Raw genomic sequence first — 134101 nt, 5'->3', positions numbered from 1 at the left:
AAGTTCAGGGGTAGTTTGTTACAGGGCAGTAGAGTGTTTGTTCTTTTTTTTTAATTAATTAATTTATTTTTGGCTGCGTTGGGTCTTTGTTGCTGCGCGTGGACTTTCTCTAGTTGTGGCGAGCGGGGGCTACTCTTCGTTGCGGTGCGCGGGCGTCTCATTGCGGTGGCTTCTCTCATTGAGGAGCACAGGCTTAGTTGCTCCGCGGCATGTGGGATCTTCCCGGACCAGGGCTCGAACCCATGTCCCCTGCATTGGCAGACGGATTCTCAACCACTGTGCCACCAGAAAAGCCCAGAGTGTTTGTTCTTAAGGCAGACATTGGCTTGCTGGTTAGATTCAGTGTAACCTCTGGGATCCTGGGGTCACGTTGTTGGTCCCACAGAAGCAATGTCAGAAACGTCTCCAAGGCAGGCGCTTGGCCATTTGGCCTTTCCAGGCCCAACTTCAGAGCATCCCTATTTCCCAGCCATTGTCTCCCTCTTCCCTATACTGTGCCAAGCTGGAGTCCATCCCTCCCATCTCCCTCATCCCATCGGTTGATCCCCTCTTTGTCTTGTATCTAATACATTTCTGGGATGTTCCTCAGACCTGAAAACGTAATCAACTCTCTTTCATCTTCAAAAAAAAAAAGTCCTGCCCCTCCCCCCAACCAAGCATCCATGTAAGGCTTCCATGCCATGTCTCCTCCCTTTCCAGCCAAGCTTTTCCAAACAGCTGTGTTCATCCTATTCACTACAGTCTAGCTCTGCCCCCATGCACCCCAGGCTTGTCTGTCATCAGTACCGTCCAGGAGCTTCCTGACCCCTTATCCCAGGGGCTTACCTCCTCCCTGACCTCTCGGACACACGTCCAACACTGTTCCACCCCTGGTGCCTAACACATCTCTCCCTTTTATGCCTTCCACCACTTTCCCTCCTCCCCCTCTGACTGTCCCTTCTCTTCAGCCACTCCCCGTCCCCCATCGGCCATCATGTCCCCAGGGGTTTAATGCTCCATTTCTCACCCCACTCCCCATGAACGACCTCCTGCTTTGTGCCCCGCCTTTAGGTTCTCAGGCTCTCTCAAGCTTCTCCCTGGATGTTTCTCAGGCCAGTTCTTTCCTCCAAACCTGACAGCCACAAATCCAGCTACATGTAGGGCACCTCCTGAAACTGAGCAGGACCCTGTGGGCCTCCTGGGCACGGAAGTCTTTCAAACAGTTGTTAATCAGGGAAGGGAGGGGGATGCAGAAACAGGGGAGGAGCAGCCATGAAGCAATAGTGCAGCCTTGGGGCAGGGTCCTGGTTCCGCCTCAAGGGATACACATAGCAATATCATTGAGCTCTTTACAGAACTAAACCCCCAACAAATGGAAGATGTTAGCATTCTTCATTCCAGAGAAGATCACAGTTTGATAACCTTGAGAAGCTCAATAGGAGACCATCTGAGGCCCTGCACACACCCTAATACTTATCAGCAACCCCACCCTTGAACCATTGCTATAAAACTCTTCACCAAATCCTCCTGGGTTGGGACACACAGTTTTGAGAGGCACAAGCCCACTGCATCCCCCTTTGCCTGGTAAAGCGATAAAGTTATTCTTTTCTACTTCACCCAAAACTCTGTCTCCAAGATTCGATTTGGCATGGTGCACAGAGACCAGTTTTCGGCATCACTACTCTTAGAGGTTCCAGAGACACCTCGAATTCAACATCCTGACCATAACCCCTCAGCCCCCGACCATTTCTCCTTTTGTAAGTGGCCTTGTCCCGGGCCACTGGTTCTGCTAAGGCCACAGAAGTGCTGGACATGGGCCAGGGTGGCCTGAGCCAAAAATGAGGAACTAGAGAGGAGGCACCACACCCCTCCCCAAGCCACCTGCCTTTATCAAGGGCGGGTCAAAGGAGATACCAGGAACTACTCTGCAGTCACAAGGAAGATGAATCTCTCAGTGCTCATTATCTCCAAAGACAGAGAAGAAGCAGCTCCCATGTGATGACAGAGGGAAGAGTCTAGGGCTCAGAAACATGGCAGCTTTCCCTCTCCAATGATGGGACTACGCTTATGAAAATCCCTTGCATGGGAACCCCTGGCCAAGAAACTCATGCCTGGGTTCGCAGCCCGGATCTGTGGGAGGAGTGACTTTGCAGTCACATGGGAGGTTGAATCCTGCTGTATGGTCAGGTCACTCAAGATGACTGTTCTCTTGCTCTCTGTACATCCCCTGCCCGACCAGCGCTTGCTTCACCTACACCCTACTCATATGATTGACCTTCCTACATACTTGCCCCAGGCCCCAGCTAGAGATTGTTCTTATCAAAGGGGCAGTGAGGGGCATGCCCCTCTGCTGGTTTCCCTGGTAACTAATGAGCCAACCTGACGTAATTCCCCCTTAAAATTGGTAACCTCTTCTTAACCCCAGGAGTGAGGACTGCCACCGTGTCCTGCCCACCATCACCGCACACGGTGGGGTGTTACTTAAGACGTGTAAGCTTCCCCTTGTCCATTAAACCACTGATGTCTCTGTTGCTGACTCCCGGATCTTTCTTCGGTCTTAAAACTGGGCAAGTGCAGGCCTCATAGGCCTGTGGGATACAGCCCAACACCTGCTCTGCCATTAAGCTATGTGAACTTGAACAAGTTACTTCATCTTTTTGAGTCTCAGTTTCCTTATCTGTAAAATGGGAACAATCATAGCTGTTCCTCTACTTCATAAAGTTATCATGGGGATTACTGAGATTAGGGTAATCATCCTTCCACAAGGCCTTGAACTGTTTCTTGGCGGGGGAGGTGGGGGGGCCTCTTGAGAATGAGAAGAAGCCGAGGAACAAAGGGGCTTTTGTGCCTGCAGATCATGGAGGGTGCTGTGGGAGCCTGGGGCAAGAGGCCCTGTGTCTGGTCTATATGCCTGCACCTGTCCTTTGTCAATGAAAAATTAATCACTCAATCTAAGAAAGAAATGGAAAATTTTATTCGAGCCAAATTTGAGAATTATAATCTCGGTAGAGCGTCTTAGAAAGCTCTGAGAACTGTTCTGCCCATTAGAAGTCAAGGCACAAATATATAAGTTTTTTGAGACAGAGGCCTGTACATCAAATTGTTACCAAGTCCAAGCTTGCTCTGCTCACTGCACGACAGGCCAATAAATTGGGAGACGAGGTGCTGAGGCAAAGAATAGCGACTTTGTTCGGAAAGCCCACAGACCGAGAAGATGGCGAACTAGGATCCCCAAAAAACAATCTTATCAGGGTCTGGATGCCAGTTTCTTTTATAGAACAGAGAGGGGGAGGAGGTGAGGAAGTAAAGTAAAAAGGCCATTTATCTTGCAAAATAGGAAGGGATGTGTTAATTTCTTCTTTTCTGCAGCCATTCACAGGTGGGCAGGGTCAGAATGTCTCTCTGTGAGGGCTTCCCTGGTGGTGCAGTGGTCAAGAATCCAACTGCCAATGCAGGGGACACGGGTTCAAGCCCTGGTCTGGGAAGATCCCACATGCCGCGGAGCAACTAAGCCCGTGCGCCACAACTACTGAGCCTGCGCTCTAGAGGCCGCAAGCCACAACTACTGAGCCCGTGTGCCACAACTACTGAAGCCCGTGCACCTAGAGCACGTGCTCTGCAGCAAGAGAAGCGACCGCAATGAGAAGCCCGTGCATCACAATGAAGAGTAACCCCCCGCTCACCGCAACTAGAGAAAGCCCGCGTACAGCAACGAAGACCCAACGCAGCCAAAAATAAATAAATAAATAGGAAAAAAATTTTAAAAAGAAAAAAAAGAATGTCTCTCTGTGAGCTGAACAAAGGCACTTTAGTTTAACAGTCAGGCAGAGAGGCAGGGTTCCCTGTGGCAGGCCATTATGTATGCTTACAGCTAGAGACAGTGATGATAATAACAAAAGCAACAAAAAGCAAGGGTTAAAGTAAAAGAAAGAGATCCAACATGGAGTCAGAATTGGCTCTTCCCTGTTACAGAATGACGTATTATTGACAGTTTACACAATCTAGAGTTAAGCGTCCTTACAAGATCAAGAAGGAATGTTATCTTTTCTTTTTTCTTTTTTTAAAAATTTATTTATTTATTTTTGGCTGTGTTGGGTCTTCGTTTCTGTGCAAGGGCTTTCTCTAGTTGCGGCGAGCGGTGGCCACTCTTCATCGCGGTGCACGGGCCTCTCACTATCGCGGCCTCTCTTGTTGCGGAGCACAGGCTCCAGACGCGCAGGCTCAGTAATTGTGGCTCACGGGCCCAGCTGCTCCGCGGCATGTGGGATCTTCCCAGACCAGGGCTCGAACCCGTGTCCGCTGCATTGGCAGGCAGATTCTCAACCACTGCGCCACCAGGGAAGCCCAGGAATGTTATCTTTTGTTGTCTTGTCGATGCTGGGAGAATGTTGCTCTTCGTAGCTGAGCAGGTATTGCTGCTGATGCACAAGGCAGATACACGGTGCGCAGTGCGGGGGAGAGAGGAGGCCGAAGGGCAGAGAAAAAATTTTATGTTTACATTTTCTTCTCTTGCCATAAAATATGAATTTTATTTCACACCTTGAATGTGACGATTTGGAGGGTGCCAGGGGGCTGGAGGTGGATGATTATACTACCCTTGGGCCAGTGCCCAGGAGCCATGCTGGGTCAGGAACCAGTCCAGAACCCTCCAAGGGGCAGGCCTCCCAGGACCCTGGGAGCTCACCCTGAGCTGAGAGGGATCCACATGCCACCTGTGCCTGGAAGCTTCCACGGAGATGCTTCAGTTCCCAAGTGGGGTCACTGCCTCCCTACAACACTCAGGATATTTATAAGCCCAAAGGGACCAGCAGGCACCCACGCTATGGGCCAGGTGGAGGTGCCCCTCTCCAAGTCCCCTCTATCCCGAGCTGGAAACAGAGGGGAGAGAGCCACACCACCACTTCTGCAAAATCTTTAAACAGAGTTGGGTGGTAGAGATTGCCAGGAAGGCTCTGAAAGTCCTTAGGCACATATTTGTATTATCACTAAAGTCAAAGATAAAGAGAGCCCATGAGATAAGTTGAACACCATGACACATCTGACTTATGAATGATGGCTGCAGTACAATTTATATCTTGCCCCTGGCTGGCTAGAAACTCTACATCACCTTTAACCAGATACTTAAAATTTCCTCTTGTCTCTTAAGGAAAGTTGGAATTAACAAAAAAAAGTTTTCTCCAAGGGAAAATGACACCTTGTTTAGAGCACAGCCGCGTAGGAAGAGGGGAGATATGATCCTAGCCTTTTACTGCCTTTGAGCTATTTTAAACTCTATAAATGGTACATAACCGATAGCAATATAAAATAATCCTTGCCTATAGATGTGCAAATAAATTCTGTTCAGCAGAGGGACACCCAACCTCAACACACACACACACACACATGGTTTATTTCAACATTCTCAATCTGTAAATGTAAATATGTCTGTTCTTTGGACTCTCCTTTGAACTGGATGTAATGTCTACTTGGTCTTCTCATTAATAATGAATTAAATGAAATCTTTAACTTGTGTTCATTTTAAATCTGCATGATTTTGTCCTCCTTTAAGATTCATGAGCATTCAGTGGAGGATCAGATGTAGGAAAAAAAAATGTCATCTGTCGCTTGGAGGCAAAGGCCCTGAAAGTTGATCCCGCCCAAGGAAGCGGTCCCAGAGTCAGACTGACCGGCTTTTACTGCAGCTGAGGAGCTGTCATGTCAGCCACAGCCCCCAACCCGAGCCCCTCCCACCCTGGGGTACCTTGAGGAGACCTGGCAGTTCTTCCATCAGGCTGGGGTGACGGGTGTGTTCATTACCTTGATTGTGGGGAAGGGACCGTCCAGGACCTGATGGTCTCAGGCAGCCTGGATCTACTTGACTCCCCAAGTCACTCCCAAGCCCCAATCCCTTATCTCCTTGGGACCCTTCTGGTGTGAGTCAGCCCTGTGTCTAACCAACCTCTGTCCTAATCTCTCAAGGCACAAGCTGACCACTTCCTCTGCCTCATTCAAAGCTATTAATTCAAAAGAATTAAATTATACAGTGGAGAGGGAGCCATGGAAAGGTCTGGAATAACCGTAGTCCAGAGAAAGGCAGGTTCGAACGCTGACCCCCAAGGTCTGTGCGTTTGAAGCTAGGAACTGGGGATGCGGACCTGGGCACCCCTGAAACCTGGGCAGGTGCCTGCCAGTGGTGATTGGTGACTTGGGGGATTCCCAGGACAGGGAACGAGCCAGCTCCCCCTGACCAGGGCCAGGGCCACAGGCTCCCCATGGCTGGGCAGGGCCCCAGCTCAGCCAGCCAGTCTGAGCCCAGCCCTCCACTCCCGCCTCCCACCTCCCGCCTCCTCCATCAGCACTCTGCCCACTGGCCCTGCATCAGAGGCAGCTCTGTGCCCTGGGCTACACTTGCAGGATTTGTCCATCCAGGTCTCTCTGTGCTCAGCAGGGGGTCCTCCTCTCCCTTTGACTGAGCCACCTGTGCCCCACCCTCCCATCCCCTCTCTCCCCGCCTCCACTGCCTAGCTGGAGGCAGAGAGCCATCCTCAGTCCTAGGACCAACCCTGGCCCTAGGCAGCAGGGATGCCCAGGGCCAGAGCAGTTTCTGACCCCTGTGCACTTTTGTTCTCATCCTTGGGTCCAGTCTCATTCCTGAGAGCTGGGGCAACTCGGTGCCAGCCTCTGACAGTGGAATCCCTGCCTTCTTTCTCATGCTGGAGTCTCTCTCCTAAAAGACTCAAGAGTCAGACCTGTCCTGTTCTGTCCCTCCCCAGCTCCTCATGGGCTTCTGGTCCCATACCCTGGGTCCTGCAGGTGGGATTCCTCGTACCAGAGACTTCCTCTTGGCCCCCCTGATTAATGAGTAGGGACTTGCTTCCTCCTCTGTTACTGCTCACCCCGCTTCTCTGCTTTCCTATCTCTCTCTACATAGGTGGTTTCCAAGCTTTGCGTTTTCACTGATACTCGTGAGTAAAAAAGAAAAAAAAAAAAAGAAAGAAAGAAAGAAAAAAGAAGAAGAGAAGCAGTACCAACTTTTTTTTTTTAAATCAGACCAATTAAAAAGAAACCATCAGGGACTTCCCTGGTGGCACAGTGGATAAGACTCTGCTCTCCCAATGCAGGGGGCCCGGGTTCGATCCCTGGTCAGGGAACTAGATCCCACATGCATGCCACAACTAAGAGTTCGCATGCCACAACTAAGGAGCCTGCTTGCTGCAACTAAGACCCGGCGCAACCAAATAAATAAATATTAAAAAAAAAAAAAAAAAGAAACCATAGTTTGGGACTTCCCTGGCTGCCCAGTGGTTAAAACTCTGTGCTTCCACTGCAGGGGGCAAGGGTTCCATCCCTGGTTGGGGAACTAAGATCCCACATGCCGTGCAAAACAAAAGGAAAAAGAAAAGAAGAAAGAAACCATCATTTACTAAACCTTAGACCAGCTTCTTGACCCTAGGCTCTGACCTCCCTTTTCTTAGAGCCTTTTCTTTAGAAAACTTGTAAACTCTTTCTCTGCCCCTTTGAGATATCACATCATTTTTAAAAGCCCCTTTCCAGTTTTACAATCCAGAACTGTCTTTCTCAAGGACGTGGCTGCCATCCCTTTGAAGTGTCATCATCAAAGAAAACGGGTCTCTCTCTCTCCCAGTTACTGCACAGACGGAGGTGCCTAACCACGGTGGGCACTTTGCTCCAAGTTGTAAAACTACCTTCTGACATGAGATAAGATAAAGTTTACTTCTTCCTTGGCTAAAGCCAGTTAGCAAACACAGAGAGCCCGTGAGCTTCCTCTCTGGTAAGCTCTTGAAAACCCTCCTGCTCTTTTTGTTTCAGGAAAGTTGAGTTTAAACTTGGTTCTAGTCTTTCTCCCCTGTTGCAGTAGTCTTAAATAAAGTCTTCCTTGTTTTGTTTTGCCGGGTACAATTTGCTTTGGCAACGGAAGCCACAGTGGTGGGACAATCCCTTGGAGTCCCAAACCCACCAGGGATTATGGCTTATGGAGAGATTTCTAATGTTATGGGACCTACTGGTAGGGTCCCTCCTTTAATTTATTGTGCTGATTGATTTCCTAAGTTGGCACTATCACTACCTTGTGGGATTGAATTCTATTCAGTCAGATATTCCTTTAAAACACTGCTGGAGGGCTTCCCTGGTGGTGCAGTGGTTGAGAATCTGCCTACCAATGCAGGGGACACGGGTTCGAGCCCTGGTCTGGGAAGATCCCACATGCCGCGGAGCGACTAGGCCCATGAGCCACAATTGCTGAGCCTGCGCGTCTGGAGCCTGTGCTCCGCAACAAGAGAGGCTGCAATAGTGAGAGAGGCCCATGCACCGTGATGAAGAGTGGCCCCTGCTTGCCGCAACTAGAGAAAGCCCTCGCACAGAAACGAAGACCCAACACAGCCATAAATAAATAAATAAATAAATAAATAAATAAATAAATAAATAAAATTAAAACACTGCTGGATCTGATTTGCCAATATTTTATTGATGGTTTTGCATCTGCATTTGTAAGTCAGGTTAATCTATAGATCTCTTTTTATGTTAGCTTTATCAAATTTTGGGAACATGAAAGAAAAAGTTAAAAAGGATGATAAGTTAAAAAACATTGCTTTCACGTTTGGGTTTCAGGAGAAAAAAAGCTGTCAAATATCAAGTATTTTAAAATTCTGTTACAGTAAAAAAGAAAACAGAAGGCTGTCTCTCTTAATGCTGCAATCATCCATTGAGGTATCATGCTCTCTGAATATCACGCTGCTTTAAGAAATTTGCTGAGCTTGCTGTTGAATCATTTATGTATACTGACATAATTTTTGAACCATCATCAGTTTTCATGAATTATATAATTTACCCTGAACAATGTTTCAGAAGCCTTTGAAACAACTGAATTATTCAAAGATTCTTAATATGAGCAATAAAAAGTAAATGAACATGTTTATTAGCATCAGAGGAATTCATTTTTTTCTGGGAGGTGAGTTCGAGTTTAGGTAAAGCAGGTAAAGCAAAACTGCATTGGTTTTGAGGCTTTTTCTTTAGTTTTAAACTCTAGCCTGCAAGCCTGCTTCTGATTAGCAGCTGGCCGACCTCCATTCATCTTCCTGATCTTAGGTTTTCTTTCTAAAGAGGGGCTTATGTGCTTTTTCCCCACAGTTTAGGGATGTGACAGCTGCATTGAACTAATTGGGAAGTTTTCTTTCCATCTTTACCTTTCCTCTGGGATCATTTAAATAACACAAGGACTATCTGTTGCTTAAAAGTAACTTGTCTTAAAAGAACTTAAAAACTTAAATGAATTTAAAAATTTAAAAGAACTTGCTTGTTCAACTCTCTAGACCTGATACATTTATAAGTGTTTAATTATTAAATATGCTTTTCCATTTGTTTCTATGATTATTGTTTTTCGGTATTTTAAAACTTAAAAGGAGACTTGGTGTCTGAAAAATACTCTTTCTACATTCACCTCAAAACCAACATCAGAAAGATTCTCATCTTTTTTCTCTCTCATTAGCATTTTTGCTTCTTTTTGAATGGGTTTCGGTGCATTATAGTTTACAGGGTAATTGGGCATTTCATCCAGATCTTCCAAATTATTGGCACAAAGTTGCACATAATATTTTCTTATACTGCTATTAATTTTCTCTATCTCTATGACGATATCTAGTTTTCTCATTTAAACATTACACGCTTTTGTTTTCTCTTTTAAAAATTAGATCTAGGCCAGGACAGCATTAAGTCTTTGAAAATACTCAGAATAAAATTATTGATATAATCTACATATGCTAGATGAGATCATCAATGCCCTTAGTGCAAAATGTTTTCTAACCCAGAAGCAGAAAAAGTCCTAGCTACAACTTCATCAGTATTAACATTTCACCTTTGGTAGGTCGTTATCAGGTTCCTTCAAGAAAATTCTTTACATGGAACCTAAGACCTCGTGATACCAAAGCGTCAGGACTTTCTTCTTCTGGTGGGAAGAAAGAGGGGAATTATTCTTCCTCCTTTCATCTCTCCCTCCCTTCTTTCCTTCCTTCCTTCCTTCTTTCCATCCTTCCTTCTTGTTAGCTCTTGCCTCTTTTTCTTAAGTAGGCTATGCCAAGGGCTTCATGTCCCTCCAGGTAAAGCTTGCTTATCTCTAAAAAGAAGGAATTACACCATGTCTGCAAGTTCTTCATTCTCAATTGCCTTCTCAAAATTATGTTTAAAAATAATTCAGAGTTGTGGTTGGAATTCCACTTGCTTGCTGTCTCTGTACGTATATGCTTCTCTTAAAAATTAGAGAAAAGTGAGTGATTGCATCATTATCCCAAGCGAGATAAAAGGAACGTGTGATTGAATGTCACATGGGCCCTGGTAACTTCATCTGGCTGTTGCAGGGGGTCTGTTGGCCACAGGCAAACCCCACTGGTGTTGCCACCATTGGAAAGGGAACTGGTAGAAAGCCAGACTCTAAGACTGCCCCAGAGGTTGAAGAACCCCGTCTTCGAGCGGAGGGCTGGGAACAGGGCCAGGGTGCCTGGCTTAAAGCAACACCATGTATTATCTCATGGTCTCTGGGTCAGACCAGATGTGGCTTAGCTGGATGGTCCAGCTCAGGGTCTCTGGCAAGGACACAGTCAAAGTGTCAGCTGGGGCCACAGTCATCTCAAGGTTTGACTGAGCCAGGATTTGCTGCCAGTGATTGTTGGAGGGATTCAGTGTCTCGTGTACTGAAGGACTAGGAGCCTCGGTTCCTTTCTGACTATTGACCAGAGCCTGAGATGCTCGGTTTCGTAGCACTTGAGCTGTTCCTCAGGCAATTTGCACCATGGCAGCTGGCTTCACCAAAGTTAGCAAGAGAGACCAAGAGGGTACCAGTAGGAGGAAGTCACGGCCTTTTACAACCTAATCTCAGAAGTGAGGTCCCATCGCTTGTGTGGTGTTCTGTTGATTAGAAGCAAGTCACTAGGTCCATCCCATACTCCCGGGGAGGAGACATAAGGGCATGACTTCCAGAAGGCAGGGATCATTGGGAATCGTTTGAGAAGGCTGCCAACCACAAGAGTCTGAAACAAAACCAGATACGTGTGGGAATTTACTATCAGACAAGGTGTCATTTCACATCCTGGTGAAAGGGTGGATGACTCACCCCAAAACTGTTGAGATAATTAACTCTCGTTTGGAAGTTAGGTTCCCTACCTCATACTATTCACAAATATAATTTCCAAATGGACTAAAAATCTAAAAATAAAACAATAAGGACTTCCCTGGTGGCACAGTGGTTAAGAATCCACCTGCCAATGCAGGGGACACGGGTTTGAGCCCTGGACCGGGAAGATCCCACATGCCACGGAGCAACTAAGCCCGTGCGCCACAACTACTGAGCCCACGTGCCACAATTACTGAAGCCCACATGCCACAACTACTGAAGCCCACATGCCTAGAGCCCGTGCACCACAACGAAGAGTAGCCCCCACTCGCCACAACTAGAGAAAGCCCGCACACAGCAACGAAGACCCAACACACCCAAAAATAAATAAATAAATAAATTTATGAAAAATAAAAATAAAAAAATAAAACAATGGAATACCATAAAAATAGTAGAAGAAAATACAGGCAACTGTTTTTATGAGCTGCAGATAGGAATGTCCTCTAAACCTGATTAGTGGGAACAATTCATGAGAGAAGGAAGTTCCCCAGTGTTGTTCTGATTGTTGTATTCCCAGGACTAGAAACTGTACCTGGCGTGTTACAAACGCTTAAGTAATACTTGAAAAATGACTGAAGGAATGAAACCCAAAAGCCCTAACAGAAAATACTGACAGATTTGACTATATACAATTTTTAAAGGTGTATGTGGTGGTGAACACTAAAAGTAAAGTTAAAAACAAAACCATATGCAGTCACTATGGAAAGCAGTATGGAAGTTCCTTGAAAAACTAAAAATAGAGATGCCATATGACCCAGCAATCCCACTGCTGGGCATATATCTGACGAAGACTATAATTCAAAAAGATACATGCACCCCAATGTTCATTGCAACACTATTTACAACAGCCAAGACATGGAAGCAACCTAAATGTCCACTGACAGATGAATGGGTAAGGAAGCTGTGGTATATATATATATAATGGAATATTACTCAGCCATAAAAAAGAATGAAATAATGCCACTTGCAGCAACATGGATGGACCTAGAGATTGTCGTAGTAAGTGAAGTAAGTCAGACAGAGAAAGACACACATCGTGTGATATTGCTTATATGCAGAATCTAAAAAATGATGCGTATGAACTTACTGACAACGTATTTCAAACCAAAGATGTCTCTGAGGAATTTCTTAAAAGACATTTATATCAATCAAGTATCAGAGCACAGATAAAACTGACTTTAGTTTGTGGATGTTGAAGCTTCAGGATACACTTAGCAATTCAATCAATAAATAATAAAATGAAGTATAGAGTTTTTTCTTTAAAAAAATAAAAGGGAGAAAAAACTGAATAGCACTTACACAGTGCTCATTTCTGCAACTGGCTATGTGGACATAACTAGTGTTAATAACTTTCCTTCCACCACCCATTCTGTGTTTTCCTTGCCCTCAACCAGCACTTCCACGCTCCTGGTTCTTTACCTGGTGGGGCAACTCACACCATCATTGAAGGTGGTTCTGCCTCTCTTGGGTTGCTGTAGTTTTGTTCTAACTTTTATCATTGAGCATGTAATATTAAGAGGCATTGCAAAAAGGCCCTGGGTTCCAGAGGCGCTCTTCCTTCTGCATTGTGTAAAACAATCCTCTTCTCCCTTGAGAGTCACAACTAATCACCCCTACAGGACAGTGTCTCCCTTCTTGCCTGTTGGTTTAGCGATGTGAGAAACCCCAACTGGCCAGGTGGCAGCCTCAGCTTCCAGAACAGCAGAACCCTTGTTTGATGTCCCCTGTTAGAAGCATTTCTCCCTTGGGAACTAAGATCTCTAAACCACTAAAACCCAACGTTGCAGAGACAGGAACAAAATTTTTGCCAGTGGGCCATTAAGAAGGGCCAGTCCCAGTTCTGGCCCTTGTTCCTGGACCAGTATTTTCCAAAAGTCTGGATCTTTTCCTTCCCCTGATGCACAGTCCCTTTGGAGAAGGCTAGAAGAAACATTTACTATATACGTATTTGGCAGTGTAGCAGGGTCCTTCCTTGAGGGAACCCACCCTTCCCTTCAATCAAGGGGCTCCGGGTCTGTGAACTGGCCCAGTTCTAGGAACAGGACGAGGGGGTAAAGCGCCCTAGTGTGGTGATTCAAATCACATCTCTGTCCATTAAGAGTGTTTTCACTTGTACAGATTAAAACTTTCATAGGCTGCCCCACTACATCAGTCCTAAGTACCCCGTGACCAATTAACTTCTGCTAAAGCCCTCTCAGGTCATACTATCCTTTGACTATTTCAGCTCTGCTTCCCATGATGCCAAGCACACCCACCTTTCAAGTACTTCCTTCTAGGCTTCACTACACCTGGATCCCATCAAGCCCCACTGAATTCAGGGAACCCATTGCAAAGGTGGCATCTCCCACCATCGTCCCTGGTCTGCAAAGAAAAACCACTTCAGAGCCTTTTAAGAAGGCTTGTGTTCCTCTCACCACTGAAGCAGGGATTGTCACACTTCCAAAGGTCTCTAGGAGCATGTGGTTTGTTTGATAGAAAGTGAAGCAAAGAGACTAAAGGGAAGAAGGTGTTATGGCGATGCTAACAGTCCCTCAGTCAAGCATTTGGTTTCTCCTATCTTCCAACAGTAAATTACACCTTCCCTTAGTGTCGCTACAGAGGTTGCAGGGAGTGGGGAGATCACACCTGAAAAATCCAGCTAGTTTGATCAGTTGCCAAGTGCTTGCACATCACGAATTATGTCCTGCTATGAACTTGTCCTAACAACGAAGCATTCTGAGCAGACGCTCTACATGCTCATTGGATATTTTTGTCTCGTGCAGCTGAACATCTGCACTGCGGTGCAGCTCCGTGTCCCTGGATGACTGATGGGAATGAGGCTTCCCCATCCTCAATAGGCTTTGCCACATCTTACCACCCCAAAGCGTTTTTCCCCAGCTTTATTGAAGTATGATTGACAAATAAAAATTGTACATATTTAGGTGGTACAGTGTGCTTTTCTCATACAACGTGATGATTTAATATACATACACATTGTGAAATGATCACCACAATCAAGTTAATTAATACATCTGTCAGCTCACATGGTAACCATTTTTTGAGATCTACTCTCTTAGCAAGTTTCAAGCATACAATAAAGTATTAGTTACTACAGTCACCATGCTGTACATTACACCTCAGAACCTATTCATCTTAAAACTGAAAATTTGTACCCTTTGACCAGCCTCTCCCCATTTCCCCCACCCCCAGTTCCTGGCAACCACTACTCTACTCTTCATTTCTATGAGTCCTACTTTTTAGATCCCACATATAAGTGAGATCATACATTAGTTGTCTTTCTGTGTCTGGTTTATTTCACTTAGCATAACGTCCTCCAGATTCATCCATGTTGCCACAAATAGCAGGATTTCTTTCTTTTTATAGCTGAGTAATATTCCACTATGTATATATACTACATTTTCTTTATCCATTCATCCACTGATGGATGCTTGGGTTGTTTCCATATCTTTGCTATTGTGAATAATGCTACAATGAACGCGGAAGGGCAATTATCTCTTCAAAATACTGATTTCGTTTCCTTTGGATATATACCCAGAAGTGGGCTTGCTAGATCATATGGTACCTCTACTTTTAATTTGAAGAACCTCCATACTGTTTTCTATAGTGGCTGCACCAATTTACATTCTCACCAACAGTGCACAAGAAACTGGACGAGGGGGTAGCCCATATCCTCATTAACCTTTAGCTCATACCCTCATTAACCCTTGTTAGCTCTTGTCCTTTTGAGAAAAGTTATCCTAACAGGTGTGAAGTAATATCTCACTGCGGTTTTGATTTGCATTCCTCTGATGATTAGTGATGTTGAGCACCTTTTTAGGTACTTGTTGGCCATTTGTATGTCTTCTTTGGAAAAATGTCTGTTCAGGTCCTTTGCCCACTTTTTAATCAGGCTATTTTGTTGTTGTTGTTGAGTTGTAAGATTTCCTTATATATTTCAGATATTAACCCCTCATCAGATATATGGCTTGCAAATATTTTCTGCGAGTTGTAGGTGGCCTTTTCATACCTAACTTATGCAAAAACCAGACCTAGGAATATTAGATTCTGAATGTTTAAAAGCTGAGACAGATCTATCTGTACACGATGACTTGAAAACAGGACGAAGTCATGTTAAGTGAAAAAGTAAGTTGGAGAATGTGTGTAGAATATGAGTGTATTTAGGGGGGTGGAATAAAACACTTGTATGTGTGTTTACCTGTGTACAGAAGAAATTGTTTTGAAGTAGAGAAAAATGTCTGGCAGAGTATGTCATTGGGGGAGGGGAGATACTGTCACTTTCTTTTACAGCCTTAAAAAAAAATGCCGAGGACTTCCCTGGCGGTCTAGTGTTTAAGACTCCGCGCTTCCACTGTAGGGGGCACAGGTTCCATCCCTGGTTGGGGAAGTAAGATCTCGCATGCCTCGCAGCGTGGCCAAAAAAAAAAAGTGTCAAGTTATGGATGATTTTTACTTTCTTTTGCGTGTGATTTTCTATAATAAAATGTGTTGAATTTGTAATCAGAAAATTTTAAGAAACAAAAAAAGAAAAATATTAAAAGTGAACGGGAGGGCTTCCCTGGTGGTGCAGTGGTTAAGAATCTGTCTGCCAATGCAGGAGACACGGGTTCGAGCCGTGGTCCGGGAAGATCCCACGTGCTGTGGAGCAACTAAGCCCGTGTGCCACAACTACTGAGCCCGCGTGCCACAACTACTGAAGCCCACGTGCCTAGAGCCCGTGCTCTGCAACAAGAGAAGCCACTGCTATGAAAAGCCCGCGCACCCAAAGAAGAGGAGCCCCCGCTCGAGGCAACTAAAAAAAGCCCGCGTGCAGCAACGAAGACCCAACGCAACCTAAATAAATAAATAAATTTATTTTTTTTAAAAATCTCTTTATTAAAAAAAAAGTGAACAGGAAAAAATGAATTGGATGAAAATATAGACACAGAAGAATGGAATGGATAAACCCTTGGAAGATCTGTTGCTTTGGGAAATCTCCAAACTTTCTGGAATAGGGTAGATGCCTGGTGGCTCTCAGGTCACCCATGTCCTCCGCCTGCCCCGCCCTTCTTCCTTCCCGGCCTGAGCTGAGGCTTGGCTCGGCTTAGTGCTGCCACCTGGAGGTCAGCGTCAGACATAACTTCAACCGCTATCTGTAGGGGCAGCCCCTCCAGCGGGCAGTTTACAGTTTTCATTCTAACCAGCGGGCAGTTTACAGTTTTCATTCTAAGTCCTTAGGTTTCAGAGCTGAAGATGGAGATTTGTGGGAACTTCCAGTGTGAAGAGAAGACGGGAGGAAAGAGCAAGGCAGAATGAGATAGAGAACACCTGTGTGTGTGCATGTGTTCAAAAATTATTAAGCATTTGAAAAGCACGACAGTAGATCATTAAACCGAGCGTGGGGTCCCTGTGAGCGTGATGCCCTGTGCGACTGCATGAAGCCATCCCTGCTTGCACACTTGAGTCTGGATGTGTGCGTGTTTGCGATGCTTTTCTATGCCTCGCATGTGTGTATGTGTGTACAAACACGTGTATTTGTGTGTAAGCATCATGACCATGTTCAGCCATCTGTGAATACACATTTGCTCCAATGACTGTGTATGTCCATGATGGTGTATTTGTGTGTGTTTGTGTGTGAGAGAGAGCAGGTTTCTGTATTGCAGGACACGAGAGCCTCAGGTCTCTGACTCGGGCTGCTGGGGAACGGTAAATGGGCTGGTTGGCTTCCTGGGTACCATGTACAACAGGGGCAGCTGGGCTGCCGCTCAAAACTGCAGAACTCTTAGCGCATAAAGACTCGTGCAAACCCCTGCACTAAGAGAGCCGACCAAACTCTACCATGGCTTCTGGCAGAGTAAGGCTGCGCCCCTAGGATGACCCCAGGCCTCCCACTGAAAGGCCTGCCTGAGAAAGTTCACGCTGCCCGGAGAATGTACTGTCCTTTGCAGCCAACACCAAACCGTAGGTCCCTGTCCTCTGTTTCTTAGAGAGGTTGCCGGAAAGCCCTCACCATGACAAATCCCTCCTCTGTCCCTTTGAGATGTCTCTTTCTCCTACAACCCAGGAGTATCTTCCTCAAGGACTGGAATGAAAACCATCCCTTTGAAAAGCAATCACCAGGGAGGCCAGCCCTGTCGCCCAGTATCTGTGGGAGGACAGAATCTCAGCCTGTACGACTGCCCACCTCCAGGCACCCCCTGTCTCATCGCATTTACTTGACCCAAACCTTTGCAACTTTTCACTTGAGCCCCATTTCCCCCCTCGGCACCCCTTCATTCTCCCTTTAAAACGCCCAGTTGCCTCTGCAGAAATCAGAAGGGACTCAGCTCTTTCCCTACCGTCAGTAGTCACTGCGTAAAATCTGTTTTCACCCCTTTAACTAATGTCAGGCTCTGTTTATCTTTGACGCCCCCCTCCCCTGCAACAGCTGCCCTAGGAGGTTTGTTTTCTGACTTTCCTGTTACAGATGAGGACCCCGGGGCTCAGAGCAGCCTTAAGTAAACTGCCCAGGGGCTCACACCTGTTTGGCGGCTGAGCTGGGCATCCCAAGGGAGAATCCTGAGACCCAAGTCCCAGCTCTGCCCGCCACCACGAGCTGAGTTAGCAAAGGTAAGGAAGGTCACTGAGAGGTCATCTCTTCACTTGATTTTGTGTGCCTCAGTTTCCCCATCTGTTAATTAAGGGGGTACAAGGGTTACCTAAAGTCCCTCCAGCCTTTGCCCTCATGCTCCTTTTTAGGGACGGAGCACATGGTCTGATGACCTCAGGCCACAGTCCAAGATGCCCTGCCTGCCTGGTAGCCTGTAAACATAACCCAGGTTAATTTTCTTTGTGGATGTTGTCTGGCTCTCATTCAGATCAAATACTTTATAGCTCTCCTCCTCCTTCACCCAGCTTTAAAAGATCACTGGCATTACACTATCAGGAAGAATTTAAGGACTAGCAGCAAACACGAAAATCTCTGTGCGAACTTCCTCCTCTGGACTCTGATACAAACATTCTAGAAGCCTCACTCCTGTCCACACTAATTCCTGAGAAAACCACCATTTACATTTCCTCAGAGCAATGTAACCTGTGGTTAAGGGTGAGGACTTCAGAGTTGGACCCTCGGAATTCAAATCCCAGCTCCATCACTTACCGGCTGTGTGACCTTGGACAAGTCACTGGACCTCTCTGTGCCTCCCTTTCCAGATCTGTAAAATGGGGACAATAAGGCACCTACCTGGTAGGGGTGTTGTGATTGACTTGATGCACGTAAAGCTCTCAGTGCTATTTTCTAAATGGGGTCACCCTGGGTTTCTAGTCCCTTAAGTTCGAGGACATACAGGCTCTCCACAGTGACTCATCTTTTCTGTGGTAGACTTTTCCAAGGAGGTTGAGGAGTGGGGAGTTACCCTGGGCAAAGGGGTAAATAGACAGAACTGAAAGGAAAGCAAAAACCTAGGGAATATCTCTTAGGGGTCATGGGTTAAGATCTGTGAATGAAAAATGTTGCCTGCCGTATCAGTAAACAAAGGGTGTTGCAGCCATCAAGCCACTACAGCTCCCCCACCCATGGTGAGCCCTGAGGGGACTCAGGATGGGAAAGACCGGGATACTGGCCCTAGATATCAAAGGTGCATATCAAAGGAATGATTTCAGTGAGCCCAGACTCTTGCATCTTCTCATACATAGAAAAATGCTAAATTCCTTAACTTGAGATGTCTGGTTTTCATTCATTAATGCTAATCTTTCGATGTTCCGACTACCTGGTCTTTGTTGCAGAAACCCCTTTGTATTCTGGCTCCTCCCTTACCTCTGGGGAGAAGTTCCTCAGAGCGATCTGAGAGTCTGTTCCCCCAGGCTTAAGTCCTCAGAAAGTCTACCAAATAAAACACAACTCTCAGCTTCTAGGTTGTGCTTTTTTTCCCCCCAGTCAACAGGTCAATGGAAGGAAGAACCTTCTAATCACAGGGCTTGAGGGCTTAGAGACAGCGGAGGGGAAGGGCTGTGGAGACCAGTTGGGGAGCAAATAAGCAGCTGTGGAAGTCTTCACTTCTGACCTCCAAAAGATCTCACAGATTTCCTTCCCCCAGATCTGGAATGATCTACCCCACCGAGTCTCTACCAGGATCCTGGCCGGCTCCATCAGCATTCACCCTAAGTCTCCTGGGGCCGGGGCAGGGCTTCATGGCTCGTAATGCTCACCCTGGAGGCCCTAGGCAGTGAGCTTCCAGCCCCAGCGCCCTGCTGCACCATCTCCTGACCCTCTCACTCTGTTCTGTGCTGGTCTCAGCCAATCAGTAACCAGTACTGTGGTTGGACCCACCATTGTGGTTCTTATTATGTGATTCTTATTATGATTGCAAGACGCCCCTCAGCAATAACCATCAGGAAATGTTGAAGAAATAAAGATTTATTACTTACAAGACCAGAAAATTACACAGTACACTGGGGCCATACAGCGAAGTCCTGGGGAGGAAGAGAGAGAGAAAACAGGAGGGCCTGGGGTCCTGCTTTTATTGGGGTCGAAAGTGGGGGCCTAAGGGTCGAGGACTCACTCTTTATTAGTGAATTTAAAACGCAAGAAGGGAAATTTTTTGTTTTAATTTTTTGGCCACGCGGCATGTGGGATCTTAGTTCCCTGACCAGGGATCGAACCCATGCCCCCTGCGTTAGAAGTGCAGAGACCCAACCACTGTATTGCCAGGAAAGTCCCCAAGAGGGGAAATTTAAAGCATGGGAACAAGTGACCCAAATGGTCAGTGATTGAAATCAATCAAGATCTCTAAGACCAGGAGCCTCAGTGGGGGAGGTGACCTAGCTCTTTATTTAGTTGTATGGCTGGCAATGTGTTTATTTGTTATCATCTTTGAAGTTGATGCCTCTGCAATCCAAGCTTAAATCAAGCCCTTGCATTACAAAGAATAAAAAACAGGGGCTTCCTTGGTGGCGCAGTGGTTGAGAATCTGCCTGCCAGTGAAGGGGACACGGGTTCCATCCCTGGTCCAGGAAGATCCCACATGCCACAGAGCAGCTAAGCCCGTGAGCCACAACTACTGAGCCTGCGTGCCGCAACTACTGAAGCCCACACGCCTAGAGCCCGTGCTCCACAGTGAGAGAAGCCACCGCAATGAGAAGCCCGCTCACCGCAACGAAGAGTAGCCCCGCTCTCCCCAACTAGAGGAAACCTGCATGCAGCAATGAAGACCCAACACAGCCAAAAATAAATAAATAAAATAAATAAATTAAAAAAAAAACAAACAACCTTCAGGGCTTACCCTCTACACTCCCTAGCATTCTGCTCACCTATGTCCTCCGTTATTATCACCCCCAGCCTGGAAGCCCTCTGAACACAAGGACTACTCATTCCTGTCTCCACCCACGGTGCCAAACACCAGCACATACTAGGTGCTCAGTAAATGCAAGCCCACTGGAGAGACATTAGAAATAGGAGAGACACAGGCCTGCCTCCTGGCCACTGCCTGGATCATGTCACCCTCTAGCTTGTAAACCAGGGAAGCCAGAGGTACAGGGCTGGGAGCAGGAGGCTGGGCTAGCCCTCACTCAGCCTGATTCACATGGGACCACCATCAAACTCACCACCTTGTCCTGAGGACAGGCTCACACACCTTCTCTTATTACTTATCTGCTCCCTAGTTGGAATGTCTGCAGGCTTGGCCAGAGGGAGGGGGCCAGGCCCTTAGGCTTTGATAATGAGCATCTTGGTCGACACATCAGTCCACCCACCACCCCCCAAAAAACAAGGCTTCTCTCCCCCAGATGACTTCCCAGGTTTCTGAACGTGCAATTTTAACAAAATCATTTTTATTGTCACAGCTCTTGGTGGCTTGCTCTGTCTGTACCAGCATAGTGGGGGACAGTGAACACTAGGCAATAATTTGGGGTGACACAATGAATCTTAGCATATTCCAGGTCCTAAGAAGTCTTGTACCAAAGAAAACTGTTTAGTGTTATTTAAATCAGCATCATCCATTTGACAATGGAACAATTTTTTACATCATACCCATTAACATGTCCCAGTGTTTCTTGAAACATAGTTGGGAAACCTAGGCCTGAAAGAAAAGAATAAGCACTTATTACATGCCTGGAAGAGGGCTACACACTGTGCCTTGTCCTGGATGTGCATTTTCTCAGGCAAACCTGAGATTGATATTATTACCCCCGCTGTAAATGAGAACGAGTCTCTGACAAGCAAGTTGGTCTTCCCAGGGACTCGAGTCCAGGTAGAGAGTAACTCAGGGCTGCAGAGTCTCTGGTTGCCTCTTGGAGTTCCTCTGGACTTGCTGCAGCTCCTGCTAGCTCCCATTTACCACAGAGACCATGATTCCTGGAGGGAGAAGGGGGAAAGTCTCTGCCAGCCACACTGGACCAACATTGACAGATTGGATTTGCAAAGCTGACCACGTGGACTGTTCACTTCCAAATTAAACATAAATTCACTCAGTTGGGCTTTAGTTTCCTCATCTGTAAAATGGAGATATGAGTGGGTAGCAGGAAAGGCATGGTTAGAAAGATGTAACTAAATGGTCTCTGGGTCCCCTCCTTAGCATGTACGTCCTGGATCTCTAAGACCTAACTACTTTGCCTGCAATTTAGAGACACTGCCACCAGGGGGCAACCTGGACCAGGATAACTGCCAGGTAAAGCAGGTCACCTGAGAACAATAGAAGTTGCTTTTTTTTTCTTATTTTTTTTTTGGCCGCGTTGGGTCTTTGTTGCGCACAGACTTTTCTCTAGTTTTGGCGAGTGGGGGCTACTCTTTGTTGTGGTGCATGGGCTTCTCATTGTGGTGGTTGTTGTGGAGCACAGGCTCTAGGCACACAGGCTTAAGTAGTTGCAGTGTGTAGGCCCTGGAGCACGAGGGCTGCAGTAATTGCAGTATGTGGGCTCCATAGTTGCGGCACGCAGGCCCTAGAGCGTGTGGGCTTCAGTAGTTGCAGTATGTGGGCTCAATAGTTGTGGCGCACAGGCTCTAAGGCACGCAGGCTTCAGTAGTTGTGGTGCGCGGGCTCAGTAGTTGTGGCTCGTGGACTCTAGAGCGCAGGCTCAGTAGTTGTGGTGCACGGGCTTTGTTGCGCCACAGCACGTGGGATCTTCCCAGACCAGGGCTTGAACCCGTGTCCCCTGCATTGTCAGGCAAATTCTTAACCACTGCTCCACCAGGGAAGTTCCAGATCCGACCTCACATTTTCTATGATATCCAAGTACCACCTGAGGGAGGAACCTGTAAAAGCAACTTCCGGGACTTCCCTAGTGGTGCCATGGTTAAGAATCTGCCTGCCAATGCAGGGGGCCACGGGTTCAAGCCCTGGTCCGGGAAGATCCCACATGCCGCGGAGCAACTAAGCCCATGTGCCACAACTACTGAGCTCACGTGCCACAACTACTGAAGCCCACATACCTAGAGCCTGTGCTCCACAACAAGAGAAGCCACCACAATGAGAAACCTGCGCACTGCAACGAAGAGTAACCCCCGCTCACGGCAACTAGAGAAAGCCCGTGCGCAGCAATGAAGACCAAACGCAGCAAAAATAAAAAGAAAGAAAAGAAAATATGAAGACAGATCTGAATCACTATGAGTAAATGAGGCCCTGCATGAACTGAAGGATGAATAACTTTTCCACTATATGTGTTAATGCTGCTTAAAACCTGGTCCCTGTACCTCCTTGAAACTTAAGAATCACCATGAATTCTACCATCCAGTGACCTCAGAAACACAAAGAACAAGGAATGCTGCTGGAAACAGCACCAGTGAAATAAAGGTCTTATTTAAGTTTTAAAATCTGTGCATGTTTTATTTTGCCAAGATTACAGCTTCTCTCTCTCCAAAATATTCAATGTTTAATTAAAAAGGGCTTCTCTTAATGTCCAGGGAGAAAATCTTTAACTGAGGCAAAGTCATAAAACGTACCACATTTGTTCATTTTGTCGAAATTGAAATTGCTCGTTTAACTTAAAATCAGCTCCCCTGCATTCTGTTACTCGGTCGCTCTTTCTAGCATCTGAGTTCTCTTGGAGGGCATTTTGCCAGCTCTCTCGTGCAGTTATAGGAAGCAAAGCTGTGTCTGAAAAGGGCTAAACTAAATATAATGTGAAGTTGAATTTCTGCAGTGTCCTTCCAACCCACCTTCCATACTCTGATGAGCGATGGAGAGGTTGGGTGTATGTGTTTTGAAGGTTACTTAAATGGCACGTTTCACACCGTAGGGCTCATTCTGTAGACTGTCATTTCCACCCACTATGATATATTGGGAGATCCTTCCATGCTGGTGTATGTAGACGTGGTTCGGCCCTTTCCACTCATAAATTACCCCCCTTGTCCATTCTTCTCCTAACAGATGTGTGTGTTGTTTTGCTGTTGCAAAGAACGCTGCAATGACTATCTTTGCGTGAGGTTCCTTGTGTGCATGTTTCAGAGTTTCTCTAGGCTACGCAGCAGTGGAAGTGCTAGCTTGTAAAATTTAATTTCAGCTTTGCTAAATTCTTCCTTGCTGTTCTGTACTCCATGATTCATGGAGTGTATGAGAGTTCTCATTTCTCTCCTCACCTACACTTGCATTTTAATGTTTGCCAACCCGATGAATTTATTGTTTTAATTTGCATAATAATCTCTCTGATTATTGGGGATATTGAGCATCTTTTCAACTCGGCTGCGTGGTTTCTTCTGTCATTATTAACTCTTTGTGTTCCATCCAGTTCTCAGTTCCTGGAGGGAGGGTTGGGTCTCACATCCAAAACACAGCCCCATCCAGGTATAGTTTCTCTTTCTGTGAACCTTTCCCACCTGACCCCTGTGCCCCACCTTGGAGCCCTACCCTCCAAGCTTAACAAGCCTCTTGCAGCTCCGCCACGCTGGGTTTGTGCTCACACAGTGCCTTCTGTCTGGAATGCTGTACCTCTTCCAGGCCACCTGAACATACCTACTCATGTCCCGAGATTCATCTCCAGAGCTTCCTCCTCTATGAGGTCTTCTATGACTCCCAGCCCTCCCTTCCATCTCAGCATCACCTCTGTGCTTCCACTGGCCCCGTACGAACTTCTCACTGCACGTGTAAAACTTCTGAGCATCTAATGACTCATCTGTCTCCCCAGCAGACTCTGGACTCCTTGAGGACAGGTGCCATGTCTTAACCATCTCTGAACTCCTGGTTCATTGGTCAGGGCTGGACAGAGGGTAGATGCACAGTACATGTTCGTCGGATGGGTGGATGAGCCTTGAGGTCAGCTCCTTCCACATCAGTTCTCTGCAGACTGTGAAGTCCTTAAGGACAAGGACTGTATTGAATTCATACCACTGTTCCCCACGGTGGCTAATAGGGCCAAGTGTTTGTGGCACTCAGTACCTATTTGTTGACATGACAGTATGATTTCCTGGTAGATCAGAAAATGAGTTTGGTCAGAAATTCCTGGACTTTCCATCCCAGCTTCCTGTTGGTAAAACCCAGGGCAATTTCTTTGGCCTCTCCAAGCCCCAGTTTCCTCATCTTCATGAAGAGGATGGTAACAGCTTTGAGGACTGGCATAAGGATGAAATAAGGCTGTGCATGTAAAGCATTTGACACATAATCGTATGCATCTGGCATATTACAATTTCTACATCAGAACAGGGTGGGGTCTGCTTTAGCTACAGTTCTCTAGATGGCTCACTTTTTTTTCAGTTGCCACATATGATGAGTAAATAATAGCTACTCAATAAAGATGGGACTTCCCTGGTGGCCCAGTGTATAAGACTCCACGCTCCCAATGCAGGGAGCCCAGGTTCGATCCCTGGTCAGGGAACTAGATCCCACATGCATGCCTCAAGTAAGAGTTTGCATGTCACAACTAGGGAGCTTGTGTGCCACAACTAAGGAGCCGGTGAGCCGCAACTAAGGAGCCCGCCTGCCACAATAACACCCAATGCAACCAAATAAATAAATAAATATTTTTAAAATAAATAAAGATGAAGTCTGGTTTTTCTAGCACAAGAACAGTGTCTTGCAGAAATCAGGTACTCAATATTAAGAAGTGGAGCTGAGGGACTTCCCTGGTGGCACAATGGTTAGGAATCCGCCTGCCAACGCAGGGGACACAGGTTCGATCCCTGGTCCGGGAAGATCTCACATGCCACAAAGCAACTAAGCCTGTGTGCCACAACTACTAAGCCTGCGCTCTAGAGCTTGCAAGCCACAACTACTGAGCCCATGTGCCACAACAACTGAAGCCCACGCACCTAGAGCCCATGCTCCGCAACAAGAGAAGCCCACGCACCGCAGCAACGAGTAGCTCCCCTGCTAGCAGCAACTAGAGAAAGCCCGCGCGCAGCTACGAAAACCCAACGCAGCCAAAAATAAATAAATTGAATATAAATAAATTTTTTTAAAAAAGAAGTGGAGCTGAACTCAATGCTTTACACAGTTAGGTACTCAATAAATATTAAATCAAGCCAAATTCATCTCCCTGTACTGCATCCTGCGCCAATCCTACCTTAAAGAAGTCATTCCCTTTTGAGGGGCAGTCCCCCTTTTTTCTGGCAGAGATGTGCTTTTGATTTTTCCAGAGAATGATGGTCGCTGTGGTAGACTGTTAGTGTGGTGAGTCCCCAGTGAACCACTCCTGCTGATAGGAATACTCTGTGCAGCCACCTCCCACCATGAGCCTGGTTTGACCCTATGTCTCTTTGACCACAGGGAACTTAACAAGCCAGTGTTAAGACATGATAAGGTCTTACACATTGAGTCTTGTCTCCTTGAGAAGCTCCTTCTTAGAACGCAGTCAGCATGCCAGGAAGAAGTCCAAGCTAGCCACGAGGAGAGGCGAGACCCGACGAAGACAAAGTGATGTCCAACCAGCCCCAAGTTGAGGCACCAGGCATGTGAGAAAAGCAGCCATCTTCACAGCAGGTGCCACGTGGAGCAGAAATGAGCCATACCCACTGAGCCCTGCTCAAACAGCACAATCATAAGTAGATAAATGATTATGGTCATTTTAAGCTACTAGGTTTGGGGTTGGTTTGGAACACGGCAAATGGTAAATAACCCACAAGCAGAGCATGTTCTGCGAGTGCAAGTCAGTGATCCGGGGGTGGGGTGTGCTGTGGCTTGGAGACCCACCAGGTAATAAGCTTCAGGATCAGATGGTAGGCATGACTGTCTAACCTGGAACCCCTTCTCTGGGGGATTCTTCCTTGGGGCCCCAATTCCCAGGTCCCTCCCCTGTTGTTACCAGGGGCCCTTATCGGTTCAAGGTAAGTTTGTCTTAAACAGTAGGAAGATGCCCAGGTGCACATTGTAAGAAGTCCAGAGTGGGGGGTGGTGGGCACTTCTGGCCAGGAGGGTGGAGCAGTTCAGTGAGGTCACGAGGGATCCAGATTGTGCTGCAGTGTCTGCCGTTCCTCCAGTCACAGGGTGTCTGCCAGGAGCAGTCTGTACTGCATGGTTCTTCACTCACTACAACAGGAGCAGGGAAGGCTCCCAAGCTTTCCCAGTAGAAAAAAAAGAGTTTCCCAGAACGCTTCATACGCATGCACCTTTCCTTGCATCTTACTGGTCCAAGTTGCGTCATATGCCCCTTTCTGAACCAATCACTTTGTGTGTAGGGGGAAGGGTTAGAATCCCCTGAGACCAATCAAAACTACTCCTGGATTGGAGGGGGCGTGGCTAGTTCTTCTGAAGTCCGTTGGGTCTTGGGGAAGGAATGGATGTCTGGAAATGATTGGGGTTCTGCTAGGGAGGTCATGCAGGGTTAAGATCCAGCAGTGTCCACTATAGGAGCCCTCCACACAGAGCAAGGCACCCTGGGCTTGAGCAAAGTTCTACTCAGCTCTCACATCCTTTCCTGGAATTACAGGGGAAAGGGGTGTGTGCGTGTATGTGTGTGTGTGTGTGTGTGTGTGTGTGTCCCCAAGAGGAAGGGCTGGGGGGTAGTTTGGGTCCTTAAAGCGTCTATCCTTCCTCAGTAGGTCTCCCCAGCACTGCACATTGCCCCCTCCCCCAACCTGAAGAGCGGCGCCAAGCAGAGGCGAAGGTTCAGATGTGTGCCTTTCTTTATTAGCACTTTCTCTGAGTGGAGGGCACCTCTTCCGGGTTGTATCTAGAATTTCGAGTTCTTGCTTTTGCTCTTTTCTTTCTCATCCAGTGCTTTCTGCAAGTTCATGTTCACCGCATTCTTCTGGTGCCACCGTCCTGCAGAGAGCAGGGAAGGAACCAGCACAAATCACCCAGAGGACCTCTGGAGTGTCCAGGCCCCAGTGGTAACCCATATGTCTTCTGGACCCACCCCAGAGTTCTAGCTGCTGCTGTGGTTTCTCTCTGGACCTTGGGGCCAACACACCCTGCCCAGGGAGTGCCCATCTCCCACGCCCCCAGCTCCCCACCTACCCAGATCATCCGTCTTCCTGCCATGCCAGTGCTCTAAGTCCCTCATTGATTTCTCAATCACCTCAGGGGTGTAGGAGGCCTTCATGAGGCTCTTCATCTCCTGTGGGGCTCCTGTGGAACCCCATGAAGAAATCCCCAGAAGCCCCAAGTCAACAGAATTCAGGTACTCCAGGGTTCATATGTCAGTTTCCCCTATGGATGGTGGATTGTGGAAGGGCGGGGTGTGGAGAGAGTTAGGCAGAGGGAGGCCGGCCTAGGCTCAAATGCCAGCTCCATCATTTATGAACAGTGTGGCCTCAGACAAGATTTTAACGTCTCAGAGCTTTGGTCTCTTAATCTATTCAAAGGAATAAAATGTTCTCACAAGACTGGGAAGATTACATTCATTGGAGCAGCTGGCATGTGGCAATTGATACCTGTATTTTCAGAAAATGTTTATGTCTGTGTGTAAAGTTAAAACACACACACAAGAAAATAAGTTACCATGATCAAAAGTCAGCAAAATCATCAAACAGAGGACCAAATTCCAGAAGATAACAAGGATTTGAATGATCCGTTACAGAATATAAAATAAGTATCATTTAATGTGTGAAGTTGTGAGAAAGAGAATAAAAGTATAAGCAAAGAATAAGAAACTAACACAACATTGTAAAGCAACTATACTCCAATAAAAAAAATAAAATAAAATAAAGTAACACAACATTGTAAAGCAACTATACTCCAATAAAAATTAATTTTGATTAAATAAATAAATAAAAGTATGAGAAAAGAATAAGAAACTACCCAGAAAGAACAGACAGATTAGTAAAAGAAGCAATTGGAATTTCAGAAATGAAACATAATAGTTGAAAGGTAATGGATGGTAAGAGGCCTGGGATTTGCTTCAAAATAAACTGGGGTGGGAATGAATGGGTGGGTGGGAAAAAAGATGAAACAAGATTAGTCATATATTGATAATTGTTGAAGCTGTATGATAAGTGCACCATGTATTTATTAAACTATTCTAAGTTTGAAAATTGACATGATAATGTTTAAAAACAAATTCAATGAACAGGTAAAAGAGCTGATTAGATACAACTGAGAAAAAATGGTAAACTGGTAGATATATCTAAAGAAATTAACTAGAATGCAGCACAGAGTGGGGAAATAATGATGTGGAAAATATGAAAAAGCTGTTAAATGAAGATTAAATGAGAAGGGCTAACATATGTCTAATTGTAGTTCTGAAGGAGAGAGTGGAGAAAACAGGGAGGGGCAATATTTGGAAAGCTAGTGGCTGGAATTTTTCCAGAATTGATGAAATATATGAATCCTTAGATTCAAGAATAAAAATTCCCCAGGGAGTGTAAGTGAAAAGAATTCCTTACCTAGGTACAACCAAGTAAAATTTAAAACACCAGAGACAAAGAAATCTTAGAAGTAGCCATAGAGAAAAGACAGATTAGTTACAAAGGATAACAATGAGTTTGATTAACCATCAAAGCCAGAAGGAAATGAATTAACATCATCAAAGTGCTTACAAAAAGAAATCAACAATCTAGAACTGTTTACAATAACTGTCTTCCAAGAATAGGATGAAATAAAACTTTTCTGAGCTTAAAATTTACCAACAACAGAATCTCACCCCAAATATCTTCTAAACAACATACTTCAGAAAGAAAAAATAACCCCAGAAGGAAAATCTGAGATAAAAGAAGGAATAGTAGGCAAAGAAAGTGGAAACCTTGAATAAATCTAAATACACATCAATTATGATAACAGTACCAATGTTGAATATATGGGGTAAAATAATGACTGTGATAGATAAGAATGTTTGAAGATTTAACATATGCTAAGCACAGTTTTCATTCAAAACTTTACAGAACTTACTCACCGAATCAGCCCTAAGGAGATGGGGGTGATTATTACCCCCATCTTGCTGTTGAAGTCACTGAAGCACAGAAAGGCTAAATCACTTGTCTAACGTGACACAGCTGGTAAGTGAAAGATGGAGGACTCAAACCCGGACCTATGGCTCCAGAATCCACAGTTTAAACTACTTTGCTTATGTATAGTAAAAAAAAAAAACCTGTAAAATAATAACATGTTAGCTGATATGGGGGGTGGAGAGAATAAATGTGAAGCTGTCTAACATCCTTATATTGTTCAGAAAAGCTGAAATACCTTGATTAACTTTAGAATTTGCTAACTATGCATGTAAAAATGTCAAAGATAGGGAATTCCCTGGCAGTCCAGTGGTTAGGACTCCACGCTTCCATGGTCGGGGAACTAAGATCCCGCAAGCCACACGGCGTGGCCAAAAAAAAAAAAAAAAAAGTCGGGGCTTCCCTGGTGGCGCAGTGGTTGAGAGTCTGCCTGCCAATGCAGGGGACACAGGTTCGAGCCCTGGTCTGGGAAGATCCCACGTGCCGCGGAGCAACTAGGCCCGCGAGCCACAACTACTGAGCCTGCGCGTCTGGAGCCTGTGCTCCGCAACAAGAGAGGCCGCGATAGTGAGAGGCCTGCGCACCGCGATGAAGAGTGACCGCCGCTCGCCGCAACTAGAGAAAGCCCTCGCACAGAAACGAAGACCCAACACAGCCAAAAATAAAAAAATAATAAATAAATAAATTAAATAAAATAAAAATAAAGAAAAAAAAGATAGGCCTAAAAAAACAAACAAACAAACAAAAAAAGTCAAAGATAACCACTGAGCGAATAGGAAAAGTAAGGACAAAAATTGGATTGGGGAAAAAGGGAAGCTCACTCAAATCCAAAACAAGGGAAGGAGAAAGAAAGCAGCATAGAAAAATTAGGACAAATGGAAGATACAAAATAAGATCATAAAAATAAATCCGAATATATCAGTAATTAAAATAAATATAAATGGAGTAGGCCAACTGATTAAAAAACAGATGTTCAGGCTACAGAAAATATTTTCCAGATATATATTATTTAAAGCATATTTAAAGCAAAAGGACACAAAGAGGATAAACATGGAAATACAGAAAAAGATTAATACCACAAAAATACAAATCAAAGCAATCTGGTCATACTATAGTAATATCGGACAAAATAGACTGTAAAGCAAAAGCACTATAAGAAATAAAAACAACTCCAGTTCATTCAGGTGATATAATAACTCTAAACTAGCTGCACTGGAATAATCTTAAAATAGTTAAAGCAAAATTGACAGAGAAATTGACAAGTCTGCTATCATAGGGAAAGACTTAAAGGTACATCTTTTACTAATTAATAGATCAAGCAAAGAATATTAACAAGGAACTAAAAGATTTGTATAGAAATAATTAGCAAGCCTGCTCTATTGGACAAATACAGAATCCTGAACTCAAGAGATAATTTTCAAATGCATATTGATTATCTATCTATAAAAATTGACCATCTGCTGGGTTATAAAGCTCCACAATTTCAAAGGACTGAAATCATTACAGGTCGTGTTCTCTAATGATGATGCTATCAAGAAAGAAATCCCCTTTTTTTAAAGCAATTTTTATGGTGTTTCGTATTTATGGCTTTAAATGCTTACATAACAGAATGTTAAGTTAAAAACTTGGACTGAAGCCCTAAGGATGGTAGAGATCAGATATTAAAGTGAGCTGTGAATCAGACTCCTTCAGTGGGGTCACTTGGGGAGCTTGATACATAGCTCGAGAGTTTGGGGGACACCAAGGCTTGGAACAAGAGGCATTGGCCTGAGAGAGCGGGACGGAGAGAGCACCAGGGCCAGGCATACTGCCTCAAGTGCAAGGATGTACAACTGTTTCCGTGGACCAGCTGTGGGCTGGTGGAGAGAAGACCAGCCTGGAGCCATTTTCTTTTCTTTTTTTTTTTCCTGGCTTTTTTTTTTTTTTAATTTTATTTATTTTTGGCTGTGGTGGGTCTTTGTTGCTGCACGCAGGCTTTCTCTAGTTGCAGCGAGCGGGGGCTACTCTTCATTGCAGTGCGCGGGCTTCTCATTGCGGTGGCTTCTCTTGTTGCAGAGCACGGGCTCTAGGCGCGCGGGCTTCAGTAGTTGCGGCACGTGGGCTCGGTAGTTGTGGTTCAGGGGCTTCTAGAGCGCAAGCTCAGTAGTTGTGGTGCACGGGCTTAGTTGCTCCGCGGCATGTGGGATCTTCCCGGACCAGGGCTCGAACCCGTGTCCCCTGCATTGGCAGGCGGAGTCTTAACCACTGCGCCACCAAGGAAGCCCTGGAGCCATTTTCAATCCTACCCCTGATCTGATCCTCCTCAGTGGTCCCCCTGCTTCTACTCCTGCCCCACTGGCAGTTCTGTCCTGTCTCAACACAACAGCCAGATGGATCGTTGGAAACATAAGTCACTCCTCGGTACAAAATCCTACGATGGTTCCCAATAAAAAGGCCAGGAAGAGCCTACATCCTCAACATGGTACTTGTGCCCAACTACTCTTCCCCAGCAAGCCACAGGCTGAGCCCCCATCCTTCTGGTCTGCTCTCAAAGGTCACCTGCCCAGAGAGGTCTGACACTATAAAGAAAAGAAAAGGGATCATTAACAAGAGTCAAACAAAGTCAGGTGACACTGCTGGGAGAAATACAGGAGAGGCTTCCAAGGTCCCTGTAACACCCTCTGTTGACCTGGGAGGTGGAACATGGCTATTTATTATTATTCTTTATACTGCACGCATAGGTTTTATACACTCTTCTCCGTGGCAGTTTTCACAATTAAAAAAGATAATGCACCTACACTGGTTTAAATGCAGGAATACAAGTTTGGTTTAATATTTAAAAATCAGTTACTATAATTTACCACATCAACAGATCAAAGGAAAAATCATATGATCATCTATATAACAGCTATATGAATATTTAATACAACTCAACACTCATTCATGATTTTTTTAAAAACTCAAGTGGTAACTAGGAATAAAGGGGACCCTCAATCTGATAAACGGTGTCTTCAAATTCTTTTTAAAATATTACATTTATTGGTAAAATGTTAGAATCAAGAAGGAGAGGAGGACTTCCCTGGTGGTCCAGTGGTTAAGACTCTGTGATTCCAATGCAGGGGGCCCAGGTTTGATCTCTGGTTGGGGAACTAAGATCCTGCATGCTGCATGGCTTGGACCAAAAAAAAAGTATTCTATCGTACTTCCCTGATGGTCCAGTGTTTAAGACTCTTAGTGTGGAAATAAGATCCCACATGCAAAAAAAAAAAAAAAATTGGAGAGGAGGATGCCTGCTTCCCCTGCTTATTTGCACCATTGTCCTTGACAAGCCAACGAGAACAGATGGTATAAAGGTGGCAAAAAGCCTCCTGGTGGGCTTCCCTGGTGGGGCAGTGGTTAAGAATCTGCCTCCAATGCAGGGCACGTGGGCTCGATCCCTTGTCCGGGAAGATCCCACATGCCGCGGAGCAACTAAGCCCGTGCACCACAACTACTGAGCCTGCGCTCTAGAGCCTGCGAGCCACAACTACTGAAGCCCACGCGCCTAGAGCCCGTGTTCTGCAACAAGAGAAGCCCCTGCTCGCCACAACTAGAGAAAGCCTGCGTGCAGCAACAAAGACCCAACACACCCCAAAATAAATAAATTTATTTTAAAAAAAAATGCCTCCTGGTAATAATGTGAACTCTGGCCCCAGACTGCCAGAGTTCAAGTCCCAATCCCAACTCTGACTATTCCTAGCTGTGTGTCCTTAAGCAAGTTATTTAACCTTTCCATGCCTCATTTCTTCTTTCTTTAAAAAAAAGGGGGGTGGGCGGGAATTATAGCACTATAGCGTTCAGTGTATAAGATTCTTGTGAGAATTAAAATGTACATGAAGTACTTAGAGCAGGGCTTGGTGAATGTTATATGCGATGCATAAATGTAGCCATTATTATTATTTAAAAATAGTTCCAAAGAATCTACAAACAAATTATTGGAATTAATAGGTGAGCTGAGTCAGGCTTCTGGATATAAGATTAAAGAACAAAAATTAAAATTGCCTCCATGTATACAAGCAGCAAAGTTAGAAAATGTGATTTTTAAAAAGATACTATTTGCAATAAGCAGCAAAAAAATAGATAAATAAGAGATTCTTCAAAACAAGTCTAACAAAAAGCTGTGTAATCTTTATAGAAAAAAATTACAAAATGTTATTGATGGATATTGAAGGAAGATTTAAATTAATGGAGTTGTAGACCATACTCATCGATTGGAAAATTCATTATCATAAAGCTGACAACTGCCCCTAAATTGAGCTGCAGGTTCAATGTTCTTCCAATCAAAATACCAACAGGGTTTTTCATGGAAATTGACAAGCTGATTCTAGAATTTATATGGAAGAGCAAAGAACCTAGAATAACTAAGACATTAGCTGCTCCTGCTGCTGGTGATGGAGGGGTGGGGAGTGGGGACAGCCCAACCAGATATCAGACTACTTATAATACCTTGATAATTAAAAGTGTAATATTAGACCAGTGGGCAGAATAGAGAGCCTGGAAACTGATCCATGCACATAGGGAAACTTGATGGATACCAGCAGTATCACTGCAGGTCACTGGGGGGAAAGATGAGATTATTCAATAGAAGGTACTGAGACAAAAAAAAAAAAAAAAAAAGAAGGTACTGAGACAATTGCTAATCCACATAAAGGAGGAATTAACAATGAATCCCTGCTTCACACTGAAAAGAGAAATCAACTCCAGATGGATTAAAGACTTAAATGTGAAAAGCAAAGCTAAATATTTTAGAAGACTATGTAAAAGATTATCTTTATGACTCAGCATGGCATAGGATTTCTTCAACTCACTCATCCTGGAACCTTCTCTATCTCAGTAAATAACAAGTCCATCCTTTCAGTTGTTCAGGTCAAAAACCTTGACATCTGGACTTCCCTGGTGGCGCAGTGGTTAAGAATCCGCCCACCAATGCAGGGGACACGGGTTCGAGCCCTGGTCTGGGAAGATCCCACATGCCGCGGAGCAACTAAGCCCGTGCACCACAACTACTGAGCCTGCGCTCTAGAGCCCTCAAGCCACAACTACTGAACCCGCGTGCGGCAACTACCGAAGCCCACGCGCCTAGAGCCCATGCTCCGCAATGAGAAGCCCACGCACCGCAAGGAAGAGTAGCCCCCGCTCGCCGCAACTAGAGAAAGCCCATGCGCAGCAACGAAGACCCAAAGCAGCCAAAAAAATAAATAAATAAATTTATGAAAAAAAAGAAAAACCTTGACATCAACCTTAATTCCTCTCTCACACACCCCAAATCCACTGATTAGCACATTCTGTTTTCTCTGCCTTACACACATAGCCAGACTCCTCCTGCATCAGGTCACCTTTACCATTATCTCCCTGTGCCACCATATTGCACAATAGTATCCACTAGAGTCGTGCAACGCACCAGCCCTGCTCTCGAGACCAAGCCTCCATCATTAACCCCACCTGGATTTTTGCAATCACCTCCTCACTGGTTTCCCTGGTTTCTGCCCAGCTCCCTTACTTTTCTTCTCAGCGTAGCAACAGTAGTGATCCTTTAACCTAAGTCAAACAATGCCCTTCTCTGCTTAAGACCTTCCCGTGGCCTTCCCCACCTAGCCCGTTTCCTCTCTGATTTCCCCTCCCTCACTCCTGTCTAGCCACAAGTGCCTCCCCAACCTAGAGCAGCAAATGCCAAGATCAACCTGGGCAGATGGAAACGGAGGGGGCACATGGGTGAGGCACACTGACAGTTGGGTGCAGAAAGCAACGCCCTAATTTGTAGCACTTGCCAATTTGTGGAGTGTCAATGCAGTTGACCCTTGAACCACATGGGTTTGAACTGCTCGGGTCCACCTATGTGTGTATTTTTTTTCAATAAATATAGTACCTGTATTTTCCTTTTACAGATCTTTAAAAATTAACTAAGCATGGGGAAAGTTTGTGTTTGGCAGGAAGTCACAATACATGGGATCAAAAGAACTAGGGTTTGAGTCCTGATTCTATCCAAACTATCTCAGCTTCCTGGCCTTGGGTGAGTCATTTATCAGTTCTTTTGTTTTTGAGTCAGAGATATCAGTACTTGGATTTTTGACTGTGGGGCAGTGGAGGCGGGGATAGCTGGCACCCCTGACTCCCCCGTTGTTCAAAGGTCCATTGCACGACCATGGCCAATTTTAAGATCTCTCATGATGCCAACAGTTCAGTAAAATTTAACAATCGACTCTTAGAAGCTGGAGCAAGCTGGTTTGCACTGGTTCCAAGGGTTTGCCCCCTTGACACAGCTGTGCTTCTCAGGCTGGGTGAGGGGTACACAGACGCTTTTTATATCATTCTTTTAAATGTATGTAGACATCACCATATAAAGGCCTACGTAAGAACTACTGAGTGATCATTGTTAAAGACAAGTGGAAGGCCGACTCCTGAGGCCCAGAACAGGACAATCTGAGCTGTATTCTCTCTTCTCTCCCCAAGCACCACCCCTTCTTCAAGCTCAAAGAAAAACCCAGAAAGGCTTCCAGTGGCTGTCTGGTTCCTCGGGTGATGGGGATCTGAGCCAGGTAAGAGGTTTACCAGGCCCTGGGGACGCTGGAGAAGGCATGGAGTAAGGATAGAGGAAAGAAGTGGGCCAGAAAGACTTGACCTTTTGCAATGAGGTCAAACTAGAACGTGGGGCCGGAGAGAAGCCACCACTTGCTGACCGAGGACCGGTATCCGAGCAATCGGTTAAACGCTTGGGAACAGGGTCCTAGCTCGGGAGGCGACCCAGTGCCGGGAAAAGATTCTGGGACTTTGGAGGCAGAAGAAAAACCTGGATTTGAGTTTCAGATCCACCTCCTACTACTCTGGGCAAATTGTTTTCCATCTGCCTGTGATATGGAGCTAGAGGCACTCCCCTGACAAACAGGACCGAGGGGGACCCAGAGGACACATTGCAGATGTCCAGGCCTCCGACCCACACTTTGGCCCAGAGGTGCCACCAGTGGGATCCGAGAAAGAAAAGTGCTGGCCTGTCAGCTACTAAGCACTCACTGTGGGAATTCCCTGGCGATCCAGTGGAATTCCATTGCAGGGGGCACAGGTTTGATCCCAAGCCTCAAGGCACAGCCAAATAAAAAAAAAGAGGACTCACTGGGGGCTGCAGGCCAAGCTCCTCCATAGAATCCTGCCATGTTGTTAGCCCCATTGTACCAAGAAGATTGGCTGAGGCTCAGAGTTTAAGGATCCTGCCTGAGGCCACACCCATCGGCTGAGCTGACCTTTGAACACAGGAAGCCTGATACTGTCACTGTAACCAAAGGTGGCCAGACCAAGGGTGCCCCGGCCTCCTCTTGGCAGATTAAGACACCAGAGGTACAGGGAGAGTAAGGGCTGACTGCCAAGTGGGAGGGACCATCTGTACAGTGAGGACAGACTCGCCAGGGGACTGGACATTCCCAGCACTCGGCACAGAGCCTGGCACAGAGGAGGCCCTTGGTGGCCGTGAAATCAGTGTCCCTGGAGATGTATCCTGGGGTCTTAGATTCCTTTGCGGGTCCAAGTCCTTCCTTGCCCAGTGCCTTGGGGACTATAGGTGTTCACAGCCCCCACCCTTGCCCTTCAGCCTGACCTTGAAACAAGTTTGACCGCATGTTGTAGCCCAGATCATAGTAGTCTGAAAAGACGGAGGTGATTTCGGCGGGCCTCTGGATCCTGCTGGGCCATGAGTTTGCCCTTTTCTGGCCCTCCAAGTCTTCACCAATGGCCCTTTGAGCCTGAGTAGGGAGGGAGGGAGGGAGGAGAGACAAGGGGTAGAGAAGCAGAGTCAAGTCCCGTATCTCCCCTCTAACTTCTCCTCCCTCTAACCCTGCCTCCACCACCCTCATCCCACCCTTAGCCTGCAGCCTTCAACCAACTCCCAGGCCTGGGAGCTGGCATAGCTGAAGTCCCTCCACCCTCCCACACCACCCCACCTCCCACATGGGCCTCGGGCATCAAGGATGAGAATGATCATGAAAGCTTCTCCCTACATTGGGTACATACTGTAGAACATCACCAGGGGACATCTTTATAAGATGATATTATTCCTACATTTTATAAATAAGGAAACTGTGCCTCAGGGCAGGGACTTGCCCATCACACAGCTGGTGAACGAAGCCCTGGCTTGCCTACTACAATGGAAGCATCACACAAGCCAACTCTAGGTGGCTCCTTATATTTCAGCAGGGGCAGCTCCTTCCTTGTACCAATGGGGAAACTGAGGCCCGGAGTGGTTGAGCTCAGGCCTAGGAGCCATTAAACCTGGGTTTGGGTCCCAACTCTGCTATATACCAGCTGCTGATTTGGGCAAGTCTTTGCTCCCCTCTGGGCCTCAGTTCCCCTACTCATAAAATGAGGGTGGGGGCAGAACTGGGTAGCCTTTGAAGTAGCTTCCAGTTCTGATATTTGCTGGCCTGATGACACTTGTGATTTGGGTCACAGCTGGATTAAAAAAAAAAACAAAAAACAAAAAACAGATCTCTTGATTTAAGCCCAGGACCACGATGGCCAAAGAGAGAAATGGCACCTTCCCAAAGCCAGGAGGTGCAGTGAGAGATAGTGACCATACAGCCAACCTCAAGGTGGGACAAGATCCTCCAAGTGGGGCAGGGAATTTAGGATTGTGACCTCCCAGACTAGCAGGTTGGGGGGGGGAGTATCCCCACCTTAAGATGACAAAATGGAAAGGGATCCCGCCCATAGCCTTTGTGACCCTGGCTCTCCTGCTTGCTCAGTGTGACCCTGGGCAGATCATATCACCTCTCTGAGCCTCAGATTTACCATCTGTTAAAAAAGGAAACAATGACTCCTGCCTGGCCTGCTGCTCAATGTAGTCACCATGAGGGTTGAGATGGTGGCTTTGAAAATACGACTCAAGATGCCAGAGCAGGTGACCATTTGACCAGAAATGGCAGATAAGTTTCATCTCAACTTTCAGTGGATCAGCATGGAGTTCCTAGAATGATGTACCAAGTAGGAAAAAGTGCCAGAATCGATTAGTGATGTCTGCCATGAATGCGGGCTAGGAGAGTTATGGAATGCATGCTCTGTATTTGCCAGCCTGATCTAGTCTAACTGCCTCACTTTACAGAGGTAGAGACTAGAGCCCAGAGAGGAGAAGTAACTTATCCAAAGTCTTTCAGTATTCTGGGGCAGAGCCAGGATTCAAACCCAAGTCTTCTGATTCCCAATCAATCCTGTCCCCTTTAGGAGACTTAAGTTAAAAGCATCTAATTCAAACACAAGACTTCTAACTGCAAAGTCATTATGGGCCAAGGCTCCAGAATCTGCTAGCCAGTTTGGATCCTGTTTAAGTTTGGTTAATTTACTTAAGCCTGCTAAATCTTGGGCTTCTAATCCGTAAAATGAGGATAATTATAGTACCTCCCTCACTGGGAAGATTGAACGGTTAGATGTGAAGACTAAACAGTGCACAGGAGCTGGCACAGAGCAAGTGCTCAGTAAACACTACTTTCTGATGATATTGTTACAGGGACTCTGTACTCAAGAGCAGCTTCCTTAGGGGTCCTCATTGTCAATCTCCATGCATGACCCTGCTGCCGCCCTTAGCCTCCTGTGCCCCATTCTGACACCTGCTCTTCGGAGATCAGCTGGTCCACCACGTTGCTCCCAAACTTGTGACGAATGTTGTTGGGAATACTGCTGCTACTCTGGCCCTGTGCCCCCAAGTTGGGGTCTTCCTTCAGCCCCTGGCACGGCTGAGCCACCTCTCGGAAGGAGGCCCTGTTCTCCCTCGAGGAGGGTCTGTAGCTCTCGTTCTTCAGGGACCCGGGCTGTGAGCTCCTCTGGGGAGAGTCCCGGCTGACAGCCTTCGGGGGGGGAGGCCGGATCTCCTCCAGGGAGGCCTGCCCGAGGGAGCTGCCTTGGGGGCTGTCTCCTCGGTACATGGACGGCTGAGGGGAGACTGGGAGCTGGTACTTGAACTTGGAGGTATCCCGTGGGCTACGGGCAGTTCTCCAGGGGTCCGTGTCCTGCTGGCCTTCCTTGCTGTTGTCCAGATGGGCCCTGGTCAAAGTGGTTGTACCTAAAAAGGGAAGAGAGAGGGAAGGAAGGAGAGGAGACAGACAGATGCAGAGAGTGGAGGGCAGGAAGGAAGACGGTGATGGGGGTGGGGAGGGGGAACAGACAGACACGGAGCCCCAGAGATCCAGAGCAGGAGAAAAGACAGGAACAGAAAGAAGTCACGGGAGCCAGAAACATGGGTGAGAAATCAGGAGAGAGAGACCGAGGGAGAGGGTAGTTCAGCCTGACAAGCCTCCCACTGGACAGGGCAGCCCTCATTGTTTCTGCCAATAGGGACTGCAGCCCAAGCCTGACCAGCCTTGAGGCTAGCTGTGTGACCTTCAACAAGGGCTGTGACCTCTCTGTGCTTTAGTGAACCTGGCTCCATTTGGTTAGTTCCCTTCCCCACCTTGAACCCCCCCCAGCAATCCACTCAGGAAAACCAGCAGCTGTGGAAGCTGGCAGAGGGCATCCCTCAGCTTGACCAAGTCACATGGCTGGAAAAGTACTAGAGCTGGATTGAGCTGGCCTTTGCTCCCCACTTAGAGCTGCTCCCCAACCCCACTTGCCTCCTCTGTTCTCCAGCTAATGGAGCGCTGTCATCCCAGCTGCTTCCGGCCTGTCACACCTCAACCGCTCCCCTCCCCTCCCCCCCACCCCACTCCTGCCCTGACTCCCAGTTCCGAGGATCTCCTGCTCCCAGCTTACAGGTCTCCTCATTCTCTTCCCCCATCCCTGGCTCCAGCCAAACAGACCGCCACTTCTTCCCCACCACACCCTGCGATGTCCAACCGCCCAGCGTCTGCTGAGGCTAGTTCGTTGCCCGGAAGGCCAGCCCCTCTTTTTCCCTAAGTCAAAATCCTACTGCTTCCTTCCAATGCAGCCCCACCAGGAAGTCCTCCCTGACACCCACCCCAAGCTGCCAGGGCCATCACCTCCTCTCAGCTCCACAACTCTGTCCCCAGCACGCTCCACAGGTCTCTCTGGATTTTCCCCTTCTCCATCCTTGTGAGCTACAAACCCTCTCATTTTCTCTCCTCCACGCGGGAGGGGAGTCATTGAGGCAGGTCCACAGGTGAGTCGGTCCTGGGCCTCCCTCAGCACCCCCCAGAGCCCTGTGTACCGGAGACGTTGGTGACACCCATCAGTGAGCGAGTGAATGAATAGATGGCTGCAGGGGTGTCAGACCCAGGGTCACCCTGCACCCCATCAGTTCTAAAATGTCCTTTCTTCTCAGGTTAGCATCGCTGACATCAGGCTGTGTCTGACAATCAATGGGCCCTGGTCTAACCAGCGATGTTTTCTTTCTTAGTGACAGGTAAGTAACAGTGCATCTTACAACCCACTGGATGAAGACTTAAAATACACATTTTGAATAATGTTTTACACGTTATAATACCCAAGTAATATGTAAACTCTTTCTTACTGGGCAAAATATAGAAAACGAGTCAGTCCCCACCCTCTCCCCACTTCCGGCTATCCCCACAATCCTCAGTCCCAGGTTGTAACTGTAAGCTTGTTTGATGACCTTCCCTCCAAAACGTTCTAGGTGGGTCCTAGCGCTCTTGAAAGATGCATAGTTTGGCTTCACTTTGGTTTATAAATGTGATCAGATTCCATGTATTGCTTTGTAACTTGCTGTTTAAAAATTTAACACTGTGCCTTGGGGATCTATTCTTGGCCACAGACACAGACCTAACTTTCCTTTCAAACCATGCAGGCTTTAGCCACTGCCCTGCGGGTGGATGTTCAGATGTTCCCAGGTTTCTTTTTCAGAGAAAGCTGCTGGAAATGGCAGGTTTTGCCGGCCACTGAGGTTTTTATTTCAAGTCCCCCTTGCCCACCTGTGGGGGCTGCAGACCCTTCCCCAGGGCAGTAGAGACAGAGAAAGCTGAGGTCCAGGCCTGCCCGCTTCCTCCTCGCCCTTCTCCTCCCCACCATCCTCACCCCATGGAGCTGAAGTCAGAGTATCCTGTTCCTGCCTTTTCGTCATCTACACAAAAGAGGAAAAACCTGTTCCCCAGAGACCAGACTGCCTACCCTCCCTCCCGTCCTGGGTTCTGCCCCAACAAGCAGATAGCCAAGCAAAGGGGCGCTTCTGGGGACAACTAAGGCTTCCAGGATGGGGACAGTGACCCTTCTCAAAAGAATGGAGACAGAGGACATTAAAAGCACTCAGCACCAGCCTGATCAACCATGGCCCCTCCCTGTACTCGTGGGGAGACTGAAGCCCAGCGCAAGACTGGGCTCCTGAGCCCATAGGTCTCAGGGCTCAGGACTCCAGGATCTGTGCTCCCGTTTCTCCGAGGCTGTGCTCCTGCCCGCCTCTAAACACAGTGTATGTAATTGTCGGCTCACCTTCCACCTGCCCTTTGGGCTTAGGAGCGCTGTGATGGCCAGGACCGTGTCTCGTGTCCCCTGGCTCAGAGAGCCAATACCTTCACCAATTCAGCCATCAGGCGAGCACCTACTGTGTGTCAGTGCTGTGCTAGGCACTGGGGCCCCAACAGTGAGCTAAGTGGGTCAACCCCCGTCCTCTTGGGCTTACATGTTTGTTGAATGAATGAATGAATGTCTGTAGCTGGCATTCCAAGAATCTCAGTGCAATTCCACGCTTCCTCCACTCCCTTCCCCTGTACAATGGGCAGAGTTCATCCTACTTTACTTGCTGTTGTGAGGATCAAGCGATCAGTCATCAGAGGTCTCCAAGCTGGGTCATTTATCAGAATCCCCTGCAGGCACTCATTAGAAATACAGATTCCTGGGCCCCTCCTAGAGCAGCTGCATCAGAATCTTCTTGGGAGAGGCTGGGATCTGAGTGTTTAACTAGGCCTCCAGGTCATTCGGGTCTTTGGAGAGAGCTTCCAGCAGCAGCCCTGCCCCAGCCTCCCTGGATGCGCCTCTCTCCACATCCCACCCTCCAGCCCCAGACGCCAGCCCCTCACCGGTGGGGACCTTTCTCAGAGCTGACCTGACCCAGTCATTCCTACATGGAAACCCCTCCCCTCGTCCTCAGGGCAGAGGCCCTGCCCTTGGGATCGGTCCCAGGACCCCAGCCCAGCCTCCTCACCCACCTCCCTTCTCCAGCCTTCAAGCCATATTGAATTTCATTCAGCTTCACCAAAGCACCAGCCCACTCTCACTTCCAGACCTTTGCCCGCACTATTTCCCCAGGCCTGGGACACGCTTTTCTCCCTTCCTTGGGCCATACCACTCCCTGCGTTTGGCTCACTCAGGACCTACATGGACCTTCCACTCACAGAGACCAGGTCCCTGCTGTGTTCTCCCATATCCTGCCTTTCTGGTGCACAAAGGGTTGCTGCTTTGCCTCTGAGCCTTGAGAGTGAAGCCGAGCAGGACCCTGTAGGGCCCTCCTGGGCATAAAAGCCTTTCCGGGTTCCCCATTTCTCATTTGCAAGTTAAAGGCTTCAGTCTCCCTAGACCTTCCTTGAGTTCCTAAGGGCAGATTCAAACAGCTGCTACTCACGGAGAGGAAGGAATGCAGAAACAAAGGAGGAACAATCAAGAAACAATAGTGCATGGAATTCCCTGGCTGTCCAGTGGTTAGGACTCTGCACCCTTGCACGGGTTCAATCCCTGGTCCGGGAAATAAGATCCCACAAGCCACGTGGTGCGGCCAAAAAAATGAAAAGAGCAATAGTGCAGTGATGAAAGCAGGGTCCTGGTTCCTCCTCAAGGGATATACATAACAATATCTTCCAGTTCTTCTTCAGGAACTAAGGTGCCCACGCAGGTGGAGGATGGTAACTTCAGGCCAAGCAGCAGGTGGAGGATGGTAACTTCAGGCCAAGCACAAGACTCCTGGAGCACCGCCCTGTTACCTCACCACCAACCAATCAGAAGGAAGCCACACACCCTGCAGCCCTCACCCTAAATTTTGCCTATAAAAACTTCTCCCTGAAAACCATCAATGAATTTGGGGGTTTTGAACATGAGCCACCCATTCTCCTTGCTTGGCCCTGCAATAAAACTTTCTCTGCTCCAAACTCCGATGTTTCGGTTTGTTTGGCCTCACTGTGCCTCGGGCACATGAACTTGTGTTTGGTTACAAGAGGGGACACTGCAGTAGGGTCATAATCTCCAGGCCTGGCAGATGGGAGAGGCTCAGCAATACTCCATGCCCTCCCTTTTCCTTCTGTCTTCAAACAGAAGACCCGAGGAAGTTAGGGCCACATAGTGGGTCTGGAGGCCAAAGCAAGACTGAGGGAGAGGGGGAGGGGGCTAGTCTCTGCTGCCCCCAGGGGTTCCCTCCAGAAGTCCTGCATGTGCATTCAGCATGTCCCTGGTCACCCGTCCTACCTGCTCGGTGGTCCAGCTCCATCGGCTCTTGCTCTGGGACAGGTAATTCCAAGCTTAGTTCTGCAGACAAAGAAATACACACGGTCATCTCAAATGACAGAGAGGGCTGAACAGGGCGGCCTGTGACCATCTGCCCAGCCCCTGACCAGAGGTCCCACCATGCTGCTTCCAGTGCTCTCAGGCACCAAGGAGCCCCCGCCCCATCCACCTACCACCCCTGGCACTGGGCCTGCTTCCTGGACCCTTGCAGGCTGTGCTGTCTGTGGAAAACCCTGGTCACCCCCATCACCTGTGCCTCAAAGGCCCTTCTCAAACAGACTGGGGGCCTGGGACTCCTCTTCTTCCTTTGCAATCCTTTTCTTCTATAATATTTTCTTCCCCATCTGTACCACCCAACACTCCCCTAGGAGCCCCCAGCAGACCCCTTGCTGGGAGGGGCATTGCCCCAAGCCCCCCATCCTGGTGACTGTTTGCCTCTCTGCAAATAGGATTTTACCCATTCTTTTACCAGCTGGTCATTCAAGGAACGGAACCAGCTTGGCCAATGTGGAGGAGAGCCAAGAGCAGGAACCGACTCTGGGATAATCTCAGCCTTTCCTCCAAAGAACAGGCCTTTGGGTCAAATTAGAGTGTCAGTTCTGGCATCTTCAAAAGCCTCTGCAGCTTTCAAGTTTGGGTTCCTTTTTCCTAGGTGATCTTTTTCTTATTCATATTCTCTTATTTTATTGCATGTGTTTTTTAAAAGCTTCTGTGAATTTTGTAATACAACTAGGATAAAACAATTCATTGTATAATTGGATAAGGAAAGCATAGAAGCAGCAAGTCAGAGCTGGAAGGGATCTTAGAGATTAGCTAATGCAGTCCCTTTGTTTTATTTATTTATTTTTAAAATTTATTTATCTATTTTATTTTTGGCTGCATTGGGTCTTTGTTGCTGCGCAAGGGCTTTCTCTAGTTGCAGCAAGCGGGGGCTACTCTTCGTTGCAGTGCGTAGGCTTCTCATTGTGGTGGCTTCTCTTGTTGCAGAGCAAGGGCTCTAGGCACGCGGGCTTCAGTAGTTGTGGTGCGGGGGCTCAGTAGTTGTGGCGTGTGGGCTTAGTTGCTCCGCGACATGTGTGATCTTCCTGGACCAGGGCTCGAACCCGTGTCCCCTGCATTGGCAGGCGGATTCTTAATCACTGCGCCACCAGGGAAACCCCAGTCCCTTCATTTTACAGGTAAAGAAACTGAGGTCCCAGGGAGAAGGAGTGACTTGTCTGAGGTCACCCAGCAAGTTGGTCTGCTGGTAAACTCAGAGCAGGTTAAGAATCAGATGAATTTTGAAAAATCACCAGGCAAAACAACCCATTAATTCTGACTTGTTTGGTGATTGTGCAGCTTCTGATATGACTTTTCATGATCCTTATCCTCCTGGTATTCATACACTATGTTCCCCGCCTAACACTTGAGTGTGGGCTGGACCTAGTGACTTGCTTCTGATCAAAAGAATATGACAAAAGTGAGAGGATGTCACATCCAGGATTAGGTTAGTGACTTCTGTCTTGTTCACACTCTTTCTCTGGCTCTCCTTGCCTTGTTCGCTCTGATGGAAGCAGTACCATGTTTTGAGCTGCCCTACAAAGAGACTCATGTGGCAAGAACTGAGGGTGGCCTTTGGCCAAAGCTAGTAAGGAACAGAGACCCTTATTCCAATACTCCTCAAAGAACTGAATGAGGGACTTCCCTGGTGGCGCAGTGGTTAAGAATCTGCCTGCCAATGCAGGGGACACGGATTCGAGCCCTGGTCCGGGAAGATCCCACATGCCATGGAGCAACTAAGCCCGTGCGCCACAATGACTGAGCCTGCACTCTACAGCCCGCGAGCCACAACTACTGAGGCCCGCGCACCTAGAGCCCGTGCTCCGCAACAAGAGAAGCCACCGCAATGAGAAGCCCGCGCACTGTAATGAAGAGTAACCCCTGCTCGCTGCAACTAGAGAAAGCCTGCACACAGCAACGAAGACCCAATGCAGCCAATAAATAAATAAATAAATGAATAAAAATTAAAAAAAAAAAAAACTGAATGAATCCTACCACCTGAATGGTTCCTCCCCAGTTGAACCTTGATATAAGAATACAGCCCACCTGACACATTAATTGTAGCCTATGGTAGACCCTGAGCCAGAGGACCTAGTCAAGCCACACCCAGGATCCTGATCCATAGAAACTGTGAGATAATAAATTTGTATATTTTTTTAAGCATACCATTTTAAGCCACTAAGCTTTGTGGTGATTTTTTTAAATGCAGCAATAGATAATATGTATTTTGGTGCCAAGAGTGGGATGCTGCTGTAACAAACACCTAAAAATGTGGGAGTGGCTTTGGAACCAAGCAGTCGGTGGAGCCTGGAAGGATTTTGAGCAACATGATAGAAAAAGCCTAAATTGCCTTAAACAGACTACTAGTAGAAGTCTGGTCTTAGAGGATGCTGCCAGTGAAGGCACAAAAGGAAGTGAGGAAGATGTTCTTAGATCCTGGAGGAGGACTGGTCCCTGTTATGTAGTGGCAGAAACAAGTGACCCTGTCATCAGCAGTTATGTGGAAAGCAGAATAAGTGACTAATGAACTGGGTGATCCAGTGAAGAAGATTTCCAAGCAAAGTATTGAAGGTGCCTCCTGGTTTCTTCTTGATGCTTGTAGTGAAATGTGAGAAGAGAGAGAGAAATTTGAAGGAAGGACTGTTAAATAAAAATGAGGCAGGACTTAGTCATTTTGGAAATTCTCATCCTCTCCAGATGTCAAAAGATGCTAAAATTAAGAAATAGCTTCAGAGGACTGTTGGTAAAATGTAGCCAAGGCTGTGACTGTTTGTTATATCCTTAGAAAGATGAAAGATCAGAGTATTATTCAGTCCCACAAAAGGCCCTTTAAAGAGATAAGGACATGCCTCACAAATCCTCTTAATGAAACAATAGGGCCTCTCAGAAGCTTAAGGATGCTATCCTTCAACAGAAGCCCCAGTGGAAAAGAATGTGACTTTTGTCTAATGGAGAGAATCCCTATAAGGTTCACAGCTTTTGAGAAAAGTATGTTGGTGAAAATACTGCCAGCATGGAGTGAAAGGGACAGAGATAGTACAAAAGGAAAAGAGATCAGTGAACTCCCAAATTCTACTGGCAGAAAGCAGTCTGAGAAAACTACTCAGCTACAAACATGTGCTCCCTTAAAAAAAAAAGAAAGAAAGAAAGAAAAAAAAGAAGATATTGTATCAAGTAAAAGCAAGAGTCCATACATATGGCAGAGCAGAGAGCCATGGACAATTATCTCCAAACCTTGAAACCAAATCAAGGAAAGTCCAACATTTGCCTGACTGGATATCAGAATCGCTATGAACCAGTGAATACTTCATGTCTGAATTTTCCTCATTTTTGAACAGGAATGTCTATAGCTCTTATCCTATATCTGCCACACCATTGTACGTTGGGTGTGTTCAGGCAGATAGCTTAGTTTCACAGATCTACTGATAGAGAAGAATGACACTCAAGGAGCCTCATCCACACCTGGACCTGATTTATAGGACCAGATTCTAAAATTGAAGCTGATTCTGTAATAGGATGAGATTTTTGGAGCTCTTGGGAGGGGATGAATGTATTTTGCATGTGGAAAGGATATTTATCATCGGGGGCTAGAGGGTGGACTGAGGTGGGCAGTAACATGGGTCCCAATGACCCCTATTCCTCAGTATTTACACAACTGTGTAATTCCATCACTTTGAGTATGGGCTGAACCTACTGACTTGCTTCTAACCAGTAGAATATGGTGAAAATGATGGGATGCCACTTCCAAGATGAGGTTATAAGATTGTGACTTCTGTCTTGTTCATACTCTCTCTGGCTCTTCTCAGCTCTTCTTGCACTGATGGAGGCAGTTTCTTTGTTGTGAGCTGCCTTCTGGAGAGGCCCACATGGCAAGGAACTGAGGGCCTCTTGCCACCAACTCAAGAGGAACTGAGGCCCTCAGTTCAACAATCTGAGGAACTGAATCCTGGCCATGGAAAGGGTCCTTCTCTAGTTGAGCTTTGAGATGAGACCGAAGCCCTGGCCAATATTTTGAACACAGGCTGTGAGAGACCCTGAGACAGATGGCCCATTGAAGCTAGATCTGTATTCCTGACCCACAGAAACTATGAGATAATGAATGTTGTCTTAAGTCACTAAGTTTGGGGCGATTTGTTATACAGCAGGAGATGACAAATACAGCTCATGTGTTAAGTATTCTCACATCTAGTAGATTAGTCTCTCTTCACAAGGACTCAGTGAGGTGTTTGGAGAAAGTATTAACTCACCCTCTTTCACAATGGGAGAAAATGAGGCTCAGAAAAGAAATAGGATCTCACCCAGGTGGTGCTGAAACCAAGCCCCACTTCTATCTCCTTCAAGTTCTCTTTCTGCTCCTGTCTCCATTCCCCATCCCCAGCCACCCACCTGATGCATCCACAGGAGCTGCCCATCTGCCCCAATAGCACCCTCAGTCCAGAGTGGCCTGGACTGGCTTGAACAGAAGTGTAGACTCACTGTCAGTTTCTGACCTGGAGAGAAAATTCCAAGAGACGTCGGGCAAGGAGGGAGGGAAAGTAGATCCTGTTACGGTCTGAGCATTCCACTCACAAGCAACTCTGAATAGAGAGAAGGAAGATGAAGCCCCATGTCCTGGCAGACCCCTGGCCCACCTCAAGGTCCCTGCCTCACCTCTCCACTCTCTCTCATAATGTCAGAAAACCGTGAACCACCCTGGCGTGTGCTGAAGCCCAGGAGTGCAGATCTGCGCAGCACAACTGCTGCTGGAGACCAGTGGATGGTTGCTGGGGGGCAGCCCCCCACGTCCATTGGAGTTGCCATGGCAACCACTGTACACAGGGCTCTGTTACCTCAGAGGAATGATAGGCCCACCCTGGGGAACAGAGGCCAGGGAGAGCCAGTACTAAGTGGGCAACAGGGGCCTTCAGGTGTTGTTTACTCTCTCATCCGCTAAAAATGTCCCCTGAGTATTCACCACAGGCCAGGTTCCGTGCCAGGCAGAGAGGGCTCAGATGCCATCAAGCGTGAAGGATGTTCTTGGGATTACAAAGCATTAAGTAGAGAGAGTGATTAGTCATTTCTGTGAAATGCCCAGCACATTGCCTGGCACAGAGTGAGGTGTCACCTGTAATTCTAAGCCAACCCCATAAGTGATTCATCAGCAAGTCCTGCAAGATACACCAGACTCAGACCCCTTTACCCACCTCCACATCCTCCCTGGCCCCTGGTAGAAGCCAGCACCACCCCTTGCCTGGGTTAACACATTTGCCTCCTACCTGGTCTCCTTCTTTTTCTCTTGTGCCCTGCATTGATTATCTACTGCTCCATAACAGCATTACCACAGGCTCAGCAGCCTAACATACTTTATCACAGTTTCTGTGAGTCAGGGTCTGGGCATGGCTTAACTGGATTCTCTGCTTTGGAGCCTCAGAAGGCTGCAGTCAAGGTGTTGGCTGGGGCTGTGCTCTCATCTGAGGCTCGACTGGGGAAGGATCTGCTTCCAAGACCATGAGGTTGTTGGCAGGACACAGTTTCTCATGGTTTGTTGGACTGAGGGCCTCAGCCAGAGGCCATCCTCGGTTCCTTGCTATGTGGGCCTCCAACACGTCACTCACTTCATCCAAGCCAGCAAAGGAAAATGCCCAGCACAAGATGGGCATTATAATCTCATGTACTGTAATCACAGAAGTGTCAACTATTATAGACTAAATGTTTGTGTCCCCCCTAAATTCATATGTTGCAGCCCTAACTCCCAATGTGATGGTATTTGGAGGTAGCATCTTTGGGAAGTAATTAGGTTTGGATGAGGTCATGAGGGGTCCCCACGATGGAATTGGTGTCCTTAGAAGAAGAGAAAGAGGGACCAGAGCACTGCTCTCCCCCTCTTCCCCTCTCTCTCTCCAACATGTGAGGACACAATCAATGAGAAGCCAGGAAGAGAGTTCTCACCAGGAACCAAATCCACTGGCACCTTGATTTTGGACTTCTAGCCTCCAGAACTGTGAGAAATAAACCTCTGTTGTTTAAGCCAGCCAGTCCTGTTATAGCAGCTCAAGATAAGACAGCATCCCACACCATTGCTATATTTTGTTGGTTTAAAGCAAGTTGCAGTTTCCACCCACACTCAAGGGAGGGGATTGCACAGGGGGTGGACATCAGGAGGCGGAGATTATGGGGACAACCCTAGAGTCTATCCACCAAGTCTCTTTCCCACCTCAGCAGCCAAGTGATCTTGTTAGAACTTATTGGATCATGTCACCCCTCTAATCAAAACCTTCCAGTAGCTTCCCATCTCAACCAGAGTAAAACCTGTAGTCCTTCCATTGATTTGCAAGGCCCTACCATAGATATCCACCCCCTTCTCTGACCTCATCTCCTCCCCCTCTCCTGGTCACTGCCTTGGCCCCAGCCATGCTGGTCTCCTCAGTTTCTTGAACACACCAAGCCCAGTCCTGCCTCAGGGTCTTTGCACTGGCCATTCCCTTTGCTTCAACTTTCTTTCCCTAGATAGCTACGTGACTTACTTTTCCAACCTCCTTTGGGACTCTGCTCACCTTCCCAGACCACCCTTTAAAAAAAACAAATCTTAACCCACCCCACACTCCCCATTCCCCTTACTCTTTTTTCCCACAGCACTTGTGTCACCATCTTACACCATATATATATATATATATGTACATTTGTTCTTTCCCCCAGGTAGGATGTGAAGCACACATGAGGAGGGAGATTGTGTTCACTGCCATGTCACCAGCACCTGGACCAGTGCCCACCTCACAGTAGGTGCTCAGTAAACATGTTGATGGAATGAGCTCTGGGACTGAAGAAGGAGGAGGGGGAGGAGGGAGAGTCTTCATCCCCTGAGATTGGCTCTTCGGCCCCTAAAGGCTCCAATAAGGGACCTAAAGCTGGTAGGAGAAGGATGGCATGGAGGCAAGAGGGGTCAGCTGTCCAGACTGCCCTAGCCCTCTTCCACTGCAGACCCCATGGGCCCTCAGCCCCCTGCCACTAACCCCACACCCTCAGCAGTAACAGAGCACCTGATGGCCCCAACGTTGGGTTAGGGGCTGGGGTCCATCACTGACAACCTTGGCCCCTGGCCCTACTCCTGCTGTCCAAACTTAACCCAGGAAGATTGGACAGCTGGGATCAGAGAATCCCCATTATGTGGGGCCTGGAATCATCTCGAAGCCCCAAAGGAGGGTTTAGACAGCCTGTTTCCGGGAAACTCCAAATCCATTCACATAGGTCCCAGTCTACCAGGTTACTTTCTTCTCCTGTAGCTTCCTGATTCCTACTGCCAGAGCTCGAAGACCTTCTCCCAGGGGCTGAAGCTGCTTCTCCAGCCCCTCCCCCCATCGCTCCCCAAAGGGTCTTATTCTGATCCAGGAAGGGCACCCAAGGTAGAGACCACCTTCCTTTGGCCTACTTCTTTTTTTTTTTTTTTTTAATTTTATTGGCATACAGTTGATTTACAATGTTTTGTCTTTTTTTCTAATTGAATTTTTATTTTATTTTGGGGTATAGTTGATTTACAATGTGTTAGTTTCAGGTGTACAGCAAAGTGATTCAGTTCTACATATACATATATCCATTCTTTTTCAGATTCTTTTCCCATATAGGTTATTACAGAATGTTGAGTAGAGTTCCCTGTGCTATACAGTAGGTCCTTGTTGATTATCTATTCTACACATAGTAGTGTGTATATGTTCATCTCAAACTCCTAAATTATCCCCCCGCCACCTTCCCCCTTTGGTAACCATAAATTTGTTTTCAAAGACTGTGAGTCTGTTTCTATTTTGTAAATAAGTTCATTTGTATGGTATTTTAGATTCCATATATAAGTGATATATGATATTTGTCTTTGTCTGACTTACTTCACTTAGTATGATAAACTCCAGGTCATCCATGTTGCTGCAAATGGCATTATTTCATGCTTTTTTATGGCTGAGTAATATTCCATTGTATATATGTACCACATCTTCTTTATCCATTCCTCTGTTGATGGACATTTAGGCTGCTTCCGTGTCTTGGCTATTGTAAATAGTGCTGCAGTGAACACTGAGTTGACCTGCTTCTGAGCATCACCTCTTCTGAAAGGCCCCAGGGCTTGTGGGACACCTCTTTGAACACTCATTTCAGGTGAAGACCAGCTGTCTCCCCTCCCACCCCCTCCTCCTAGAGGGCTGGGCCCACAGCAGGAAGGGGTGGTGCGCCGGCTAGCCTAGGTTTCACTCTCTGTCTGGCTTCCTGGTACCCCTTCCAGGAAAAGTCCCAGCGTGCTCCATCCGACAGGCGGCAACAGGCGGCTTCCTTTGTCAAAACTAAATAATAAAGTGGTGTCCCCAGCATGTGGGTGGGTGTGGAGGTTCCCTTCCTCGGTGGATTCTAAGGAATCTGAAGGAGAAGGAAACATGGGGTAAGGATGGAACCAAGGGAGAAACGGGCTCACACAGCTACTCGGAAAGGCCAGGTTTATTCCAGTGTTGTTGGGAAAAGGAGCGCTCTACACATTAACTCTAAAAACTTGTTCATCTCCTTAGCCGATGAGGCATGGACCAGCTGCGGGCCACGCTGGGGTCACTCCACTGGCAGGAGTTGTGGGCGAGGGTAGGAGAGGCCACTGCTCACTCCTTCCCGCCCTTCCCCTGGGACACCCGGGTCTCCGGGGGGGCCCGATGGAACCACTCGAACCAGGAGCCGTCATAGATGGCCACATCGGGCTTGCCGCAGAGGTAGGCAGCCAGGGCGATGTGGCAGGCAGTGACACCCTTTCGGCACGTGGCGATGATGGGCTTTGCGAGGTCCACCTTCTTGGCCTCGAACATGGCACGGAGCTCCTCCGGGCTCTTCTCGAAGCCATCCTCCATCAGGAAGTCCATGAAGGGCATGTTGACTGAGCCTCGGATGTGGCCCGAGTCCAGTCCTGGGCAGGAGTAGAGGACAAAGGGAAGGACAGGGTTAGGAGCGACACAGTGGTTGGGATAAGTGGGGCCTGGAGGTCACAATCAACCGTGGCTATAAGGAGAGGGAGCTTTGCAAATAAAAATAACAGCTTTGCCCTTCTCAGAGCTCAATTTATTCCAGCCCTACCTACATCCAGTGCTCATGACACCACCCCCTACGCCAAAATCTGCCTTGAAGTAGGAATGTCCTACCTGCTTGAGAGGACAGGGAGGAGTCTTGGCTCTACCATCTACTAACCTTTACCTTGGGCAAATTGCTTCACTTCTCTGAACCTCAGTTTTCTCATCTGTAAAATGGGCTCAGTGGTACGTACCTATCTCATAGGGTTGTGGAGAACAGCAAATGGGACGATGACTGCAAATGCTATGGGCTATTGCTGAGAACACGGTGGTGAAGGGGAGACACAGCCCAGGCTCTCAGGGAGGTTACAGTCTAGCAAGGAAGATAGAGGTTAAACACATAACCACATAATTCACTAAATAGAATGTCACTCCATTTTACAGATGAGTACACTGAGGCTTGGCAAAGTGAAAAGGCTAGCCTGAGGCCACACAGAGAGGTAAAGGCAGACCCAGGATTACACCGAGTCCCATGGTTTTCCTGTCAAGCACACAGTGTGGAAAGAGCCTGTGACTTGGTTTTAGACGTAAGTTCAAATCCCAGCTCTGCCACTTACTGGCAAGGTGACCTCAAGCAAGTCACATAACCTCTCTGAGCCTCAGCGTCCCCGTGGGTTAAGTGGGAATGAGCGTTTGCGTGTGTAAGGGCTGTTGTATAGGGTAAAGCACCGACTTACTACAGCTGGCCGAGCCACCCTCAGATGCTGCTGCTTCTCTACCACTTCCCCACCTACGATGGGGGACAGGTGAGAATGGGGGCAGTGTGGTCCCTTCAGGACCTTCCTAGCAGCCCTGAGAGGCTTTGACGGAAGCAGAATGGGGGTCTAGGCTAGCTCCAGGGTCTATTCCAGAACCTTCTCTGCACCCAGTAAGGCCCCCTGCCAAATCTGGCTTCAGAATAGCCAGCATGTGGGGCAAATGGGGCTGGGCCATGGCCAGAGCTGGCGCCACGTGCAGACCCAAGGCCTAAGTCACTCCTTGTCCTCAAGCGCCCTACACCCTGGCAGACTGGGCACTGGGAGTGGGGCCTGAGGAAGGTTGGGGTGTCTCTTTGGGCTCCCCTTCCTCCAAAATTCCCCACTTAACCCAGACTGTGGGGCAGGGCAGGACGAGACTGGGCAGCAGTGGGAGGGAAAGGACCTGACTGGGGGTAATCAGGGCACCAGCGTGCAGCCAGGCATGCCCTGCACGTCTGAGCCTCAGTTCCCCACCTTTGAAATGGGGAGATAACCCCCCCTTCCTCACAGGCTTGTTGGGAAGTCAACTTCTGCAGATAAAAACCCCTAATGACCGTGGGCACCCAGGAGGTGAGCAATCATGCCAGCAAAGTCCCATTCTCCTCACCCCGAGGCCAAAGAGGATTCAAAATTTGCTGGCACGAATCAAGAGTTCCTTTGATTGACTAGATGTCCTGACTTATAAAATTTTTTTTTTAAAGGATTTCCTTTTTTTTTTTTTTTTTAACTTTTTCCTTTTTTTTTGCCTGCGTTGGGTCTTCGTTGCTGCGCACAGGCTTTCTCTAGTTGCTGAGCACAGGCTTTCTCTAGTTGCTGCAAGCGGGGCTACTCTTCGTTGCGGTGCGCGGGCTTCTCATTGCAGTGGCTTCCCTTTGCTGCAGAGCACGGGCTCTAGGCGCGTGGGCTTCAGCAGTTGTGGCACACAGGCTCAGTAGTTGTGGCTCGCGGGCTCTAGAGCGCAGGCTCAGTAGTTGTGGCGCACGGGCTTAGGTGCTCCGCAGCATGTGGGATCTTCCCAGACCAGGGATCGAACCCATGTCCCCTGCATTGGCAGGCAGATTCTTAACCACTGTGCCACCAGGGAAGTCCCCTGACTTATAAAATTATAGTGATTTCTTCCTGTTGTGATTTCACTTTTTGCCTGGAAACTTTGATCTAAGATCAGATGTGTACTAACCCTACCGATGAAGGGCAATTGGTCTGTTGGCTTCAAAGGTGTTCTTTTCCAAGAAACCCAACTTTAAAATGTTTCAAGGAGTTCCCTGGTGGCCTAGTGATTAGGATTCCATGCTTTCACTGCCGGGGCCCAGGTCAATCCTTGGTTGGGGAACTGAAATCCCGCAAAAAAAAAAAAAGTTTCCGTACCCAGGCCATGGGCTGGATTTAAGTGCATTGAAGAGCACAAGTGTTTGTTGAGTCCTGAACGCTGTTTTGTTTCTTTCCACCCATCCCTGATGAAACAGCTTTATTGTTTTCTTCGAATTAATAAAAGGCACCTCTATGAGTAAAGAAGTTGGGGGCAGGGCGTTCTGCCGACTCCAGCCCCCCACACTGGGCCAGCATCGGGGAGGTGGGAGCCTTCCCTTTCTGCCAGAGAAGGCTCAGGGCCTGTCTGAGGAATTTAAATGAGCAGGAACTGGCCGCCTTCATGGGGGGAGGGCTGAGATGAACTTGGCCAGAGAACCTCGGAGAACAGCCAACAGCCGACGAGGGGAAAGGCGCTCGGCACCCAGGGCTCCTCCTGCTCCTCCAAGTCCAGCTTCAGTTGCAGGCTTGTGGCTCTCCCTGGCCCCAGCAGGCGTGCCACCAAGCTCAAAACCTCTGGCACCAGACAATGGGCTATCTCAAGAACTTTATCTTCCTCAATCCTCACAGAGCTGGGGAGAGAGATGAGCCTCCTGGCACAAATGGGGGGCCCAGGCCCAGAGAGGTGAGGTAACTTGCCCCATGACACACAGCACAGGTGTGATGTGCAGTCAGGTGTGCCCAACCCCAAAGCCTGTGTACTTTGACTACCCTGAGCCTTCCTGGAAAGAGTGGCTGAAGCAGGGGAATGGCTGAGATGACCTCTCCTGATGCCTGATCAGAGGTCTGGGACTTGACTTGATGTTCCAGCTTTGGCCAAGGAGATGCTAGTCGAGTTGGTGAGTTAGCATCCCTCAGGTCACTGATAGGTATGGGTTTTCAAGGCCAGTAAAACTTGTGTAGCTCTTCCTTGCTTTCGTCCTAAAGACACTACGGAACCCAGTGCAGGCAGCCCCAGTGGGCGGCCCCCAACCCTGGCGGCTGGGAGGCTGCTCAGCACTCCCCCTAACCCCCACCTCAGTCCCCATCCCTGGGAGGAGACACAGGTAGGAGCCATACAACCCCATGATGCAATATGAAGCAACACCTCGAAGCTATGACCTTTCCCCACCAACCCCAACCCCATCCCCATGTTTGCTTACACAGCAGCGGCCTTGGGAAATAACGCCACTTTGATCCTGCGACTGGGGTCAAGTCTTGGCCTCTGTGTCTGGATAGAGAAGTTTCTGCTCCCTTTCCCCACCTGCAAAGTGGGACCACTTTGAACCCCCGCTTGCCTCCCCTGTCGGGCTGCTGTAGGTACCCGGGGGAGAATGTACATAAAGTGTCCTGCAAATAATAGTATGCATTAAGGAGTCAATATCCTCCCTCTTCACCCTCATGGACCCCCCCACCTGGGGTGGGCGGTGGGGAGGAAAAGAGAATAAGATTTATAAAGACACTGAGCTGGATCAACTCCCACCTCTGTTCTCTCCCTTTCCCCAAGGCTCCTACAAGGTAAGCGGTGTTCCTTTCATTAGGAGGAGGGTTCAGAGGTGAAGGGAACTGCCCGAGGCCACACCAGCATGTAAACTCAGGTCTGTCTGACTCTCACCTTTTGCCCCTTACAAACAGGACTGAAGGCACTGGGGGCACAAAACTGAGGCCAGAGGGGAAGTTACTCACCTGAAAGGGGCAGGAAGTGGCTGTCGGGTTTCTAAGGCCCTGTTTTCCAGCTCCTCTTGGGGGTCATTCCTTCGAGGGACACCCACACTCCCCTGGGTGTTACATCTGGACAGTTGAGCCCACAGGGTGCCTCTGTGATCCCACCACAAGCGGGGGACTGTGAACTCAGCAGAGCCTCATGTGCCCTAATATTCCCCAAATGTCTTGTACGGGAGGCTTTCCAGGCGGCCCGGCCTTTGCACAGTTCCTCACCCTTCTCAAAATACCTTTCCAGCCACTGCTGCATTTAATAAATACACAGCCAGGTGAGTAGGGCTGGCATTACTCTTTTCATTTCATAAGGGAACCCAAAGAGGCCAAGCAATTAACTGATTGAAGTCCCAGCACAAAGGAGGAGCAGGGCTCAAACTGGGGTCCATGATCCCTGGTCTCCAAATGGGAACTGGAGGAGGGGGGAAGCGGGCCACAGAGAGGGGGAGGGACTCTAGAATTCGGGGCTTCCAGGAGGTCTTACCTGCAGCCGCAGGCTTTTCCCCTCTCTGAGCCTCAGTTTCCTCATCTCTAAAATGGGAGTAAGGAGATGGGATCTGGCATCTCTAAACTCTCCCTTTACTCATTCTGTCTGCTTCAGAGCAAGCTGGGGAGCAGCTAGAGAAACAATTCCACGTCTCCTCCCTCCAGCGGCAGCTTAAGTCCCAAGGAGAGAAGGTGCCTTGAACCAAGGCCAGGAGGAGGCTGCAGGAGCTCCGTGCCAGGAGTCTCTGGAAGGTGCTAAACAAACTTGAATCTTCAACTCCAGAACTTCAGAGAGCAAGCTGGGCAGGAAGAACACGGGGCTCGGAGAAAGCCACGATGGGGAGGGCAGAGCCCTGCGCTTTCCACTAACTACCCAAGTGGCCTTGACCTACTCCTTCCTCTGTGCACCACAGCCTCTCTTCTGACTGATGAGGTGACCTTTCAGGCCCTCCAGCTCTAAGAGTGTCGGAAGCAGCTTTCACAGCGCTCTCTCCTCAGAGGCGCAGAAAGGAAGGGATTTTTCAACAAGTTAGTCCAAACGTTGCACAGCAGCTGGATTCCACAGAGGCGCCCTGACTGAGGACAGAGCCGCAGCCCCCTCCAGCCATCCTGAGGACTCAGCCAGCCTGGGCCCCGAGAGGCCCTGAGAGCAGTGAGGTCCTGGCCACCAGAGGTGTCCAGGCAGGGGCTGGAGGGCGCCCAGAAGGGGTGATGGCAAGACCTCTGTGGTCCTCTCTGTTAGGAGTTTCTAGCTAGAACTCAGCATTTCCTCTCCTGAGACTCCCCCCACCTCCAGCAGTGTAGAACCCTCCCCCCCCACACACACCCTTTGTCCAAAGGAGAGAACTCATGAGCCATCTCCCTAAAGATGCCTAGCGGAGGGGCTCCCTGCTGGCCCTGGGAGGTGCGGAGTGGGCAGAATGATGGTGCATCCTGGTTTAGAGCACTGGTTTGAAACTAGGCAGCACTGGGTTCAAATCCTAACTCTGCCACTTAACTGAGCAAGTAACTTAAGGAAGGTCAGGGGGTCCAGGAGAGCTGGAGGGAGGGATGGGGTGCTGGGGAAGAGCATTGTTCTCTAAGAATTTCTGAAGAACTAGAGAGGTCCTGAGGAAGCTTCTGTTCAGCGACGCATGTGTGGCTCACGGACACTTTTGGGCATGTGGTGGAGCTAGTGCCTGGGCATGGATGTGGGTGGATATGTCATCGGTCACCTCTGCTGATGCCACTCCATACAGATGCTAGGTTGCGCCTTAGCATGTGGCTACGGGAACACATGTGTATGTCCTCATGCATCAGAGCTTGAAAAGCCTTTAGGTTGGGCTCTACCCTTTCATTTTACAGATGGAAACACTGAGGCCCGCATGGGGGTACTGAGGGCAAAACCTGGAGAGGGTCTCAGACATCTTACTCCCCATCTCTCCATTGGGCATTGCTCCCCAGGGACCATCCCCTCCACGGGGACACCTACCTACTGCATCTGGCTCCGGCTGCGTGCCCAGGTACCGCCCTTGGGCCCGTGAATCCACCAGCTGGAACCTCTTTGATTCGAGGTTCTCCAGCACCTGCTCGTAGGTCTTGAGCAGGGAGCGGTCCAGTGTGGCTTTGAAGACAGCTGGCTCTGGGCGTGAGGGCTCAGATGTCACCGGGTGGCCCTCCTTCAGCCAGTTCCGGAAGCCACCATTGAGCACGGATACGGTGCGGTGGCCAAACACACGGAACATCCACCAGACCCGCGGCGCATAGAAGCTGCCCAAGTTGTCACCATCGTACACCACCACATGCGTGTCGTTGCTGATGCCCAGGCTGCCCACGTAGTCGGCGAAGCCCGCCTTGCTGGGCAGCATCATCTCGTAGGGCGACGCTCTGTCCCGGCACTCCTCTATGTCAAAGAAGGAGGCGCCGGGCACATGGCGCTCTAGGTATTCCTTGCGGGCCTCGCGGGTGCCCGGCGAGTACCAGGAGGCGTCCAGCACTCGAAGGCCAGGGCCCAGCTTGCCAGCCCGGACGGACTCCGCCAGCCACTTGGTGGAGACCAGCGCCCGGTACAGCACCTGCTGAACCATGGTTTCAGCTCTCCGTATCACCTGGCGCGGGTGGGAACCAGGAAAGAGACCGGCATGAGGACTGTGGGTGCAGTGGGGTGGGGCCTGGGAGGAGGAGCTTTTTGCCCACTGCACTCCCCCACGGGTGTCATGTTTACAGCAATCAGGCAGTGGGGTTAGGTTTGCAGATTCCCTAAGGAAAGCCTGCTTCCGCCGCTCCCTGCGCCCCCCTCCCGCGCAGAAGGGGGTGGGGCAAGCGGGCTCCAGATGGGGGAGCTGGCGGGGAGGGTGTCTGGCCCCAGAAGCTACAATACTCGCCCTCAGGATCCTGCCAGAAAGTGCGGCGAAAAGATGTCCAAGATGGGGGAAGAAGGCATCTTGGGCTTAGAGCCCTCTTTCCTGGGAGGGTAGGGGAGTGGGCGCATGGGGAAGGGTTCGCACACGCCCTCGCCCCAGCCTCTCGTCTAGCAAACCTTCCTGCGGCCTCTCAGCAACCTGGGCTCGCCCGCCTCCTGAATGCCTGAGTCCGGCCCGGTCCAGTGCCCTCTGCCCCAGTTGGGTCCAGGGTTCCCGGGGCACCCCGCCCCGCTCTCGCCACCGGGACCCTCCCCCTGGGTGGCAGGTGGTCCGGTCGGCGGCCCAATCCCGAGCGGCCCGGGCGCCTGCCTCCGCCCCACGCCGCCGCACTCACTCGCCCTCGCCGCCGCCCCGGCGCTCGCCCCTGCCGGCTGGAGAAGTTGGCAGGTTCAAACCCTGAGCCCGCAACTCCCCGGCCGGCCCACACCATCGCGCCGCCGCCCGGGGGTGGATCGCGCGCCGCCCGCCCTGCCCCGCGCCCCCAACGCCGCGCCGCGCCCGCCCCCGGCCACCCCCCGGGCTCGTGGCGCCTCTCGGACCCCCGAGGACGCGCCGGGGGCGCCGGGCGGCGCGGGGGCGGCGCGGAGCGGGGCTGGGCGGCGCGGGCATCCCCCCCCACCACGGCCTGGCCAGTGGAAGGCGCCGGCAGCTGAGGTTCCGAGTGGCCTCGGCGGTGGGCTGTGCCGGAGTCTCCTCCCTTTGGCCGGCCGCAGGTTGGTGGCGGGAGCGGGGGACAGCTGAGAGCGCGGGGAGGGGGCGCTCTGCGCGGGGCCATGTCCGAACCCGGAAGCCGGGAGCCCGAGACTGGGGTAACTGCTGCGGCGCTGCGCTTGCCTTTCTTTAGGGGGAGGTCGATCGTCGGGGTGCGCGGCGCCGGGCTCCCCCGCGGAGCCTGAGGGGCGCAGGGGCCCGCAGTCTCGGAGGGAAGGCACACCCCTGGCTTCACCCTAAGGATGGCTGTCCGCGGCAGCTGGGGGCGGCCCCCAGGGTGGGGTCGGGGTGAGTGGCAGGGGGAGGGGAACCTGGGGGGGGGGCAGGATCACCTGGTGCCAGCAGAGAGGGTAGGAGGGAGGAGGACTAATAAAGCCTGACGGAGAAGCCAGGGAGGCCAGCTGACCCAGAGGCTCCAGGAGGACAAACTGGCAAAGAACTTGCTAGAGTGAAACGAAACTAACATTTGTCAAGGCCTGCTTGGCGAGGCACTTTACTGGGTACTCCCACGGGTGTCACTTACTTCCCACACCAACCCTGCGGAGTAGGCCAGAAACTTTAAATTTAAAGACCGGAGAGAGAGGCCCAGCGAGTTGCCTAGCGGGCTGCGGGGGCATTGAGGCCAGGCTGTTTGTTAATCCCGATCGGAAACCCACCTGGCAGGAGCTGCTTTTGTTTACCTTGCTCATCCCTGAAGCCACAGACTTTTAAAAAAACTGCCTTTGTCCTTAATTTAACGTATTTCATTGTAAATGTATATAATTTAATTTTTAACAGTGGCTGTGTTTAACAACCAGTTGGCCTAATTCCTGAAAATCTAACAACTGGTTCTTGCGAGCTGGCGGGGACACCACTGCCTCTACTCAGCTTTTACATATGGTGTTATACATGCCCGGAATGCTCTTCTCATCCCCCTTTAAAAAATTCTTTTTATTCTGAAACAATTATATTCTCACCGAAAGTTGCAAAAATTCATACTTTGATAAGCGTTTACCCAGGGAATCCTCTGAGCTTTGTGCTTTGCAGTCAAGGGGGAGAGGGTGCCAGGAAGGACGAGACTGGGGAAGGCCTTGCAGAATGCCCAGTCTGACTGGAGCCCTCTTATTCCAGGGCCCACCCCAGATGGCAGCCTGGGACTCACCCTTCCCCTAGCACAGTTGTGTACACTCTGGAGATGGGCCTGGGGCTGTCCTGCTTGTCTTGGGGTCCTCGACTCCCAGAGCAGTCCCACCTACAGCCATCCAGGCCTGCCAAGTGCATGGGGACCTGGTCCACACCCTTCAGTGACACACACAGCCTGCTCTTCCGGAACCTCCTCTACCTCCCACGGTCCTTTCTGAGAACTGCCAATCCAGCATAGGGGGCAGTGTGTGTGTAGAGAACTGCCAATCCAGCATAGGGGGCAGTGTGTGTGTGTGTGTGTGTGTGTGTGTGTGTGTGTGTGGCAGGATGACCTCAGACCTCTGAAGTCCCACTCAATCCTGAAACTCTAAGATTCTAGACTTGCTGCTGATGGTTCAAAGCCCACCTATGAAGTAACTTTGAAGAAATAATGGGATTTTTATGAAGCTGTTTTTAATGATGATTAAAACCAGCCATATGCAGGGCATTATGGTGGCGCCTCAACGTTCATTATTTAACCTTCACTGTAAGAGGTGAAGGTTGGAAGCTCCACTATAAGAAATGGAAATGGCGCAGGGACCCTCACATGCCCGCTTTCACACTCCTAGTTAAGCAGGGGAGTGGGATTTGCACTGATTTGGAGGGGCTCTGGCTCCAAAATCAGGGTTCTTTCCATTCTAAATGGATCCTTAGGGAAAACACCAAGGAGCCTCAAGAATGGGGAGGGGGCAGGGGCCGCTGTGGTTCACAATGGGGTCTTCAAGTAGGGGCCCGCTGTATCCCCCAAAATTATCTAGCTGCGGCGGAATCCATAGGCACTGGGATCGCCCCTTAGCCAAAGCCTCTTTGGCAGCCTCACGCTGAAGGTCAAACTGTGCTTTCCAGTTTGAGCGCATCAAATCAGTTTGGACTTCCCCCTCCTCCCACCTTCCCCAGCCTTCCCACCCCAGGCTGAGCTAGAGGCCCCCCTGTGCTCCCACTGAACTCCAGAAATTCTGCAATTACGTTGTCTCTTGAGCAGGCCTGTGGCTGCCTTAACTCCCAGGGCCGGACAAAGGCAAGAGTTTCTCAGTGTCCAGCATAGGGCCTGGCCACGTGGAAAACATGGTTCCTAAAAGCCAGGCTGCAGCGAGACTGCAGGAGGGCGCTGGACACCAGGTAATCCCGCCGTGGACTCCTTAGGCTCTGGTCGTCGTTGACCCGGGGCTGGGGAAGAAGTCTAGCCTGAGAAGTTGCAACCTGGCTGCAAATCCTGAGGCTGCCCCTGACCAGCTCTGTGACCGAGGGCAAGGCATTTATATCTCTAGCCACCAGTGGTCTTATTCAGAAGGAGGCAACCCCACATAGTCACTACTGAAGGCTGTGGTGCTCGTTAGTATATGGCCCACAGGGGCACTCCACAACACGCTCTGTTCTCTGCCCACCCCCTTCCCCTTGGCGGCAGGGCTGCCTGGTATGAATGCAAGGTTGCGCCCTGCAGGGGGGGTGCACAGCTGGGGGGTGAGTGGAGCTGACCTGCAGCTCACACTCCACTCACCCAGCCCCGTGCCCTGGTGAGGCTCTGCCTCTGCCTGGCTGAAGGGGCACCTTTCTCTACCCTGCCCAAAGGCACCTAATGGACAGGGCGGACGGTGGGCGGGGTGGGGGGGTGGGGGGAGGGGCTTGCCTAGGCGCTCTGCACCTTTGGAGCATCTCTGGAGCATCTCTGGAGCATCTCTGCCCTGGAAGGCCGTGAGTTGACTTGTCATGGTGCGCTGGTGAACTGCTGTACTCTGAGCTACTGGCCCGCAAGGGAGAGGAGGTGGGGAGGGAGTGAGGCCCTAAGTCACTATTTCCAGAGAGGAAACTCCAGGGGCAGAACCTGACCTTGCTGGACTGCCTGGTGTGAAGCCTGGCACCACCACTACTTCTTAGCTGTTGACCTTGGTCAAGTTAGTGCACGTCTGTGAACTTCAGTGTCCCCTCTGTGAAACAGTGAGGAGAAAAGCAACCTTCTCGAGGCTACTCATGCAGCAAATAATTGAGAGCCTACCCTGTGTCCTGCAGCGGTGTAAGGTGTGAGAATTAAAGGGCACATAGGGAGGACTCAGTAAATTCCAGCTGCTATTCCTCTGAGGCTGCTTATATAAATGATTGATGAATGAGTGAATTCCACCAGGGACCTTGGTTGATTGCAAGCAAAGCTGAGCTACATCTTAGGGAGGGACTTTGCCCCTACTTGCCTGAAAGTGCCAGCGGGGCCTTCCCCTGCTTGGGCCCTCTCCCTATCCACCCCGCAGCAAGTACCTGTGAGGGCCCCCCGCCTGGCCCCCTCCAAGGGGTCATGGTCATTTGGTCACTGCTCTGTGTATATATCCAAGGCTTAGCAGGAAAACGGAGGGGAGGTCCTGGTGACCGACGTCTGCTTCTGGGTTCGCCACGGCTGGTTTTCTGCGTTCCCTGGACTCTGACCTCCCTGGGCTCCACCGCCCCTTCCGGCCCTGGCCCCAGCCCCGCCCCAGTCCCAGCGGCACAGGCGTTTCCCACCCCCGGCCCCGCCGGCCTCTTCCTCGATAACCTCCTGACATCTTCCTTGTCGCCCAGGCCTGCAGCCCCAGTGTCGCCGCCGCCATGGCCTCGCAGCAGCTCTTCCGCGCGCTCGTGTCGGCGCAGTGGGTGGCCGAAGCGCTCCGGGCCCCGCGGGCCGGGCAGCCCCTGCAGCTGCTCGACGCCTCCTGGTACCTGCCCAAGCTGGGCCGCGACGCGCACCGCGAGTTCGAGGAGCGCCACATCCCGGGCGCCGCCTTCTTTGACATCGACCAGTGCAGCGACCGCACGTCGCCCTACGACCACATGCTGCCCAGGGCTGCGCACTTCGCCGAGTACGCGGGCCGCCTGGGCGTGAGCGCCTCTACCCACGTCGTGGTCTACGACGCCAGCGATCAGGGCCTCTACGCGGCGCCGCGCGTCTGGTGGATGTTCCGCGCCTTCGGCCACCGCACCGTGTCGCTTCTCGACGGCGGCCTCCGCAACTGGTTGCGCCAGGGCCTCCCGCTGAGCGCGGGCAAGAGCCGCCCGGAGCCCGCAGAGTTCCACGCGGTGCTGGACCCCGCCTACGTCAAGACGTACGAGGACATCAAGGAGAACCTCGAATCCCGGCGCTTCCAGGTGGTGGACGCCCGCGCCGCTGGCCGCTTCCGGGGCACCGAGCCCGAGCCCCGAGAAGGTAACCGATGTGCGAGGAGCCCGGGAGGTCCCTGGGGTGCGGGGTCAGGCGCACCCTGGGCACTGCCCTCGCCTCGCCCTTGCCTTTAAAGGCCACCGCATGGGGTGGGGGCCGAGAATTGGTTTCTAGTCGCCTCACTGGCTTTATTCTAAAGTGGGGGCAATAATACTTGTTCCACCTCCACCCCAAACTAGTTGGGAACCCAGGGGGCTCAGTATAAGTGTGAGAACCCACACAGCCCCACCCCAGTACTATGGATGTAGGGGTCACTGCCAAATAGGAGGGGTGGGCAGGCCCAGTTGGGGAAGAGCCCCAAAGAGAGGGGGCTTGATCAGGTCTAGGACCATCTCTGAGGAGGATGAAGCCGGGGAAGAGGAGTCTGGCGTGGAGAGTGAAAGGCCCTCAGAGGGACCAAAGTCTTGCAGAGGGCAGGATAGGGGGGCGCTAAGTAGAGAGGGAGGTAGCTGCCCCAGGTTGGAGCGGAAACTGAATAGAGTGTGGCTGCCCGCCTGGGTTGGGGCAGGGCCTTCTGCCCGTGGGCTGGGTTCCCCGGACAAGGAGCAGAGGTGGGGAGGGGTCCCCACAACGCAGGTGGGTCAGTGGCCACTTTGGTGTGAGCTTTTTAATGATGGGTACCACAAGATGGGTACTGTTATCATACCGAAGGGGAAATGGAACCTTAGAGTGGCTACCTTGCCCCAGATCTCAGGAAGCAGCCAGGCATTGAACTCCAGTACCTTTAACTGCAGTGAACAGCCAGTAATCCCCCAGCCATTTGTCTCGTGTCTGCTTCGAGGAGGGTGCAAGGATCTTGCCATTTCCTCTGGGAAGCTCTCCCTGAAGGGCATCCCCCGTTCCCCTGCATCAGGGTTGGATGGAGCTTCTGTTTTGTTTCTAGAGTAGCTTGGGTTCACCCTGTCCTAGCACCGTTTGGGGTGACCTGAGGGCAAGGACCATCCATGCTCCCAGCACATCCTGAAGACTAACCCAGTAGCTGGACGCAGTCGATACCCCAGAGACGTTTGGTGATTTCACAAGGTCCCTGCTACACGGAACCCTGCAGAGCTGTTGACATAAGGTCAAACGGCAGGAAACTGCTGATAGCCAACCATTCTTTTTTTTTAAACATCTTTATTGGAGTATAATTGCTTTACAATGGTGTGTTAGTTTCTGCTTTATAACAAAGTGAATCAGCTATACATATACATATATCCCCATATCTCTTCCCTCTGGCCTCTCCCTCCCTCCCACCCTCCCTATCCCACCCCTCTAGGTGGTCACAAAGCACCGAGCTGATCTCCCTGTGCTATGCTAGCCAACCATTTTTGAACCTACATCGGTGGCAGTTTAAGATGGTTCAGCCTAATAGGGATGCTGCCTTGAACCTGTGGGGCACTTCAGCTCAGCCCCCTGGGTGGTGGAGCAACATAGGGCAGCGAGCCAGAGCCACACCTGGCTTCAGAGCCCTGCCCCACGTTGCACCGGCTGTGTGACATCTGGCAGGTCACCTAATTTCTGAACTGCAGCTTCTGCATGTCAAAGTCAGGGCAGAACACAGAGCTTAAAGGATGCAGTGAGGGTCAAATGAGAGCAAGTGTGTAAAGCACTTAGCTCCATGTTTACACACACAGGATGCACTCAAGAAACGGGAAGTGATAAAATTAACATGTGCTTCCCTGGCTGTGGCTCTTTACAGGGGTGCTTAATGCTTACCTCAAGCGTGCTTGCTCATTCGTAAAATGGGAGGTAACAGTAAACACCCAGCAGGCCTGTTGTCAAGGTGGCTGAGCTGATTTGGGTACAGGCTCCATCTAAATCAGTGGAGAATATCACCGTCCCCATCGTCCCCACTCCGCAGCCTCAGACCTGGCCAAGCGCGCCTCTAATCTGCCACATCGGTCCGGCAGGGAGGGGAAGCGTGCTTTGCTTGGTGGGGTTCGAGGTATGGGGACAGCCCTCCTCTGACAGTAGCCACCCTGGGTTGAGAGCTGAGGCCTGGGTTCAAATTCCAGGCAGCAGTTTGCTAGATGCGTGACTTTGGACAGTTGCGAACTTCAGCATCTCCGCCTGTAAAACGGGGATTCCTCTAAACAGTGCCCGGGTTTCCTGGCGGTGAGGACTGCATGAGACCATGCTTATAGAGGGTTTAGCGCCGTGGCTGCATGGAAGGCTCTCAGTACTGCAGGGGCCATTCATACTGCCCTTGTATTTGTTCCCTGCATCTTGCTCTCCCGCTGCAGGCATCGAACCCGGCCACATCCCCGCCACTATCAACATCCCCTTCACGGAATTCCTGACCAAGGAGGGCTTGGAGAAGAGCCCCGAGGAGATCCGCCTCCTCTTCCAGGACAAGAAGGTGGACCTGTCCCAGCCCCTGGTGGCCACGTGCGGCTCCGGCGTCACAGCCTGTCATGTGGCACTGGGGGCCTACCTCTGCGGCAAGCCCGATGTGCCCCTCTATGACGGCTCCTGGGTGGAGTGGTACATGCGCGCCCAGCCTGAAGATGTCATCTCCGAGGGCCGGGGGAAGACCCACTGAGGCTTGGCGGGACACAGGAAGCTCGGGTGACACCCAGCCACCAGCAGTGCCCAGCCTGGTGGTTCTGACTCTGCTTTGACCAGTATAGGGTTTCTTCCTCCAACCCAGGTGGCGCATAGGGTGACATCCCAGAGGCCAGCAATTCCGCTGCCTCGAGGGCTCTCGGTGGAGGCAGCAAAGAAGGTGGTGGCAGGAGCAGGGGGAGGGGAGCTGCCCACGTGGTGCTGAGCTGGAGCCCCACCTCCCCTCTGTTGAGGAAATAAAACAGTCAAGTGCTAAATCCTTCTAACTGAGGCTGCCTCAGCTTTCCTCGGCTCCTTGGCCAGTGGTTCCAACATGCCCAGCGAGGGAGCTTCGTGGAGCCGGAGGGTCTTGAGGACGCTGTCCCTGCCTTCTGAGCGGTGCTGGGGTCCCAGAGCCCTTCCAGTCCTGTGACTGAATGTCTCCCAGCGAACTGTCTTCTACTTCTACTTGTATGGCTGGGGTCTCCCTTCTGGCTTCTGGGCTATTTAAGGTGAATCTGCTGTGCTCTGTCTAGAATCACACCCAAACCCCCCACTGCAGGTAAGCCATACATCTCATTTCAAGACAGAGATGGTTCCAGAACTTAATGGGAAGCTATCCCACGCTGTGGAGTACTGTGTCAGCCCAGCCAGGATGTTCTGGAGAAGGGCAGAGTTTAGCCAAATTGGAGGAGAATCTAGCTCTCGACTCTGAGAGTCACACTTGGAGGCTAACCTCTGGGAGCTACCTGGGGGCGGGCAATCTGGGGGTTTGATCCTTTCTGCTCAAGGAGAACCCTTCCCCCAAGGCTTCCCCAGTAGGGGCTCTGTTCTCCTCCCTCTGCGTTTGTCTTTGTGCAGAGGTAGACATGGGTGTCTGAGAAGGCCCCAGGCTCCCCCTGTCAGAACCTGGGTTACCCCTCCCCATCTTCCAGCTCCTGGAGCACCTCTTGGTAGCAAAGGGCCAGGTGTCAGCCAGTACTGGGGGGAACCCTAGAAGGAAAAAAAACCAGAGGGGGCAGTGACTTACCCAAGGTCACGTGATATGTTCACAACAGAGCTGGAACCAGACCCAGATTTCTCAGAATTGACTCTTTCTCACCTGCAGTCCCCATCACATTTTCTCTGAGGCTGAGTTTTGTCTCCCAAGACCACAGGATTTGTGGGGGACCAACAGGACAGAATCCTGGTTTTCTGAATAAGAGGTCTAAAGTAGGCCCCACCTCTCTGAGCCTCAGCTTTCTTATCTATAAAATGGGAATAATACGTACTTCAGAAGAAGGGATTTCAGACAAGGACTTGGCCAAGAGCCCCGTGCTGAGCCCCATCTTTCCAGCTCAGGGTTTCTCAACCTCAGGACGACTGACATTTGGACTGGATCATTCTTTGTTGTTGTAGGGACTGTCCTGTGCATTGGAGGATGTTTAGCAGCGTTTCTGGCCTCTACCCACTAGATGCCAGCAGCACCAACCAGTTGTGAGAACCAAAAATGTCTCCAGATATGACCAGATATCCCCCGAGAGGCAAAAATCACCCCCCAGTTAAGCACCAATGCTGTAGGAGCAGTGGCCACACTTGACCACAGCAGTCAGGACCAGTGTAGACAGGGATCCCCACGTGGAGGGGACCCCTGTCTGCCCATCATAAACCCCTTCCCCTGGGGGCTGAATTTAACAGTTTAGAAACTTCCTTCCTTTCGCGCTGGTTTCAGACAGACCTCATTTTCTCTGCTGGAAATGTCTCTGCCTCTTCGAGGAGCTTGGTTTGTCAGCAAACACATGTGAGGCTCTGCTCTGGCTTCTGGCTCTGTTGCCCCATGCAAGGCTGCCTGACTTTGGACACATGGCTGAGCCTCTTTGAGCCTCAGTTTCTTCACCTTTAAAATGGGAGTAATCGTACCTTCCTTGAGCAATATGGGGGTGTTCAGTGAGAGAATCCATAGAAACTGTTTAGCTTGGTGGCAGGCACAGAGTCAATATCAAGTGTTCTTGTTATTTTTTAAAGGGCTTTTACTTATTCATCATGTTCAGTGCCTCCTGTACCTCCAGCATTGTGGCGGGGGGCGGGGGGGTGGGTGCAGAGGTCGGGGCGGGGAACGTGAGTATGAGAATTGTGTCCCTGCCCTGGAAAAGCCTCCCAGCCAGGAAGGAGAAACTGGCCCGTGGTATATTTTTAGAGAGAAATAGCGAAATGATCTATTTTACAACAGACTCAGAGATGTTGAGTGATTTGCTTAAGGGCACACAGCTATTTTGAGAGAGGAGCCTAACTGGAGTTAGAATTCTCAGGGTAGGAGCCTCTCCAGTGGGTTAGGAAAACCTGAGTTGGTTTTCCCAGTTTCAGGATCAAGGGGAGAAGGGAGTGGAACTCAGGGTTTGGAAACACACATGGCAAACTCGTGGAACGTGGCCAAGTGTCCCCGGCTCCACAAGGAGACACCTTGAGCTGAGTCGTGAGATTTAAGCGAGGAGATTTGGTTAGGTTCCCACCCCCCTCCCCAGACCCACCATCCCTACCCTGTTAGCAAGGAACCCCGGCTGATTTGAGCTGGGGCTTTTTCCTCCTGGGAAGGTTCTCCATGGATCTGGACAGGTTCAGAAGCGGGAGAAGGGAGATGGAGGCGTGCCTTTCTAGGTTTCTCGGAGCTGTGGTTGGTTTAACTTTGCAGGAGTTGGCTAGGAAAGACCCAGGGCCGCCCTGAGCCCTGCCCTGCCTCCTGCATGTCTGAACTCCCAGAATAATTAATTAACCACTCCCTGCAGAGTCCAGGCCTCTGCCAGCGCCTGTCCCACCCGCCCCCTGTGTTCCAGGCAGGAACTTGCAACATCAGACAACGGGGATGATGAAATTTTTGTCTACTTGGCAAATATTTGCCGAGCACCCCCTCTGTGTCAGGAACAGTTGGAAGATTGCCAGCCTTGTCTCACCAGCTGCACTGGATTGTGTCCACTCCCTGGCTCGTTGCCTCCAGGGATCATGGCCTGAAGAAGCCCCTACCACACGCAGTGGGCTGAACAACAAAGCGATGTGCTTATTTGCTCCTGGCACTTCTCGAGGCCCCAGAAGGTCTGCCTTCCAGACCCTTCCTCAGTCATCGCATCTGGAAAACGGGAGCAAACTGCCCTGTCACATACAGGGTGGGTGTGATGTCAGATAAGGGAAAGCTCTAAGGCGTTTTCTATTGTAGGTCATTCCTACTGGAAATAACCCCAACTAGTCATTATATAAGCAGCATGGAGCTTTATATTATCCTTAACACATGGAGAATGAGTCATTCGGGAGAAGATGAAATTTTCAGGTTAACTGAAGCTTTATAATTTTAAGCACCCCCAAATTTAACAGAGGGTGGGGCACAGTGTACTGAGGGTACCCGAACTCTCTGTAGCTCTGTTTCATCACTTTATTGTGGCGGCAGTTTGCCCCTAAGCTAAATGGCCCCCATTGCTGTGACTTTCCAGTCCTCGAATCCTTGCAACTCCAAATCATCCTTGCCAACTGTCCTTCCCAGTTACTATCTGTGTTCTGCAGAGTCTCCACCTGCTTCTAGGTGGGCCCATTCTCTCTGGATAATGCCCCCCATTCTAGGCCTTAAACCACTGTGTTGAACCAGGGCTTCCAGCAGCCCGCTGGGCTCAGATCCCGGTGTCCGCTGCCTGCTGGGCCCCTCACCCTGGTCCTCTGTCCACGTCCCCTGTCTCAGTGTGCATGGCCACCACACAGGGGTCACCTGTGCCCAGACCCGGCAGCCAGTTCTCCAGATTTGGCCTCCCTTCCCCACAGCCAGTCAACACCCAGGCCCGTGATTTTTGCCTCTATTCCCACTGCTTTGGTCCGAGTCACCGCCACCCCGTCCCCTGGCCCTGTGCCCAAGACACATAGATGCAACCTGTCCAGTTGTTAATTCCAGCACACACCCTCAGGGACAGGCCTTGTACCATGATCTGGGGCATGGAGGATAAGGACAGACTCTGAGAGGGGGAATTGTCCTAGTGGAGAGGGGCGGACAGACAGACAGACCATGGCAGGTGTGGCGAGGGGTATCAGAGATGAAACGGAACAGGAGAGGGTGGAGTCGGTGGTTCTGGGTCTGAGAAGCAGCTCTGCACAGGCCAGTAGCCCCTTTCTGAATCCCCTGGACCGTTCCCCCTCGCTCCATGTAGAGAAGCTGCAGGGAATAGGGTTTAAAGCCCAGCCTCTGGAGGCATCTGGACCTCCAGGTCCCTGGCTGTGAGTGTGCTTTGATTTCCTCATCTGTAATGGAATAATCCAGTACCCACCTTACAGGATCAGATTCATACAAGCACTGAGAACAGAGCCTGCACAGTAAGCCCTACATACATGCATTATTCATTACTAAGATTCTGTCCTACTCAGGTCGCTCCTGCCTCCCTGTGCTGGCCTGGACGCCCTTGAGAGTAACATATTTTATTCATGGTTCTCTTCCTGGCCCAGCACATTGACGGGTCAGGGCTTCACAGATGTTTGACGTATATATATTCATTTATTTATTTTTTGGCCGCGCCGCATGGCATGTGCGATCTTAGTTCCCTGTGCCCCCTGCAGTGGAAGCGCAGAGTCTTAACCACTGGACCTCCAGGGAAGTCCCTGTTTGACATATACATAAATATCCCAGCCAGGCTAAGAAAGACCCTAATAATCCCTCTTTACCTAGCACTTTCCATGTCCAGGGAGGATGCTAAGTGTTTTGTACCCACTTAATCCAACAACCCTGAGAAATGGGTGTTATTATATCCCCTGTTTTACAGGTAAGGAAGATGGTGGCTTAGAGAGGTCAGGTGACTCGCCTGAGGTCCCAGGAAGGGTAGGGCTGGGATTGGAATTCTAGATGGCATGATTTCAACATTGTGAGACAGAACTGGGGAGGGGGTCATAGATGCGGGAGTGGGGGTTCTGTCGGGGGGGGGTTTCAGAAGCCCCGTACAAGCGCACTCACACATGCACACATGCTCACACCTCTGCTCACAGGTGAGGAACAATGGAACCAGAGCCTAACTGGCTTGCCAGGCTACATGTGCACTCTGATACGTTTCTCCAGGACTCTATAAAAGATGTACTTCCCTGGCGGTCCAGTGGTTAAGACTCCACGCTCCCAATGCAGGGGGACCAGGTTTGATCCCTGGTCAGGGAACTAGATCCTGCATGCCACAACTAAGAGCCCTCATGCCGCAACTAAAGATCCCACAGACCACAATGAAGATCTCGCGTGTTGTAACTAAGACCCGGCGCAGCCAAATAAATAAATAATTTTTTTAAAAAAGATGTACTTCCTCTCTTTAAAGAACATAGTAGCAGTTGGCAGAGAAGAATGCAAGGAAGGAGGCAATCACTGAGTGCTAAAAACCATGCACAATAATTAGGTGCAAGCATGTGATAAACTGCAGAATTTTGTGGCCCAGAATGAGGTGGGAGGGGCTTCCAGAAGTTCCTAGGTGAGCTGGGTACCAGGGAGGCTTCTGGGAGCCAGTGCAATGGTGCAGCCCCTAGGGAGGCTGGTTCCTGTCCACTCTTTCTTCTCCCCTTCTTCCCCTGTCAGCCTCCGCTCCCTCTCACTCCTCCCTCTTGCGGCTTTTCCCCACTTCTGAACCATGAAAGGCTTGAAAAATCACATAGATACTAAATGAAACTGTATATGCCTTTACCTTGTGAACCAGCCATCCCACTTCCAGGAATTTTCCCTGAAGATACACCTCCAACAATAGGAAAACACATGTATAATTGGGTTACTTGTTACAGCAGTACAGTATTTGTCATTGTAAAATATTGGAAACAACCTAAATATACGTGTATAGGAGAATGGTTGAATAAACTCTGGTACATCCATACAATGGAGAGCTGTACAGATGTGAGAAGAGTGAGGAAGATCTCAACAAAATGATGTGGCCTGATTTCTAGGCTGTATTGTTAAGTGCAAAAAAGCAGTGGAAAAGATGCTACTTTTTGTGTAAGAAAGAAGGGGCAATAAGAAAATATGCATGTATCTGTAATTCCTGCAAAAAGAATACAGGAAGAATAAACCAGAAACTTTATTTAATGAGACTGACTACCTATGGGGATGGGTGGGAACAGTGTGGCACAGATGGGGGGGACACTTTCTACTTTTCTGTATATGATTTTTTTTTTTTAATTAATTAATTAATTTTTTTGGCTGTGTTGGGTCTTCGTTTCTGTGCGAGGGCTTTCTCTAGTTGTGGCAAGCAGGGGCCACTCTTCATCGCGGTGCACGGGCCTCTCGCTATCGCAGCCTCTCTTGTTGCGGCCCCTGTATATGATTTCTTGCATTGTTTTGACCTTAAGAACTATGTTATGTTTTGCACACTCAAAAATTAATTTGGGGGCCTCCCTGGTGGCGCAGTGGTTGAGAATCTGCCTGCCAATGCAGGGGACACAGGTTCGAGCCCTGGTCTGGGAAGATCCCACATGCCGCGGAGCAACTAGGCCCGTGAGCCACAATTACTGAGCCTCCGCGTCTGGAGCCTGTGCTCCGCAACAGGAGAGGCCGCGATGGTGAGAGGCCCGCGCACCGCGATGAAGAGTGGCCCCCACTTGCCACAACTAGAGAAAGCCCTCGCACAGAAACGAAGACCCAACACAGCCATAAATAAATAAATAAATAAACCCAAAGTTAAAAAAAAAGGTGTCAACTCAATCCACTAGGTAAAAAAATAGACCTTTAAATAATTAGTACTGGGACACTGGATAGTGATTTGGAAAAATAATGAAATTGAATATATAAAAAAAAAATTAATTTGATTAACAAGTATGGGTGGAATAAAATGTTAATACCAATAGAACAAGTAAACCTACCTCTACTTCAAATGGATAATATAACCACACTGAATAGGGGAAGAGAACTAACCCAGTAACTCCCCCCACCCTCCAAGTAACTCTTGAACATGGCTTTTTTTTTTTTGGCCGTGCCACGCGGCTTGTGGGACCTTAGTTCCCCGACCAGGGATTGAACATGAGCCACTGCAGTGAAAGCACCGAAACCTAACCACTGGACCGTCAGGGAATTCCCTGAATGTGGTATTTTGGCTATTTCGACTATATATATCCTCTCAGTCAAAAGACAGAAGAAAAAAAAAAACCTGAAAATAAATATTGAACTCTCGTTAGTAAGTTTGTTTTTCACAACGTTATGGGTTACCAGTTATGAAACTATTACAACTGAGCAAATAAGTAAATATATTGCAGATACGGGAAACTGACATTTTCCCTATTGGAGAGAGGAAAACAAACATGGAAAGTCTGAAGGCTAGAATGAAATCCGTGGTGCTGGATTGGAATTGGAGGTATCAGTGTGAACTCAGGGTTTCTGAGATAGAGATACAAATAGACATGTGTACACGCGTGCACGCATGCTCACATGTTTCCTAACTGGAACTATTCCATGAGACAGCCTGGAAGCAATGACACCCTAGTCCAAAGAGCCTAGCTAGTGCTTACCTTGGTTCTAAATACTGTTACCATCGAAAGGAACTGGAGGTGCTAGGGTGGGGAAAGTCCAATGTGAGCCTGGATCATTTTGCTGTGCCAGAAGCTAAGGAAGTTCCGGCACAGCAAAAGTGAAGCGCAGGTGTCAAAAGGATACAGAAAAGGGGGGGGGGGCGATGTTATTGTTTAATGCAGGGGTCGCCAACCCCTGGGCCGCAGTTAGGACCTGGGCGGCACAGCAGGAGGTGAGCGGTGGACGAGCCAGTGAAGCTTCATCTGCCTCTTCCCATCGCTCCCCATCACTCGCATTACCGCCTGAACCATCTCACCAACCCCACCCCACCCCGTCAGTGGAAAAACTGTCTTCCAGGAAACCAGTCCCTGGTGCCAAAAAGGTTGGGAACCGCTAGTTTAATGGATACAGATTTAAGTTTTTCAAGATGAAAAAGGATGGTGGTGATGATATGGCTATAATGTGGATATACTTAATGCCACTGAACTATACACTTCAAAATGGTGAAGATGGTACCAAGGAAAAACTTGTCCTCTACCCTCTCAGGTTTGTGTTTTGGGGGCCAAGACAGATTAGCAAGAGAGAAGAGAAGAGAGTTTTGGGGGTTTTTTTTGTTTTTTTTTTTTTTTGCTTCGTGGCTTGCAGGATCTTAGTTCCCAGACCAGGGATTGAACCCAGGCCCTGGCAGTGATAGTGCCAAATCCTAACCTCTGGACCTCCAGGGAATTCCTGAAAGAAGACAGATTTTAATCAGAGACATACATATGGGAGTTCACAAAGAAGTATGACTCAAGGAGGGAATTTGGGCCTTAAATACTATTTTAGTAAGGGAAAGGGAAGGGAAAACAAATTACTTCTTTTTTTTTTTTTTAATAAAGACAGTGAAATAGAGAGAAAGTCTTATTTATTTATTTATTTATGGCTGTGTTGGGTCTCCGTTTCTGTGCGAGGGCTTTCTCTAGTTGCGGCAAGTGGGTGCCACTCTTCATCGCGGTGCGCAGGCCTCTCACCATCGCGGCCTCTCTTGTTGCGGAGCACAGGCTCCAGATGCGCAGGCTCAGTAATTGTGGCTCACGGGCCTAGTTGCTCCGTGGCATGTGGGCTCTTCCCAGACCAGGGCTCGAACCCGTGTCCCCTGCATTGGTAGGCAGACTCTCAATCACTGCGCCACCAGGGAAGCCCACAAATTACTTTTAGGAAAGATAAATGAGTCCTTAGTTTTGAGACAATGTCTGTTTAAGGGGTGGTTTGGACTTGCAGTCTCCAAGGATAAGAGTCAATTTTCCCTGGTTGCTCCTGGAGAGGGGATTTACGACATGTTCTTTTGAGATTTTGGGGAGTCTCTGCTTTTAGGCTGATAAAGTAGTTCAGGAAAAAAGCCTACTCTCAAATGCCTTCAGCTCAAAATAATTTTTCTCCCACAGTGGCATATTCTGGACCACGTCAATGGTCAGTTTTATGTTAAGTGTATTTTACCACAATTTTTTTAAAAGGTGAAGCATTTTATTTAAGAAAGTATTTTTTAAAAAAAGGATACAGGAGCCAGCTTAGAGGAGTTCCTATTGACCAACTCTTAGACTTTCAGCATCAAAATACAGAGTAATAGTAACAGTGCTAGGGCCCCCAAGGACCCGGGCAGACTGGTGCGCCCCCTGCCGGTGAAGCCGAATCGCCGGCCACAGTCCCGCAGGGTCGAGACCGGCCGGGAGCCCACTGAGCCCCCGTCCGCTGGTGGAAGAGAGCAGCGCGCAGGCTGAGGGCTTCCAGCCGGGCCCCAGGCTGGGAAAGCGGCACGTTCAAACCCAGCTGCACTTTTGTGCAAACTGGAGAAAGGCATACCTCCCTCCAGACCCTTGGCTGCCATTCCGCGATGCGAATGGCGCCCCCTGGAGTCTGCAGACATTACAGGCCCACAGTACGGGCTCTTCAAGGGGAGTAGGGTCCGCATCTCCATTTTGGAAACGCTGAAATCGAGCACTTGGGGCAGGCTCTGTGAATATTTGTTGACAAATTAGAGGAAGTTCCAGGTAAATGCATTGTGGCATACTTGTTATCTTATAGATATTCAAGTCTGTGGACCAGTTATCTCTGAGCCCCGTCTGTAAAATGGGTATAATAATACCCATCTGGGCTGGAATACTTCTAGCCCAGGTGTGGCACATAGTAGGTGCTCAGTCATAATAACTAACATTTACTGCATGTAATAACACTAAGAAGTATGAATAATATTATGATGTAAATATTGCAAATGGTGTAAAGTGAGAGTTGAAGAGGTTACATAACTAATTAGGGAGGTCTCACAGCCAGGGAACCATGGAGCAGAGATGCAAACTCTGGACCATGGGCCTCTGGAAGCGTGTTTGAATACTTCTGGCTGGTCAGGACACACTCTCTTTCACTGGATATGCTGTTCTTCTGCTCAGGTGACCTGAAAAGGTGCCGACTCAGAATCAACAACCTCCACTCCAAGATAAGAGGCAGAACTGTCAGCCAAGGCAGTAATAGGATTGGATTTGATGTAAAAGAAAAACCACCCACAAAAAAGGAAGAGTTGAGACTAATCAGAATGTTCTGACATTCTGAACGTGGGGAAGAGGAGTACCGAATCCAAAAAACCCAGCAGGGATGAATGACATCTTAGTCATGGAACTGACAGCAGATGTGAACAAAACCCTCAGGTGTGGGGGACACTGATTAGAAGATGAAAATGTTCAAAATAGGACACAGTGATGTGCTCAGGTGAGAACTTCAGGATGCATTTTCTGTTCCTTCAGCTCTATCTGGCAGTAGAGAGTCTCCCAGGTCCGTTTAGGTCTTGGGGGTTTAGCAGGAGGAAATGGCAACCGCTCTGCTCTGGAAGCTGGGTCATTTGGGGTGGCCTGTCTCTCTGCCTCTCCCTCCGACCTCAGCAGGGAAGTGTTTGTTGGGTTGGTTCATCCCTGGCCGATGGGAAATGGATCTTAAGGGGCAGCCTTTGGCTCAGTCTCTGATCTTTGGCCCAAACGACCATAGACAGAGTGGCGGGATTGGTTTCACGAAAGCCAGTATTTACTGAGGCTTTGCCTGGACAGTGTGCTGAGTGCTCTTCATGTGGCTTCACGTGTTAGCTTATTGAATCCTCACAACAACTGCATGAGCTAGGTACTATTATTCCCAATTGAGATATGGGAAACTGAGGTTCAGAGAGGTTAAGTAATTTTCCCAAGGTCACCCAGCTAGCAAGCCACAAAGCCTGGGCTGGCATCCTTATCTGGGAGCTTTGTGCCCCTTAATCACCTCTCTGTCCGGTCTCACTTTCAAGCCCTCTTCAGAGCCATGTTAAAAAACTACCACTGGCATTTTGCACAGAACTAGAACAAAAAATTTCACAATTTGTATGGAAACACAAAAGACCCCGAAGAGCCAAAGCAATCTTGAGAACGAAAAATGGAGCTGGAGGAATCAGGTTCCCTGACTTCAGACTATACTACAAAGCTACAGTAATCAAGACAGTATGGTACTGGCACAAAAACAGAAATATAGATCAATGGAACAGGATAGAAAGCCCAGAGATAAACCCACGCACATATGGACACCTTACCTTTGATAAAGGAGGCAAGAATGTACAGTGGAGAAAAGACAGCCTCTTCAATAAGTGGTGCTGGGAAAACTGGACAGGTACATGTAGAAGTATGAAATTAGAACACTCCCTAACACCACACACAAAAATAAACTCAAAATGGATTAAAGACCTAGATGTAAGGCCAGACACTGTCAAACTCTTAGAGGAAAACATAGGCAGAACACTCTATGACATAAATCACAGCAAGATCCTTGTTGACCCACCTCCTAGAGAAATGGAAATAAAAACAAAAATAAACAAATGGGACCTAATGAAACTTAAAAGCTTTTGCACAGCAAAGGAAACCATAAACAAGACCAAAAGACAACCCTCAGAATGGGAGAAAATATTTGCAAATGAAGCAACTGACAAAGGATTAATCTCCAAAATTTATAAGCAGCTCATGCAGCTCAATAACAAAAGAACAAACAACCCAATCCAAAAATGGGCAGAAGACCTAAATAGACATTTCTCCAAAGAAGATATACAGATTGCCAACAAACACATGAAAGAATGCTCAACATCATTGATCATTAGAGAAATGCAAATCAAAACTACAATGAAATATCATCTCACACCGGTCAGAATGGCCATCATCAAAAAATCTAGAAACAATAAATGCTGGAGAGGGTGTGGAGAAAAGGGAACACTCTTGCACTGTTGGTGGGAATGCAAATTGATACAGCCACTATGGAGAACAGTATGGAGGTTCCTTCAAAAACTAAAAATAGAACTACCATACGACCCAGCAATCCCACTACTGGGCATATACCCTGAGAAAACCATAATTCAAAAAGAGTCATGTACCAAAATGTTCATTGCATCTCTATTTACAATAGCCAGGACATGGAAGCAACCTAAGTGTCCATCAACAGATGAATGGATAAAGAAGATGTGGCACATATACACAATGGAATATTACTCAGCCATAAAAAGAAACGAAATTGAGTTATTTGTAGTGAGGTGGATGGACCTAGAGTCTGTCATACAGAGTGAAGTAAGTCAGAAAGAGAAAAACAAATACCGTATGCTAACACATATATATGGAATCTAAGAAAAAAGAAAAAAAAAGGTCATGAAGAACCTAGGGGCAAGACGGGAATAAAGACACAGACCTACTTACTAGAGAATGCACTTGAGGATATGGGGGGGGGAAGGGTAAGCTGTGACAAAGTGAGAGTGTGGCATGGACATATATACACTACCAAACGTAAAATAGATAGCTAGTGGGAAGCAGCCGCAGAGCACAGGGAGATCAGCTCGGTGCTTTGTGACCACCTAGAGGGGTGGGGTAGGGAGGGTGGGAGGGAGGGAGACGCAAGAGGGAAGAGATATGGGAACATATGTGTATGTACTGATTCACTTTGTTATAAAGCAGAAACTAACACACCATTGTAAAGCAATTATACTCCAATAAAGATGTTAAAAAAAATAAATTAATTTAAAAAAAAACAAAAACAAAAAACCATCCGAGAGAGCTGCTCTTCCCAGAAGGGGACAGCAGCGGGAAGTGCAACCAGCCGGCATTTGAAGTTCGGCTGTCCTCCAGGGTAACCAATCTCCAGAGAAAGTGTCTAAGGGATGTTTGGTTTTATCCTCTAAATGGAGAATACATGCATAAAACTATGAAGAGTACCAGTCTGTGATTACAAGCAGAACAGTCTGGGATTCCATGTTTTGTCAAAACCTCTCAGACTCACCTCCCCCAACCCGAAGCCCCGTCTAGGGCAGGGACCGCCTCTGGCGCCTTCATCTCTGTGTTTCGATGTCTGTCACCTAGTTGGTGCTCAACAGACAGTCATGGCACTGAAAGATGGTTGGTGGGAGGGAGGGTGTTGCTTCAGGTGGGAACATTTTAGATGCTTACTGAGGGGATGCTGGTGTCTAGGGATAGCTGGGGGTTTCTGAGGAAGGAGGTGGGTAAGACTGGCTCATCCAAAGCCTTCCCCTCCACTCTGGGACCAAAAAGTGCTGGCCTAGCCTCCCCGACACTTTCAGGACCCCAGCCCACGATGGTGATGAGCCCTGGCACTGGGCTAAGCGGGTCTGCCCTGGACCACCCACGTGAGTGCGGTTTCCTCATCTGTACCTGGCGAGGTTAAGAACGCCTGTGCAAGGGTGCATCGGGACCCCATGTTGGCTTGGACTTCAGAGTCAATGAGACAGGCTCGGAGGCCGGCTCTGCCCTTGGTAGCCATTCCCAGCATCACTTAGGGAGGCCCATGGTCTTGGAGCCTCAGTCTCATCTTCCATAAGATGGAGGTGGGAACAGGATCAATTGCACGGGGCTGTTGTGAGAATTATGCACGGGCTTGGCCTGGTCCAGAGTAAACCCTCCATCGGTGACAGCTGCTGCTGCTGTTACAGAATGCCTGGGACACGGTCTCTGGCATGTTAGATGAGTAAAGGGTAGCTCCTGCTATCACCTGTCTCCCTGAGCACACCTGTTACATGGGGTGATGCGCTTAGAATAGCATCTGGCACATAGGAAGCACTGAAGCAGTGAACTAAAATACAACGGAAGCCAGTGTGAAGGAAGAAGACCAATCCCTGTCCTAAAAACACTCCCAGCATTGGGGGGTTTTTGTTCCATTCGCCCCTCCTGAGCCAGGACCAGTGACACCTGTGATACAGCAGCCCAGGGATGGTGTCTGTCCTCAGAATGATCACTGAGCAGTGGGGGAAACACAAGAAAACAGGGTATGAGCAGGGAGGAGGAGGGGCCTCTGGGCAGGTCACCCCCATTTCTCCCTCCCGGCCCCGGGCTCTCGCCCCAACCCGACTGTGCACCAACGCCAGATTAAACTTCCCCACGTGCCACATGGATGACATGCCTCCTTAGCTTAAAAGCTCCATGCTGTCCAAGTGTGCTGCGTGGTCCACACTCCTCACCAGGAGAGGCAGCCCCAGGTGGGCGAGGGCTGGCCCAAGAAACCTGGGGCTGCTCCACATCCGCTGAGTAACGCCGTGCAAGTTTTCTATGCCTCCGGCCCCGGCTTTGTCACATCTGCAGCAACACGTTGGGTCAGGCAAGCCCTGGGTTCCCACGGCTCCATGATGCTACACGTCTGCCTTCTCAGCTTTCACTCCTCATAGGAACTTGTTCATTCAAACTGGCCCCCTCTTGGTCTCTGGAGTATGGTTCTTGTTCCTTGCTCTCCAGACTTTGCCCCGTCCTCTTCATCCACTGGAGCCACCCCCGGAGAGGGCCTTCCTAGGTTCCTCCCCACCCTAGGCTCGGGACAGCCCCACCTCTCCTCTCCAGTCCATGCTGCTTTCCTGAGTATCACACCTGCCAGGACAATTTGTGCTTGGTCCACAGGCACTGCAAATGCAGGCTCCAAACCGATCTCCTCAACGCTGGTCACTCCCCATATCTGCCTCTCCTGCTTCAGGGAAACACTGTTGGTTCAAGCCGGAAGCCAGGGCTGTCAGTGTGGCCCCTCCTCCTTCCTCCTCCTCCCTCCTTCCCAGTCCCTTCAATCTTCATTACCGCCTCCCAAGTATCCACTGAAGGCACCCACTCCTGTCTGGCCCAGTTGACAGCGCCTTGGTGGGGGCTTCCCCACTTCTCACCCAGGTGGCCTCCTGGCTGGTCTGAACCATCCCCTCTGCAGCCCCCAGAGTGATCCAAGTTACATGTCTGACCACATCACTCCCTGCCTACCCCCCTTAAGTGGAAAAGAAATATTCCCTGCTCTGGTTTTGTTTTAGCTGACAATGCTTGAGGACTCACCAAGTGCCAGGAGTGCCGCTGATCTTCCAAGGCCAGTTCATATCCTATAACCCATTTCATTCATTCACTCATTCATTTATTCAGTATACTAAAAGCCATGGACTATGCCAGGTGTTTTACCGACATAATTTAATCTTAACAACAATGTTCTCCAGTAGCAACTATTCTAATTCCCACTTTGCAAAAGAGAAAACCGAGGTCCAGGGAGGAAGTTGCTCAAGATCATACTTGAATTTGTGTTTAAGAGAACACAAGTTCCCAGCAGCAGGAGTCTAGCAGCTGTGAGCCATTCCCTGCCAAGGGGAAAGATTTATGGAGAAAGCAGAGCCCGAGGGGTAACAGAACCCGCCCCCCCGCCACTGCCATGCAGGGCCAGGCTGCCCAGTGTGTGGGGCCTGTGTGTGTGATCACTGAGGGGAGCCTCAGACCCTCCCCCCTTAATCCAGGACCAGGATCGAAACAGTGAGAAGGAAAGGAAGTTAAGGAGGACAGCTTCCCTTCAGCCCTTGTCCCTCCCTGGTCCCAAACCACATGAGGAGCCGCTCCCTTCCCACATCCTGCAGGGCCCACGATAGCAGTCCCACCTCTGAGTTATCTGGCTCAGAAGGGCACCCACAGAACCAATCCCTCTTCCCCCTCCTGAATTACAGATGGGTAAACTGAGACCTCTCCCAGCACTTCACCCTACAAAAGCCAGGATGAAACCCCAGTTCTCCAAACATTCATCCAGCACCCTCTTGACTCTTCCTCCCTAGAACTCTTTCCCAAGGAGCAGGAAAGGGGCCTTGGTGGTGGAAATGCACTTGGAACCCACCTGGGCTCATGCCAGCCTGCCACTCACCAGCTGTGTGAGCCCAGCAGGTCACTTCACTTCTGTGTCCTCATCTGTAAAATGGATACAGTAACAGCGACCTCACAGCGCTGCTAAGAGCACCAATGAATAATATTGGCTTGGCCAAACAGTTCGTTTGGGTTTTCCGTAAGATGTTATGGAAAAACCCTAACGAACTGTTTGGCCAACCCAATATAATAGATGCATAAAGCATCTGGAATATAGAAGGTGCTGAGCCAACTTTTAAGCCCGACTGTGTGGTCCTCAAAGAATTTATGTGGGGAAAGAACCCAGCTCTCTTCACCCCCCCACCCCCACCCCCAAAGGCAGAATGAAAGAATATTAGAAAACAGATACAGGTAAATGCTATAGGAGTTTGGGGAGGGAGAAGTTTCTTTTCCTGTCAGCTGTTTGATAACCCAAACTGGACAAAGGGAAAACAATGTGGAGACCAAATGGGAGGATCGCTGATTTGGGGTATCACTATTTTCCCAGTGACCTCGAACTGGACCTTCCCCAAACACAGAGTAACTTGGCCAAAGAGCTTCTTTAAGAAACTCCCGTTTGTAGGCCTCCCAGGAAGGGCAAAGTAGGGCGGGGCTGGAGAAGGCGGGATAGAGGGCGTCGGCTGACCCTCACCCCTGGCCGCACTCAGAGGCTGTAGGCGGGGCGGCGCGGACTACAACTCCCGGCATGCCCAGCGCGCGGTACATGCCCGCCTCCAGCCGCCTTGCCGGGAGGATGCAGACGCTGGGAAGAGCGATGAGGATGGAGGCCCGCGAGGCAGCGCCGCCGGCGGGGGCGGGCGGCTGGAGCAAGTGGGTGAGGCTCAACGTGGGGGGCACGGTGTTCCTGACCACCCGGCAAACGCTGTGCCGCGAGCAGAAGTCCTTCCTCAGCCGCCTGTGCCAGGGGGAAGAGCTGCAGTCTGACCGGGTGAGGCCCGCGGGGTGGGCGGCGGTCGGGGATCCTTAGCTCGCCGGAATCTGGTTGTCCAGCCTGGCCCCCCCGCGGGGCTGGAAACCCGGCTGGGTTTATTTCCGAAGAGCTGGAGGCGGGAAGAACTGGCCGGAGGAGGGGAGAAGGAAATGGATCGGAGAGTGAGGGATGTGCCCATTGCCGTGGCAACAGGACAACGCCGGGCTGCGGCCATTTGGAGTTTTTGAGCGCTGATCTGAGCGCCCAACCCAGGAGGCTGATGGATGGGGACTCTCCCCCTCCTTTGGGGCTGTGGGGAGAGACAGACACCTAGGGCATTCTCTCCTGCCCAAACTGGACTCCTGCACCACGGAAGGAGTTACTGAGTCTGCTTCTCCCCGCCTCCCCGCCCTTTGGGGTATGGGTAGCCTTGGGGTACAGGGAGCTGGGTGGAGAAATCCCGGGGTGCCTTCTCAGCTGGGCTTCATCAGGTAGGAGCGTTGGCCTGGGGCACCATTTCTGGGTTCCCATCTCGGCTCTGCTGCAAACCTCCTGCATGACCTTGGGTCAAACCCTTCCCTGCTCAGCCTCCTGTCTGTAACCCCAGCGGGCTGGCCTGGTGATGACCTCTAAGGTCCCCTGTCTCCTGTTTCCTGAACCTCTGATGCTGTGACCTTGGGCAAGTCCCCTCACCTGGTGATGTCTCCGTTTTCTCTCTGTAGAGTCGTATTGATGCCTGCTCTGCCTCCCTGCAGGCTGAGGGTATCCAATGAGATAGCGGCTCTTTCAGAAACTTGTAAACATCCCCAGAATGACAGGGGATCTGGTGGAGACAGTGTAGGGCTGGCTTCAGGGAATAACCTCTAAGAGGGACAATCCCTGAGCCCGACGCTGGGTCAGGTGCCACTCAGACCTCACTGGATGCTCACAATGCTCCCCAGTTATGGGAAAGAAGAGGGTGGCTCCGAGAGGCCAAATCACTGGCCCAAGGTCACACAGTCAGGAAAAGGCAGAGGCAGGATTTGAACCTAGGTGTATCTGACCCCAAAGTCTTTTTACTCCATCAGGACACTCTGTTCTGGGGAAGAGCAGACACTCCGCCCTCTCCCGCCCTCCCTCTGATCCTTTACTGGGACTGAAGTGAGAGGTCAGGCAGGGGAGCGGGGCTCACTCTTCTCTCACTGCCTGTGCCCCTCGCCTTTGTAGGATGAGACTGGGGCCTACCTCATCGACCGTGACCCCACCTACTTCGGGCCCATCCTCAACTTCCTCCGGCATGGCAAGCTGGTGCTGGACAAGGACATGGCTGAGGAGGGTGAGTTGGTCCAGGGGGCTGGCCGGGGCCCACATCCTAGCCCTGCCCTCTGCAGTCTGCCAGGGCCTCCTGTGGAGGTGCAAAGCCATTTCTGCCGTCCTTAGGGGACATCTGCTTTCTTCCATGTTTCCTGCTTCTTCTCATTCCTGACAGGACTGAATCCCAAAGCCTGTGCCCAGGCTGAGCCTAGGGACTGTGCCAAGGTGACTGGCCCTTGCTTCCACTGGGTGCTGCTGGGGAGGTGACAGAAACACCGAAGCAGAGGATAGAGGGAGCCAGTGAGGCTGGGCAGGGATGCCCTTTCCCCTGGCCTTCTGGGAAGCCAGTTGTGGGTGGAGATGGCCATGGGGAGAGGTGTGGCTCTCTTTCTCTGGTTGATGGGGTATCTCAGATGCCTGGTGAGGGCTCACGGTCAGCAGGTGGGTGGAGTGGGTGACTTCTCGCCCAGATTCGGCAGCCCCTGCAGCACAGTTGTGGGTGGAGGCAGGGGTGGGCGGAGTCTGCTCTCCAGCAGGGGTTTGGTCCCTCCCAGGCCTGGCTGGCTGAGGCCCTGTAGATCCCCACTTCCGGGCCCAGCAGACAGTGGGGAGCCATGCCTGGGAGAAAGGCTTGTTGGCAGAGCCCCTGCCAGGAGCAGGGGTGCCAAGTCCACTTTTCCTTAGGGCACAGGGTGTGGCTCTGGGTCACCTGACCCAGCCAGGCCAGCTTGGACATGTCACTTCTCCTTTCTAAGTCTCCACTTGTGTATATAAAGGAGGGGCGGTGATCTACATTAGGGACAAGTTCTGGGAAAACAGATGTCATGAGTCCCGGGGCTTGTACCCTGGAGGTGTCTAGCACAGCCCCTCCCTCCTCGCTCGGGCCCACGGTCTTCCCTCCTGACCCCTATGGGACACAGTGATCTAGAAGCCAGGTGGCTCCCCAGAAGGCCACAGCTTCAAAATCAGAGCCCACTGTAGGCGTCGTCTCTACGGAGCCCCACAGCTTTCCCGGCAGCCCCTGGGACAGCAGGTACCATGGGCATGGCCTGGGCCTAGGAGTAGGTCCCATGGGGAGGGGAGGTAAACACTACAGCGTCACGGCCAACACCTGTTTACAGGTTCTGGGTTTGTCAAACCCTGGCACTCCCAGCACCTTTAGACAGGGCTAGAGCCCTGATCCAAGGGGCCAGGGGATCCAGGAGGAAACTGACTAGTTGTGTGACACCTGGAAAGTCACTTATCCCTCTGTGCCTCCATGCCTGCATCTGTGGAACGGGGTGACAATAGCACCCACCTTGCTGAGCTGCTGTGAGGATAAAAGGAGCTAATGCAAGTGCGTCACTTAGCACGGTGCCTGGCACTGAGGACCTGTGATGCAGAGTTAGTTGTCTGTCATCTGCAGGGCTCCACGGGGGGCATCCTGGCAGTAGCACTCACTCACTGCCTCCTCTGTATTAGGTGGGTGTGGGCGCCGGGGACATCAGACATGGGCCCTGTCCCCGGGGAGCCCAGAGTCCAGTCATGGAAAGGACAGGAAGTGTCTCTGCCCCGCAGGAGCTTAGGGGAGTCCTAAGGCTGAGGGCTGTCCCCTTCACTGGAGAGGGCACTCGCTCAGTCTCTAAGACTCTCAGTCTCCTTAACTGTATGGGGACAATAACGCCTGCTTCCTCCATGACCCTGGGGCTTGTGGCGAGCACAGGAGGGGCTTTGCAAACTGTGAAGTGTAGTGATTGGAGAGATGCACATGCACAAAGATCATGCATTTAGAAGGCAGAGGAACTTGAGTGTGAATCCCAGCTCTGCCGAGTGCCAGGTGTGTGGCCTTGCACAGCTGCTGCTTTGCCCGGTCCTCGGTTTCCCTGTTTGTTCAGTGGGGGTGATGAAAGTACCTACTTCTTGTGCTGAGAATTACCTGCGGTAAAGAGTGTAACATACCTGGCACGGTGCCTGGCGCTTAGCGTGTGCTTCATAAGTGGGAACACGTAATCGGGGGCCAGCCAAGCCCCTTCTTACTGTGGCATAGGGTCCAGTCCCAGCGGGCCCACTGCCTCTGGCTAGCCCCAGACTAGAGGACTGGCAGCCATCCCTGGGTCACTGTGCTCAGCACAGCAGGGATATCGTGCCACTGAATGGCAGCCTCTCACCCCTACTACAGAGAGTGTGGGACCCAAGGAAGGAAGTGTTCCCTCTTGCCTGACCCCTGAACTCAGAGGCTCATCACCCTTGTGTGACTGGAGCAGGGGGTGGAGGTGGAGGGGACAAGGTGAGAACGGGGCACGGGGGCAGTGGGAGTGACGGGGGTGGGGTGCTGCTCTGTCTGTGCCAGGGGTCCTGGAGGAAGCGGAGTTCTACAACATCGGCCCGCTGATCCGCATCATCAAAGACCGGATGGAGGAGAAGGATTATACCGTCACACAGGTCGGGGGGCTGCAGGGCAGCGGGGCAGCATCCCTGGCCAGGGCAGGGGGTGGCGGGGATGGGGGAGGGGGGTCAGGAAGAAGGTTGGGAGAGGCAGAGCTAGTTTTCCTTGGGGAGGCCAAGCTCTCCTGTAAGGGGAGGAGTGGTTGTCCAGCTCCCAAACTGTTCAGCAAAGCCCCAGACTGGGAGACGGACTCTGGGTTCTTTCCCTGCCTCGGCTCTGTTTGCTGTGTGACCTTGGGCCAATCACACCCCTCTCTGGACCTTGATTTCCTCTTGTGGAATATAGAGGTGCTGAGAACTGCCCACCCTTCCCTTCCTCCCAGGCAAAATGGGGTCATTGTGGAGGTACAGGGGGCCCTGTGGGAGGCAATGTGGGATTATTACATCGTCCACTTCATGGGCTCAGGTGGTCCCCTGGAGGTCATGGTACAAGCTTCTGGAGCTGGTGTTTCTGAGCTTGGACCCTAGGCCTAAGTGGCCAGGCTGTAGGAGGAGCTGGAGAGATTCTCTGCCCACCCTGGGGGAGACATGGAGGGTGGGAAATGGGTAGTGAGGCACCGTCTCCCAGCCCCGGGAGATTGAAGAGAGGGTGCCCTGCATCCCCTGGAGGACCTGCCTCAATTAGTGCCCCAGGATGTCCCCTAAGCCCCTCCTCCTTTCCCACTTGTATCACCTGTGTTCCAATTCTGGCTCTGCTACTCTTTAGCTGGGTGACCTTGGGCAAGTAACTGACCCTCTCTGAACTTCCATGAACATCCCATAACTCCTAGGGTTTTTGGAGGGATTAAGTGAGAACATGCACGTTGAGTGCCTGGCACATAGTACATGGCTCCCATCTCTCCTCCCCCACTTCTGTCCTTCTTAGGGGTAGATGGTGGGGGGAGGACAGGTGCTCTTCCCACCCCTAGGGTGCCTGGCGCTCCCACAGGTGCCCTCCACGTCACCCCTCTGCCTGCAGGTCCCACCCAAGCATGTGTACCGCGTGCTGCAGTGCCAGGAGGAGGAGCTCACGCAGATGGTCTCCACCATGTCCGACGGCTGGCGCTTCGAGCAGGTGGGCTGGGCCACACCCCCAGGCAAAGCAGGCCCCTTCCTTCCCGCAGCCCCAGCCTTGGGGTGCCCACTGCAGCCCCCACCCGGGGTCTTAAGACAGACTAAACAAGATTAAGAAAGGCCTCACTTGGCAGCAGACAGACCAGGAAAGAGAGAGGAGGGAAGCCCCGCTGGCCGCAGGGCAGCTCCCGGGAATCATCTTTAATGGGAGTCCTCCCAGCAACCAGGTAGTGGTCTACACCGTAGTGTGTGAGTCTCTGGCCCCCAAGCGACAGCTCTGGTGCGAGGAGACAAGATCCACATAGGAGAGCGGAGGTCCCCTTGGGGCCACACCTCGTGTAACAATTCCATAGGCATAGATTCCAGGTCCCCGCAAGGGACATGCCCAGTTCCAAGCATTGCCACATTCAGGGGAGCCCAGAGCAGCGGCTTCCCATGAGGTATTTATGGTGACCTGTACTTCCTCCCAGTACCTATGCAGTTTACCACCAGGAGAGATTTTTATCATAAACGGCGTTGCCCTAGTAATGCAGCTGACGTCACACCTCTCTCAGGTTTCCAGAGGATCAGAGCCAACAAGTTAACCCAAGGTCAAATTTGCCCTTAGAGAAGGGGAAGGGTTGGGTTACCCTTTATCCATACAAGCTCCCTTGCACCTGGAGGCTGAAGAAGGCCAGGCTTCCCAGGATGGCCGGGCAGGATGGAGGAACAAGCCCAGTCCAGGAGCCGGAAGCCTGGATTCATATCTAGGCCTCACCACTGACATGCTGTGTGATCTTGAGCAAGTCGTATCTCTCTGGGCCTCAGTTTCCTAATCTGTGACGTGGACCAGTAGTGCTTCCTCTGCAGGAATGTTGTGTAGATTAGAAAGGCCATGGATAAAGTCCCTAGCCCAGGGTAGGCCTCTAAACATTGGAGCTAGCTAGCATCCTGTGAATTATTAGAAGCATTTAAGTCTATAGGACCCCTGAGAGGACTCGGGGTCCCAGATTCAAATCCTGAATTTGAATCTGCATTCAAATTCAGATTCTTCCTGGCTGTGGGGCTTCACCACCTCTCCAAACCTCATCTGCCGAAGGGGCTGATTTTTCCTCTCTGTCTGCAGGATGAGGGTTCCTGGGGGCCGAATGAGACCCATCACGTGCAGGGCCTTTATCAGCCAGAAGGGGCCCTGCAGGTGTGGGTTATTTTAGGGACCCCAGAACAAAGGTGGGGCCACTCTTGAAAGCCTAAGGGAGTCTTTGGCAATTGCATGGGCTCTCAAAGGCTAAGCAAGCATGTCAGGGACCGCTGGCGTAAGGAACGGGCGACCTGTTCTACCTCTGCTTCCAACAGTGAACAGAATATTCTACGGAGCTCCACCAGGTCATGCCAACCCCATCCTGCAACCTGGTTCTGGGGCTGCCTCAGCCACATCTGGGACAGAGGGAGACAGCCTGCTCATTACAGGCCTCTGCCTGCTTTTAGGACGTTGCCTGCTAGATATGGGAGAGGAACAGCAGTGATAACCCTCCTCCTCTAAGGATCAGGTCCAGCCAAGCCATGTGGGGAGGCTGGCCCTGGAAATAGACCAGAGGCATAGGTGGGGGGGGGGGGGGGTGGGCGGGGAGAGGACTCTGACTTTGCGCCAGAGGTGTCCTCTGGAAACCCAGGGATGGGCCTGAACGGAACAGCAAAATCAGGGCACAGTTGACAAGTGCCAGTGTCCGCCCACCCCGTCCCCTCAACCCCATCCTATCGTTTTCTCCCCATGCTCCGCCCCTCCAGCTGGTGAACATCGGCTCCTCCTACAACTACGGCAGCGAGGACCAGGCAGAGTTCCTGTGCGTGGTGTCCAAGGAGCTGTACAGCTCCCCGCACGGGCTGAGCTCTGAGTCCAGCCGCAAAACCAAGGTGAGCCCTCTGCCCCAGCCCCTTCCCTGCCCCAACCTCGGCCTCCCTGCCTTTCCTCCCTCCCCTCGCTGCCCTCCACCTAGCCATCCGTGCTTCTTTTTCCCTCCCGCTGCACACGCCTGACCCCCTGGTCACAGCCGATGCCATCCATCCCATGCCACCCACCGTCCTGCCTGCTCATGCCAGTTACCCAGGCCCACACTTGGGGGGCAATGAGATGAGATTATCCCCAGGGCGCGGCGAGAGTGGACTTAGATGCCACTTGGATGGTGGTCACACGGGGCAGCGTGGCACAAGGGGGAGTGCACTGGACTAGGCGTCTGGGCGTGGTGTGAGCGCTCTGTGTGACCTTGGACAAGTCCCGCCCCCTCTGGACACCTTGGTTGTGTTCTCAGAGAAGTGAGAGGGGTGGACCACCAGCTTGGAACTTCTGGGATCCAAAGGGCCAGTTTATTTCCCAGGGGCCTGGGCTGGGGCAGGGAAGCCGAATCCGTTAATCCTGCCCCTCCCGCAGGCTCCCTCCTAGGACTCAGCAGCAGGGGGGTCTGGAGCCCTTGGGGTCCGGCCCTGTGTTTCCACGCTGGCCTGTGAGGCAGCATCAGCTGGCTGGGGGGAGGGGGCTAATCGGAGGTCCTGCCAGCCTGGACCCAGAGCTGATCGGAAGCCTGAGGGGCCTTTGGTAGGACCAGTGGGGCAGGCAGCTAGGCAGGCTGGGAAGAAGGGAGACCGTTCCTTCTAGGAGCCTGTCCCTATGTGCTGGAGACTTAGGAACTCCGCTTCCCGTCTGGCTGGCTGCCTCCCTGGGCTGTGACTTCCCCTGCCCACCGCACCCGCATCGGGGCCAGTGGCCGGCACGGCCTTGCCAGGGTGCAAGGTGAGCTTGCTGCTTCTACCTCTCTGGGAGAGACCTCAGGACCTGGGATGCCAGAGCCTGGTGCTGACGTCTCAGATCTGGCTGGTGTCTGCCCTGGGCCTTCCCTGGCCTCATTTCGGCTCTGGGTCGGTCCTCCTGAAACGAGGCCTTCCCAGGCAGCCCTCAAGGCTACCCTAGCCACACACCCACCCCCTTCCTCTTACACCCCTCACCCAGCCTTGCTCCACGTCCCAGCAGCCAGGCCGATCCGGGAGCATCCTCAGCAGGACCCCACCCTCTGCTGGTTCCCCCAGACCCCTCCCAGGCTTCCCAGGGGATCCGACAAGATGCCCCAGCTTCTGTGGCTGTAGCGCTCGCCTCCCCGGGAGGTCCCCCTTGCCCGTCCCCTTCACGCTGAGATGGGGGCCTGCGGGGACAGCCACCAGCGGGCCCTGGCCCCCTCGTTAGCTCTGCGCTCTTTCTTCCCTGGGTCTGCCGGCTGGTTCACAGCGCGCGGAGGAGCAGCTGGAGGAGCGACAGCAGGAGGTGGAGGTGGAGGTGGCACAGGTGCAGGTGGAGGCAGATGCACAGGAGAAAGGTGCAGCCAACCCCCAAGGAGAACGATTGCTAATAAAAGCCGGTGCCTCCCGCCCGCTCCCGGCTGGAGCCCGCCGCAGAACCTGGGGTCCCGGGACGGCCGGGGGGGGCGGGCCCACCAGGGTTAGCTCAGCCGCGTGCCTGGCGCCTCACCTGCATAACCATCCCTTCTCTCACTTTCTCTTTGCAGCCCAGTCATCTCAGGATCCCGCTAACCTTTTCTCCCTCTCACCACCGCCTCCTCCTCCTCCTCCGCTTCCCGCCGGAGGTCCTGCCTCATCTTCATCCACCTCTTCTTCCTCCTGGATCTCATCTACACCCTGCCTCTTCCCTCTCTGCCCCTGTCCGGGTTTTCTCTCTGCCTGCTCACACCTCCATCCCGGGGCTGCTGTGGCCCCAGCCTCCTGTGCCCTCCACCCAGGTGCCCCGGCCCCGCATCCCAGAGCATCCTGCCTGCCGCCTCCTGCACCCCTTCTGGCACCTCCCGCCTCCGGGCCCGGGGAGGAGGGGCACAGCTGCACCTCCTTGGTGCCCGCCGACCCCGCCGGGCACATCTGAGGCTGGGCCGCCCTGCTGCAGCGCCTCACCTCCTCGCCTCCTCCTCACGTTTCCTCCTTGCAGGTTCCTGTCTGCACCCCCTCAGACCTGAGGCTGCGCTTGCAGTGAGGGCTTCTCCCGGGCCCCTCGCCCGCCCCCAGCGCTGCCATGCCTGGTTTGTAGCTTGGCAGAGCTGGAGGGAGGGGCGGAAGCCAAGAGGGTGCTCAGCTCTTGTTTTTTGGACTTGAGCCGGACTTCCGGCTGATTTTCTCCCCTCCCCCAAGTTTCTCAGCCTATCTTGGCCTTGGGGATGCGGCTCTGAGATGAGACAAAAGGGGGAGGAAATTCTTTCCCACCTGCCCATCAGCATCAGAGCCACGCTGGGAAGGAGGGAAGGGAAACGGAAGCCAGGGGCCCTGACCTCATCCCTGCACGCTCAGGAGCTTCATGTGTCACAGCCTCGAGGCACTGGGTTCCCTATTTCTGCGGGGGTGGGAAGGACAGGCCACACTTGGATTCCCTTGGCCTAGGAGGAGTCAGCCGGAGCTGGCTGAGGATTGGGCTGTGGCAGAAAAAGCCCTGGCCAGGTGCCCACAAGCCCCCACTCAGTCTTATCTGCCTGCCGTCGACCTTGGGCTATTCACTGTCCCTCTCTGGGCCACAGTTGCCTCTAAAATGGGGACGGACGGCTGCTCTCTGTGACCTTCTGCCTGAGACAGTGCTGACCAGCCTCTGGGCCTTGACCCCCTGGCCAGAGTCTTGGCAGAACGTGGCCTCCTAGGCAGCCAGCCCCCGGCCCAAGATGGGGCGTGGGGCTCCCGGATGGGCGAGCTGGGTCCTCTCCCTGCTCCCCCTCCTCCTCAGCTCTGAATCCACTTTTTCTGGGCCTCAGCCCCCCTCCTTCCTCCCAGAAAGGACCTCGTGACTCACCTGACTCTTTCTCTCTCCCTCTCTCCCCACCCCTCCCTCCCTCCATTCCAATCTCCTCTCTGCCCTTCTCCTGGCCCTGCACTACCCTCTCCTCACCGGCCTCACCCTCTCATCCTCCTCCCGGTGTTCTGACCACCCCCCACCCCGTCTCCCTGCCCCCTCTTATTTTCTAGCTGTTACAAGCCAGAGGCACCCGGATGTGAGGCCCCACATCGCCTCCAGGGACTTGGGGTTCCGTTCTGAAATCCTTTATTTTTGTACCACGGGGTGGGCCCCCAGCCCGAGGCGGAGGAAGAGCTCTCCCCGCTGTCACCTCTGTCTACACCTGCGGGGCTGTGATTTACCCCTGCCTCCGGGGGCCGGGTGGGGGCCCACTGGTACCTCGCAAGGCCTGATGTGGGCCCTGGGACCCCTGGGCAGAGCCGCCTGCCGGTGGCCAAAGTGTGGCGCTGTCCAGCTGTATCTCCCAGGCCCCTACGTCCCCTCCCCCAGGTCCCCCAGCTGCATGGCAGATACGCTCCCCCCCAGCCCAGTCACATCACCTCCTTGAGCCTTAGTCTCCCTGTCTGTCAAATGGGTTCACTTCCTGCCCTACCTACCTCAGGTTTGTTGTGAGGTTACCAAGAGGAGCAAAGGTCCGCGAAAGCCCTCAGGGAGGGCACAAAGCGCAGACTCGGACCTGCCTGGCCCAGGATGGAGATTGAGGGATTGGTGGGGGATGAAGGGTGTGGGGTTGGCCCTGCTGAAGGAAGGGATGGGTGACTCGGCCTTCACCTTGGCTGCTCCCCACCCCCTTGCTGTCTGTACTGCTGGGCGCACAGTGCCCTGGCCAGGAGGAAGGCAGGCATTGGTTCAGCAGGGGCAGCGGGGCCACTCAGGACTGGTCACAAGGGAAAGGGGGACACTCCTCCCTCTGCCCAAGGGAGAGTCTGGGGTGGCAGGGGCTGAGCAAGGGGCGCCTCCTGCGCTTATGGCCTCCCCAGCTGGATACTTGCTTCTCGGCGGTGTCCAACCCCACCGTGTAATAAAACCTGAAGAAACAGCCAGCCTGGCTGTCTCCCTCTCTTTCTCTGGGCCACGTTTGGGGACAGGGGCTAAACTTAAGGTGGTGCAGACAACCCAGAGGTAATGGGGCTTTTTCATAAAGCCCAGGGACCCTGCCCTGTTGTCACTCTCCCGGGTGTGTTGGGGGGAGGAGCATCCCGGTTGGATCCTGTGTCCCGGACACCGAGGGTACCAACTCTGCCTTGCTGGGTGAACTTTGGAAAGTACCTTCCCCTCTCTGGGCCTCAGTTTCCTCAACAGTAAAGTGAGGGGTTGGACCAGGTGACTTCTAAGGCCCCGCCCCCTGGAGTCACGCAGGTCTCTTCCGGCCTCCAGGCAGACCTAGATTAGCTGGGGTGCTGAGGGCTAGGGAATTGGGCCTCTGGGAATCAGAATACCAGGTCCTCCCAAGCCTGGCTCCCTGCGTCCCAGTTCCCAGTCTCACCTCACCATTCAGGTAAGGTGCTCTGCTTCCTGGCTTCACCCTGCCACCTCTGCTCCCTCCTAACCTAGCAGGACGTCCCCTCTGCTTCCTGCTGTGATACCTTCGGGTCACCTCCACCCTCTGCCCCAAGTCCTAGGAAGTACAACCCCCAGTCTCCCCTCCATCTTCTCTCAGCGTCTGACTGGACCCCCCCCCCACCTGGCCAGTTCCTTGACCTCCCGGGTCCTACTGAGTGTCTGCCTTGCTCCCCAGCCCCGCCCCCCCAGCAATTCAGCGCTGCCAGGGGACATCTCTGCAAAGCAGTGCTCCCCTTGACCGAGGCCCTCCCCAGCCCACTCAGCAGTCCGGGGGGACCTCACCACTCTCCCTGGGGCCACTCGGCTCTCTGAAGTTGACCTCGCTTTTTGTGTCCAGCTTTGTTTGCAAAAGAGTCACCAGGAGCCTTGTTAAAAGGACAGATTACCCCCTCCCCCCTAATTCCTACTAATTAAGACGGGGGTAAGGCCATGAATTTGCATTTTAGCAAAGCACCCTCCAGCAGTGTTCTGCTCCCCCTCTGAGATCCCTGAGAGGCCACCCGGGGTAGTCCTGCCCCCACCCCAAAGGTGTCCCCCCATAGCGTCTGCTCTATCTCCACAGGCAGGACCCAGCGGGTGGAGGGCTCTCCACACATGGATGCGATGGCCATTCCCTGTCTACCTTTGAAAACCCTCTCGACACTAGGCCCCCTCCAAGGTTCCCCCCTTCCTTCTCCTCCCAGCTAGGCTCCAAGAAAGACTTGTCCGCCCTTGACACCCCCTTCCTCGCCTTCACCAGGGCCCGGCCCTGTAGGCCTCCCTGACCACTCCCACTCAGGCCACAGCCCTGGCTGCTAAGACTCCACCCCGCTCAGTTCCCCTCAGCCTCCTACTCCGGACCCGCACGTCTGCAGTCTGTGTCTCCCCCACCTCCTCGGTCTTCCCTGGACCCCTTTCCTTGCAGGGTGGCTCTAAAATCCCTCCTCCAAACCTCTCTCAAGCTCCACCTGCCTCCTGGACATCTCCCTCCCAGAAGCATCCCAAGTTCATGACACCTTCCCAGAGCTTTTCCCTCCCCAGGTGCCCTGGGTGGGAGTGGTCCTGGGTGACTCCTCCCTCACGTCACCCCATCCACTGCGGCACCTGGAGGACAGTAAGGGTCCCTATGTCCATCCCCATCGCCCTGCTCGGTCCAGGCCCCATCCTCTTCTCCCTGGAATTCTGCAGTGGCCTCCTTACCGGCCTCCCTGCCTCCCACTTCCTCCAGGCTGGTGCCAGTGGTGGTTCTAAAATGGGAATCTGTCCTGTGTCACTTTCCTGCTCTAGAGCCTTCCACGGCTCCCCAGAGCGCCCAGGGTCAATTCATAGCTCCACTCCAAGCTCTTTGCCATCTAATCTCAGTTTGCCCCTCCCCATGCATTCCTTTTTAGCCCCACCACCACCCCTGCCAACCTCTGTTCCAACTAAAAACAACTTACTGTTCCCTAACAGGCCACTGACTTTGGGGACTGTTGCCTTTGCACATGCTGTTCCCCTGCCTGGAATGCTCTTCCCCACCTTGGCCACCTTTGAACCCCAACTCAAGTCTCCTCCAGGCAGCCTTCCCGAGTTGCAGGCTACCCCAAAGCCCCTTCACCCTGGATCAGCATCCCCACCCCTCCCGAGATCAGGAGCCAAGTTCTGTGCAGCTCTGTGACCCCAGTGCGGCCCTTGGCACGTGGTAGGAGCCTGTGAGCTGCTTGCTGAATAAATGACTCAGAATGCAGAGGCAGTGCCGTGCCGGAGGGGAAGTGGTAGCCTGGGAATCAGGAGATAGGGCTTCCGCTCCAGGCTCCACTCCTGACCCCTCCCTGGTGCGATCATGAGACTCTCTGCCCCTCAGCTTCCTTCCAAGCTTCCAGAAGGAGCGCATCACTTGTCCCAGCCCTCACTCTGACCTGAGGGGCAGCAAACCATTGCCTTCCTGGGGTTGCTCCCAGGACCTAGGCAGCTGCCCTGGAGGCCACCGCTGCCCCCACTGACCCCCCCCCCCCCCCGCCCTTGGCCTTCTGGACGCTTAGCCAACAGGCTGGGCAGATAACAGGGGCTGCTCAGTCAAAGGCATGAGATTGGTGCCCAGGGCCCCATTCAATCCGCAGAACAGGACCTCGGGTCAGACAGCTTTATTCCACAGGGCAGCTGAGCTCACCTCCAGGTGAGAATGGGCAGTGAAGGCCTGAGGAACAGGTAGGCGTGGGAGGACCCTGGACCTGGGGCTCCCCACCCTTTGGCCTGCAGTGGCGGCTGGCTCACTTGGCTGTCTCCAGGGCTCTGAGGGCCCTTCCTGCGGGGGCACCTTCCTCCCCCACCCCTCAAGTTAGGCCAAGGGCTTCAAAGGCTGGAATCTGCTGTCTGGAGAGGATGCTGTCCTAGCAGCCTCTGCACTGGGGCGTGGGCAGGCGGGCGGCCCGGCAGCCACGTGATTGCTGCTCAACTCTTCCCCACCAAAGTCAGCAGCAGAGGAAGGGGAAGGAGAACAGAGAATCAGGAGGGGACAGGCTGGACGCGAACCCCCCCAGCCGGGCCTGGTGACCATCCCAGGCCCTCAGGGGAAGTCCTGACCACCAGCTGACGGCCCTTCTCCCTTCTTGTGTCCTCACTGGGGCAGATGTCAGGCAACAGGTTGGGGGAGAGGAGAGACACCACCTCCTGTCCCCACGGGGCCCTGCCACTGGCAGAATACTTGCTCCCCTGCCTGGTGGGTGCCCTGGGCTCTCTGAGTCCAAGAGGTGGGCCCTTGCTCTGCGGGGGGGCAGCTCCTCAGGTCAGCACCTGCTGGATCCAGCCAATCACACCTGTGATGCGGGTGTAGACGCCAAAATAGTTGGGCCGGCCACAGCCCAGACCCCAGCTGACCAGCCCCGCCAGGAACCAGCGGCCACTGGGCTCCTTGCACACCAGCGGGCCGCCCGAGTCACCCTGTAAGAGGGGAAGAGACAGGGCCACGTCAGGGTAGAGGCAGCCCCTTCCAGGCAAGGGTCCCGACCGCTGGGGATGTTCTGAGTGACACATCCCCTTTGGAAGCCTCCGATAAATGGAGGGAGCCCGGACCAGCCCAGCCTGGCCTCCAGCAGGGCCTGGCTTTCGTGGAAGCGTGGATGTGTGTCCCCATGCCCTGCCCAGCTCCGCCTGCCTTCTGTGGGCTCCGTCTAGTCCTCTCTGCTGGGTCACTTGGGCAAAGTGCCTCGCGGAGGGCAAGGAGCAGAGCTGGGGTTGGGCCTCAGACCTGCCCCCCTGGGGTCTCTTCTGATCTGGGGCCTGCAACCTGGAGCAAGTCTCTCAACCTCCCGAGCCTCAGTTTCCTCATCCATAAAGTGGGGACAGCCAAGCCCACCTTGCCGTGAGGCTGCAGCAGGCTACTGTGGGCAGAAAGCCAGGCCCTGGGTGATGTGAGCAGCGCCCTCTCTCCCCAATCTGGCCCACCCCGCGGGAGTCACCTGGCAGGCATCCTTCTTGCCCCTGCGGTAGCCGGCGCACAGCATGCGGGGGGTCACCTGGTAGCGGTAGGCCTCGCTGCACAAGTCCTGCGGGATCAGCTGCACGTCTACCTTCTGCAGACCGTTGCTGGTGGGGCCTGCCCGGTGGGGTCGGGACAGAGGTGAGAAGATCTGAGGTGCCCGGGGCCCCCACTCTTCCCTCGGCTATTCCTCTTGCAGCTCAGGAGCCCCCTTCCTCGCTCCTGCTCTGCCCACCCTCCCATCCCCACCCTCCACCTCTCCATCACTCTGTTCTGGCTCCTTCTCCGAGTAGCTCATGGTGACAGACCCCACCCCGACCCTGCCCAGGGCCTATCTGGACTAGGGTCCTCCTTAGGTCCTCCCTCCCCCCACCCCTCCTGCTTGAGGCTTCTTGGCTGCCTCCCCTCCGCTCTGTGACAGCCCTGGGGGATTTTTCCAGAACACACATCCCACCCCTTCACTCCCCCCTAAAACTCATCAGCGTCTCCCCACTCTCCAGCCAGCACTTCTCCCTAGGAGCTTCAATCGATACCGTGCCTAGTCCTACCCGGAGATCCGGTCTGTTCAGCTGGGGTGGGCCCAGACATCCGTGCTTTTTCTCAAAGCCCTGATGATTCTCAAAGCCAGGAGGACTCCTGGCTCCAAATCCTCACCCAGATCCACCGGCTCCCCTCTGGTGCTGCGTGTTCTCAGGGCTCCCTGGGTTGCCACCTGCGCTCTTATCAGAAATGCCTTTCCCCTTCGCTGGGACACTGCTGACCTATCCTCCAAGCCTGAGCTCAGCCCGCCCTTCCTCTGGGCTGCCACTGCCCCCCGTACCTCCCCATCCGTGTCAGCTCTCCAGAGAACGTTTCCTGTTTGTCTTTATATTCCCTTTGTCCAACTCGATGCCTGGCATATAGCAGGTGCTCATAAATGTGTCATTGAATGAATGAATGAGGAAGTGGACCAATCCTTGTTTTACACTATTCTCTATCATCCTCTTGGACATGTCACTTTTCACCTGAGCCTCAGTTTCTCCGTCTTTAAATTATCCCTCAGTCCTGCCCACCTCCAGGCTGTAAAGCACAGTACACATTTTTAAAGCCACCACCGCGAAGGGTGCAAGGCACGGCTGTAGTTATGTACAGAACTGAGAGGTGGCCTCTAGGGATGGCCAGCTCCGGTCAGTGTAGGAGGGAAGGGGAGAAACTCATGTTTCTGAGAGGCAGCAGCCAAACAGCAGGGGCTCTGGGGTCAGATAGTCCTGGGTTCTAGTCTCTGCTCCAACCCTCTCTGGCTGTGTGACTGAGTCACAGCTAAATGTCTCTGAGCCTCCGTTTCCCCATCCTTAAGATGGGGTCCATGATAACCAATAGCTAGGGTTATTGGATGGATTAAATGAAATCATGTTCCCCTAAAATCTAACCTCCATGTGGTAAGTGTTAATAATTAAGAGCCTCCCCCCAACACAGACACATACCCCTCCACCCCCCGCTGTCCAAGGAGCAGAGGGTTGGATCTTGCCCACGGGCTGTGGGGTCCCTGGCCTGCCCCATCACTCCACACATATCCCCTAGGATATCCTTCCATGACCTTGGTTCTCCTTAAATGCCCTTCTGGAAGGAAGGGAAGGGGAGAGGCCCACGGCCATAGTTAAAGGTTGTTTTTTTCCATGAAATCCAGCACAATTTAATCCCAGGACTAGCGGGCCTCTGGAGTGGAACCCCAGGGCCCCTTGCCAGTTCACCTCCAGGCTCAGAAGCTGCGTGAGGGGGACCCATCCCATCTCCCCTGCCCGCAGTCCAGCTCACCACCCTCGCGCAGGGCACCCCAGCCCGTGATCCAGCAGTGCAGGCCCGGCTCGAAGAAGTGGGAGTGTGCGGGCAGGCAGACGGGGTGCACGGAGGCCGAGCGCACCACGGGGTGGTCGAGCTGCAGCAGGGCCACGTCATAGTCGTGGCTGTCCTCCTCATGGTACGGGTGCAGCAGCAGGCGGCTCACCTTGAAGGACACCTCACCCGGCCAGCGAGAGCTCTGCCACACTTTGCCCAGGAACACGGTCCACAGCGCCGGGGACGCCATGCTGAGGGCAGGGAGGGGGACTCGCTCAGCGGCCGCTTCCCCGATCCCATCCCAGATCCCTAGGGTAGCCAGCTTCCCCCCGGGACACCAGCCTCCAACCCATCCCCGCCCTGCTCTGGAAGGCCAGGCAGCTGGCGGTACGGTGTTCAGTGTTGGCCCTGGAGCCCTCCTGCCTGGGTTCCAGCTCCAGCGTCATCCCTCCCGAGTTGTGTGTGTGCACCTCTCTAGGCCTCAGTCACCCCATCTGCAAAATGGGAATAGCGTCATCTACTCATATGTTCCTGAGGGAATTCAATAAAGCTGTGTATGTAAAAAAATTAGCACAGTGCCAGGCACTGGCAGATCATTCTCTCCTTTTTTTCTGTGCACTTTCTAGATGGGGCAGCTGGGAACGCCCTGAAACTTGCTGGTCCTCAGGAGGAGGGGGAGGGAGTTGAGTGTGGAGGAATTGGCAGAGACTGGGCTGTGCAGACCCCTGGAGGCCAGGTCAGCATCCAGGTCTTTCTCTACCTGTGGGCAGTGGGGAGCCAGGGATGAAGTGAAAGAAGCTGGGTAGTCAGACTGCACCCAGAAGGGCACCCGGGCACCTGGCCAGAGGATGCAAAGGGGAGCTGGGCTCTGGGCTGCCGGGGTGACCCAGGGGTGATGGTGGCAGCGTGGACAGGCAGTGGCTGAAGATTCGTCCAGGCCACTGGGAGGGCTTGCCGCCTGGCTGAGTGTAAGGGGAGGGGGAGGGGTGCCCTGGTGGCTCCAGGCCTTTGGCTCGGACCCTGTAGACCCAGGACGGAGGAGAAGGTGTGGGGACAGAGTCCGCGACTGGCTGTGCTGGGGGCGGGTCTGGGGCACCAGACATCAGGCTAGGGGTGGAGAGGGGGTGCTGTCAGCCCACCACGGACATGAGGAAGATGTCTGTGGGGCAGGGTGAGATGTCCCTTCTTGTGGCCTTCTCTGCCCCACCTCTCCCGCCCCAGGTCACAGACAGGCATGCCTGGAGGAGGGGGGCTCATGGCCTATGAGCAGGTCAGGCAGTTCTGTTTTCTGCTGTACCCCAGTGTCTAGCACAGCCCCTGGCACATAGTAGGAGCACAACGAATATCGTTGAACGGATGAATGAGTAAATGAATGAATCACTGACCCAGCTGAAAGCAAGATACCAAACGTAGAGCACAGAGAAGTCGAGCGGCCTCTCCAGGGGCACAGAGTGTGCTCGTGGTGGAGCCAGGGCTGAACCCAAGTGTCGGAACAGCCGGTCTGAGGGGCTTCCCACCGTCCTCCCCTCTGTCTGCTTAGGTTTCAGACACACTGTACCCCGTCACAGCCTTCCCTACCCCACCTCTCGCGGCCCACGTCCCCGTGCCGTCCCCCTCACCTGTCCTCCTGGAAGCAGTGGGCAGCTGTGATCACCCAGCGGTCGGCGATGAGGGCCCCCCCACAGATGTGTCGGCCCCGAACCTGGAGGCTGGCCTGCCAGGGCCACTCACCCTCCGAGGACTCGGCCCCGCCCACGATGCGGCCCGAGGGGCCCTGGAGGCCACAGTCTAGGGGTGGAGGAGGGGGCAGGGATGGACAGAGGGCGAGGGGCCGCAGAGAAGAGACACAGAGAAAAAGAGAAGGGGGAGGCATGAAGGGAGAGCAGGGGAAAGAGAATGAAGGGGCGAGGGAGGGAGGGAGGCGGGCAGGACCCACACAAGGGGGCAGAGGCGGGGTAGAGAGACAGGGGGGCAGAGGCGGGGTAGAGAGACAGATGGACAGTCGGTGAGCTCCCCCTCCAGCTCCGCAGGGCGGGCACCTCCCTCCCTCCCACGCTGGAGGGCCCAGCACGTGGAGGGGAATGCAGCCCAGCCCAGCCCAGCCCAGCCTGTCGGAGCCCCCAGGGCTCACCGCAGTACTGCTCGTCCGAGCCGTCCTTGCAGTCGGGGTGCCCGTCGCACTGTGGGTTGGGCTTCTTCACACAACTGCGGTCCTCACACTGGAAAGTGAAGGTCCCGCAAGGTACCCCTGGGATAGAGGGGGTGGGGGCAGGGCTTAGAGGGTGGGTCCCTGAGCCCAAAGGAGCCTCCAAAACAAGGCCAGGGAAGACAGAGCCTGGAAGAGGCCAGGAGGCGACCGGGGAGGCGTCTCTTGACCGCACTAAAGGGTTCCCTGAGGCTCCTTTCAGGTCCCCTAAAGGCAGGCCATGTCCCCTCCGCACCCCTCGCCCCCCACGCTGGTCTGTTAAGAGAGGGCAGTGTCTCCCCTCTCAGACCTGGGCTCCTGACCGCGAGGTTCTGCCTCCCCCCACGTATGGTACCTGAAGGCAGACCCGTGCCTCCACTTTCAGCCCAGTGAGGCTTCCAAGAGCGCGGCTATGGCCCTCCCATCAGGCTAAGCTCCCCTCCTAGCCTGGCAGCCCTGCAGGCCCTGCCCCGCCCAACCACATAGCTGCTCCTCACCGCCTTCGCCGTGAAGGGCTTTCTTCTCCACCAGTCTTCGCCTGGTCTCCTTTCCTTCGCTACTTAAATGTTACCTCTCTTCAAGCCTACCTCTTCTAGGAAGCTTTCTCAGCCTGATCTCCTCCTCATCCTCCAGTCTTCTTATGCTACTGGACATGATGTCCAGAAGGTTTGGGCCAGAGAGAGTCACCCATCATTTTATTTCTTCTACTATCAGATAATCCCCAGAGGGCAGGGACCACTTTGGTGTCTTTTATTCCCATTTCTCAACTCTGCCTTGCATATCACTGGGTAGTCTGTGAGTGAAGGCTGGTTGGTCAGATGGATGGATGGATGGATGAACGGATGGATGGACGAATGGATAAAACACTGGAGACTCAGACAGGAGATTGGGCAGACCAACAAATGGGTGACTTGATGGTCTGGTAAGAAGACTGACAAGCAGCTATTTGGATGGATAAATGAGTGGATGTAAGGACCAATGGACAAACACGTAGTTAGAGAGATCCACGGATGCATGGATGGAGGATGGAACAATGGACATACAGAGAGGCAGTTGGGTAAACCAGCAAGTGAGTAGATTGATGGCTTAGTGGATAGGGAGATAGGTGGTTGGACAGGCCGAAGGATGAGTGAGTGAGTGGATGTATGAATCAATGGACAGACAAGATGGTTGGGGAGACCAGAAGATGGATGGATGGATGGATGGATGGATGGATGGATGGACAGACGGACATATAGGCATACTTATAAATGGGTTGGTAAGTATTTGGACAAGAGGGCAGAAACCTCTGCGGAAGAAGCATGCAGAAGGGCCGGGCTCTCTGGCTGAGCCCATTCTGTGGTTTCCCTCTAGATACCTGGTCGTACCCCGCCCTACCTTCCTGGCACTGCTCTTCATCACTCCCATTGAGACAGTCAGGCTGCCGGTCACAGACCCTGGACAGTGAGATGCATGTGCTGTCCTCTTGGCACTGGAATGTGGCTCTGCAAACTGTATGAGGACACAGGGAGGGGACAGGTGGGAGGAAGCCAGAGGCACCAGGCTGGGACTTTGCGCTGCCTGTGACTGTGCATTGTATCGCATGTCATGATCACAAATCTCTTTCTCAGCTACTTTACACCTGCGTGTCACTGCAACCCTGTGAGATGCTCCATTTCATCGGTGGAAACAGAAATGAAGTGACTTTTCCAAGGTCACCTGGCTGAGCCAGAACTTGAAACCAGATGTCTGGTTCCAAATATGAGGCACCTTCACGAGCACGAAGGCAGGATCAGCCCAGAGGCAGGCACATCCCCCTTCCCTCCTGCTTCTCTCCCCACATATGTAAAACTTTGATGGGATGCAGGTGGTCTGGGGAGATCAGACTGGAACAGGCTGTACTGATGGTGACTCTGGGGGCCAGAAGCCAGAATTCAGAGGCAGAGGTATTAATCCGAGAGAGCCCTGGCTTGGGGACCATCAGGACCCTGAGCCCCTTCTGCCAGGGCTGGGCAGTGTGAGCACAACCCCAGGAAGAGTTGGCAGCTCCAGTCTGAACCCCTGCAGTGGAGGACCCCACTCAAAGGAGGCAGATAAAGGATCCTCTCCTTGGCCAACCTGGGTCTGCTGGGCTCTGCTTGACAGCCTTCCCCCTTCTGGTCCTACCCTCCCTCATCTGCTCTGTTCCTTCTTGGACGGCTGTCCTGGCAGAAGGCTGGGGGTGATGGCCCGGTGGGGAGAAGCCCTGAGCTGGGAGTCAGGACACCTGGGTCCCAGCTTGTCCCTGTCACTGCCCCACTGGGTGGCCCTCACTCTGTGCTTCCACCATGCCATCTCAGCACAGCGAGGGACCTCTACTTCCTGGATGCTGCTAATGGGAGCTGCCTGTGGGGGGCAGGTTTCGAAAGGGTGGGCTCAGCCCAGTACAGAGGTGAGGAGAGAGGAGCGACGGGGTGGGCGGGCTGCTCACCGCAGTTTCTCTCATCCAGGCCGTTGGGGCAGTCTTTGACCCCGTCGCAGGCGGGCACACAGAGTCCATTCACAGAGCAGAGGAACTCTCCAGGGCAGGCTGGACAGGGAAGGAGCCATTAGGACACGCGTCAGCATGAAAACACGTGCGGACACGAGGCACCCGTGTGCTCACGTGTGTACCCACACGCCTGAGTACACGGTCCACGTGGACATACATGTCCGGGCTCATGCACGCAGCACACACTCGGGTATGTATGAGTGTATATACCTCATGAACACGTATGACTGCCTTGCACACGTGAGCACACACAAAGCTGCATATGTTCGTGCACACATGCGCACGCGCATGCACACACACACACACACACTCCTTTTGACCAGCCTCTTGGTGCTTCCAGGGACAGCTAAGAGGCAGAGAGAAGCTGCGGGGGCTTAGGGGGTCCCCGCCCCAATCCCCAGCCTGCCCACACTCACGATCTGACTGGTTGTACAAGCTGTAGTGCACCTGCACGCCGGGCCCAGTGAGGGAGATCTGGGACGTGAAGTTGATGGTGATGCCAGCGGTGGCCACCACAGGGATCCTCTCGGCGTAGGGCTGCAGGGTGCGCAGGCCACACAGCCTGGGGGTGACCAGAGACAGACTCAGGGCCACACGGTCTGGTCCAAGGTAAGGGACAGCCTGGGTCCCCGTGTACAGACAGGGCAAGGACAGGGCAGTCGGCAAGGAAGGGGGAGCCACAACCCCAGCCCACCCCCACCTCCTCTGTCTTGATTTCTCCCTTGGGTGGCCACTCACCCCCAGAGTCATCTAGAAAGCAGCCTGGCTATGTCACTCCCCTGCTCAAAAACCTTCAATGGCTCCCCATTGCCTGCAGGATAAAATTTAACGTCTGGATTCTAGCTCCAGTCACCTAGGAGCTGTAAGAGTCTAGCAAGTCAGAGTCCTTCTCTGAGCCTCACTCTCCTCCCTTGTAAAACAAGGGAAATTATCACCTCTGTTGACCTGACATCTGACAAAAGGCTCCAACGTGTCAGTGGAAGCAATAGTCCTTGACGGGTCTACTCTCCATAAAGAGGAAGGGATGTTCCTCCTGTGCTCGGTGTGGAGTGAGAGGGCAGCCTCGCTCCCCATTCAGGCCTTTCCCTCCCACTGAGAAGCCTCCACAGCCCTGGTGGCTTCCCTGTGACCCTCTGAGCATGAGGGAGGCACCAGTCCCGCTCCCAGGATCAGCAGTGCCATGCTGACGGGGCAGCACCTTCTCCGTGCGTGGCCGCACTCGGGTGGGACCATCCCCCAACTGTGGGCACACACTCACATCCCTGTTGGACGCCCCCGTCCCCACCAATGATGCTCTTGTTCCCACAGAGCAGGTGAAATTCCCCACAGAGAGCAGGTAAGAATCCTCCCGACTCCAGGGTGAGGGGCACGGGGCTCATCCCACACAGTGCCTGGTCACACCTGGCCTTACAGAGCAAGAGGCCATGCTTTCATGGAGCAGGCGCAGCCACGCCCCCCAAGCAGCGGGACCCTCCCCAGAGAGCAGCCTGGGGTTCCCTGCCTTCCCAGGCGGGACACCCTCAACAGAACAGATGGGTCGGCCCCATCAGCTCCTAGGAATGCCTCCCACAGGGGAGGGAGTATCCTCACAGAGCAAACAGGAATGCCTTTACAGGTGAGGGAAACACCCAGAACACGGGTGGAAAGGTCTGCAGAGAGAGGTGAAAATGCCCCCGGCAGAGAAGGTAGGAGGAAGTCAAGAGATCAAGTGGGAGTGCCCCCAAAGCATGATGGGAACATCCCGCAGCAGATGCAGCAGCCCACAGAGCTGGTCCCCTAATTCCCAGGGGCCAGAGGCTTCCTCAGAACTTCCAGAACATGGCAAGCATTTAATAGTTCAATAATAGTTGGAGGCCTCATTGCATGGGGATTTTGAGGTTCTCACAGCAACTCCACCCTGTCAGGAGGAATTGTTCTCCTCCCGCTCTCCAGATGAGGCTCAGGAAGGGAAGTGCTGAGCTGGCTGAGAATCCAGCCTCCTCAGGACCCAGGAGGCTCCACCCAGCCTCCACTGTGGGGAGGTGCACCCTGACCCTCACTGCCACATGAGCTCTAGGCGCTGAGCCCTCATATTCCCCATGACCCCCTCAGACCTGGCCTAAGGTTTAGTTTCCCCATACTGTTTGCCTGCAGTGACCATATTCTTGCCCCCATACCAAGAAACAGTTCTCAAAGTATGGTCTGGGGACCCCCTGGGGTCCGAAGTAAAAATTATTTTTATAATAATTCTCAGGTATCATTTGCCTTTTTCACTCTCTTCTCACACAAGATAGAGTGGAATTTTCCAGAGACTATGTGATGTGTAACCCAATGAATGCGGAAGCAGGTGTGGGGATTCAGTTGCGGTCTACTAATCCAATTATTAAAGAAAGTTGCAAAAATGTAAAACAGTGATATTATTCCTCACCAAATGTTTTTAGTTTTGGAAAATATAATTAATTTTTCATAAAATATGGCCTTTATGTTAAAATGTAATGGGTTTCTTATTATTTTAAATGAACTGATAAATATTTTTAAATGTTCTCAGTTTTCATTTCTAATACTGTAAAGATAGGTTACAAATATAGTTTTTATACAAGGCATAAAACTCTCTGGGGTGCTCCGTAATTTTAAAGAATATAGAGGGGTTCTGAGATGGAAAATTTTGAGAACCAGGGGGACCACAGCGGGATGAGGTGCCACCAGGGGGCGCTCCTGAACAAGCCTCGTCCTTATCCTTTTAAAACTAAGGCAGCAAGGGGGGGTTGTGGTTTGTTTTTAAAGTAGATAAACAAATGCTACCATGGATTACTATCCGCAGAGAATTGCCCTGGGGAGTGGACAGGGGATCTGGGGGCTGGGAAATACCGGGCAGGGGGAAGTGAGGAATCAGGTGCATTCCTGAACACGCTTAAGGTTCAGGGGCCTGGGGCACTGTCCCCAGACGGTCACGGGAGACCGTGGAGACACACGGAAGGAACCAGAGCCGGGTTGGAGGGCAGTGGAATGTTTCAGTTTATAAGAATTTGAGGGCTGCCTGGTCACCTCAAGCCTTGGCCAGAGGCTCTAAGGCACCAGCGTCTGCCGATGGGACATTTCTCTACTGGCATCCAAGAGAGGATTCCAGGATCAGCTTGTGGCTCAGCCTGGTACTCAGGAACCTGCTCAGCCTGGGCAGCATTTAGTTCTCACCCTGGAGGCCTGGGGCAGACAGGAGGTGGCAGAATTCCTGGGGCAAGGCTCTTCGTTAGCAGGAGCCAGAAAAGAATTCAAGGCAGGGGCTGTAATCTGGCAACTCAGGCTGAATCACTCAGCCTAAAGATGATCTATTTAGCCTATGCAGTATTAAAAACTTTTTTTCAAATGTAGTTGCCAGCTAATTTCACATAACATCTTAGATTCTTGCTTCTGAAAAATAAGCCCTAGAGACACTGGCTGGAAGTGATCAGAGGCTGTCCCAATTAGGCAGGGCACGTGTGGCCCAGCTAACCAGGTCCCTCCCTCCCTCCCTCTCCCCCACACAGCCTGCTTCAAGGAACTACGCACTGGCCTGGCCCCTTTGCACGTCATCGTTTCTGGTTCTTGCCGCAGTGCCTTCTGCATGAGGGTTTGCGTCCTCTGGCTCTCCAGTCCCTCCCCAACCACCAAATGCTGGCCCCTCCCCACAAACCCTCTCCAAGGAGCACCAGAAGTCTGAAAGCTGTGGAGTCCACGTCTCATCTCAGCTACAAAGTGCTGGGGGTCTGAAGGCACATTTTTGCACCGGGGCCTGCCTTGCTTTCTCACTTCTCTGGATTTGGAGAATTTTCCTTCTTGCCTCACCTAGACAGTAAGCAGGGATCCGGTCAACCTTGCATGTCAGCAACTCTACACAGGGAGGAGTTCAAGAAAGATTGGATGGTAGATGGATGGATGGATGGATAGAAGGAAGGAAGGGTGGGTTGGTGTATTGATGGATGGATAAATGGATGGGTAGATGGATGGATAGATGGATAGAAGGAAGAAAGGATTGGTGGATGGATGGATGGATGGATGGATGGATGGAAGGAAGGATTGAAGGATGGATGGAAGGATAGATGGATGGATACACACATACATGCATTCCCTTCCCTAAAGACAGGTTAAATGGGAAAGACAGTCAGCGAAGGCAAGCACTAAAAAAGGGAGGACAGCAGTCTCACTTGGTGGCCAGAGTGGTGGACCTGAAGCTGCAGAGCTGAGACTAAGGCTGGGCTCTGCCACATGAACCAGCTGCGTGACCTTGGGCATCTGGCTCAACCTCGGCAAGCTCCCATTTTCACGTCTGTAAGATGGGGTGATAGCTCCCTTGTAGGATGTTTTATGGCATGTGTGAGAAATGATTTCTTTGAAAACCAGCTGCTATCGTCGGGCTGTGAGCTCACCAAGGGCAGCAGCTGGAGCTCCTCCTTCCTTATCGCCAGCACCCGGCAGTGCCCGAGGAGCCTCTGTGGCCGCCCAGGGGATCAAAGGAGCATTAGGGCCGCCCCATAGCCAGGCCGGGCCTGAGGGGCTCCAGCAGGCCTGAGGAGCCAGTGGCTATGCCTGTCCCCATCGGTGAAGTGGAAATGGTTGGGCTGATCACAAGAAAAGTGACATCACAGGGGAGGAAGCTGGCAGGAGGCAGGTTCCCAGAAAGGGGGAACCCTGTGCCGCACCGACTCCCAGCCAGAGCGGATTCCACGAAACCCAGCAGCTGGTAGCCGGATTTCACAAGGTCAGCTCCCTCCCACGCCCCCAGGCCACTCAAAGGGCATGAGGCCTCTGCTGGGGAGAAACTGGGGAGAAAACAGGGAGGTGGGGGGAAGGCAGAAAGGGCTCAGGGGAGTAAGGTGACGTGCCCAAGGATGCCCCGTCCGTGGAGGGAACCCGGGCCAGCCTCTCCTCATCACTGTGCTGGCACCTGAGGGGTGAGACACCCTCTCCCCACACCCACCCTCTGTCGCTTCTCGTCAATGGCCATTCTGGGCCCCAGGACTGTGCCTCCCCCTCCCTACAAATCCTGTGCCTGGAAATCTACACCCTTCCCCAGACCTCTTGTGTCTTTGCCACCCACACAAGCAGATTTTCCAACAAATGCTTATTCAAAGAATTTCCCAGCAACTACTTAGGCTGATGGTTATCAAAAAAGATGAGAACTAGAGGAAACGGTTTGTCCGGTGCTTACAGTCTGGAGGTACACCTCTGCCTTCCCTTCCACACTCAGACACGGGCAGGAGCCTGGGGCCAGGGGGCCACGAGTCTCCACCGGGGGACCCCGGACTCTTAACGAAGGTCTGAGAAGACAGGGATGGGACTTCCCAGGCTGCTCTCGGAGCTGGCGAGAGGAGAGCCCCAGAAGCTGTCTGTCCCCACACCAGGATGCCAGTGCGTTAGTCGGGATGGCTTGGCCAAGGGAGGGAACAGCCGGCACAGCTGCTCGGAGGCTCTGCAGGAAGATTCTGCTTGAGTGTGAGCACACAGATGAGCACGCGTACGTGCGTGGACGTGCGCACACAGGCCCGCACGCCGCCACACACGCTCTGGATCACACTGCCTAGCTCAACTCTGGTTTCTCTAGTCACGAGCTGGCTGACTTTGTGTGAATGCCTTTGCCTCTCTGTGCCTCAGTCCCTCATCGGTCTATGAAGGAGGCAGTGCGGGGCCTGCTTCCTCACCAGGTTGCTGAGGATGAAGGAAACGGCACCTGAGCTCTGGGCCTGCCTGGTGCGGAGTCCAGAGCCACTTACGAACTCATGGCCGGTGCCTTCTGGAGCTCCTGCCTATCCTGGCCTGCAGGAGCCGGCGTCCTCCACCCACGATCTCATTTACTCCTCCCTGGATGGGGACCTGCTTCATGCCCACTTTCCAGATGAGTTACCTGAGGCTGAGAGGGGTGAGTCCTTGCTGAATAGAAGGAGAGGAGCCAGGGTTTGAACACTGCTGTGTCTCATTTCAACAGCTAAGCTCTTTCCACCTCTCCAGCCCAACTTGGAATGACATTTCATTAGGAGCTAATAAACACAACTTATTGGAAGACATCTTTCTGATGGGTAAATAATAAAAAGTTGGGGCCCTGGACCCTGGGCAGGCCTAACCCCCTTGTTTTACAGATGAGGAAGGGGGTGTACCCAGAGTTACATGCAGAAACCAGGTAACCAGACTCCCCCAAGCACATCTTCAACCCCCCAGCAGGTGGGGGGGGGCTTGAGAAGAGAGAGGAGGGGGTGGGAGTGCCGGGCCTTGTCAAGCCTCACCCTCCCACCCCACCCGCCACCCAGCTGCACCCTGGTCCCTCGCCACCACTTCAAAAGTGCAAAAAGACAAGGACAAGAAGCCAAGTCTTTAGTCCTCTCTAGACCTCAGTTTTCCCACTTGTACAATGGGTGAGGGTAGGGCTCGATGGTCAGCCCAGCCCACTTTCTATAGCTCAACGGTGCTTTGAGACAGTGGGGAGGGTGAGACCCCTCCAACCCCGATAGACTCTGTCACAGTGCCTGAAATTTCACCCTCGCACTATCATTCCTTCTGATGAAGACTCTCCCCATCTGTGGTCCACACTTGAAACCCAAGGGTAGCTCATGAAGTCCCAGCACCCAATGCCCACACCTCTGCCCGACCCTCCTGGCTATGTCAGGGAGGCAGGAAGAAGGCCCTGCAGGGGGAGCACGCTGTGGACCACCGTGTGTCCTGCTGTTCATGGCTAGTGGTGGGCATGGGAGAGAGGCCCTGACTGCGGACCCATCTGGGTACTACTTAATCCCACTGAGCCTCGATTCCCTTCTCTGGGAAATGGAATGATGATGCCTCTGACATCACAGGCTGTCGGGCCATGAACTGATGCCCTGTGCTGAGCACCAAGCAGGTGGAATGGGGCGCCTAGTGCCAGGGCCCAGCTCCCGGCTAATGGAATAGCCATGGCGGTAGGGGGTAAGTGCAGGAGCATCAGACCCAGGCCCTTCTCGCCCCTTCCTAGCCCCTCATCGAGATATCAGATTCAGCTCTGGGGTTGAGAGGGTGACGGGAAAAAACATTATCATCATGTGGAGAACCGTGAATCAAGGACCACTCTCAGGGTCACTCTGGGCTCCTGACACTGGGGGGTGAGCCCAGCCATCCTCAGTCTGGGCAGCCCCCAGGCAGGTGGGGAGGGGCCCTGAGGGAGCACCACAGAGGATCAAGGCAGCCAAGCCCAGAAATGCCACCCACATGCTGGGACCCGTGGGACAAGATGCATTCTGCTCTCCAAAAAGCACCAGGCCAGTCACACCACTTGACATCACCCCCAAACAGCACAGGCCTGAACTCACACCCTCGGCATGTCTTCTTTTTCCTTTTAATCATGGTCCCTGATAAATTGCAAAATCCCTGGAAAGGATGATGACGAGTCAACGAGCATCATCAATCCCTGTCCCCTTTTGTCTGGCTGATGCTTTTCAAAAGGATCAACCGATAAGCAAAATACAAGCGTTGGGCTTCCCTGGTGGCGCAGTGGTTAAGAATCTGCCTGCCAATGCAGGGGACACGGGTTCGAGCCCTGGTCTGGGAAGAGCCCACATGTCACGGAGCAACTAAGCCCGTGCGCCACAACTACTCAGCCCGAGTGCCACAACTACTGAAGCCCGCAAGCCTAGAGTCCGTGCTCTGCAACAAGAGAAGCCACCCAATGAGACGCCCGCGCACCGCCACGAAGAGTAGCCCCCACTCGCTGCAACTACAGAAAAGCCCGCGCGCAGCAACAAAGACCCAACGCAGCCACAAATAAAAGATAAATAAATAAATTTATAAAAAAAAAAAATACAAGCATTGGTGAACGTGGACACCAACCCCAGAATCCAAGAATTCCAGAGTCCTAGAACTTTCCAATTTTAGTGTATTGGAATCTTGGATACTCAAAATCTGTGAAACCAAGAAATCAAGAACCTTGCATATTAGAATCCCAGCCTCTGTTAGACCCCTAGGATCTCAGGGTTGGAAGGCGAGCAGAGGCCCAATCTGCTACTAGATGTAGAATCTTCTCTTCAGCATCTCTGGACTGCAGGTGGGGAGGGGTCTCCCCAGTTTTGCAAGGCTACTTTGAGATCCCTTCTCTCTCCCCAAGCCTCTGCCCCCCTGCAAAAATGGAGCCATGGGAGGGTGTCCTTCTGTTTTCCCTCCATGCCTCCCACTCCCCTCCCGCCCCGTTATCCCCTGTGCCTGACCCATCCTCTCTGCCTCTAAGGGACGCTCCCCCACAGCATTTAGACACAGAGCCCCTCCCACTGTAAATAGCCCCTCCCTTGAATGCCCTAGTTCTCTCCTTCACTCCCCAGACCAGGGAAAGCTCGTCTGCACTGCCTCCATTCCATGCTTCCCTGCCCACCCCACTCCTTTGCAGCCGTCAGGACCACCAGTGGCCCGCAGGGTGCCAGCCGCAGTGGGCATTTCCCAGCCTTCATCCTACTGATCAAAATGCAGGCACGCTGACCAGAGGATGGCCTGGCCATGCTGTGTCCTGCCCACCTCCCCAAGGGACTCAATTCTTCCTCAGCAACTTTGTCACGGGGGGGCCAAGGGCAGGACAGATAGCAAGGGCTGGCGCCCCACAGGGGGCACGGGTGATTCAGGGTGGCCCTGGGAAGTGGTCAGGTTAGCAAAAGCGGCATGGACACCGGCTCTGCAGCTTCACAGTCGGGAAGCCGCTTGAATTTGGCCAACAGCAGGGAGCAGGATAAGGCAAGAGATGCCTCCATTTGCACTTGGGTGGGTTTAGGGAAAGGCACCCTAGCACTGCTGAGTCCTGTGGCTCTGCATCATCTCATTTAAGGATTTGGGGTGACAGCACCCAAAGAAATGAAACCATTTCACTCTAACTAGGATCAACATCCAAGGTGGCTGATGACAAATGTGTGTCTGAGACTTCTGGGTGGCAGGAGGGGAGGCTGAGGCCCGGGTTGGGGGCCGGGACAGGGACTGGGTCAAGGGTGAGGCAACAGGCCTGACCTCCACTCTCTTCGCATGATGCCCCTCTGAGGTCCCAGACTTGGGCTCCCAAGGCGGGGTTACCTGCAGGGACAGGAAGGGGGTTCCGGGCGGGTACCTCCGGTTCTGGATGGTCCACTGGCCCTGGGTGCACGGCATGTCGTACTTCTGCCTCCGCAGAGTGTAAGCATCAAACCAGAGGGCCAAGCCGTAGTCCAGGGAGGGCACCTGGGACAGAGGAGCTAGTCACCAGGTGGCCCATGGGTTGCGACCAGGCGGTGGTCCCACTCCCCAGGACAACAAAGCGGGGAAGAGGCCTGCCAACACAGAGTGCCAGCTGGGGCTGAGGTCTGTCAGTCACTCAGCAAACAGGCATCGCCATGGCAACAGAGCCATCCCACCCACCCTGGAAGGATTGGTACCCAGAGCTCAGCCTGTGGGTGCTTCAGCAGAGGCAGGACAGTGCTCCCCTCCCAGCGGGGATCCCCGGAGGTCTACAGGGTGCTCTGGGCAGAGGGTAGGTGGGCTCACCGTGAGGTGCCAGGAGCAGTGGGTGCTGGGTGAGTAGTAGCTGGGGAAGTATGGCGTGCTGAGGACGCCCTGCAGCTCCAGCCGGCCTTCCAGGGTCAGATTCACCTCACAGGCTTGGCCCGGAGAACAGAAGTTACACAGGGTGCCTTGGACCCACCCCGCTGCATCTGGCAGCAGGTGGGGGGCAGCTGAAGCCCACGCCCCCTACTGCCACTAAACAGTACAGCCTAATGACTGAGTGTGAATGTGTGACCTTGGGCCTCAGTTTCCTCGTCTGTGAAACAGGGACAATAATAGTACATACCTCGTAGGGTAGTTGAGTGGATTAAACAGACGTGGTATGTAGTAAGTGCTCAATAAATGTTCACTACTGACATCAGCTGTGCAACCCTTCACGGTTTACTGAATGTGCTCACTGCTGCGCCAGCCTCACAGTTACAGGGGTTGGGGAGGGAGAATCGTTCCCCTTTTCAAAGATGAGGTTTGGGGAAGAGGAGCAACTTGGCTGAGGTCACACAGTGAGAGGGCGAGGCATGGGGAGCAGGTGTGTTCCCAGCTACCACAACACCTTCCATGGAAGTCAGGGGCCCTAAAGCCCCCCACTCCCTCCCTGTAGAGCTATGTCAGAGACGCCCATGAGAACGGGCAGCTCTGGCACCTCTTTAGCTCCAGGGACTCCCAGGGGTCACCTGTGAACCTGGGTCACTAGCAGGAGCCCAATGGGGTGGACACCAGGGGAGGGAGGGGAAAGCGGGTGGGAAGAGGCAGACTGACGGCAGAGGCGGGGAGAGGCTCTTTGTATAGCTCCTGTTTGTAACCCTCCCTTCCACTGAGCCCAGGACAGCCCAGGACAGCCAGCCATCGGGTGTGAAGAGGAAGCAGGAGGAGAGTGGGGAAGTCTCAGTGGGGCAGCCTGGGGGACCCTTTCCCAAGGAATGCTGTGAATCGCCCTCCCCTGAGCATCTTACACCATCTCCAGGGACGACTGTATGGTTGACCTTTGGTGTGAGAGGGTTGTCTGGCAGACCCCACGCTCCAGGCTCAGCCAGGGTGGGTGCAGAGGGAAGAGGGGCAGGGGAGGACAGAGAGAGGAGGGAAGACAATAAACTCAGGAAAGAGAATCAGAAAGAGGGCAGGAGAGAGAATGAGGGGGAGATGAGTGAGGGAGGGAGAGAGGGGCAGGGGAGGGGATGAGGGAGAAGGTGGGGGAAATGGAGCGAGAATAGAGAGAGATAAAGGGGGTCCAGGGGTGGGGGTGAGGTTGGAGAGCAGAGGCGCTTCCAGAACCTTCCCTCCCCCATCCCATCCCCAACCAGAGCAAAGAAGGTGAAGGCAAGCCCAAGGAGCACCCCTGGCTTCTGCCACTGTGCCCCTCCCATCCCCTAGGGACCCCTGACCCCTCACCCTGGAAGGCCACGGGCTGCACGGAGAGCACAAAGGGGTCATAGTAGCTGTGCAGGCCCTTCTTCCAGACCACCGCCATGATGGCGCCCGATGCCAGGACCTCCACCACGGGCTCCTGGCGACTGCAGCCATAGACCCTGGTGGGACAGAGAAAGGTGGCGAGGGGGGTGGCGGGGTCTGAGACAGGCATCAGGGAGGGCAGCGGGTTGCCAGGAGGAGCAGAGGAGGAGGGACTGGCAGCCTATACATCTGGGTCTTCGGTTAGTCCGCTGTGTGTCCTCAGGCAGGTGTCTGACCGTCTCTGGCCCAGGGGGCTGACTGGAGGCCCTGTAAGGGTCAGGCCAGCTCCTCAGGGGAGAGAAGCCAAGAGGTTACCCAGACTTCTGGAGCTTACAATTCAACTGTGATGGCTGATTCCAGTCCCATAGCACCCCTCCACCCCCTCAGAATCCCTGTGACCCCTGAGTGCCCAGCAGGCAGACCAGACTGGCACTATACCCGCTGGCTGGCCACACTTGACCCCTGGCCCTGTTCTGGGCTGGAATAGAGAGAAGACAGGTGTGCGGTCTGGTGATCCCTTGGGCACCCCAGGATTCTACCCAGAGCTTGCCATGGGGGAGGCACAGAGGAAATAGCAGTGTCTTAGAATTCTAGACTCTTAGAGGAATGTCAGCCCTGAAAAGGCTTTTCAGAGATTGTCAAGGTCAACCGCTTGGTTTCCAGGTGGGGAAACCCAGGCTCATGAACGTGCCAAGGCCCCACCCTGGGTCCACAGCAGAGACAGACCCACGCTAGGTACCGCCTGTGACAGCGCCTGGCGCCCCTGCTGTGTCCATGCCCATGGTCGGCCCATCTCAGGCGGGGTGCTCCCGGCTTCCCTCTCCCTCACTCTTTGCCAACCTCTGCCAAACTTCCCCTTGCCTCCGACAGAATTCTCTGGAGCCCTTGCTAATCTGTAGACCAATTCCCAGAAAGCTAATAACCCTGCTTCCCCCGGAGGGGGCACGCCAACATCCAGCTGCAAGGTACTGCCTGGCCGGGTGCCGGCTCTGGGGCTCTGGCCCTGACCGGTGGGAGTGGGCGGCCATGCGGGGGACTGCAGGCACCCAGGGAAGTGCGAGAAATCCAAGCACAGCCTCAGAAACACCACCCACAGCAGCCCTGGCAACCCTGGCCGCTGTGGAGGGAAGACTGAGCAATCCCAGGAATTTCCCCAGGAGGGTCCTGGTGCCCCAGGGTCCTGGGAAGGGGCATTTCCCCTGGCCTCTGCCTGCCCAGGCACTGGTCCCCACTTCCTCGTCCTCCTGCTTTGACCACCGCTGGCTTGATCTCACTGCGGGGGGCGGGGGGAGGGGTCCACCCTCCAGTACCAGGCCCTCCCTGCCTCCACTGCGCCTCTCCCAGATTAAGAGGGACCTGAGGTCGCCTTTAATGGTTGCTTTTAATATTGGGGATTTCTTTTATTTACTTAGCAGCTGAGCCCTTGTTGTAACTAAAACAAGGTGAAAGTTGGTGGAGGCCCCACCAGCTCCCCCCGCCCTCCACCCCCGCCCCCCGTCTTCCCATTACCACCCAAGTCCCCCCTTCATGGTCTGGGGTGCAAGTCTGAGGACCCCCCAGTCTTGTCTGACCCATCATTTTACACCTTCTCCAAGGGTCTGAGATGGAGTGAGCCACTTGGTGCCACAGTGAGTAGGGACAGAGCTGAGCCGGCAGTCAGGTCCCCTCTGCAACAGCAGGCTGCGGGGGGGCACTTGGAGAAGCCCCAGGGAAAGCGCTGAAGCGTCCCCACCCTCATCAGGCCTGGAAATGAGCTGTGTCTGGCTTCTCTGCCCTCCCCAGAGCCCTCCAGGAACCCAGCCCACGCACACGCCAGATTGTGGTCAGCACGTGGCAGGGCAGGGGTGGGGCTGCAGATGAGAGCGCAGCCTCAGACCCTGGAGAGTCAGAGAGGCCCCGGGGGAGGGGGCCGGGGAGAACCTTCACCCAGCTCGCCCTTCAGGACTGCCCTTGATCTGAACATGCAGGTCCCACCCCCATCCCGAAAGCTGGAAGCTGGGTGCCTGAGAAAGACAGAGAAGGCAGCAGCCCGGTGCCCCAGGGTCTCGCCTGACCTCCTACAGACCTACGCCCCTCTCCCACCCCATGGGGGGGTGATCAGGCTCCTGGAGGCCAAGGCCATTTCCAGCCCCTTCATGGTCTCCCCACGGCCCACCACCTGCCCGCCTTCTGCATTCCATGTCATATCCTAAAGCCCTTCTCCTCTGCTCAAGAACTTTCTGTTAGTTCCTCAGTTAGCAAGTATTAAAGTTCAGATTGCTCCTGGCATTCCATGCCCTTCTCGACCCAGCCCCAACTCGACTATGTATAATGATAGTAGTAATGGATAGCAGTTACTGGATGTTTAATGGATACATTTAATGTATAGTAATAACGGACAGCATTACTATGTGTGAGGAGCCTGGCCCAGCAGGTCTGATTTAAATCCTCACAATAACCCTGCAAGGTAGGCATGGCTGTGCACCCATTTTACAGGTGAGGAAACTGAGGTGCAGAGAGGCAAAGTAACTTGGCTTAGGGCACACTGCTAGAAAGCAGTAGAGTATGGTTGGAAGTCTGGGGCTGCCAGACTCTGGAGCATTCTAACAAGATCACGTCGCCTCCCAGAGCTGACCTTAGGGGTCATCCAGTACACCTGTTTTGTTAAAATGGGGAAACTGAGGCTGGGGGAGGGTAAGGGGATTGATCACAGCACATAGCCATTTCCAGTCTCCTCTCACCATCTTCCTCTGGGCTGGCCTCACTGTCTCCCGGATACCAAATACCAGGGCCTGGGGTCACACAGCCCCTTGTCGCAGAACACTGGGTGTGGCTTTGACCCCACACCGTCACCCCCTTCCCAACCTTCCCCCCACTGCCTTCCCAGGGACTCACGAGGTGATAAGCCGCCTCTCGAGGGGCCCAGCCACATCATACATGGCCAGCCGGTCCCGGCAGTCAGCCAGCATCCACTCGAGCCGGAGTTTGAGCATGAGATCCTCGGGGCCCTGCAGGTGCCACAGGCAGCTGGAGGCCAGGGGGTCGGGCCCCTTCAGCCGGAGGACCTGGCCCTGGCCCACGTAGCTGTAGCGGTAGCAGCCTGGAGTGGGGAGAGGGACAGGCCCCCTGACCCCTGTTAGCTGGAAGGAGAGACCCGCGGTGGGCCCAGCCCTGTCAGGTCCTCACGCAAGCAGGGGTGGGGCGGGGAGAGCAGCTGGATGGCGATCAGCCCAGATATGCTATATCCCAGCTTTCTGTTTCCCTCCTGCTTCCATCCCCAGCCTCCTCAACCATGCACTCATTCATTGGTTCATTCATTCGTTCCCTTAGCACTCACTGAGCTCTCCATGCCAGGCGAGTGCCAGAGAAAGGTCCCGTCACTTCCCGGGAGCGACGAGAGTAGCAGGGAAAGATGCAGGTACTGGGTGGAATAGCTCGGAAGCGAGGGCTCCCAGGGAAGTCCTGGGAGGTCACAGAGTGAGGAAGGGGCTGCAGGCCAGGGCGGACAGGGGACTTTGAGTCAGGAGGGCAAGTGGGAGGAGGGAGGCAGGGCCCAGATCACGCCCAGGAGAGAAGCCTTTTCCTCCTGCGGCCGTGGGAGCCATGGAAGGTTAGGCAGGGTTGGGACACGGTCGGGCTTGGATCACAGACTCCTCTGGCTACTGGGAGCGAAGCTGAGGAGGCCGGGAGACCAGTGGGATGGCCAAGCAATAAGGGGAGCGGGCTGAGGGCTTCATGTCAGGTGGAGAGAAGGGAGTGTGTTCCAGTGGGGCTGGGAGGCAGCCCGGGTAGAGGAAGTGAGCTCAAGCTAGTATGCTGCCATAAGTATGTCATTTAAACCTCATCATGGGCCTGTGAAGCAGGGAGGATGGGTGCTCTGCCAGGAAGCAGTAAGGATTCCGGAGTAAGCCCCGGATGTGGGAGGCAGCCTGGTATGCGGGGAGTCCAGACTCTGCATGGTCGTCCCGGCACCACCTCTTATCAGCTGTGTGACTCTGGGACAGTCACTCAGCCACCCTGAGTTCTGTCAAATGGACACAGTACTAACCCCTGTCCCACCTCCTTCTCTGTGTGGTTCTGAGGACCAGGAAGGGAATGGAGGTGAATGAACAGGCTTTGCTCTGATACTGCAGCCTCTTGCTCAACTCCCTCTTCCCTGGCCATCCTGACTCCAGCTGGGGAGCTGACCTCCCCAGGGAGAGACCTCTGACATCTGCAAGGGGAAGAGTCAGGACCCCTGGGGAAAGGTGCCTGGCTGTTCCTAGGCGTTTATATTCTTTAAATCTTGCTCCAAGCTGATGCTTTGCTTTTGTCATTTTAATAATTACTTTTTTTGTGAAGCAAATTAAGTGGAGAGGGATGTGCTGGTCTCTGTTGGTAATCAGAAACATCTTTGGGGAGCCTGGGAGAAAGTAAATGGACCTGCCTTCTGTGTTCTCCTCACCTGGCCTTTGCTCACGCTCCTCCCTCTGCCCAGAGTGCCCCCTCCCCGCTGGACCTGACAGACTCCTACCTATCCCCCAATCCTGAGTCTGTTGCCCCCTCCTCCATGAAGGCTTCCAGGACCCCCCGGTCAGGAGCAACTCCTTCCTCCCTCGAGAGGCACATTCCTTCCTCTGCTTTGGGTCACAGCCCCCAGGGTCCACTTCTGTCCCCAGGGCAGAACGATTCCCTTTCTGCACTGCCTCCGGGACCTCTATTCTAGCCCTGGCACTTGGTGATGTGAGATTCTGTTTATGTGTCTGTCTCCCTCATGGGGCTCAGAGCTCCTCCGAGGGCAGGGATGAGGACACGGTCAGCTGGTGTCTTCAGAGCAGGCGTGGGGCCTGGCATGGACAAACTGCCCCAAAAGCCCGTTTAGAGGACTTGAATTGTCATCCTCGCCCCATTAGACATTGCGCTCCAGGAGGGCAGGGGCTCTGGACATGCACTGAACTAAATAAGGATCATTATAAAGGAACTGCCAGAAACTTGGGGACACGTGGACACCCAGCACAGGCAAGGGCAATGGAAAGGCCCATTCCAGACCAAGGGTCAGGGCAACATGTGCACCAATGCAGTGTTAGATGATAGATAAGCACAAGATCTGTTTCTTGTGCTCTCCTTTGGACACAATGAGGGAACATCCTACTGGTCCGTTCATCAGTGAGTTAAATAAATCTTTGACATGTGCTCATATCTTTGTATGAGAATCATGATTTTTCAGTATTTGAAAATTGTCCTTTGACTCCATCACCTCCATTCACCAAGGAAATAAGCATGTGAGCAGCCACATGGGAGGAGAGGAAGGTCAGAAAAGGTATAACCAGGATTTCAACTCTGCCTCCCTAGGTAGTCTAGGAAGAATCTGGGAATTTTGGAGCTCAAGCTCAGAGCCGCAGGGTACAGTAGCCTAGGTGATACACTGCACAAGTGCAGCAGTCTCCAGTCACACAGACCATCATGTGGGCAGTGCTCCCTGGCGTTGTGCAGCATGGTGGCCCTGCTGGTGCTTTGCTTCCCAGGGTTCAGTGGGAAGACTGGAGCCCCTTGGAGAAAAGCAAGGTGACTCTAGCAATAGGGCATGGGGGTGGGGTGGGAGGAGAGGGCAGATTAGCCTGGCTGGCTGAGAAAGGGAAGGAAAAGGTGGAGGGAGTATCCTTGAATGTGACAGAAATATCTCCCAAAGACCAAGTTTTAAAGCCAAAGTGATTGATATACCTCGAATTGGCAAGATTATTTTCTACCATCAGTGGAAATGGTAGATTGTGGGCAAATGGAATTCCATGATAGAAAAGTAGGGTCACATTGATGTGCAAATAAATCTGCTACTCGCTCACACCCCCCACACGCAACACACACACACTTTTGTACAAGAGACACACACACACACACACACACGTGTTCACATGTGCACAATACCTCCTCCCCTCTCCCCACAAGCCCCCAGTCTTGCTCAGGACCCATCACTGAGGTCACCGTGGTGCCCCCTGGGTAACCCCAGACCATGCCCCCTGCACCCATAGAAGCCATGTGGACCCCTGACACTCAACCAAACCAAGGAAAACACCAACTCAAAAGGAAAGTGGGGAGGAAAAACCAAAGTCGCGTACCCAGCGTGGAATTCAGTGCAACTATGTCTTTCACACTGGCTTCTGTTAAAAGGAAACGAACAAACAAATAGACAGAGATCAAAAATAAATAAGTAAAATGAAATACAAAATGAAAATAAAAATAGAAGAGACTATCAGAGCCAGCCTGTCTGACATTGACCCTGACTGCCCACCCTCCCCCCTGCCCCGCCCCTCAGTCCTGGCTCCTGGCCACTCGGTGGGGGGCCCATCCCCGAGAGCATCCCAGCCCTGGCGGCAGCCTTCCCAGGCCTTGCCAGATCGTCCCACATTCCCCGTCCCCAGTACTGACCCAGGATCACCAGGCCCTCGGGGTCCACCTCATAGTCGGCCCTGTAGGGAGCAGGGGCCGAGCTGTTGGCCGTGGACAGCAGCTCCTCCACCAGCAGGGCCCGCACCACCTCGGGGCTCAGCATCGGCCGGCGGTGCTCGGGGATTTGGAGGATGAACCAGAAGAAGCAGGTGAGCGGCCCCTCCCTGATGCGGCAGCAGTGAGAGGGGCTGGGGGCGGAGCCTGTAGTTTGGGCCCCGCCCAGCCCCCTGCTCCTGACGGGAGCTGGGGGAGGACACCAACTACGGCTCATGCGCATTGAACGCTTCCTACTTGCCAGGCTCTGCTCTCCACTATCACGTGGAAGCCTCCTAACAACCTCTGAGGGAGGGGCTCTCAACAGCCCCATTTCACAGATGAGAAAACTGAGGCACGAGAGGTTAGGTTGTGTGCCACAGACCCTGTCATAAGTGAATGGGACAGCTGCCTACCACTCCTCCATGTCCTCACCTGATACCCGTCAGGCCGTTGCTAAGGGCGCCACGGCCACTGTCTAGGGTAATCCCTACCACACCATTGTGCCTATTCTCCAGATGAGAAAGCCAAGCTGGGTGAAGGGAGGTCACACGCAGGAAGCCAAGTTGCCTCTCCGTGCCTCAGTTTCCCCATTTTAAAACATGAAGCCATTGCCTCAGAAGCCTACAGTGTCTTTCATTCTTTGAGTCTAAGGTTCTAGCAGGGGCCGGTCGTGGGGCCCGGGCGACTCACCCAAAGGAGTAGACGGAGCTGGAGTTGTAGTAAGTACCCAGGCAGGTGCTGGCAATGAGCTCCTTGAGCTAAAAGGAGGGGAAACAAGCAGAGCCTCCTGGTGACACTCTGTAGAAACCCCCTCCTGCCCTGGGATGCCCTTTGCCCCTCCCAGCAGCCCTGCTTGACAGAGGAGCCTACGGGGTAGAGAAGCTTGCCCGTGGTCACACGGTGGGCAGTGGCCACGCCGGGAAACAAACCTCATTCCATCTTTTTACCCCTCCCCCTACACCCGGGCGCTGCCCCTGACACCTCCACGTCTACCAGCTCTGACCTCAGTCAGACCACCAGTGGCCTCTCCCCCTCATCAAAAGTCACTCCTCGACTCTGAGAAGCCCCACTGGGCTCCCGAGTCCCCTCCTCAGCCCCAGCCACCAGCCACGGGAGCTCAGCTGGTTGGTCTTTGCACGTGTTCAGTGGCAGTGCCGCTGGCAGGGTGGAATGGCAGGACCGTGGGTCCTTAAAGCACTCTGAACGACACAGAGGTAATGTCCACACTCTCTCCTCTCTCATTTCAACCCCACGACAACCCTGCAGACAGGCACTGTTGTTATCACTCCACTTTACGCGAAAGGAAAGAGAGCCTTGGGTGGGTCTCCCAGAAGCGGGTCCTGAGGCAGGTGGTTTATTTGGAGGTGATTCCAAGGAACACCAGTGGGGAAGACAGATGGGCAGGGAGGCAGCCGTTCACGGCTGTGAAGGCGCCGGCCAGAGCCGTGGGCAACTGAGGTGCCATCCAACAGGGACCTCTGAGAGACTGCGGGGGCATCTTCAGAACTGCTCCCGCCAAGGGCCAAGGGAGCCGGGGTATTTATCCACCTTCTCCATCTCTCACGTCTGAGGGTTGCTGCTGGGAATAACTCCTCAGCACTTCCGGCCCGCCCTTCAGGGTGCTGTCCTGCGGCCTAAGAGTGGCAGGTGCTGGCCGTGGGAGACCACCCCAGTGAAGTAAGCCATTGCCCGGCAAGAGAGGGTGTGTGGGTGGGTCCTGGCAGCATCCCTGCACTGCCCTAATTTCCTAAGGTCATGCTTCTACTAAGTGGCACAATCAGGATTTAGTCCAAGTGCATTTGACCCCAGAGCCCACTAACTTTCCCACCGCCCTACACCACCTCCATTCCATCGTGCCTGGAACAGGGCTCTGATCCCAGTGAATGTTCTGGATGGACTAACCCACTGGCTTGATGTGATCAGGCCCCTCCCCTCTCCCTTCTTGTCCCCACCATCCTTCCCTCCCATCCCTGCAATCCTTCCTACCATCATCTGAGCCTTGGTGGTTTCACTGCGGAAGGCACTGGACTCCCGGCGGGCAAGGTCCTGGGAGAAGTGGCGATTGAGCACGCGGAGGCTGCCTGAGTACACCTGGCTGACCGTCGCCTCCGCCTTGTACCCTACCCAGGAAGAAACCAGCAAAGTTAACCAAGGGAGCAGATGGGGACGGCTCCTGTGTCCCCCACACCTTCTTCTGCCACCCTGAACCCCCAGCTCAGCCTCCAGCATCTTGGGCCTCCAAGGGACCACCACCATCATCATCATCTTTGTCATTGTCATTCAGAGTTTGTGTAGTGACAAACTGGCCCCACAACGCCAGGGAGGCCCACTGATGAATGGTGTCCCAGAGGCTCCCAGGCAGAAGCTGACCCAGTGATCAGTCCAGGACATAGATGCCAAGGAACCCACATGGGCCCAGAAGGTCAAGTTCTTGGTTTAGCACCTCTGTGTTGTCCAGCGGGTTGTCCAGGTTGCACCTACTATGTGAGGTACACTAATAAACCAAGACAGACGGGTCTCCCTGTGTGGAGCTGACAGTACTGGGTAAGGCAGATGTTCCCCCAGTAACCATACAACCTGTGGGATTCATCTGCCAGCAGCGTCTTGAAGAAGCATAAAGTGCTATTGAGGGGGGGACATGACAAAGAAAACCTGGGCCAGGGTGACCCTCCATCTGAGATGGGAGGAGTGGAGAGTAAACTGGGAAGAGGGGAAAGAGGGAAGTACCTTCAGGGCAGCAGGAATAGCATGTGCAAAGGCCCTGCGACAGAGGGATCATGGTAAGGACCAGGGCCAGAAGCTTGTTTGGCTGGAGCAATCAGATAGGGGGGAGGGGTAATAAGAGACTGAGACATCAGCAGGGCAAGATTTTGGTCTTTCCCTAATGAGCAAGGGAAACCATGAAAGGTTTAAAATCAGGGATGATGTCATCAGATTTCCGTTTTGCAAAGATTGTTTTGGCTGATGTGAAGACAATAGATTCACAGCCCAGGGTTTATACCCCTATTCAGTCATTTATTCATTCATTCAATAAATATTTATTGAGAACCTGCTATGTTGAGGGACTGGCCTAGAGCACTTGGGAATATACCAGTACAACAATGAACAAAATAATAAAGAAAAAACAAGCCTGTCCTTCAGAGATTGTAGTCTAACAAGAAAGACAGACAATAAACAACAAACATAGGACATGACACGTTAGAAGTGTAAGTGGCGTGGAAATCAAGGGCTGGTGTGGGCTGCAACTTGGAGGCCAGAGAAGAGGGAGATGGTATCAGCCATGTGGATATTAATCTATGGGACGAGCATTTCAGGCAGCAGACCGGCAAGTGCAAAGGCCCTGAGGCAGGAGCTTGTCTGGATGTTTGAGGAACAGCAAGGAGTGAGCTAGGGGAGAGCAGGAGGAGATGACATGGGGGAGGGGGAGGTCATGTAGGGCCTTGCAACCCTGGAAGGACTTTGATTTTTGCTCTGAGTGAGACGGGAGCCCTGGGAGGCTCTAAGCAGAGAAGTTAGATGATTTGGTTTGCTTTGTAAAAATATCCCTCTGCCTTTGTGTTGAGAACAGGCTCTAAGGAGGCAAGGGCAGAAGCAGAGAGACCTACAGGAGGCTTCTGCAGTCGTCCGAGTGAGAGTGGTCCAGGGGAGACTGGACCAGACTACGCAGTGAAGAGGGAGAGAAGTGATTGGAGTCAGGATATATTTTGGGGTTAGAGAGAACCAGGTTTGCTGGTGGCAAATTGGGGCTCGGGAGTAAAAGAAAGAGAGCAGTTAGGGGAGCAACGGGAAGGATGGAATGGCCACCACCTGGGATGTTCTCTCCATTTTTTTTTCAATTTTAAAGGATTTTCTTAGGTCACTATTGATGATACCCTAAGGTTATATACCATTTTCTCAACATCTCGAACTTCCAAAAATCTTATATATAAACACACATTGCCTCTGAAACATGGAAAATCAATAGTTCAATATCATTTTATATTAACAACTGGTAAACAGCAATTAAAACTGAAAGCCCCTTTAAAATATACTCAAAAGGTAGACTGACAATTCACAAGAGAGTTAACTGTCAGTGGGGTCTGAGATGCACTTAGACATCCTGGAGGAGGGGCAGGCCCCGGTGATACAGTGGCGCTCAAGGGAGAGGCTCAGACTGGAAATGAAAATTTGGGAATCTTCAGGGGATAAGGGAATGTCGGTGGGGGGGGAGCAGGGAGGAGGAGGGTCCCTCCACCAGGAAAGGACATGGAGGAGAAGCCACCATGAGCTGAGGGAAAAGAAAGTGTGGGCGCCCTGGAAGCCAAGTAAGGATAACGTGTCAAGGAGGAGGCAGGGAGGCACCCGGTCAAGTGCTGCCGATGGGACAAACGCAACAAGGACTGACCGCCGGATTCTGCAACGTGAGGACTGGTGACCCTGACAAGCACTGTTGGAGTTTCGGGGGTGAGGGGCAGGGAGTCAGATCGGAAAGGGTGCCCGAAAGAGGTGTGGAACGGGAGGCCGAAGCGTTTTCAAACAACAGGGATTTGCTGCAGAGGGGAGCAGAGAAATGGCTGTGTATGTGTGTGTGTGTGTGTGTGTGCAGGCACGAGAGGGGTTCGGTACAGGAGCAATGAGAAGCGCTGTACAGTGACGGATGATGCCACCGGAGGAGAGAGGGGACGTGGCTGGAGCCCGGCCACCACGAGGACAAAGGGAGTGGGATCTGGGCCGGGAGGACAGCTGACTTTAGATGGGGCAGGGCTGGTTCACACGTGGGGATGGGCGGAGCGCAGAGCACGTGGGTACAGCTGGAAGGGCATCTATGGGGCTTCTCTTCGGAGTGGTTCCGTTTTCTTATTGAAACAGGGGGCAAAGTGGGTGGGGGGTGAGGGAGGTTTGAGAAGAAAGCATAAAACTGTGGCCCAGGAGAGCAGGAGAAGGAGAAGACCAGGGAAATACAGCTGGGCGGCATGAAGGGCCCCACTACAGGGCTCCAAGTGGACCAGCCCAGGGCCCACCGGCCTTGGGAAGCCGGCCCCCACCCTCTCCTCTCCTGGGCCACTTTCTGGGTCAGGCTGCCACTTAACCAGTCATTCGCTCCTTCAGGCTTATCCTGTTCCAGTGTAACAGGCCTCTTGTCCAGCTCCCCTTCCAGACCAGACACGGCGTGTCTCTGATCCATCTCCTCGCCCAGTGCCCGGTACCCGGAGCCCAGCCTGGCCCAGCGCGGGAGGAATCGTTCAAATATCTCCTAAAGTGCCTCCTCTGTCCTCATCCCTTTGGGGAAGGGGTTGGCTTCCCCCAGTGGAGGCTTTGGGGCACTCACCCCCTGGGTCCTCAGCCCCACGGAGCGCCCACCCCCAGGGAGGTGATTCACTCTACGAGTGTAATCAGGAGAAATCAGACTCTGAGAAGAAAGACAATTGGCAGGTGAGTTCCTGGGCCTCCAGCCTGACTCTCTATGGTTTCCCCTGAAGACTAATTATCCCGCAGCCTAAGGAGGCCTCGGCAGCCCCGTGTTATCTGGGGCACTGGCTTCCTGCCGGTGGTGAAATGCACACAGCTTCCACTCCCGGCCTGCGTTGCTCGGCTCTGAAAAGAATCACAATCCATCCGGCATCACGGCAGGTGGGTCCTCATCAGACCCAGGCTTCCTAACAGCTTCGACCCGGGGGTTCCAGAATACCCCCCCACCTCGACCCCCTTTAGAGCTGGGCCGAGGCTGATCTCCCCAGTGGCTGCTCCAAAATGGGTCCCCATTCCTTTCAGTGGACCTGAAATTCCACCAGGAGATGCAGTCAGTAAGAAAATGATCTAACTTTTGCAGAGTGCTTAATGGGAGGTCTCTGATCACTTGGGCAAAGTGGGCTGTCCCTGCTAGGGTTCCACTGGGGCCCCATCAGCTTTCTCTGTCCTAGCACATGCCAAGCTTTATGGTGAGAGCAGAACTATCTCTACAACCTGACACAGAGCTGGCATATAGGAGGTCCTCAGTACTGAATGAATGAATAGAAGGATGGACAAATGGACCCAGAACATGGGCCAGTTGCTCCTGGGGTTCCAGGGGACTGGTTGAGGGCTGTGATACCAGAGAGGGAGGGCCAAAATTCAGGACATGGGAGACGCCTGAGCTACCTGCTCTGGACATTCTTGCCCTCCCCGCCCCATGCCCACATTCCCTCTGGGTTGAATTCCACATGTGCCCATGCTGGGGTATAAAGCCATCTGCGTGCATGGACACCCCCCTGGACACCTGAGTTCTGTGCCCCCCTCCCCTTCATTCCCACTCATGCTGGGCCCTGGAGACCCAGAGGTGATAGAGCTATGGTCCCCACCCTAGAAGAGCTCCCAGGTCGGGCTCAAGTGAACAGAAGCACTAATTGGTGCCAAGCACCACCGGCACCACTGGGCCTCCTCCAGCTGAGCCAGGTGGCTCCAAGCCCCAGGGGCAACCCAGGAGGGCTGCAGGCAAGGGGAGGCAATGTTTACACTCTTTCAGCTTGTCACTTTACAAGAACTGGGTACTGGGAGAGCACTCCTTCCGCAGCTGCTGGGAACTGGGGGCACTAGGCCCCAGCAAGGAACTTGCACTCCCATCTCACGGGACAGGAAGGGAGACTCAGAGAGAAGTGCATGTCCAAGGTCGCACAGTGGTTTCTAGGCATTGCTGAGCCTGGAATCCTGATCTGTCCTGCTGTGCCCCCTCAACCACCCCAAGTCCTCCCCAGGTACCTCTCCCAAGGGCCCCGCAGTTACCTAGGAAATACCAGAGCAGGACCCCCACTGAAGCCAACACGACCAGGGCCAGCCACAGGGGAGCCAGGCGGAGGTAGTCGCGGACTTTTCTCTTGGAGTCCTCGGGGGCCTTGAACATCCCCTCCGGCTCTGCCTCTTCGCCATCACCTCCATCGCCCTGCCCGCCAGCCGCTTGGGGGGCCTCGGCCATGGGCATCCTGGCAAGGAAACAGACCAGGGTTGGAAACAGCCTGGCATTTGCAAGGGAGCCTTTACTGAACGCCGACCTTGCACAGAAGTAAGACGGCACCCCTGCCTTTTGGAGGAGGAGGAGGAGGAGAATAACGCCAGGTAGCAGTAATTGAAAGTGGGCACTGAGCCAGCTCACAGAGGAGTGAAGCACGTCTCAGAGCAACTCGCCCAGATGACCAGCTGGACCAGGTCTGGCTCCAGAATCCCCACCTTTGCATCTGCGGTCAGAGGAGAGATGGAGGTTTCACTGCCTGAACCCCACCCACCAAGGTATCCACAGATGGAACTAGGGTGCATACATGGAGCACACGTTTCTGTAAACCAGCTCCTCTTGCCCTCAGCTTCCCTCCCATTCGGGGGATGTTTTTTCCTTCCTCCTGTTTCTCAATAGCAAAGCTTCCACAACATCGATTCAATCCATGCACTTCGCCCTCCCCCAGAAGCCCTGAGCCGGCTCTGTGCTGAGCCAGGGACTGCCTTCCAAGGGGCGCCGCCCCTCTTGTCTCCCCACTGCCCCAAAGTCTCTTAGGGGCATAGGAAGGAGAAGGAGACAAAAACTAATATTCATTTAGTGTCCGTGCAAGACATTTTACGGATATCACCCCATTTAATCCTCTGGTCACCAGGATGTGGGGACCATTGTCCCCGTGCTCTTCCTCAGCCCACTCTGTGTAGACACTTTACATGTATTATCTTGCTTAACCTCCAAAAGTCTTTCAAGGTTCTGCACCCATTGAACAGATGAAGAAACTAAGACCCAGAATGTTTTAGCAGCAACTCAGTCCAGGGGTTTCCTAGCCTCATTTTCCCAGTGTGATTTGAATGTCTGGCATTGACAACCAGCCCCATTCTGCAGATGGAAAAACTGAAGCCCAGAGAGGCTAAGCCACTCGCCAAAGATCACACAGCAGGTAAGTGGGGGTCGAGCCCAGGTGTCTGACTCCCTGCTCTTTCCACTACTCTGGGCTACTTCCTGTAAATGAGCTGTTAATTAACAAATCATGATGAAATAATACCTGAGTGCCACCCTGGTCAGTGCCCCAGACCTGCGGCTGTGTCTCTAGACCCTCAGGCAAACTTCTGAGTGCTATTTGGCTTCTCTGGCAGGTTTTCCCACAGTCCAGAGAAGGTCCTTCACTCGCCCACCCACCAGCAGAGCAAGTGGGAAATTAGCCTCCTCTTACCACATCCCAAAAGGCCACTGCGGCTTTAAAATACATCCCCAGGTGTGCGTGGGTGGGTGGGCGGGGTGTCCTTTGCTTTGAGTCTTGGATTTTCACACAGAGGGTTTCTGAAAACGGGGACCTTTTGTGGTGTTCAAAGGTTCTCAGTCAAGGATCTCTGGCTCCAGCCACAGGGATCTCCTGAGTGGCCCCCATGGATGCAAGGAAGGGAGGCGACTGCTGGTGATTCTCACCTGGGTATAGGACTCCCCTCCACCCCAACCAGAGGACATCTGGACATCTGTATCAGGCCCTGCTGGCTTTCACGGGGCCAGGGCCACGGATGGGAAAGATCCTGCGATGGGTGGGGCAGCCCCGCCATCCCTGCCCACTGTCCGGAGTGTCCAGGGCACCCCTGGTGAAACTGGCTGTCCCCCGTGAGCTGAGTGGGTGGCTAGAGCCGGGAGAGCCCAGTGACGGGCCGGCTTCTGCCTTCTCTCAGCCCCAGGTCCACTCCCTCTGCCAGAGAGGCACATCCCTATTTTATTCCGAGTCTGGATCACCAAGGAGATACTGGGGACTCGGGGAGCACAGAGGTGATCACAGCTGACATTTATTTGAATTGTTTCCCGTGCTTTATACGCACTGTCTCATGTAAGCCTTCCACAGACCTGGGGGCGGGGATAGGTTCTCTTATTATCCCCATTTTACAGATGAGAAAGTTGAGGCACAGAGAGATTGAGCAACTTGGCCGAGATCCCACAGTTGGTTAGCGGCAGAGCCAGGCTGCAAACGCAAGCGGTTTGTCTCCAGAATAACGCCTTGACCACTATGCTCTACTGCCTCACAGGGTACGAGGGGAAACTGAGGCTCAGAGAAGGTCATAGGTCCATTAGAGGAGGCATCTAGGGGAGCAGTCCCAGGTAGGATGCTCAGTACGCCTCACCCTTCCTCTCCCCATCCCCCAAGCCAGGCTTTCACTCCATGGATTTTGCCTCCCTCATAAATGGCTCTCACATCCATCTGGGAGAACTTTGAGTATCACAGAAGGTCCCATTTTCAGAAAACCTAAGATTAGACACAGCCCAAATTGGTGGGGGGGCCATACACCTGGGGTTCCCATTGCCTCCCACCTGGACTCCTGGGGCAGCCTCCCAACTGCTTTCCTGCCTCCCAGTTCCTCCTCCACGCTGTCACCAGAGAGCTCTCCCTGCCCACCTCCAGCCATTCACCTGCTCAGAATCCCCTCAAGGTTCCCAGCCACCTCCAAACCCCTTGCCGTGGCACCCAAGACCCTCCATGGCCAGGCTGCTGCCCTCGCCCCTGGAGCCCTACCTTCCGTCACGCACATCACCCTGCAGGTCCACAAGATGCACCTTTGTACAGACACACCCTCTGCCTAAAGGACGGTGGGACCCTTAAAGGCCAGCTCCAAGGCCACCTGCCTAGCGATGGGGCTCTGGGCCCTGGAGAGTAAGCCACCTCCTCCCCTAGGCAGCCCTTGGTCAGATCAACAATCTGACTGGCTTTTGGCTTCATTTCTCTCCTGCACAAAAAAGGCGGGCCTGTGTCTTATTCACCTCTGGATCCCCATAGAACCCAGCACAGGGCCTGCCACGTGAACGAATCCTCCGGGAAAGGGTGGATGAGTAGAAAGTCACCTTTAAAAACCGAATTAAAATTGAAAAACATACAATTAGAAAAAAAAAAAAAAGAAGAATGGGTGAGTAGAGCCCCCAGGGCTCCAGACTCCCAGTGCAGTGTTCTCTCCTACATCTTGCTGCCTTCAGGAGCAAGGGCATGGAAGACGGTGCTGGTCTCTGGGGTCCTAGATTCAGTCACCAGGCCCCTCCATTTTTATTGAGCACCTGCTTGGTGCCAGGCTCTGTGCTGGGCACGGGGGTCACACTGGTGAATATAAGAGACCTCATTCCCATCCTCTTGGGGCTGATAGCCCAGCAGGAGGTGGAGAGTTGTGACAACTGACAGTTGTGAAGATGACCCCAAGCTCCTGTCTTTTATTCTTATTATATAATGGTCCCCCCATTGTTTTGAGGGTCTAGTCACCAGAAAAGTCTGTGCCTCTACCTTCCAACTACCCCCAGAACCCAACCTCTTCTTGACACCTCAGTGGCTCCCACCATCATCCAGGTCAATATCATCTGTCGCCTTGACTCCTACACTAGCCAGTGGTCCGGCCACCCTCACTAGCCAGTTCCCACATGACCGCCAGAGGGGTCTTCACCACGTGCCCTGCTCACAAGCCCCGCCTAGAACAGAGCCCAAAGCCCTCGTCACAGCCCACCAGGGACTCCGTGATATGGCCCTTGTGCGCCTTTCTGTCCTCTCCCTCTTTCTACTGTAGCCACACCCAGCTCCTGACCTTCAACAGGTCGCCTCAGGGCCTTGGCACTTGCTGTTCCCTCTGCCAGAAATGCTTTTCCTTCAGTCTTGCCTCATGACCTGCTCCTTTACCTCCTTCAAGTCTTTGCTCAAATGTTACCTCTTCAGTGAGACCTGCGCTGACCACTCCCCTCTCTCTGCTACATTTTTCTTTATCGCTCTTTTCAAGACTAAAATGGCAGGATATGCTTCCGTGTCCTTGGTGTGTGTCCTCCCTGGCTGGAAGCTGCACCAGAGCAGGGGCTTTATTCTGTTCACCTGTGTGCCCTGCACTGAGAGCAGAGTGGTTCCTTCCTGCTGGGCCAGGGCGCTGGGTGCACGTGTGGCCTGGCCAACTTTTTCTGCCTCCTTCTCCCCTCTCCCGCTCTTCTCTTGCTGCACCCCAGCAACACTGGACTTCTCAGTGACTGATTCTAAAAATGAAGATGGTAGAAACCTTTAACAGATCTAGGGTTCTTAGCCTGTGCTGGGTGAAGAGCATCACACAATTGTTTCTTGAACCCTGAAAGTTCTTGCTTACCACCTGCTTTCTTCCTTCTGCCTGGGCTGCCCACCTCCTGACCCGGCCCGCCCACCTCCTGACCTGGCCCCTTCACACCTCAGCTCAGCTCTCACCTCCTCCTGGCAGTCCTCCCAGAGTGCCTCTGGAGGGGTGGCTGCTCCTCTGAAGCATCCTGGGCCACCCCCATCAATGCACAGCTCATCTTGGGGGTATTCTTTCTGTCCCCCGTGTCCCCCTGAAGGTGAGCGCCTGGAGGGAGGGACTGGGTATACCCCCAATTTCCACAGGGGCCTGAGGCTTCTCGCCTGATCCAAGAACCTGGACCCCAGCCTGGCACCTGCTCCTCACCCCCTCCTGCCCTTCTGACCATTGGCGGGTCCTCGGTCTGTGCGCAGGAGGCTGAGCTCACTGGGGCAGAGCCGTTCCTCCTCCCGCGTGCCAGCCCGTGCTGGCTGTCGCCACAGCTGAATTCCATTTCAACCTCCAGCAGCCTTGCTGTCTCTACTTAATGGTTGGGGAAACTGAGGTACAGAGAGAGACAAGGACGTACTCGAGGTCACTCAGCCAGGGTAAGGCAGAGCAGAGTGGGGTAGAGCTGGGATTCTTATCTAGGGAGGCCATTATCCCAGGGAGGCCTGGGATTCTTGTACCAGGGAGGCCATTCGGGCCTAGAAGTCAATCCCTACCATGAGCTGCTTTGACTCTGAGTCCCCAGGCGTGGGGGGAATGGGTGAAAGTCCCTTCCATACACAAACTCATAAACTCACACACAGATGTACACAGATGGAAACACGCTGAAGTACACGCGCAGCTATCTGTGACATACAAACTGCTAGATGCACGCTTGCACACACACACACACACACACACAGCCGCGTTCAACTCTGAGCCTGCCCCCTGTATAGTGCAGTGGCGGGGGGCTCTGGGCCTGTCTCCCGCACCGGACA

The 134101-nt window shown here is 52.5% G+C and overlaps 5 protein-coding genes across 17 annotated transcripts; 2 read left to right on the top strand and 3 right to left on the bottom strand.

Moving 5' to 3' along the window:
- Window positions 1–27190: 27190 nt before the first annotated feature.
- Window positions 27191–43779, bottom strand: CIMIP4 (ciliary microtubule inner protein 4). The gene is made up of 5 exons (XM_061206083.1): window positions 43758–43779; window positions 39008–39459; window positions 37006–37150; window positions 27478–27588; window positions 27191–27282 (listed from the first exon to the last, which is right to left on the bottom strand). Exons 1-5 carry the CDS (start codon window positions 43777–43779, stop codon window positions 27191–27193), a joined length of 822 nt encoding a protein of 273 aa, XP_061062066.1.
- An 8489-nt stretch (window positions 43780–52268) lies between these two features.
- TST (thiosulfate sulfurtransferase) lies at window positions 52269–59985 on the bottom strand. Of its 6 annotated transcripts, XR_009702482.1 has the most exons (4): window positions 59857–59985; window positions 58592–59207; window positions 53092–53210; window positions 52689–52737 (listed from the first exon to the last, which is right to left on the bottom strand). XR_009702482.1 is itself a non-coding variant. In XM_061204395.1 (3 exons), the coding sequence occupies exons 1-3, from the start codon at window positions 59950–59952 to the stop codon at window positions 52439–52441; spliced, it is 1011 nt and encodes a 336-aa protein (XP_061060378.1). In that variant the 5' UTR covers window positions 59953–59980; the 3' UTR covers window positions 52269–52438. The 6 variants fall into 6 exon arrangements, 5 of the variants coding, with proteins under 5 accessions (XP_061060378.1, XP_061060379.1, XP_061060380.1 ...); XM_061204395.1 differs by lacking the exon at window positions 53092–53210 and having other exon boundaries at window positions 52269–52737; window positions 59857–59980; XM_061204396.1 differs by lacking the exon at window positions 53092–53210 and having other exon boundaries at window positions 52269–52737; window positions 59639–59882.
- Window positions 59986–60112: 127 nt separating this feature from the next.
- MPST (mercaptopyruvate sulfurtransferase) lies at window positions 60113–67388 on the top strand. 2 transcript variants are annotated; one of them, XM_061205319.1, is made up of 3 exons: window positions 60113–60235; window positions 63939–64560; window positions 66801–67388. In XM_061205319.1, the coding sequence occupies exons 2-3, from the start codon at window positions 63966–63968 to the stop codon at window positions 67097–67099; spliced, it is 894 nt and encodes a 297-aa protein (XP_061061302.1). In that variant the 5' UTR covers window positions 60113–60235; window positions 63939–63965; the 3' UTR covers window positions 67100–67388. The 2 variants fall into 2 exon arrangements, with proteins under 2 accessions (XP_061061302.1, XP_061061301.1); XM_061205318.1 differs by lacking the exon at window positions 60113–60235 and adding an exon at window positions 60242–60331.
- A 16078-nt stretch (window positions 67389–83466) lies between these two features.
- Window positions 83467–94282, top strand: KCTD17 (potassium channel tetramerization domain containing 17). Of its 6 annotated transcripts, none has more exons than XM_061205476.1 (7): window positions 83467–83674; window positions 84863–84971; window positions 87279–87370; window positions 88332–88427; window positions 90194–90319; window positions 91683–91770; window positions 93410–94282. In XM_061205476.1, exons 1-7 carry the CDS (start codon window positions 83480–83482, stop codon window positions 93784–93786), a joined length of 1083 nt encoding a protein of 360 aa, XP_061061459.1. In that variant the 5' UTR covers window positions 83467–83479; the 3' UTR covers window positions 93787–94282. The 6 variants fall into 6 exon arrangements, with proteins under 6 accessions (XP_061061459.1, XP_061061461.1, XP_061061462.1 ...); XM_061205478.1 differs by lacking the exon at window positions 93410–94282 and adding an exon at window positions 91960–92414; XM_061205479.1 differs by lacking the exon at window positions 91683–91770 and having other exon boundaries at window positions 93410–93523.
- A 2615-nt stretch (window positions 94283–96897) lies between these two features.
- Window positions 96898–129051, bottom strand: TMPRSS6 (transmembrane serine protease 6). Of its 2 annotated transcripts, XM_061204524.1 has the most exons (18): window positions 128856–129051; window positions 124104–124237; window positions 122808–122875; window positions 122061–122245; window positions 121751–121792; window positions 118554–118758; window positions 115620–115756; window positions 114216–114328; window positions 113803–113912; window positions 105164–105309; window positions 104688–104786; window positions 103616–103729; window positions 102185–102301; window positions 101673–101841; window positions 100033–100304; window positions 99536–99568; window positions 98219–98355; window positions 96898–97700 (listed from the first exon to the last, which is right to left on the bottom strand). In XM_061204524.1, exons 1-18 carry the CDS (start codon window positions 129049–129051, stop codon window positions 97542–97544), a joined length of 2436 nt encoding a protein of 811 aa, XP_061060507.1. In that variant the 3' UTR covers window positions 96898–97541. The 2 variants fall into 2 exon arrangements, with proteins under 2 accessions (XP_061060507.1, XP_061060508.1); XM_061204525.1 differs by lacking the exon at window positions 99536–99568.
- Between the last annotated feature and the right edge of the window lie 5050 nt (window positions 129052–134101).

Source organism: Eubalaena glacialis, chromosome 11, assembly GCF_028564815.1.
Source record: "Eubalaena glacialis isolate mEubGla1 chromosome 11, mEubGla1.1.hap2.+ XY, whole genome shotgun sequence".
NCBI classification, from domain to species: domain Eukaryota; kingdom Metazoa; phylum Chordata; class Mammalia; order Artiodactyla; family Balaenidae; genus Eubalaena; species Eubalaena glacialis.
Note: the sequence above shows the minus strand (reverse complement) of the source record. Positions and strands in the feature narration are given on the sequence as shown.

Bases quoted from the DNA above. Each gene is read 5' to 3' on its own strand.
- CIMIP4 (XM_061206083.1), bottom strand. From the start codon at position 43,779: ATGGAGCTGGACCACCGAGCAG. The intron at 39,460-43,757 runs GTAGGACGGGTG...TTCCCTTTTTAG, and splicing joins GGAGCTGGACCACCGAGCAG to GTACAACCACTTTGACCAGG. The intron at 27,589-37,005 runs GTCAGGCTGAAG...GGGGTTCCACAG, and splicing joins GCGGTCAAACTTGTTTCAAG to GAGCCCCACAGGAGATGAAG.
- TST (XM_061204395.1), bottom strand. From the start codon at position 59,952: ATGGTGTGGGCCGGCCGGGGAGTTGCGGGCTCAGGGTTTGAACCTGCC. The intron at 59,208-59,856 runs GTGAGTGCGGCG...CACCCGCGCCAG, and splicing joins CGGGGCGGCGGCGAGGGCGA to GTGATACGGAGAGCTGAAAC. The intron at 52,738-58,591 runs GTAGGTGTCCCC...ACTCCTGCCCAG, and splicing joins GCCGGAGCCAGATGCAGTAG to GACTGGACTCGGGCCACATC.
- MPST (XM_061205318.1), top strand. From the start codon at position 60,296: ATGTCCGAACCCGGAAGCCGGGAGCCCGAGACTGGG. The intron at 60,332-63,938 runs GTAACTGCTGCG...CTTGTCGCCCAG, and splicing joins GCCGGGAGCCCGAGACTGGG to GCCTGCAGCCCCAGTGTCGC. The intron at 64,561-66,800 runs GTAACCGATGTG...CTCCCGCTGCAG, and splicing joins CGAGCCCGAGCCCCGAGAAG to GCATCGAACCCGGCCACATC.
- KCTD17 (XM_061205475.1), top strand. From the start codon at position 83,480: ATGCAGACGCTGGGAAGAGCGATGAGGATGGAGGCCCGCGAGGCAGCG. The intron at 83,561-84,862 runs GTGAGGCTCAAC...TCGCCTTTGTAG, and splicing joins CGGGCGGCTGGAGCAAGTGG to GATGAGACTGGGGCCTACCT. The intron at 87,371-88,331 runs GTCGGGGGGCTG...CTCTGCCTGCAG, and splicing joins AGGATTATACCGTCACACAG to GTCCCACCCAAGCATGTGTA.
- TMPRSS6 (XM_061204524.1), bottom strand. From the start codon at position 129,051: ATGCCCATGGCCGAGGCCCCCCAAGCGGCTGGCGGGCAGGGCGATGGA. The intron at 100,305-101,672 runs GTGAGGGGGACG...CCCTGCCCTCAG, and splicing joins CACTGCTTCCAGGAGGACAG to CATGGCGTCCCCGGCGCTGT. The intron at 99,569-100,032 runs GTGAGCTGGACT...CCCCATCTTAAG, and splicing joins GGGTGCCCTGCGCGAGGGTG to GATGGGGAAACGGAGGCTCA.